The following is a 144,179-nucleotide window of genomic DNA, read 5'->3' as shown; positions in this document are numbered from 1 at the left end:
CACATTAAACTTCTTACTGGAATCGCTTTGGTGTCTGATGAAGCAGAACCTTGGAAAGATAGGCTTTGCATCCAGCCTCTCTACCTGCAAATGTTTGGTACAAAGTTATGAGATATCTCTTAATGCAGCATCTGGATTCCTGCACTCCCTGCTCCATCCACCAGATACTCAAAAAGGTCTCTCTCCTGCTATCTCTGTCCTTAGGAACATTTGATTGTTTCATGTTAAGCAAAAGAACTCTGACTGAAAGTGTTAAAAAACAAAATAAGTAAAAACTTTCATTATTATTCCAGTGTGGCTGTTTTTCTAGCAGCACTTCTTAAAAGTAAGCCATGTAACAGAATATTAAAGATTTTGCTTTTCATCAACAGCTGGGTAGTGACTTGTATTAATAGAAAATAAACAGCCATGACCTCACATGAAAGGCAAACCTCCCCCTGCCCTTCTCAAACATCCCCAAGCCTCAGATAAGGCTGTATTCATCCCTTCACTGATTTGAAAAGTATAGAGTATATTCTCAGAACATAAAGATATTTAGAAAAATTTTTTAAAAGCCATTTGTCTATTTTTAAGTAGCAGAACTAAAAATCTGTCAGCAGACCACCCTTCGTAGTACAAAAATCTATTTCTTATGCTTAAAAGAAAGACAACTATTAACACTTTTTGAAAAATTGTAACATGTTGTCTGGTTTTCTAAACATTTTAATTATCAACATTTTATACACGGAGAAGCAAATTCATACATCTGAATGGTCATGCAACATTCTGGAAGAAAGTCAAGACTTTTTTTTTTGGCTTTTTCTATTTCTTTCTTTATGGTGGGCAATCCTTAAATATAGTAGTCTGATCCATAACCACCATGCCCTTGAAAGCATTAGAGGATCCTTAGGAAAGAAACTCTCAGTAGTTCAAAATCCTTGTTTGCAACATGCACAGCAAATCCAATATAGTGAGTAACTAAATATAATGAACTTCAGAGATTTGCCAAGCTCTTTGTGCTAGGTGTTTGGCAGGTTTTATCCTTGATCTCCTGCTAGGGATCTTGGTGTGTTTATCGATCTTTGTCACCCAGAGGTCAAATTACATCTATGTGGAACTGCACCTTCCAGCCACTCAGAAATTACAGCTGAGGAAACCCAGCAGGACACAGTCCCTCAGCTGTGTGTGCCACCAAGAGCTCGTGAGCTCCAGGCTCCTGGCCACCAGCTGGAAAACTCCCAAGTGAAGATTGAGCTATTCTTCAAGTGGGCTGCTATGGGGAATCTTTTCTTTCCATGTGTGCCTCTATTATAAACAGAAAATAGTGTTCAGCATGGCAGTTGCTTCCTTCTCTGAAGTATTGGGACTGGCCAAAAATTGGGGTTTTTTTTGTGTATCACTCCTAGCTGCATGTTCTATCTGCCTGAAAACAGCCCTGAAAATCCCTCTCAGAAAACCTATCATTTTCCTCTCATTGTCCCCGTGTCAGGAGTGACTTTCAGAGAACTCAGCTTTGACCACATGAGCCATGCAGGTCAGCCCAAGCAATGGGCACTTTTGGATGGGGATAGGCTGAGGCAAAGGCCACTTCCCTTCTTCAGAAAAAATCTTTAATGGTAACTGATCACTTCAGAAAAGGTGTAAAAATGGTGATCCAGGATGTGAAACAATCTCTTAATGAGAAAGTGAAGGGCATCTGCATGTATTTTTGGACAAGGCTTTAATAATCTATTTTATACTAGCGTGAGTTTTGCTTGTGTAGGCAGATATGCAGATCAGAACCAAGTGCTCACATAGACCAAAAATACAAACCAATGCATATATTAATTCACTGCATCATTAATAGTCAAACATCCATTTATTAAGAGGCTAAATTGCAATCATCATCTTTTGAGCATTATTTTAAAGGAGTTCCATAATTCAAATTCAGAAATTTCAATTCTTACTAAGTCATTGAAAATTTCTTCAAAATGGAAAGTAGAAAAAACATTACTTTTTTTGTTCTAAAAAAGACCTTTTTCAGTTACTTAAATGTGCTTTGTCAATTTTACAATGAAAAAGCTTTGGAGCTTTTAATTTTTTCCATTTCATTTGCATTTTTTATTACACCTCTAGCTGGACATTATTTGTTTACAGTAATCACTTTTAAAATACCACCTTGGGATGCAAATGTTCTTTTCTATCCTCTGCATGGTCAAATGCCTTTTGTACCTAAACTTTTTGGAGGTAGTCTTATGATTAAATAGATTTAAAGAAAGTGCGTGCACCTGGCTGTATATAATAAGGAAATGATTGAATGGTGTTGGTGATGTAAGTTCAAAAGGGAAGAGATAATGTGCATAAGAGCATTATATATATATATAATAATATATATAAGAGCATTATATATATATATATATGACTGGCTGTGTTTTATTTCACCTGCAAACAAGTAAACACAGCAGGAGATAGATCTTGCCCAGCCCCTGAGCTGAATGCTTTGCCAGGCTTAGTTTGCAAAGCATGCAGTGTTCCTGCACTGGCTGTGCTGCTCACATGCTGCCAGGAGTGACATGCCATCTCTCAAAGGACAGCTTATTGGAAACCCTGGGGCCCCTCCTGGCTTACTTGACCTGCAGAAAAAAAGGCTTTCGAGAAAAGGAGTTGCCTCTTTTGATAGTCCCCTGCATCCCTATCCTCACAGGTGAAGTCACTGAGAGAAGGCAAAGCCAGCATCTCCTGCAGGCTCTGATCCAGAGGGCACTTCTGCCCTGCACCATGGGGGTGGGCTGCGATGGGCTGAGCAGCAATCACCTCTTCAATAGAGGTGAACACATGAGGTAGGTCAGATGTGTGAGGAACCAACCACAGCCTTCATCTCAAGGCTGAGCCAAATTTGGAAAATTTGGAAAATACTTCAAAATATGCCACTTAGGGGAAAAAAATCTTATGCTGGGCAGTTTCTTTTCCTCTGCCTCAGTGTTTTCTGAACCAAAATGACAAATTAATTTTGGATTTTCTTTGTTTCATTTTAAGGAACATCAGAACAAAAAAAAGCAAAGTGAACAAGACACTGATGTCCCTTGAGAGATTTTTTTTTCCAGTTCTTCAGGTCAGTGTGGCCCTTGTGGTTAGGTGACATTTCACTAAAAATCCAGACTTTAGACTTGCATCTATTTGAAATGAAACTGCAAATCCAGCCACTACTGATGAGAGCTGTAATGCTGATTGTTCTTATTCTATCTACATTGTCTATGGGAATGACATCACTGAGTACCTAAAAGACTTGACATCATCAAAAAATTGCATTCTACTTGTACTGTAAAAATAGATCATAATTATTTCTGTAGTCTCTAAAGAGAAATTGATTTTTTGTGCCTTCTGTGAATGCTGCAATGCTATTTTAGTGTAATGCTTTAAGTCTATGGCAGCCAATTGCTTTGACCCTGAAGTCTTTCTTGCAGTACTGCTGACTTGCTGAATCATATTCACATTCAGCTCATTCATATCCTCTTGCCACAGAATAATATGCTAAATACAAAACTTGCCATAATAGCAATATAAAAAATGCCTAATGATAACACAAAAATAAATATAAAAGTAAAAATGGAAAATACATTAAATAATAAAAAAAGACTTGTCAAGTTCAAGTAAATGTGAATGGCAGTGTGACTTTAGTCACACAGTTTAAAGTATTGCTCTTTATCCCCAAAGGGTTCATATGAGATCTTTACCTGGCTTCCTCTGGTGTTTCAGTGATGGTAAGAACACTAAAGTCAGAGAATTCAAGTCTGATTCTTGCATCACCTTTTATTACTCCCATAGGACATTAAAATTTCAGAATGGTATAAAATGGTTATGGAGTGGTAGAGGTTCCTGAATTTCTCCTAATTCCACTGTTAAGAGATGTAATGCTGCATGGCTGCGACTAGATCTCAAAGATATCCAGAGGCACTATATCTGTTATAACATTAAAGTCCTTGAAGTATCAGAAATTCTGTTTCCTGAAAGGGAAAAACTCTAAAAGCCTTGATGCTTCCAATGAAGTAGTTTGGACTTAATGCCTGGTTGGAAGCTCACACACATCAATGCAGATTAATCCCTTTCCCTTTCCCTTTCCCTTTCCCTTTCCCTTTCCCTTTCCCTTTCCCTTTCCCTTTCCCTTTCCCTTTCCCTTTCCCTTTCCCTTTCCTTTTCCCTTTCCCTTTCCCTTTCACATCTGCTACCCTGGCCTCCTGCTGTTTCTTCAGCATCCAACATGCTTGATATCTGGGGTCACACAACAGTAGAGGAGATTTCCCCTGCCTCAATTTAACACCAAAGGCACCCCTCAATCATGCCTTGATTTGTTGTCCCTGGGATTCACCTGACCTCTGACCAAGTGAACCTGTACACTAATTCCTGCCTTGCGTTCAGAGGGACGCAAGGGAATTCAAGGATATCCACTACTGGGAATTCAAGAGATATCCATGTACTCCCATTCTTCCCTCTGTCACCTGAGGGAGTCATCCTGACCTGCTTGCTTAGAGAACATTGAATACAGCAGAGATCTGACCATTTGCTGACCTCTACCCAGGTGGAGATTAATCCTCTCTGAATCAAAGGATGCATAATCAGAGCATAGCTCATAATCTTCAGTTAGCTCCTTTAAAAAAGCAGTTCAGAGGAAGGTCCTGCCCTGCCTGTTGAAAGCAGGATGCTGCACAGCCATAGCACTCTGGAGGCAGCCAACCTTCAGTTCCCAGCTGCCCCTCAAAGAAGCAGGGGCTGAAGGCTCTCCTCCTGGCAGGATGCAGCCCCCACCACTCTCTGGTCTGGCAATGAGGCAACGAGGTGGAAAGGCATCCAGGGAAAGAAGTTGGGAACACTGAGGTACACCCTGACTTCCATAGTCCCAAATTCCCACCCTGCATCCCTTCCCTTCTGTACCTTTTTTCCTGAGTTATTGACCTTCTCCATATGGAGAATCTGAGTACCTAAACAAGGACTTTGAACCTCTGCTAAACTCTTTGGGGCTTGTGACACCAAAATCTTGTTGAGTAACTAGGCATCAGTTTTGGTGCACTTTTCTGCCAATGACAGCTACAAGCAGGCTCCTGTACAACGTGGTTCCTCCCACCACCTTGCTGTCCACTGGGGAAAGTATGAAGTGCAAAATTCATCATGGACAGTAAGACCAGCTTGAGTATGCTTGAATATCTCCCTGTCCCAGCAACGAGAATTTTCTTAAAGCCTTTCACTGATCAGATCTTCAAACCATGATGGACATCTCATTGCTTTTTATTTCTTCCTGCTGTGTAGTCCATTCAGAAGTAGCATTTACTAATGATACTGCAATGAATACAACCTGGAAGTAGAGAAGCATGAAACTCAGAGGCAGAAATAAAGAGGAGACCCAGCCACAATTGAAGCAGAGGCTTTTTTGGTTTCCAAAGGATTTTTGGTCATGAAGACCCTAAATGAATATTTTTTGACATATTATATAACTGAAAGAAGACTGCTAGGTAATAACAGGTAAATTTAAAACCTGTATTCAAAACCTGAATTTCACTTTTAAGAAACACCATTGAAAGATAAAAATTACTTTGTCTGTATACCAGCCAAAAGTGCTTTATCTCATTAACTCCATTATCAGACTTACTTTCTTCTCCTGGGTGTATTCCTCCAGGATGCTTGGATTCCTCCTGGCAACATCCATAGTGACACATTTTCCCCAACAGCTGCCTCACTTCAGTGACTTGACCACACTAGGGCATTTACCAGGCTTACAAACCCCATGAAACACCTAAAAGCACCTGCCAGGCACAGCAGGATCATGGGGTGAGGCCTCTCCACTGCAGTACTGAGCAGCTTAAAAAGGGAGGAAATGAGGGAGTTACAGCTTATTTACAGATGAAATGGAAAGTGTGAGTGTGAGGTGCAGTCATCGTCCCCCTCATGTGCTGCTCCGTTTCTCAGAGTGTAGTTATGATAGAATAACTTTGTGTACATATACTGTTGAGTAGGGTTTGGGTACACAGCCAGCTACTTAGGCATGCAATGTCAGGTCAAAATTTAAGTCGGATTCTTGCCAAAAGCAGCACTTTTACTTGATCATTTGTTAACAGGGACTTACAGCCATCCAAATCCTACTGTATCAGAAAAAAGTGCCTTACAGGCTCACAAGCTGTGTGACATGGTCTGTGCTGCTCCTGCTTTTGAAACTGTGGGGTGGAATAGCAGTCTGCCATGTCTCAATGCTCAGCAATCAAAATAGTACATAAAACTTCCCCAGATGTCTGACACTAGACTGCATTCAAGAGTGTAGCATAAAACAATTGATTTTGTGATGTTACTCCATCTCAGCTTCTGATGTTCTAAAAAATTACACCATGTCTTGCTTCTGAACAATTTTTTAAAATCTTACATAGTTTTCAGGCACTGCTCCGATCAGCTTCCATGAAGTTTAGGATTATGGCTTTCTCTTGCATGTCCCATGTTCCAAGATGAAAGATACATTTCTGGACAGTTATGTTCCATATCCTACCTGAGGTGTAAGAGAATATTTTTATTTTCGTAAGACAAAGAAATAGAAGGAAAGGTAGAAGGGAGAGCAACACATTAATCTAGGATTTACTGTAACAACAAGTAAGCAGTGTTATTTTAGGAAGCTCTTCAGAAACAGGATTCCCTTAGCCTGTTAAGTCATCGAAAATAAAGCATTAGCCAAGTCCTCTCTCGGTATGGTGGTCACACTGGGCAATCCTCTTCTCTGCACACACATGGGAGCGGTGACCCTGACCTGCAATGAAAACCATCCCAATGTTTGGGGGCATAACTGGGTATAAATGACTCACTAATCCTTTAATATTTCCGTTCACAATGAGGATCAAGTCTAAATGACAGTGACATGATCCTTTTCCAAAATAAAAGGGATGAGTCTTTCTTGTCTGTGCCTCACTGACCTTGTTACTGTTCTTATATTCTAAACAGGATGGTGACTGTGGCTAAGCAAAGCAGGGAATAGAAACTCCTCAATTTGTTCCAGATGTGTCTGATGAGACAATTCCTCTCACCACATGATCTTGAATCTGTAGTAACGAATGTCAGCATATTGATCAGCTGAGGTGGCTGAAGTAAAATCAGGTTTCCATCACACATGGAAAATCTGACCATGAGGTTCACAGAGGAACTGGGCTGGGCCCAGCAGGGCATAGTCAGAGCTGAGTTATCTCTGGAAATGCAGCACTCTCCCTCCATTCCAATGCAGGGGGTGTGTGGCTGACATCCACTCGCTGTGGGAGAATGGAAACATGCTAGTTTGGCTGCATTGCTGAGGAAAATAAAACAGATGAAGCTGTGGCATAGGTCCTGTCAATAACAATGCTGTGAGAGTCTTAGTCCGCCTGAGCTGCCTGACCACAGTCCCACATAAGTAACAGATGAGTGTGAAGGGAAAAGAGATCCTGGTCATCTAATAAAGATGACTGCACAGATGAAATCAAACAGACCCACACTGGGATTTAACAACGTTACCAAAGCAACCTGCAGCAGGTAAACATCTGAAAACAAATGTACGTGGGGCTCATGCTGACTTCTGCCAATCTGTCAAGAAACCCCGGAGAAGGAGAGCCTGCCTGGGGGAGACCAGCAGGGTGGCAGGCACCATCTTCTCTGGCAACAATCCACAGAGGAGGGCTCTTTCAGAATTGCCAAAGAATGTGCTGATTCAGGTACACCCCTCAGCCCCACCATCCTGCCCATTGATGGGGTGCTGTGGGGCAGAAGTCTCAGAAAAAATCTCTAAGAACACCATGGTACTACTTCTATAAGCAGTGATTATGCCTTGACTGCATGAAGGTGAGATTAGCTCTATCTGTCTACCCTGCTATTAGTGCATGTGACACCAGGTCTGAAGCATACTGTAGCAATGTGTTAAGACTCCATAAGTAATTCACTGAGTGACTCAAACATAGCTGGTGTATATTCAGTGCATTTCAGAAGAGAGGCTCACCCCTTTGGAGGTTTATCAGTTGCCATTTTTAGTTTATGATGTAGGGATTCAAGGGCAGCCTGTCATCAGATCATGAAGACAATCTCCTTCCACTTTTTAGGTAAAGAGAGGTTGAGGTTTTTCTTTTTAAATGTAATTGGTTTTATTACAATTAGCATTGTTTGTTCCTGTTTGTCAGACTTTTGATTGAAGTTCTAGGATATATTTACACAAAGTCATGCTACCACCCCTAATTTGAGGTCTGTTAATACTACTAAGGATACTATTATTTTGCCAATTCAATATGACTCTAGAGGGCTTGTGACTTGGAGGTACTTCAGCTGTTCTACCCTTTAGTCATGTCAACACTGTTTGAAAGATCTAAAATACTTAGACTTGGACCAAAGCTCACAGCTGAGATCTTGCTGGACATCACTGAGTTTAGTTAGTGTTTGGAGCCAGAATTAAAAGGCATTTGACATTACAAAATATTTCAAAATATCCATTCTTAATAGGAGTAAATAAACATAAAACAATAAAGTCAATAAAGTATAATACATTTTCATTGCAATCTATATTTATACAGCAATTTTTAATCTAAAGACTAGCCCTAGAATGCAGAGTGCTATGACTTAACAATTAAGAATTGCTCTTCCCACAACCTCAGCATAGTCACTCACCTGTGCAGTGGAGAAACAGACCTTTAACAGCATGCCAGAGTGCTCTGTTTGAATGTAAACTACAGTGTCTCTGAAAATGTGGAGGAATACAATGACAAAGGGAGGCTAGTATCCCTAAATAGAATTTGTCCAGGAAATGATACTGACTCACTCACCCACAAATTATATTGTCTTCTTCTAACTTTTCCTGCAAAAGATTAAAACCTAGTGTCTTAGAAGACATTGTCTACTTTTAATAGTCATGATATGCCTTTATTGATCAGGGAAGTTTACATTTGAAAGGACTGCCCAACACAGGGCAAAATAAAAAGCAAAAACAAACCCCGAGATATCCATTTCTGTTGTGCCCATACCTTCTGTCTCAAGATTCTACTCCCACTCGATGCAATGGCAAAATAAACTCTGATGACAATGATGTGATGTTGAGCACTGAGGTTCCACTTCCCATAGTATTCTGCTGTTGGGAGAAGGGGCTGCTAGAATATGTCAGGGATGCGCACAAACTACAGGTGACAATGGCAAACACCAAGGTAATTGTGAGACAATTCTTCTTTCAAAAGCCATGAACTGCCTGGAAATAAACCTTATATAAATTTCAAAGCTGTTTTCAATACAGCACTGTTTCCATGCACCTGTGCACTTTGGCTTAAATCTTCCAAGCACTGTCATTGCAAGATGATTTTTATGAACAGTAATTCAATAGCTGGATGGCTAATAAAGCATTTTGATCTCTCACAGAGTCCATGCCAATCCTGAAAATAGCAGCCTGAAAACATTTTGTCTTGATGCCTGTCTCTGAATCAATGAAGTGATCCAATTCATTTGTTTCAAGCAGCTTGGCCACTGGGCTGTGAAGCTCTGGCTCTAACATCTGACGCACATGAGATGTTTTAAAGGGAAATCCTTTTAATGTGCCAGCACTTATGCAAATGATTTCACCTTGCAATATATTCACTTTTAATTTGAAATAATTGCGTGCAAGTAGAAGGAATTGTTTCATTGAACAAATGAAGAAATCCTAGGACTTTATACAGTGTTTCCTTTAAGATGATCAACAGAATAATTGAAATTCAATTATTTGGATTTGTATTCCCAGGTGGTTTCTTATTTTAACGTAGAAGATTTTACAGACAGAGACACTAAGATCATTTAAGGCAGGAAGACTGCTAATCTTAGATTTAGTACCCCATTTAGATTACCAGAGAGGAAATGGCTCATCCTTGCTTGTGAGGCTCTAGAAATAGCCCAGACCTGATGTAACTAGTGCTTAAAAATGAAGGTGTTTGCATTGATAGCAGACAAATCAAGTTATTGCAAAGAAAGTGGGAAACCCCGAGGCACATGCTGTAGCTGGCGTGACAGGGGCATTCCCCACACACAGGCTGAAAAGGAGACTCTATGGTGTGCAGCTTGACTGCTGAAAAACAAGCAATTTAAGAGTAAGCACTAGCTAAATAAAAATTGCATCAACTATAGGAGACCACTTTTGTGAAGAATTTCAGGGGAGAATTATACTGAAATAGATGAGTTCCTTGCACACTCACTGCAGAGAGGCTGTTTGCTATTACACACCTCTCTCCCAAGGCATCTTCCCCATTACCAGCAAAGTCAGGTATTCACATCATGTCCTCTCACGTCATTTTTAATCTGTGATTTAGTTAAGCCAAATATTTAATTAGAGATTTCAATATAAAAACAATTAGCAAGCTTCCTATGTATAAACCATAATTATGATGCAGCTTACTAATAGAAGAATGACTAATAAACAACTTTTTTTTGAAATTATGTTTAGATAATTTTGTGATATGTTTTAAACTGCTGATTTATTTTTGACTCACCAGTCTTGGCTAAAAACAAATTAAATCCTCCCATATCTTGTAATTTTGGTTGTAATTTTTATTGCTTTGCAAATGCCAGTGTGTCACTTTGCTATGCTGTGACATCACAACAGAGCAGCTTGTGGCAATGGCATCACATGCCTACACCATAACAATGCAAATAAAAGTCTTGTTAGCAAGAAGAGAGTTTCCAGAGTATTAAAATATAATTTCAGGTTTCAGGACATGGACCTGCCCCAGTAAAATCAGGCTGATCTTATGAAAGCTGATGTTTCAGCCAAGGCATTTATTTGTAGCAGGATCCTTCATAAAACCAGAACAAGATAAACAGGAAACACTCTCTATGTCATCTAAATAATAAGCATGTTCACCAGACTTCTATTCAGGTAGGGGTCATCTTTCAGTTATTGATTTATGATTATGGGGTTCAGGTCAGTGGTAAGAACCACTTTGTTGACAACTAAGAGGTAAGAGTTTATGAAGTAAAATGAGGCAGAAGGGATTGAGCTGCTGGAGGGTGGGATGGAAGGAGGGAGAAGCAGGCGAGTGTCAAGGGAGTGGCAAATGAGGTGCAGGACCTATGAGCTGTGCATGCCTGTGGCTTCTTGTGTCACTGAAATGGTGCAGTGAAGAAGCAGGCAAGGAATTCAGCTCTGCGTCATTTGCTTTGTATCTGGTAACATCTCGGAAAACTCTCCCCTTGGAAGCAATTTCAAAAAATGCTCACAACCATATCTTAAGGCAATTACAAATACCAGCTTATGAAGGAGTTAGCATGCACACAATAATATTTCAAAAATCAGAGATAAGAAAATTCTGGCTATCTTAATTTCTGCCTCCAGAAATCAGCTTCTCCAACCACAGCACATCTGTCCAGTCTGCTATGTCCTACCTCCATTTCCATATTCACTTTTTGCCAAGGGATAGGAAAGACATGGATCTGCCATTTTGTTCCCTTCCCTTCCTAAAGCAGGAAAGTTTCACTTGATTCAGGAATTATTCAATGGCATCCATGCAAGCAGAGAGACTGGAGTCTGATGGAGGCTGGATGCTATATTCCAAGCTTCTCCCATGTTTCTGTCCCTCTACCCCTACCTTCCTCTCTCCCAAAACTCAGGCATTCCCAGCAGAGTGGGGGAAATGCTCTCGAACAAGGTAATGAAGTACACAAGATCATCACTCTGCCTTTATTGTCGTAGGCTTCACCACCTATGGATATATAGCCTGGTTAGGGTAGACCACGGTCATCTTTTCACACCTAGTTTTCCACATGTAATACCTAGTCTCACAGCTGCCATTATAGTGTGGATTTCTAGAGGAGTTATGGACTGGCCTTATGTCAGGTACTGATGCTGACAAATAAGAAACTGCCAACTTCTTTCTTTCTCAGATGCTCCTTTTCATCACCTTCACAAAAGGGAGCTATTCAAAACTGGAGGTAAAATTAAGCAGGTATGGGCAGAAGAGTCATTTGTACACAAAATGCCCTTGCATGTAAGGCTTCCTGCATTTTCATGGTGTTTTTGGATGGAGGCTCTGTCTGCTGCAGCAGAAAGCAGCCATTTCTTTGGAATAGGTATGCTGGAACAGAGTAGTGGGTCATTTTATTGCCATAACATTATTTTCACTTCAATGCTTTAAATAATTTGTAAGACTGCTAGGAATTATAAATAAATAACAAAAATTACCCTGCACAGAACTTCCATGCCTGGTAGTAGACTCAAGTAAGCTTCATTTTGTTTGGAAGAAAGACCAAATATCCTGGAAAAGACAGCCCATATTTGCTTTGTGGAACAGGGCTCCATTCACAGTTTGAGCCAAATCTCACTGAAACCCCAGGAACCTTCACACTTGGTTTAATTGGTTTCTGTGTCAGGGAAAATTGGCATAATTTTCTAATAAAAGACCTAGCTTGCTTAGGAATCCCTCCTAAGTTTACTGGGGAGAGGATAAGCCGGAAGTCTGGATGTGTCCTGTAGAACAAATCAGCCTTTCCACCTTTGGAGCTAAATACAAGGCTGACTTTTCTTGATTTGATGTTTCATAAAGAGTTATAGAAATACAAACTAGAAACAAAGACTCCAACAAAGACTCCAAATGAGAAAAATAGGATTTGTTTTTGAAAACTCTTAGCTTGTTGGAAAGTTAAATAAACTAGTGTATTAATCAGTGGCAGGCTGTTTAGATAGCCAGGTAAACTGACAGGAAACATTTCCACTTTGGAAGTGCGTGTCCAAATTCAAGTGAACGGGACATATGGGGACTATGAAAGACTGAATACAGTCAACTGAGAGAGCACACTCAGTTGAAAACTCCAGGAACTGGGAACTAGGAAAAACTACACACCTTAGTTTTGTGTTTAATGAAGAGTGATCTGCTGTCTAATCACGAATTTTGGGAAAGCCCACAACCTCTTCAGGTAAACAGGAGTACTGATGTGTGGCCACAAACTGCTTCCACTGATATTAATGGCAAGACATTTAATTATTTCAGTAGGAAATTAATTATTTCAGAGGAAAGGATCAGGTCTTAGATGAAGGCATGAAAATGTATCTACATGCAAATGAAGCAGCATCAGCAGGAGAGAAACCCTGTAGTATGAAAACAGCTAATTGTAAATGCAAGTCCATAAGAGATTCCGTGTTTATGTTTGCAAGAAGACAGACAAGACATGAAAAACAAGCCTTTTATCCAAGGAAAATGGATATTAATTCAGTTCCTCAGCTAGGCCACCTGTGCAAACAATACCATCCCCAGGCAATTACAACAGAGAACTCCATAGTTAATAGGGTAATGCTGATTAACACCTGACCACTTCACTGGGATAGAAGAATAGATTTGGCAGATCTGCAAAATGAAATGATGTCACCTAAAAAGCCATAATTTCACACTCAGTGCTTCTACAAGAACATTCTAGATTTGAATAATTTTGCTTAGAGAAAAGTGGAATATGTAACTATTTTTGTGAGGTTTGAAAAAAGTTTCGATTTAGTAAATCTAAATATTCCATTAATGCAATTTTTAAACAAACTTTATTTCTAACCATTTTGTAAAGACCAAGTATTTTTGTTGTAAACCAAGCTAATTTTTTTAACCAGAAAAATATTTTGACACAAGTGGTACTTGAGTAGTTTAAAAACATTCTTCTAATGCTTTTCCAAAGTAGAAGTTTAATTAAATCAACTGACGCTCATGAATAACCTTGGTATCTACTTTTTTTTAATGTTCCGTAAAAGAGTTCTCATCAGAACACCCCTGCTCCAACAAATCCTATGGCAATAAGTTTTGACAAAGTTTTGAGGAAATCAGTTATATCACAGTCCTCACTGAAGCAGTTTACATCACACAAAATCTTGCAGGTGGTTTTTGGCTCTTCTGTAAAACTGGACATTAGAAACATGTAGGAAAGTCAGACAATCTACTTTTTTTCCCTTCTCTCCTTCCATTTTTTTTTCCCTGTAGGGGTAGAAAGTTTCCTTGTCTGGGAGCTTTTAGTCTACAGCAAACATGCTTCATTTATGTTTGCATTCAGCTCTGGTTGTTCCATTTTAGGAGGGAAATGAACACCATGTGTTGATCACTAATACTAAAAAAGAAAAATCCAAGATCTAAAAAAATAGCCAAGAGGCCTATTCTTATCCTATTGCTAGGAAGACTAGAGATTCATGGGACCAGAATACTTTCTGTCTCATACTGAGGTCTGTGACTAGGCTGACAGGAGTTAAAGTAATGAGAACCCTTTAGATACTTTTAGCATCAGGCACATATATATTACCCACCTATCCTCAGACTAGACCTCAGTTTAAGGTTAACTTGAATTTTATTACAAGTTGATTTAAAAGAAGAAGAAACCAAACCCAAACCATGAGGTAGCTGCCAACAGCTGAGCAGGGCAGAAGCCTGTCACAGACAGCCAGCTCAGGGCATTCCTCAAAGCAGCCTATTCACAGTCAGGCCAAACACAGACGGGTTTTATTTACAGCTTTCCAGCACCATCCAGACCAGCAGCTAATTGAGAATGTACTATTTTCATGCTTGATCTTTGCTGAGCTATAAATGATGAGCACTGAAGAAGTATTTTCCCTCACACGCTTAAGCAGTGCAACTTGCACTTGAACACATGAAATTTCCAAGCAGTCACTGACAACTGCCAAAAGCTCATTAAAGATTATGGAGTCATCATGAAATGATTTTTGAGTGACCTAAGAAAACATTTTATGTAAGAGACTTTGTGGATTGAAGAGAAAACATGTAAGCAATCCCTTTTAAGTGCAGGTTTGGAACTAGGTGTAGGACATTAGGCCTAAACTTTGGAAACTGTAGTCCCTTCATTTTGTTCCAATCCCAGCTTTGCTGGGTGAGTCAGAGAAAGGCTGGCGAGCAGCTGCGTGAGAGACTACCTCACAGGAGATAAGGGAACACTGAATACCTCTATTACCTTGGTTTCCTCACTACTTAGAATGAAATTGCAGTGCAGGAGTCTCCCCCAGCTTTTCCATGCGCTGACTTCTTGCAGGACTCTGCTGTTAACTAGGTTTGCAGAGCAGGATAGAAGAGAGAATTTATAGAAGGCTCTGGATATGGAGATTGAGGAATTTGAATTTGATCTGCAGGAGAAAGGGGAGAAAAATATGAGTGAGAAATTATTGTGCTAGAAAGATTGCTATGCAGAGCCACATAAGACTGCCAGTTGAAGATAAAAAGACAAACACACTTAAAGTAAAACTGGCATGTAAGCAACTCAGTATAGGAAGAGAGAATTATTTTTCTTCATATTAGGAGACTTTTTGGGGCAAGGATCATGTTTTTTACCATTTCCTATCTAGGTGGGTAAAACTCTGTTGTCTGTTCTGTTTACATACTTATTTTTCATCTTGTTAAGATTAAACTGGAAGTGGAGGTCTACTGTCCTAAGCATTCTGTGGGTGAGGAGAAGAGGACAGTCTCACCCTGAATTGCTTAGTCAAAACAGACAAGACAAACAAAAAGTAGAAAACAGTGATAAAACAGACATCCATAGCAGTAAACACTATGGAACCTGTGGTTTCACAGGGGACAGGAGCATGATAAGTGACAGGAGAAGACAAAGCACAGGAAGGAGAGAGATGAGGGCAGGCAGGACAGACAATGGAATCACCAGAGGCAATTCCATTGGAGACTATAGATGAAGAGCCTTGGATAAGGCTTGTGCATCTCAGCAAACAGCTGCTTGGCACCAGCTAGTCAAAACTGTAGATTACCGGTGTCTATGAGGCTCATCTCATGTTTTCTGTGGCTCTTGGCACAAATGACCAGTCAAGTCCCTGAAGGCCACACTACTGGAAGGACAAGAATTCTGACAGATGTAATTTTTTTTCCCTGCTCATTTCTAAATATGGAAAGAATTGGAAACATTTCTGTCTGTGTATCTTATTCTGCAAAAAAGGGGATGTTGGATCAGGAAAAAATCTGTGGAAATCCCTAGCAAGTTCTTGAAATTGTTTCAGCAAGGGAAAAAAATAAAGGAATGTGCTTATCTAAGTTCAAATATTTTACTTTGAAAATTTTCAACAAATATTACCTGGATTTATTTTTAAATTAATTGGATTAAACTGTACCTTAATTTTATTGGGCCTTAAATTTTTTTTAAATACTGACTAAGCCAGAAAAGTCACTAAATAGTGTCCTAAATGCAACATAAGCCTAGTGTTATTTTACATCAAATATAGAATGCAATGAAAAGTTTGTGGCTGTGCTAGGTAAAGCAGTCAGTATTTATCCTTAATGCTCATTAAAAAATGTTTTATATACCGCTCTTTATTTCTTTTTTAGGGTGATCCAGACAAATGCACACCTGATTAGTTGATCCAGAAAATTCTGCTTGCTCATCACCAGCAATGCTTACTTACCCTGCTCACAAAACAAACCAGAACTTAATTTCAGTTTTTCAGCAACTAGACCTTTCCACTCAAACACTGGAGAAAACAGAACTGGCTATGTGTTATTCTGCAGGTTAGCCATTTCAAGGTGAAAGGTAAAGGAGCTCTGGAGATCATCTCTAGTTGTGGAAATTAACTTTCCAGAAGAGTTTTTGCATAGAAAATGAGAGCTTCCTATGAAACATCTCAGAGTCCTCCACTTCCATGATCTCCCACAAGCAAAGGTGAAGCCTTTATGGAGTCATTTCCAGATTTGGTGTAAGCTTAACGGTGAAAGATAATTTGCATCCAGGAATGAAATGGAAGCAGAGTTTAGCACAGCGTGCATCCTTTAAGAAAGCCTGGCCAACAAGCCAGCAACAGCATGCCACCCCAGCTGTAAGCCATCCCAACCCACAGCCAAACTATGCAGGGCCTAAACTGTTCTCTGCACTTGGCACAGCAAATAAGCAATCTAACAGGCAAAGAATTTGCACACTAAATTTAGATATGTTGCCACTCTGAGCACAACCATCATAGTCATTATGGACTAAGGAAATATGAAAATCACGGCCTTTACCTCAAAAGGTAATTGCTTGGGTATGATGCAAGTAATATTTTGTTGGTGCTTCCATTCATTTTAAAGGTATTGTTGAATAAACTAGGGCTTCATCACAATAGAAGCAAACTTTACAGATACATGGAAAGAGGGCACAACACCTCTGTGAGTAAGTCTTCAGGACCCCTTCCACTACAGACAGCTTAGGGATGGGTAGAAGAGGTCACCCAGGCCCAGGTGAAGAGTGTGACAAAGTTGAAAAAGCACAAAGTTGAACAAGCACAAAAGGCAACTATGGTTGCAGTCTGGAGAGCTACAGGAAGTCTTTCATGCCAGTAGAAATAGTGTGAATGTGATTTGTAGTTCATTAGGAAACCAGTGAAGGGTTTATAGGGAAGAGAGGCTTGAATAAAAAATGCCCTTTTTTTGGCAAACCAAGAGGGAACAATGAAGAAGACCATAGCGGAAACCACTGCAGTAGTCATCCAACCACCCATGCATTCCTGCACCACATCCAGCACGGGTTCCGTGCACAGTCTAATCAGGGCTCCATGGAAAATGCCCCTTTTCAAATATGGGCCTGGAGAAGAAGCTTGGCTCTGGCTGTGCTTGCCACAGAAAGAGGGCAGAGCTAATAAAACCTGTTTTGACTTCTGCAGGAATTTTAACTGATTTTGCCAATATTCTTTGCATGAGGGGTCCAGTAAAGTGATAAAAGAGATTGATGCTGCCCAAGCTCCAAAAACTCTTCCCTCATGACTTTTCATAATTGCTGCTTGAGAGGTATGCACACATTTCTGCCCATCCACTTTCAGAATACTGAAGTCTTTGGTATAAAATGCACATGAAGGTGAAAAATGGTTGGAGAAAATGAACAAATTGTGTACAGATTCATTCAAGGTTGTCTACAAATGCAAATGTTTTCTGCGTCTGGTTCTGCTGTTTTAACTCTACTTGGAATTAATGGTGAGGAATAGGCAATGCCAGGACCTGTATTCCTTCATCCATAGCCAGATTTCTGAAAGTAGTCAGAAGCCTGTCCTCAAGAACTGGAAAGAAAAGGGCTCCTTTCTTGCACTGACTGAAAAGGGAAAGACAGGGAGATTAGTTAAGAAACAAGAGAGGATACAATAGCTAAGACACTAGACACTTAAATTTTAAATACAAGAGAGAGGCATGGTGTCTTAAAAAAAAATTTTTCTTCCATGTTTCAGAAGGAGAAATATTTTATCCCTGACACTGTGCTGCTTTTCTTTTTTCTCTTCTTTCTCTGTTATATCTCTACACTGATAAAAATTAGGCTTCTTCCTTTTTCTCCAGGAGAAAAACTTTTAGTTTTTCAAAATAGAGATGAAAAAGTATCCAAAATGGACAAATCTGGAATAAACAGAAGTACTAATAATATAACTGGGCTCATTGGAGGAATAACATGATCTAAAGAACATCTAATGACACTCAAAACCACATCTGCAGCTTTTTATTCATATATCTACTAGGCTGAGAGAGGAAACACAATTAGTGCAGAATCTGAGCCCCATGCAAAACAAAAGGGATTTTTTTCATTGCCTTTTGTGAAAATTGGATTAGATTCTTTGTGCTCATAACAAAACATCCAGTTTGTTAGAATATCAGCTAGGCAAAAACCCCGCAATAGGAACATATGTACATTTGCTAAAACTGAAAGGCCCTTCTCATTTCATTTCAGCCTTGGGGGTTTCCTTCTAAATAATCTTATCTACAAGGAATTATAATTTTCCATGTATGCACCATGTTGCAAGCAATGGCCATGAACTAAAAGTCTTTGAGGACAGAAGAGAGGGAAGACAATCTGAGCAAATGACAGACTTACTCATTTTCAGGAATCAGAGGAAACATTTCTTTGAGCATCTACAGATTGGACTTTGTGTCTATGTAGCCAATTACCTTAGTACAGTTGCTATATAAAAGGTCATGACAGTATTAAATAAGTGCTATGGTACCACACCCAGGTGATATCCCTGGCATCTAAAGGTCTGGAAATAATCTGCTGCTTATCAGAGCTTTGAGCAGAGCAGGACACTGACCTGAAGGAGGGGGTGGGGACCTGCATGATGTCTCTTCTGACCCCATGAAAGACACATTTCCTGCCTCAGGTAGTGCCACTTGGAATTGAGCCACCATTTCTGTTGTCTCTAAACCTTCTTTGTAAATCTATGAAACTTGTCATTCTAGGCAGGGTAAAAATGATTTTCTATTTTGCTTTTCTCAAACCCGAGCTTTGCTATCCTGTGACAACTAGCATTTTTGCAAAACTCAGTTTGCAGACAAATAGGTTGGGCAGTATTATGATAATGTGCATTTTCCCAGGTTATCTCAGAAGATGAAGGTATGGGATGCACTTTAAAGTTGGAAATGTTTGGGTTGAATATACAAAGTGTCTAAATCTGGAAGAGCATCTCTGTGATACACTGAAGTACAGCCCAAAGATCTGCACTGTGGTGGTGGTGATATGATATTTTCTAAACATTATTGAATGCAGTAATATTCCAGTAAAGTTCTCATTCCATGTGTGAATTTTAAGATTTTGGAAAGGAATGCCCTACTCTATGGTTGCAGGCCTTTCCAAAAAGACATCTGCTTCCACTTATTCACAGTCTGTGCTTCCAACCTGAGTATTATAGAACAGTTATGGAAAGAGGAGATGCTCAGATCACAGTTCTTAACTGAATCTCTTTCAGGCTATTAATTTAGACTGAATCAGGATTAATTTATATAGTGTTTTTTATGGTTTTGTGGCATTCATATGGATCATTTATTCTTATTTCCAGTCTGATAAGAAAAGTAGTTTAACGAGATCTTGTCCTCAGATGAACCAAGTGTAGTCATGTACCTTTCATCATCTGAATAATACAAGCCACTAAAGACATGGGGACAAGTTCTTAGTGTAATAATGGTTTATATTGCTGCACGGTACTGTCTTGGCATGTTGAGATCTACAGCACAAAAAATGTGGAGGCTCTGTCTTTCACATACTGTTTACTACTTAAAAACTCTGCAAGATAATCAAGCAAGTATGAGAAATCATAAGACTACTTTTTTGTCAGGTGAAATATTTATTTCCTTTTTTTTAATTTGTTTTCCTGAGTGATCTATCTCTAGAGCAATACTTTCTCTGTATTCTAATACTTACTTTCTCTGTAAGTAAACACTTGATGGAGAAGTGAGGATTGTTTGAGAGAGTTCCAGAAGTTTTGCAGATTTTCTGCATATTTTTGCTGTTGAGAAGATACAAATCTGCAGTTCTGAATCATGTCAGATTTGCAGGAGGTTTGAAAGGCCATCTGTAGTAAATGTACTGTTTTCTGTCATGTATTTTTCCTTCCAGTGCTCTAAGAGGAGGCACTGAATGCCTTGTGAGGATTTTCCTGAATTTCTGAAACTCATATCCTTTATGATTTTTCCAGATTAAATAAAAGTAGTGCTCATTTTGACCTTATGACTGGATTTCTCAAGCACTGACAGAGTTGTATGTGCTCATCTCAATGCATCTCATTAAGCAGAAATCACTGAAGTAATTTTAGTGGTACTCCTGTACGATGAGCAGATACTCTATTTTAAAGTGCACCTTTCAAGTTCATGCTGAACCCAGACCCACAAGAGCAATGATGTGCTTACCTTCATGAAACTGAGAATTAGGGTCTAGGGGCTTATCCTGGCAAGCATTTTAGCCATAAGCCAAAGAAATGGATGAAAACAGAGAGTGACTTTCTTTTCCACTTTTAGAAATAAGTATTTGAGTTGAGGAGAGAAGCACACTGGTAGCTTCTAAGACATTCCTCTGCATAACTTAAGGATTTATCTCACTTTCATGCATTTCATTATGTTCTCAAGAAAGCATGGCATTGGTTCTTACCTTGTGCTCCTTGGGAGCCCATGGCTTCATTTTTTTCAAGCCCAGTGATCTGTCTATTTCTACCTGAGGCTTCTGATGTGCTTCTGATAAGCTACAATTACAGATGAACTGGTAAAACACGAATTCAAGGGCATTGCTGAAATGCTGGGCTCAGCATCCCTTACTCCTCCCTTTCTATCACTACCTTTGCTTTTCTACATTAAGAACATAAAAATATCTGAGAAATAAAATTCACAGACCCAAGCTATTCTCTGTCTACTTATCTGGAACTCATAAGCAAACCTGACATGTATATGAGAAAAAGAAATCCTGTCCGCTCTCACATTCAATTTCTTGTTACCACGTTTGCTGCCTTTTACTGCACCTGCCCACATGCAGCATGCACTAAACCAGGTCCCACGGGTCATATGGACTAAAGCTTACTTGCAGAATCAGAAAGGGAGCCAATCTCTCCCTCTGCACTCCATCTTTTTATCAAGTTGGGCATGGATCCATAGGGATTTTGCTGGCATATAATGGGAGCTAGTAGTATGCAATCAAAGGGCATGTCTATCCAAAGAGGTGGATAGACAGGGAAGAATGATTCTTTGAGCTATCTGCCAATGTCAGGATCCTGGGAGGGTCCAGTCACAACTCCCATACCATGGGGCCTCGTTCCTGCTCACCAAACCTCTGCAATTTTTTTTCTCACAATATTGAAACACAGCTTGGTTTCTGGATGCAGCTGTGTGTATGTGCCTATGTATTGAATAAGCACGTGTAGGAGACCCAGTATTTTAACAAGGCAAACATTTGTGACCTCTACCTGGTGAGAAGTTCATTCCAGTAGCTCAACAGGGTTGTTTGAAATACAGTCATTGCTGGAATATGAAGGAGACTGCCAACTGCTTTGAAGGAGGGGCTTTCCCCAAGAAAGCTGGGGTCATTGTGATACTGAACAGTACAGTGATGCAGGTCTGTAACACAAACATGAGGGCTCTTGCCCTTTCCTGCCACCACCCTCCCTGCTTTGCACACACATTCCCTGTCATATGATGCTGCAGTCTTGTGACTGCAGAGCCTTTCTTCTCCCCCACATCCAAACTCAGGTTTCACCCATCTCTGTAACCTCTACCTCCACCAGGTCATGAAGGCTGAAAAAAACGCAAGTTGAGCTACTGTGGTAGTCATAAATCAGCTCACTTATATAATAATATAAAATGGGAGTCCTGCAGAGCTCAGGTCAGTCTGTCTCCCAAGAGAATTGGGCAGTCATCTGGTTACATGTCATTGTCACCTTTGGTGACTTCTCATACAAGCTCAGCATTTAGCTGATTTCTGGTAACTCCAGTTATAGTCCATGGGCAGGCAGTTCCTTCTAGGGGTAGATACCAACATGATTGTGAAGGCCTGCCCAATGAGTCTGGCTTGTCAAAACCTGAAAGCAAAGTATACCTGCATGCAACAACAGGACTGAAAAAGTTCAGATGATGCTGGCTGATTGCTTTCGGCTAAGTGATCCCAAGCAGGTGTTCTGGCAGCACTTACTCTTGCCCTTCTAAGTCAGCAAAAGAAGACAGAAAGAGCTTGAAGTACTTAGACCCCTGAAATGCGTCTAATTTCAGGGGTCTAAGTACTTAGGCAGGAATTAGCAAGAGATCAAGTGTGCCCAAATATATTAGTTCAGTGACATGAAATTCATGCAATATTCTTGCTGCTACTCTCTGGATAGGCTGACACACCATGTGAACAGGCAGTCACCTCTTCAGACCTTGTTGTTGATATACACACATATGTGTATATACATCTATCTAAACTCTGTATTTAATGCAAACAGAACTCAGCAAATCACTTGCACTAAGTGCTTTTCAGTGAGTATTATTGTCATCTTCTATACACTGCTTACCCATTAATGCCTTTGCCATGTTTCCCAGGTTCTTCAGTATTTCAAAAAATGTGTGTAATCAACAATGAAATTGTGCTACTACCTTGGAGCTGCTTGGACAAGCTTTCCAATCATCCTCTGAATCAAAAAAAAAAAAAAAAAGAGGCAGACAAATTGGCAAGACTCCAGACAGTAAGATGGCCTGCAGAAGGAGAAAATGCTTTAATGGGGAAGGCAGAGAGTGGTTTAAACTGATGCTCATTGAAGCCATTTTCCTATGCAATCTTCTGCTTGCTTTCTCAAATCCAGAATCAGACAGTGAAGACATCCTCTACCTTGAGACATGAGGAATCAAATAGTGACTCCCATTCCTTGTTGCCAGGTGGGCTGGGGGAAAACTGAAGTGTGAGAAACTGACGATTGTAAGAAAGAGGAAATGCCATTTATTAATTTATAAAAATATCAAACAATGACTACTTAAGAAAAAATGTGCATTGGTTCCTTAGGTCTGTTTTCAAGTGCAATTTCACCGATAGACTTGTTTACAGCACAAGCCACTCCCTGTACCCTTTAAGAACATTTAGGTCATTGCCTCATCTGAAATGCAAGAGTTTCTTGAAGCAGTTTCCACAACAATCTCATTCTCTGATCACAATGTCAGCTACATTTACAAAACTCAAGTGGCTGTAGAAACTACCTGCAGGTACAGTGGGATTTTGCATTATTAATCCATACTACCGAAATTACCTAGGCCAGCTTGTAATATGTGCAGAATCTCACCTTGCAGAGAACAGAAAGAAAAATTGGCAGTGTTTATGGAAAGAGAAACAATCCCCAGATGTTTCTCTACAGCTGTCACTGCTAGCTGGGGAATTTTCTCTTCAGTCCTCAGTTTACTGCCCCAAAACTTGCCATGGACTTTCATACTTTTGTAGCACCATAGACTTTCATCCAACCTTACATGACCTTTCTCCAACCCCAGGCATAGTCCACAGCCCACCTCTAATGAATTCACTCCTTTTCCACACAGATAAACAGCCCATTCTGTCCCAGTCCCATGAACAACCCTACCGGTCAACTCTCTTACCCATGGAACTCATCCTCAGCATATTTTCCCTTCAATGTGTGCTCAACTCTCTAAAGAGCTCTGCTCCCCAAGTCCCACCTCCTTCACAGTCCCCTTGCCAGACATGTAATTGCTAGAGTAACAGCTAGGTGCTAGCTTCTTGGGATCTGTGTACTGATGACACATTTTTGAAGATCATGATTCCTAGGTGTTTGGTTTATGTGTTGCTAATTAAACATGCCTCCAGTGAGTGTTCTGAGGCTGCTTGAACAAAGGATTGAGGAGCAAGCCTGAGTTAGGAGATGTGATGGCATTACAGGCAACAGAGCTATTCACTGTCATAAATAAACATTTGTGCCACTGCTTGGGCAGAATGGGGCTGATTTCATTCAAAATTCAACCTTACAGATTAAGCCCTTGGTGTCTGAACTTTTCTCCTGCTGTTTTTAATAGAAAATGTCCTCATTTAGAAAGAGATCTTTCCCATGCACACCACAGGGGAGAGTAATTATATGTGATAGAAGTCATGACATCTAAGAGGAGATATAAGGTATCTGAACTCCTTGCCTTCCTTATAGACTTATTCTTAGATCATTGCTGGTTTAATTAACTTTTAAAGTTTAATTATCCTGTGGACTATAGTTCTGATTAAATGATCTGATGAACAAAACCTAGCCTTTAAGTCAGCATAGAAAAACTATTTTTAATAAAAGAGGGAGAAATTGCTCAATTTAACTACACATTTCTAAATCCCTGTAGTCTGCTTTCACCACCTAGTTTCATTAAATGCCAGAGCTACTCCCAGTAAAACAGGTCACATGCACAGGGTGAAGGGAGATTCATTACTCTCTTGATTCTTCCTGCAGTACCTCGATCATCATACTCAGTCCTTATATAGTCATGCTGGCAATAACAGTCAGGTCTCAAAGACTAGGGAAGTAGATGATTAATATCTTGCTTTTTCTCCCCCTTCCCCTCTCTTCCCTTCTCCCAAATGCCCAGTATCACAAACATCTGCAGAGCCACACCCTGCTGCTGAGATCTCTTTCACCAGTTGCAGTTGCTCAGTGGGTCACAGATCAGGTTGACCAGCTGCCTAGAGTTTAGGGAGCTGGGATGTGTAGGAGAGGCTTGAACACCTGGAAATTTGACATTGGTGTGACTTGCTTCAAATTTGGTATGCAGGGGGGTGTGCAAACCAGGACAGCTTGTCCAGTCATGGACAGAAGGGTCAAGGAAAAAGAATATGGCAGGACAGAAAAGCAGGCTGCTACATGCACTTGAGCCTTCTGTTTGCCCTGTCCATAGTTCCTGATGACATCTTCACAGATTAAGCATACACAAAGGTGTGATACTGTGTACTGTAAAGCCTGGCCCAGGGCCATGGCCATCATGCCCACCCAGAGCAGCTGTGCTTCTGGAGGTGACCCACACAGAGGACAGTGTTCTCTGACACAATACTGACAGTCAGGCAACTTTTTACAAGCCACCTGTTTCCAGGAGTGCTGCCCTTGGTCAAGACTCGATGAGTTTATTGGGAGCTGGGAGTGCTCCATATTAAAACAAATCATTCCACTTTGGGGATACCAGTTTTAAGGTTCTATAAATCATTTTGCTGGGAAGACTCAGCTAAGCTAACAGAGATGAAAATTAGAGCCTGGATCCCTGCAGCTTTGCACTCTGTCTTGCATGTCTCTGCATCCAGGATAGGCCTTCAGAGTTGCTGTAACTCATGTGTAAGGCCAAGAAACAGGTGCTCCCAGGACGTGACCTTGCTTAGCCCCAAGTAAAAGGCTGTAATGGGATGAGGAGTTGACAGCAGCTGCTCAGGTATCCCTATCCCACCCTTGCAGAGGCCCTGGCAGGGCGGCAGGAGCACATGAGCTCAGCCCCCTGACAAATTCTATCCTCTGTCCCCATATTACAGTAGCAGCAGAGACCAGGTTTTTAAGATGGGCACCAGTTCCCAAGCTGGTTCACGGGGGAGTACTCATTTGCCTCCCTGTTCTCTACCCACCACCACCCATTACTGGCAGATCCCATGCTCCCCCTGTCCCTGCCATGGGCATGCTGGGGGCACCAGGATGCCATTACCAGGGCAGCTGGCACTGGCACTGGAACAGGCCAGACACCCAGCTGAGCTTCCCGCCACGTGCTTGTGTGGAACGCAGCCCTGTGGCCTTTCTGAGAGAGCAGCAGAAAGGGTCCCAAACCCCTTGGGAGGCAGGGAGCCCTAACAGCCTCAAGCCACTGTTCATGCCCCTCACCCAAACACTTCCTTTTAATAGCTGATGTAGTGGAATTCTAGCTAAAATCGTGGTGGCCAAAGGCAGAGGTAAACTCATGAGCAAGTGACCAAGTGATGGAGACCAGAAAACACAGCAGGGGTGGCAGCAGCCCTACAAGGAGCTCTTTGTACTCGGCCAGGCAGCACCATCAACAACCCGGCTATGTGCCACACTCTGAAAACAAATCTCTGCCCAGGCTCACAGCTCTGGTTTTTATTGGAGCATGCTGGTGCTGCCATGGGGGTTTCCCTTCCCTCCCCCCTTCCATTTCTCTGTGTCCGTCCCTCCCCAGCACCGCATGCACCTGATCAGCACAGCAGCCCCAGCAGCCCCCCCAGCCAGTCCAGCAGGTACCCACTGACTTCCCAGGCTGTTTGCAGCTGATCAGCAGCATGGCTTCTCACTTTTGGCAATTTCCAGCCTTTCAGCTTTGCAACATTATAAGCTAAGTCTGCCAGAGAGGCTGGTGATCAGTAAAAGGGACAGCTTTTATTGCATTTCCTTGTCCTTTACTCGCAAAAACACTGCCTTTCCATCTTCGTGATGCACTGCTTGTCAAGTTGCTGGGGAAATGCCTACTTAGATGTCAGAGAAGGTGACATGTCTGTCAAACATGCAGTCAATTCAACATCACTGGGAATGCAAGCTGGCTGCAAAGACAGAGGGAAGCATGGATGCATTGTGCTAAAGGTAATATTTCATCAATTTGGAGGGAAATGTTACACTGATTTAAATTATATTGAGTTATGGAGGTGCTGTACTGCCACTTATACTCACATTTCCTCATACTTGGTCCCAGTCCTTACCTCTTGCTGCAGCACTGAGGATCTCTGGTGGGGTCAGTGATTTCCCAGACAGGAATACAGCTTTGCAAAGCATCTGTGCAGAGCCTGATCCGCTAACTTGCAGCAACTCTTACTTGCTCTGTATAGAGTCATAGAATGGTTTGGGTTGGAAGGTCACCTAGATTCCAAACCCCCCAACTACACCTGGTTGCTCTGAGTTCCAGTTCTCCAGCCTGGCCTTCAACATTTCCAGGGATAGGGCATCTGTAATTTTGCTGGGAAACCTGTGATCGTGCTACATAATTTTAACTGTAAAGTATTCTTTCCTAATATCTAATCTAAACCTACTCTCGTTTAGTTTGAATCTACTTCCCCTCCTGCTGTAACTACATGCTGCTCTTGTGAAAAGGTCCCTGTATCTTTCCTTGTAGGCTCCCTTCATATCCAGATATCAGCAGGTTATAATAATCACATAGCCCATGAAGGGATTCAGGGGAGGAAATATGAGAAAACTGTAAGTGTTTTAAGGTTCCTTTTCTCTTCTTTGACAGTGTATAAAGTCATTAGTGTAAACACAAACCAGGCCAACAGAAATTTCCTCAGCAGAAGTCTAATAGAACAATTCAATCAGACACAGAGCTACTCCTGAGCAATAGCTTCATGCCTTAGCTGACATGTGGCACTGAGCTAATGCAAGGCATGCAATTACCCTCCAAATGGCTGTCAGTGAACTGAGGGATTGTACAGTGGTAGCTTTCATGGCTAATAACTGAGAATAGAATCAAACCTCACACGAGCTGTGTAAATGTGCAGTTTAAAATTAACTTCTATTACATGGTAGGATGGGTTATATTTACACCACAGAAGCAGACACCAAACATAATTATTACTATAATTATTTAGATTGCATTGCCTAGAAAATGATGTTTTAATTATTTCTTCTTCTAAGTCTTTTTGAAATACATAAGGATACAGAAAAAATACATAAAAAGAAGAAATGTGCCTTTTTAAATGAATGGACATTGACCATCATGAATGCTCAGTAAGATTCTTACCCTGTAATGTTGGACATGAAAGTTAGTTATCAATTTACAGCTTCTTAAATATGTCTGTAATATTCAGACAGCCAAGACACAGCGATCTCTATGTATGATAGCATAGTGCAGATGATCCTCTCCCATGTCTTTCCATATGCTGATCAAATGATGTTCACTGTCCTGGAACTAGATTTCATCCACGTGTTCCCTCCATCCTTACCCACTTTTCCCAAGAAAAACAACAGAGAGCTCCACATGGCTATATTAACAGTGAGAAAGTGATGACTGGCTACATGAGTCTGGACTTGCACTGGCTCACAGCTGGCCAAACAAACCTCCCTGCATGCTGTAGCCCGTTCTCTGATTGATGAATCACAAGCAGAAGTTGAAGCACTTAAAACCAATAAACCAGTTTCTACTAGCCTGCATTTCAACCTGCGACTTTAAGGGGAATATGCTGGAATGGGTAAAGTAGCTTGAGCCCTCCTTCTCCTTTCATTAACTCTGGCTGGTATCAAGTGGTTTGTTCATGGCTTCAGGGCTGACAAGCTTTTCTATTTCTGTTTGAACTGCATTCTGAATATATTTTCCCCTTCAGTAGTCACAGAACCTGTGTGCTGATTTGAACAAAATTTGACAACCTTTGGATATATTGCTCCTGCGAAGTTCCTGCAATGGTCACAAGAACAGATAGCTATTGGAGGGGCCTATGAGTGAGGCTCAGATCTTCAGAAACTCTGAGGATTAGCTGCAGAAAGGAAAAGAAAGATATAAGCAATGAGTACAGAACACCAAGTCAGTCTTCTTACAGAGATTAATCTCTTGGTTGATTTAAAACAACAATATTAAGATTTTCTGTCCCCTCTTGCTGTACTTTTTTACCTTTCAGTTCCCCTCCAGAATAATGTCCTACTAGTAAAAACCTTTGAGGGTTTCATTCATGTCTTGAATTCACTTCAAATCAAGGAGTAGGTTCAAAAGTTAAGGAGAAACAGAGTATATGCATACAGCTCACTTAGATACGGCCCATTAAAAAAAAAAGGCTAAAAATGTGACTGACAGAAACATGCCAATAATTCTTGGATAACTCCTAAGGGTTTGGGTTGGGTTTTTATTCTTGTCACTGAAAAACTTCACTTGCAATTTTGTCAAAACATAGGTATTTCTCATGGGCAGCTTATAGAAGTGACCATATACCAAATATAATTTTAGGTTTCTTCTTCTGACATGGCCTTTCTCTGTTTATTTCTTATCCAGCTGTAAATTTCTGAAAACTTTAATCTCCAAGTTCACAGAAAGACTACCATGTATAAACTTGTAGTTGTTTGCTAGTCCTGGGATAGGCTCCTCATACGGTGCAGTGGGGAGACCTGCAAGCAACAGTGGATTACAGCAGAAGGGAAGACAAACTGATGGAGCGATATCACAACCAGGCCAGAACTCCTGTATTCCAAATCTACTTACAGACAGGTATCTGAGTACTTTCACTTAGTATGCCCAGGCTTTAATTTACATTAGAAAGGCTGTGTCAGTGCTCTTCCTTCAAACACACTGAGTGGACATTAAACTTTACTTCAGTACCATGACTGATGTTGACATTTATCTGGTTGTAAAATGTTTTTTTAACTAGTGCTCAGAGGAGTGCCTGAAGCAAAGATTTCTTCCTCTGAAGTTTAAATTCCCCCAGGCAAAGAAAGGACAGTTGAACCCATGTCAACTGACCACAACTCAGTAAGATATTTTAACCCTTTACCAGAAACATAAAGATGCTTATCTCATCCAGCTATGTTTTAAATTACATTTTTAATGCAGTGTGGTCACATTGGGATACTCTTGGAATTCCATCTGGACTAAGTTATTAAAGGGAGATGAGCAGAAAGAGTTCCATTTTCTTGATTCTGATAGGGAACAGAAATGAGATGGGCTTCAAGTTGCTCATCTCTACCAGGGGACTAGCATGAGGAGTTTGGGCATTTTCAGGGTGGGCTAATGGCTGAGAAAGACTTCGTATAACTTTGTTTTAAAAGTTTATTTGGGCAGTGAAGTTCCCTTAATGGCCAAGAGAATTGTTTGAATTCCTGCATGACCCAAAGACTACAGTTATACTAAGTGTTGGCTATAAAAAATGTTTCAGATTTTTGGAGAAAAAGCTCTGTACCAGGTGCAAAAAAACCCCTCACCAAGTACTGAACCCTGAAGACTCCTGACAATGAGGAATTTCAGCCTGCAAACTACAATCCTTGCTGAAGATAAAGGGAAAAAAAACCTCAAGATCCTGCACGACTATCTTTAGGAGAAAAACTTTTCCCACCCCAAATCTGGTTATTGCTGTGACCCTGAGCACCAGGGGAAGATACACAAAGCAAATTGCTGAGAATGCTGACCACCTTCTGCCAGTGGTCTACCCTGTCATTGTCCTGCTTCTAACTGGTGACCGGGTTCTGACACTTCAGAAAGTGGTAGGTGAATAGGGAAATAATCAAAATATATCTTGGAGGCAGGGAGAAGGAATCCTTTCATAGCCTGAAGGCAATCATGTGAGGTACTCACTACTGATTGCAGGCTGCGATTTGGAGTATCTTCCACTAAAGGACATTTATCAGTGACTGGATCTTGTCACATCTTTGTCAGTAAAAGTTTTAAAGCTTTCTACTCTCATATATTCAGCCTGTGTGCTAACACTTGTACAAAACACCCAAACCACTTCATGTTTCTTTTTTTGGAATAAATTTTGGTCTTTATGTCACCGCTCCTACAGTCTGCTTGGCAGCCCACAATCCAGCTTTGTGGCTCCCCTTTGAAACCTCTGCACCCTTTTCTCAGCCTTCCTTGACAGCAGCGACCAGAAGGGCAACCCAGCAAACAGCAGTGGTTAACTAATGCCATACTCCTCTGCTTCTGCTTTCTAAATAGCTGTTTAACACTTTTGACAGAGCACTTAAAGCACTTACTAAAGATAGCAGCAATAGTGTTCCTGAAGGTAAAACTCTACTGCACTCTCAGTTACTCACTCTGAATTCAGGAGGTGCCACGGTTCAGACGCTGTGTTTGGCACCAGCCCTTTGGGCAATCTTAAGAAATTAATTTGACCTTCCTGTGCTGCCGTCATTGTTACCTCATTCCCATTTCTGTAGGACACATACAATTCTTGCACTGGACCTTTCCCACCTGGTGTATCTGTAGGCTCATCTGCTCAGGTAGCTCTGCCTTCCCTCTGAGTCAGATGAGTGAAAGCCTTCCTCAGGCTGGAAGCTGTTAGGACATGTTGCTGAGGGCTGGGCCCATGCTAGTTTTTCCTGCTTTCTCATGGAGAAAAGAGGCATGTCAAGGAGTTGAATTTACTGTTGTAAATACGGAGTCCTGTTGCTGAAGCAGTCTCAAGTCTCACATTTCTCCTGTCCGGGATCTTATTCTGTCCCAGCTAGAGTGAAACACCAGACCTCTCATATGCTGTCCCTTGCCCTGCAGTTGCAAGCTTTTAGCTTGCAGTGAGTTTAATCTGAAGTACTGTTTAGAGTGAGACTTTAAATTTACTATTAATTGTATGATCCATTGGTAGTGTTATGGATTTTTTACAGCTGGGTAATAAAATTATTATCACCAGATGGAAAATCCTAAAGCCTTTGTCTTTAATAAAAATAATAAATAATTATATAGTGAGCTAAAAGTCTCCTTTCTCCCTATCACCATTAATGGTGGAGCAGTGCTAAATTTATGACTGCAACTTCACAAATGTTAAAATGATAGCTAACCCTCTTGACACATGTGATATAAATTAGCCATACAAGATTCACAATATTCTTTCAAAGTTTGGGCAAATCCAGGCACTTTTACTGCACAGAAGAAGGAATAATGTAATGTTTCCTATGGCTTGCTGTGACTTCCCTACACTCTTGCTGTGTGGGCTTCTGTGGTAGAATTACAGCAGGGTTGCATCCCTACAGCAGAGGGGATGATAATAAAAAAAGGTAAACTGCTGAAGGAATGTGTAAACTAGTAAAATTCTAGGGAGAAGGTTTTGATACTGTTCCTGAAGCAGGACCTAAGCTCATTTATTCCTTTGTTTATCAATTTAACCATTTATTTTTTAAGATTTAAGCCTGGAATTTTCTTGTTTAATTCCTCTGAACAGTCAGCCACCAAACAGTCTCTGTGATGCTTGTTCTTGCAAATATATGTCTAGACATAATTTAGATTAATTCTCCATAATGAAGCTGTCAGTTTGAATATATTACAATGCAAGTGCATAATGTGCAGTTGAAATGAGAACTCCAAACAAGCTTTGCTCTGGCTTACCTGGTGTGTCTTAATATACTGCAGTTATTCTAGTAGGACAAAAACCAGGGAACGTCTCTTCCTCAGTTAAAAGGGGAAGTTTTACAAAGTTGTGTGGAATTTAATGAATTCAGATGACATATATTCAGAGGTTGATCCTACAGTGTTCCTACAGGGTTCCTCTTTAATGGCTTCCCATCCTGTTTGAGCCTTCTTTTTGGAAGGGTTATGGAAATTTTAATGGATTTTTGATGCTTGTGTCAAACTTATTGTTACAGAACACGACAAGGTATTTTAGTCTATTAAGTATGGACAAGTTCCCCTCTGAAGACAATTTCATTGTCATACAGCTAGGGAATGTGTTCCTCCCTGCCACATGTGCAAGACATATTTATGGAAGAAACAATGACAGCCCTTTGTAGGAAGAGAAAATGGGACTTTCTAGAACTTGCTTCCCCAGGCAATTCATCACATGTCAAACACTGTTCACAACAAAGGTTCATGGTCCTTGCACCTCTTGAAAGCTGTGAGAGAAGGAAACAGATAGTAAGGAAAGCATAGTCACCTTCAACTGGCGTGGAAAGTCAGACCTTCTTATTGCAAGAACTCTGGAAAAGTTGTCCTGGAAATGGAGGGCAGGGAAAGGGCTGGCTGCTCTTTACTCCTACCGTACCTAGGAGGATAAACTCCATATACCTTCTCTGAGAGTGGCTGGGGTTGCAAAGATTTACATAGCCATTTTAACCCATAGCTAAAACCATTTTGCCCCAATTTTATATTATAGAATCACAGAATGATTTGGGTTTATCAGGCTAATTGACTGATCTCTGTGCATAGATATATATGTATGTATGTATGTGTGCATGTGCATCTACACCGATTCTGCTCTATAGTATGATTTAATTCTCTGGACTTTCATGGGAGATTTTCAGTTCTCTCTACTGGCACCTGAGTTACTGGAATATGTGGCTTGGCAGCTCCCAGAACTGTGTCCATCTTGACTTACACCTTAGGAGCTGATAATTTGAAAGTGTGATAGAAGCAGAGATGAAATGAAACTCCCAGCCACCTTTTGTTGATACTATGTGCCATGTCCTAGAGTAAAAATAAGTTTTAATATCAGCTACCTATTTGGGAGATGGACAAATTTTACAATTTCAGAGAAAATTAATTTAAGGCAAATAAAAAATCATATGACAAGCTCCAGACCTCACAGGATGTCTGTACTGTTTACAAAGAATTTAGGACTTAGGAATCTGGTCTTACACTTTGACCAAAGTCCTTCAATGTCTTTATATCATCCTCCTCAGAGGCATGTGGTTCAAAAGATGTGAAGGTCAAAGAAAGAACAAGTATAACCTGCACCAGGAGGGCTTCTCAAAAATTCTCTCTCTTGGAAAAAGCAATGAATTCCGTTTCAAATTAATTCTGATGGCATGAAATCACTACCGGCTTTGCAGGTATGAATCTAAATAAGCAGTGTATGCCAACCCTGCAGTACTGCAGCCTTCTCACGTGCCTGCCTACCTAAAACCCTGCAGGTAAAAGAGCTACTTTATCCAGAACATTTTGTAAACCATTAATCTAACTTATCCTTGCAAGAGAGGTTAGTCTTACAAATGCTCTTCCCTTCAGCTTCCAACAATGAACAAATCACCCTATTAAGTAGCCTACTTTCAGGTTTTCATAGATCCCTTAAACATTTTAATTGAACATGTCAAAAATACTGCCTAGTGTTTGATCAGTTGTCTTCAACTTTTTGCTCCAAGTATTCTAGTAATTGTGGAATCACAGTAACATGAGTGCATTAGAAATTCTACAGGAAATCAAAGAGCTGTGTTATATTACACATAAAGTAAAGGTCTAATCAGATTACCACAGAGACATTTAGTTACAGGTTTTTTGCTCTGTTGGTTTTTTTCTTGAGACATAGAGCGCTATCACTGTCTAAATCATACAAAATACTCTTTAGCAGTATAAATTCTAATCCTATAAACCACTTCTGAGAAATTATTTCAGTTAAGTACATTTTAACATGAAATGCCATAAAAGCCTTCTTTGGTTCAAAATGAGAAATAGAGAATTTTTTAGGGGTGCTTACTGACTTGAGGAGGTACAGGGATCCATGGGGTCCAGGGATGGATCTGTAATCAACTAATGCATTATGTAAATGTGCAGCCCTCTCTTATCAAATTCAAGTTTGCAGAGGGAAAAAAAAAAGGAAAGAAATGGCATTAAAAGAGTTTTGGGATTTTTTTTTGTCTATTCTTTTTAAGTTCTCCGATACCTGGCAAGCAGCATCAGAAGTAAAATTTTCGCACAATTTCTTTTCTAGACATTTCCTTCACCAGGCCAATTTTACACTCAAAGTGAAATATGTCATATCAACTCTGGTCCTTTCTACAGCTATGCAATTACTGAACAACAAGCTCAAAGATATTTGCAAGAACAGCACTCCTTGCCTGGTTTTCCTCAGCTGTTTCTGCTCTCACCTCCCATAAGACGCTTGGCAGAATAATTACCAAGCATGACAGTATATCATCTTGATATTCAGACATGACTTTTACATCTCTTGGCATGCCAGCTCAACACAAGATGCAGTGGTAGCCAGAGCGGGAGCTCCCATAGACAGAGTTTGTCCCAGGACACTGAAAGAGTTAAAAACCACATGGTAATCTTTCCATACTATCACAGGCAGTTAATCTTACTTGAAGGAACATATTTTGCCTGTAGACATCATAGCCCCGGGGTGTGAGCAGGAGAAGGGTGAGCGGGGCAGAACAGGAGTGGCCGAAGGGCACTAGGGAAATGGCTGGGAGAGAGCTGCCAGCTGCCTCCCCAGGGAGCCAGCCCACGTGTGACCTCCTTGTCCAGGTAAGGAAAGGAGCACCTGACTCTGTCCCCACATACCTCTCCCCCACCCCGGCACAATGCAAATGAAGCCATTCCCCGAGCTGGATTGCTGCGGGAGCAGCTGTCAAAATGCCCAGCGGCTTCAGTGAGACCAGTATTCACTAGTATTTCTCAAAGAGGAGAGAAGTCGTCTACTACAGTGAAACGATGTTGATGCCTCCTGGCAATGTTTTAAAGCCCCCTCCCCCGGTCCTGCCCGGCAACCTTTCTTTGCTGATGCAAGAACCGTGTATGCTTCGATGCCTTCAAAGCACACAGGAGCGGTACAGAGAGATTTAATTCTCTAGAAGGTGATTGTGAAGTACTCGCTAATTATAGGAACTGCATTAAAATGTTCCCAAAGAATATATCAGCCTAAGGGCAGACAGAACTATTCCCAAGAAATAACATATTAGGCTACTGGGCTTTTTTTTCTGCTCGCTGAACATCCTCCAGCAATATGCATTTACTTTAAAATTATTTATCTGAATGCATTTGAATTGATTATTGTCACTATCCTTCTATCGCAGGGAATTATGGTGCATAATTGTAACTGAAGCTGTGCTGTCTGGTTGGAAGCAGTCACACAAGATGCATATTTTATTCCCTGCGTGAAGAATGCAAGTATTTCCATAGCAAAGTATTCATGTTTAAAGTCAAGTCTCCTTGAGTGTCGGTGTTTATAATTCCAGATTCCTTTAGAGCAAATATTTGTGTCTATAAAATTCATTTGCAAAAGATTTGTCAGGATGTGTGGATGTGTACAGAAAATAAAGGTCAAAACCATAAAAGTATACTGAAAAGGATAAAAGTAAAGTCCTTAAAGTATGGTGTATGTCGGTATGCATGTACTACAGGTAAGAGCCATTTTAAACAAAATATCCACACCTGTGTAGATGTAAATATGCAGTTAAAAAATACATGCATTGTAGGTTGCTGTTTCTGTACCCCACAGAGAGATATTGTGTGTGTGTGTGTGTGTGTGGACGTGCACATGTGCATGAAGGAGAGGGAGAAAGAAAATGAGGGGGAGAGTGGGAGAAAGATAGGTACAGAGCCAGAATTCTTTTTTTTTCTCCCATCAAGATGATTATAGTGTCTTTAGAAATGAGAGGGCTCTACCAAAGATTTTCAACTTCAAAGAAAAGTTCTCAGTGAAAGCTCATCCTCTCGTCTCTCATTAGTAGTCAGAAAAGCCTTTAACTTAATCTAGCATAGAAAAGCAGAAGAGTGTACTTCCCCCCCAAGTCAAGCAAAACATTTCACAGGCATGTGATGGTCTGAAGCTAAAGAAGAAAAAGAAGCAGTAAGATTTTTATAGGACTATGAATGCAAATTTGAAAATATTAATTAACTTGGAGCTATTTAGGGGTAAACTTTGATATAAACTCCTGTGGTAACTTCATTTCTCATGTCAGTGTCCTATTTTTTCTATCAAATTTGGGTTGGATTTTTTTTTTTTTTTAATCTGCATTTTATTTCCCAAAATAGACCATGTGTGTGTGCGAGAGGGAAAAATCTCTCTTACTTGCCTGTGTCTAGATGTGGACAATAGCTCCATGTGTTCTGTCATGCCCTAGAAGCTCCCAGCCATCTGCTGAACATGCCTGCAGCTTTGGCACAAAGTCGGCAGTTGCAGGTGTGCATTGAGGCAGATCTCATGGCTGCCCACTATTATCTGTGCAATCTGGGTTGAATCCATCCTGCACACCCAGTGTGCAGCAAGGAGGAGGATGAATGTCTTTGCAGCTGAAAAGAAACACAAAAATCACTGAGCTCTAGCTTATCAAATGACATCCAGCAGCTCTCACTTCACAGTATTTATGAATGGGTCCTGTTTCAAATTAAATTAATCATGTTGAATAATATTATCATAATTTTAAAAATCCTATGCATTTAGGGCCAAACCATAACTTTAGAAGTTTACTTTGTTCGGTACATCAGATCCTAGAGAATTTCCATGGCATCTTGCATCATAGAACAGTTTGGGTTGGTAGAGACTTTTAAAGGTTACCTAGTTCCAACCCCCATGCAATGTGCAGGGACATCTTCAGCTGGATCAGGTTGTTCCATGCCCCATCCTGTCTAGCTTTGAACCAGGGATGAGTCATGCACATCTTCTCTGTGCAACATGTTCCAGTGTGTCACCATCCTCTCCTAGTGAAGAATTTGTTCCTACTCTCTAACCTAAACTTACCCTCTTGGAGTTTAAAGCCATTTCCCCTAGTTCTGTCACTTCATGTTCTTGTGAAAAGTCCCTCTCCAGCCTTCTTGTAGGCCCTCTTTAGGTACCAGAAGGCCACAATGAGGTCTTTTTGGCGCCTTCTCTTCTCCAGGTTGAACAAACCCATCTCTCTCCTTTCCTCAAAGGAGAGCTACTCCATCCCCCAGTCACCATCATGGCCTTCCTTTGGTCCTGCATCAACAAATCCATGTTCTTATATTGGTGGCCCCAGTGCTGGACACAGCACTCCATGTGGGGTCTCACCAGAGTGGAGCAGAGGCGAAGAATCCCCTCCCTCATGCTGCTGGCCACACTGCTTTCAAAGCAGCCCAGGACAGGGTCACCCATCTGGACTGCAAGTGCAAATAACCAGCTCATGTGTACCTTTTCAACCACCAGTACTCCCAATCCTTTTCATCAGGGCTAATCTCAATGTCTTCACCTCCCACTTGTGCTGATACTGGAGGTTGCCCTGACCCATTTACAGGGCACTTACTTGGCTTTGTTGAGCCTCATGAGATCCATGTGGACCCACTTCTCAAGAGTCTTCTCTAAGAGGTTCCACTGGTCAAGTTATATTAATTTCTCCAGTTGCACTTTTTTTTTTTTCTTTCCATATACTGTGAAAATGGATTTTGTGGCAGCTTTCTTTTCAGCACTGAATATTTTACAATTCTTTGATTTAATTACCTGCATTTCCATGTTATCCTCTGGAGGTAGAAGCTACTATTTAGTGACATCAAAAATAAAGACTAAAGGAAGTAAAAAAACCCAAACCTTCCATTTTCTTCTCCTCCTTCAAGGACGACTCATCTAGCACAAATGGAAGTTGCAGGTCCATTTGCTGCCAGAGCCAAAAGCACAAATCAGACACTGATGCTGACATATTGAGCAATTCTGTATGCCTGGGAAACTATCATCCAGCTAGTTTGCCTTACAAAAGATTCAAAGATATTTAATGAACAAATATGGGTCTAGAGATCCTAGGTCTAAGGCGCTACTAATCTGTGTCAAGTATGAAATCAACTGTCTAATATTAGATGGTAAGTCTCCTGGCTTAAAGCAGTGTGCATATGAATAAATTCTTTTCCCTGTTTTTCAATATCATCCCTGTGATTGCCAAAATATATAGGAACTGTAGAAAATTTGTGCCAGAAAAAAAGAATGAGGAGTGGCAGGCTGATATACTTTTTGTAGTAAGTTAGCAGCTCTGTTGAATAATTTTTTATGAGATATAACCAGAAAAATACTTTAAATAATTTTTACAAAGATGTGTGCCTTGTAAACATGCTGGGACTCCCAGACTATACTGCCCTAGCTTTTGCAGCACTTTTGCTAATCACCTGACAAATATAAGCTGCATAATTACTTGATTTTAGTAGTTAGTATCTGAAATGCTATGAGAGCAGAGCAGTAGCAATTTACATCTCTTTTAGCTCAAATACAAAGCCATAAGGACCAAAAAAAAAACCCAAAACCAAACCCTGTGAACTGAACACCTTAATTACTATATAAGACCTTTACTGCATTTACAGTTTGTTTAAAAATGCAACTTTATGTTATAAGGCCATAAAGAAACAATATTTTCTTGGATTTCACTGTGGTACATGAGAACTCCTCAGTGTCAGTGATACGCAGAGTGAGATTGTCCATAGGCAAACTGTTGAGTATTCTGTCACTCACCATTAGCAATTATCTCAATATGCTTACAGTATAGTAATACAGCAATTCTGCTGTAGGCTAGAACAGATAAATGCAGCTCATTCAACAGTTCTTTCTTGTAATAAATTACTGGCACTTAACACTTCCCAAAATATTCCTTAAAGACTGATGAAATAAAATTTTAAAAAATATAAGTCATCCCAATTCTTCAGAAGTCACTCAGGACTGATAGGACACTATACATCTATTTTATTTCAAGTCTACAAATTGAATAGTGGGGCTGGCAGAATGAAAAAGGATTTCTTTGAAAAACATTCCATAACAAAGGTATTCATTTGAAATTCATCAATTACTGCAGCACTGCAATGTCCTATTTCACTTGTTATCATTAGGCAACTTTTCAAAAAACAGTGGAAAAATCTACAGTTATGGTGTAGAAAGCCATAAGAAAATACAATAAAATACAAACAAGCTTTTTTCTTTTTAATCTGTACTTTTTTATTTCACATGGTGTTAAATAAAGATAACATAAAATAGAAGCAGGAGAGGCATTAAGTTCTAGTTCTTCCTGCCAAAATAATTCAATATGACCTAAGCACTGAAATTAGGATTTTTTAAAATTGCAACCAAAGATCCCTCAGAAAAGGTAACCCTAGCCCAAACCTTTCAAAAGCTGGGCAATGGTGAGGGGAGAGAATTCTGGAGTTAAGGGGATTGTTAGTATCAGGCCAGCATGCACCACAGAGGCAGCAAGCACCCTGAGCACAGCTACTCTTCTTTTCTGCTGCTGTTCATTATTCTGAGCAGTTATTCTCACTAAGCTCCTTCATTCACTCTTGTAAGTGTGACCTTCTCAGGGTTCAGCTCATGTTTGCTTGCATTGAATTTCCATGTAGCTCCAGGGGGAGTGTCTAAAATTGACATTGAAGCTAAATACATGAGATTAAAAGAAACAGCTGTACGTGATAAGTCCTGAGTCACATTGTTGTATCATCAGAAGAACATTCTGAAAACAACAAATCTCTTCTGAACTCTGAAGAGGTTTATGGCTCAGTATTTATCATCACTAAGTGAAATTTCCATGCCTAATGACAGGAAGCAGTCAAACTTCAGCATATTTCACCCAGTCACAGAAAGATTTTGGATTCTACTAAACATTACGCAGCATAACATAATGTCTGTTCTGGAGGCTGTATCTGAAGCCTGAAGGGATGCTGATATTTTCTGCTATTGCTTTTGTGATCTTTATGGTTTCTGCTTGTCATCACATTTAGATCTGTATTGGGTGGAAAACTCCTTTTTAATTTCAAAGTTGATCTGGCTTTAATTGATCCAAAATTTGCATGCCTGGTCCTGAGGTTGGTGGGATAAGGTTTTACCTTTTAACAGTGAGCACCGGCTAATGCTAGAGGGTCATACAGCATTAACCTCAAATACACCAAACCTTCTTACCTCTTAACTCTGTATCTCAGAGGAGGCAGTACTGAGAAAAGGTCAGACCAATCTGTATCAAAATTGAGGGGTAGAAGGTGGATGACAACTTCCAGTCAGAATTCACCCTCTCTGCTTCAACATGTTTCAAGTGGGCAATCTTGGATAGTGATGCACAGATGTGCATGCTAAGCCTCTAACATGCTACACCTCCTGTTATGCTACATGTTTGATACAATTTTCTCCTATTTAATATAACCTCAAGGGTTATGTTAAAGGCAAAACCTGTGTAAGAGAGGCATCTGTGCTGAGAGCAATTTGAGTGTAAGGGTGCAAAATCTCATCTCCTGTAATAGCAGGATGGCTGCCTGGAGGTGAGCCACCGTATATGCTAAGGCTACAAAGCTGAAGACATCTGCCTTTGGATTTAATTGTTAATGTGTTGCTGCTGACTGAGCTGCTAAATTATTGCTGTCTTTAACTCTGTCATGAAGATGCCTTTATAGCTGTGTGTTCTTCTTTAAATGCACTTCCATACCATTAAGATGTTCCAATAAGGTAAATAGAAATGTATTTTGATTTTATTTTTTGCCTGATTTCCCAGCTGGTCAGACAGGGAATATTAAAAGCAGCAATTATGGAGATGAAGAAGGCATTAGAATGTTTTTGGCCACAAAGTGGATGCTTGGAGTCTGAAGGAGGCTGTTGTGGTGTCCCTCTCTGAGAAACAGTAGACTGAAAGTGTGAGTCTTTTTAGATAAAGCCATTCCTTTTCCATGAAATTAAGAATATGGTGCATTAAGAGTCCAGGTGGTATTCAGGACAGTTCAGGGTCCCTCTACAGGCTATCAGATAATGAAGTGAATGGTTGTTCTTTTAATGACAGGTTAAGCAACTGTTCAGTTTCCTTCTTGCACATGCTACACAATCTATGGGTTGTAGCTGACTTATTTCTAGTTTATTTCTCAGAAAAGTGAAGCAAGATAGGGGCTGACTGGGTTTTGGTTTATCCTGTGTGCCAGATGCCAGAGTCTGAGTACCTACATTAACTTGGATGTGAACATCCCCCACAGTTATACCTCATTCCATGTCCTCCCCACCCTTCCCTTGTCCATCCACACTCAGAAGAGATTAAGGTCACCAGAAACTGATTTTGCTAATAGTTCCCATCAGCTCTCACAGTGCCAAGAGAGCATTTCTCTCCCTCAGAAGAGCCTTGAAGGGAGATTTGAAAGGTTATTTAGTGTGGAGGAGTATTTTCTATGCCACCCCAACTCAAGCCTGCCCAGATCCTGCAGAAAACTCAATCAATTTGCTTATTTGGAGATAAAGTCCACAGTTTCCGATTTGGGTCATAGAAACTGAGATCTTGGTCCAAGTCAAACTTAGGTTAATTCAGCTAAGTGTAGACATCAGCAGAATTTGCCAGCAACTGACAAGGTGACCCTAATTGGTTCTTTGATGATTTGAAGCCATTGTTCCTTTCCTTGCTAGATGCCTGAGAGGATCAGAATTTGCCCTAAAAGCATTATTGTGTGGCATTGTGACCTCTTAACTGTCCTGTTGAAAATGCATAAGAGTCTTACAGTTAATAAGTGATAGATATGTATCAGTATGTTAATGATTCCTGCCTCCATGTCCATCTACTCTGAGCCATGCCACACACCAAAGCTGAGTGACATGGTGCCTGCACAGATTCAGTGACTGTCCTGCCAGCAGTAATTAGCTGATAAACAAATAAAGAATGAGTTACATTACAACTGTCAAGAATTTCACTGTGTCACTGGCCCAGAGGTACCAGCCATTTGCATTTGGTTCTCTTATACTTATTAGGACCTTTCAATCTGCAGCTGGTGAAAGAGGTACAAGCCTTCCTTGCAGTCACTTTGGATAGGTCTGCATGGCATACAGGGAGTGCTTTGTCTGGAGTAAAACAAATGTGGAACATCCATCGACTCATGGAGCTCAAAACCAAGATGTAGCACTGGATAATGGTGCTGGTTCAGGGCCTCCAGGCGTCTGCCAGCCAGGAACCCTGGCCGTGGTTGTGTCTTGCCTCAACACACAGCACAGGTGTTGCCTCACTCTTGACCAAAAGTCTTAATCACTTTGGGAACAGGCAGCTCTCCTGCTCATGACAAAATCCTGCAAAATTGAGGCTGATACAGCAGATGGCTGCCTCTGATTCAAGTGTCAGTTGTGCATTGAACTAGTGCTTTTATGCTTAGGTTTGGCTCATGATAAGGATCTGTGTGAAGGTCAAAGTTTTGCTTTCATCATGTAGTCCCTGCACTGATTTCAGAGCTGTTATTGAAGAGGCAGTTTCTTTTTGGCCATGCCAACAGTGTAGTCTTAACTAAAAACATCCAGTTAAGTGCTGAGTAGGTGAGAAGCCCAGATTTACTGTTCTGCTAAATGTGATATGAATTTTAACATTCCTCTTAGCATGTGAGAGAGATCAAAAAGTAATATATTAAATGCTTTTTTTTTTTTTTTTGTAGGAAAATCAGTCAATTACTTGTGGTTCCAAATTAATTTATTTAAGATCAAAGGAATGACATTTAAAAAAATCAACCATCTATTGCTGGATGGTAAAGAAGAGCCTAACATCACACAATAACTTTTTATAATGTAATAAGGTCTAGGGAGAAAAAAAAAGTAAAATGTTAACCATTTTAAACTAACATCTGTCTGAAAAGAAATTCTAAAAAATATGCCCTTAAATAAAGAATTTGTAAGTTTGGATAGGTTTCACAACACTGACATTATCTCATGACTCCTAACTAAAACCAGTGGTACAGTATGCTGAGATAATAAAATGTTGACATCTGTGCATGAAAAGCAGGTCTCTGATCTATAGGAATTTTTGAGATTTCAAAGCTCACTCAGGACGAAAAGGAAAACAAATTCTGAGTGATGTTATAATAATAAAAGAGACTGTTTTAATCAAAACATGATTTTTTTTCCCTGATAATGGACTTTTATTTTTTAAACTTTTTTATGATACTGTAATGAAAATTGCTGCAGAAAAAAAGAAAAAGAATCTTATGTCAGAAGAGAAGACTTTTGCTTTAAAGAACCAAAAAGAGGTATTTTGACAATTTCAAATTTAAATTATCCTGGGACTTACTAAAACCAACCATCTTCTGTGAATAGCTTCAGTTTTGACATATGGAACTTTGTAATGAAAAGTGCTTTTTACTGGAAATGCTCTAATTAGTTTTACTTTTCTTTCTTTTCATGGCAATGTCTGACATATGACATTGTAATATAATAAGAATTCTCTTTAGATTCCTGAAGTGTTATCTGAATAATTTCCCACATGTTAAATTTGTTTATGATATATTAAAATCAAATTTGCTAATTATATTTTTCCAGCATTATCAGATGTGTCCATGTTTGATCAAGAATACAGTTGGAAGTAATCCATTATGGTATGTATCTTGGCACTAATGTTATTTGTTAATGGATATTTTCAACATTATCTGAACCAAGACATTTATTATAACCGATCAAAGGATTTCTTTAGCCTACCTGGTACTTCAAGACATACTGAAAGATGCAGATGTATTTACTTTAAATTCAGCCTCTACTTATGCTCAATTACCAAAATTTCAAGGAGATAAACATAAGACTAACAAAGAACCTTCAGGATAAAACAGAAATCACAAGAAGAAATTTGAAGACAGATTTTTAATGGCATCAGACTTCCATCACTTACATCTTCAGAAGATTGTAAGTCCGATGTAGGGATGAACACACTTTTAGAAGTACCAGTTTCTCTAGTTGAGAGCACTGAGATCTAAAATAGTGATATATTTTGTTCAGCACAGAACTTAAATATTTAGAAGTGAATGGCTGTGTCACATGGACAATTTATAACACCAGTAGTAAAACATGTCATTAGTATCTATAAAATGGAAGCATAGGAAAAGCCTCTACATAATCCAGGTTAAAATGGTTCCACTTTTCAATGGTTCATATAGTAGCTTTCCCACCCAGAGGTATGTCACACATAAAAATTCATTAGTAATGCCAGCTAAGTGCTAAAGGACATTACTGCTGAGGCCCACAACTGTTACTCAGAAGAATTCAAGTCTTACTTGAAAGAGTGTTTAATATGAAAAGGCTAAAGTCATCTGGCAAAACAGCTTTATCTAGGGTGTTAATTTTCTCCTATCCTGAAAACCTGTTTCATTTTCAGAAAAGGATGCCCAGAAAGTGGCCTGACACATTGTCTTCACACTTTCAGACTACAGAGAGTTTATCTTGAGGAAATTGAATACTTCTCACTCCAGTGATGTGAATATTCACTTCACAGTTCAGTTCTGATATCAGTGACATGGAAACAACACCCTTGGTCTCAGCTGCAAATCCCCTGCTTTGGGCCTCAATTGCACATTGTTGTCAGTCACTTCATGCCCATATCTGTTGACATCAATTACAAATACTTCTTTCTTCACTGTAAAATGTGCTATTACCCTAGGGTTTCTAAAGAAGTAAAGGGGTAGAATTGCTCCCCTCCTATTCCACCTGATAGCTACAATATTCCTTTGTAATAGGAGAGGACATTGGAAAAGCTGTAAAGGAAGCAGAAGTGATAAACATCAGCTTATTACTATGTATTATTCTGTGAAGCTCTCAGACCTAAAAGCACATAGAAATCCAAGAAAATTGGATCCCTTCTATAAACAGTTCAGAGTCCTAAACCGCTCTTTCACCAGTACAAACATATAGGAGAAATATCAACAACTGTAACATTCAGAGTTATGCTAATAACCACCTGGAGGTGATCTTCATGGATGAGTCTGAAGCAAAACATATTACAGTGGGGATAAGGTCATGAGGAATGTCGTTCATGTATTTAATTACCTTGGGAACAAGTTTGTGAAGGTCTTTTCAATGATGCCTTCTCATTCCAAATGTTCAGTGCAGGCATGCTCACACTTTGTAGGCAATGACTAAATAAACTCCAGTAGAAAGTCACAGAAGCACCTTCTGGAAGGGAAGAGTGTCTTTCTGTTACAGGAAAAGCACTAGAGGACATGTCAAGTACAGAATACTTTCAAGTAAAGTAAAAAGTATGAGTTGGTGTTTCCCCTGGGATTCTGCACAGAACGGTCAGGACTTACCAGACTATCCAAAACACTGCATTTCTGATAGTTTTCTCCACTAAAGAAGAGTGTTTCCATTAAGTTTGTCCAGAATTTCAGAATCAGACAATATGAACCACAGTTCTGGGGAAGCCTAAAGATGTGTAATTACACAATGCTAGTCAAGAAATATGAAAATTACTGCGGACACACAGTATGAAAACACAGCAGAAGACTCAGAAAATGGAAAAATTTTTCTGCTAGAACAATTACAGTGTAATCAAAGTTTCATTATATATGAAACTGCAATTCCCACATTGAACATATGAAACAATTAGTGACTTTAATTTGCCTTGCTCTAAAGGGAGTTTTGCTAGAGCAGAGTTTACTGTGAAAACAGAATTGAGTAATTCAGTCCTAACATTGCCTGAATGTTTTTAAATGTTCTGTACACAAATATTTTCTGATACAAGCCTCTTTTGTCTTCAAACCACCAAAAGCATAGTCTTCTGGACAGGCAACTTGTCTCCCTTTCCTCCTGAGACTCTGTCACATGTTCTTTTTGACCTTGCTGCTGCTTGGCCCAGGTCTTACAAGCAGGCAGAGATTGTTTGGTGGCTCTGGAGCTATAATGCAATAATCAGCCATCCTCAGTTGCCCTTTTGCAGGGATGGATGATGATGTGGCTTATCAGAATGTGTCAGTGTTACACTGCCTTGGAGAAATAGCACTTGCAAACACTCCTACACAGACAGCTCATACCTTGGGTTTGACGGGAAATGGTGGAGCTGCGAGTTTGGGAGAGAAGCAATAGAGACTGAGTGGATCTTGGCTCTGTCTCCCCTGCATGACAGCTACTGTAACTGTACCGCACGTGGGTTGTTGAAATTGTTAGATATTATGAGCCAGCATTAATAAGATCTTTCTCTGAGTCCCTCTCCCAACCAACTGAAGGAGAGAATGAGTAATTGTGACTCATCTGATACTTTTGAGAGATCAGGTTTCTTCAGAATATTTCTATGTTGATGTTGGTAACATCAGAATCTTTTTCTCATCCCTGTGCCAGAGAGTCATAAGCCAGCCCATTTTAGATGGACTGCGTACTATTGTCTACAAAATGTTGATTTTCTACCATCATGTCTTCTGCTTCTGCCTGGCAAGGCAGAGTGAAACAAAGGAATTTCAGGTGCCAAATTAAATGTAGTTATTTACTTGACTGAAGTAGCTGAAAAACTTCCATTCTACTGAAATGATTTTTTAAAGAGACAGAGGGAAATTGCTATCATATTGGGAGTGTGGAGGCCCTGACCTAGAACAGGTGAAGAGGAATCAAAAAGGGGACATCTAGAGGTACTCCCACAAGGGCCAGCTGGCTAGGGAGAGGGAGTAAAAGCTGAGGGTGGCAATCACTGGGTTTCCTTAGGCAATCCAGTACAATTTGTGTTTAATGGCTCTGTGATATGAGTGAAAAAGGCAGCTGAGATAAAACAACACCCTGGAAAGTAAGTAGATAGTAATAGTAGCTGATTTGCAGACAAAAAGAATTCCTTCAAAAGTGAAGGACAGTGAAAGCTCACACCTAACTGCTGTGACAACTGATAGATTTTATTCTTTTGCCTGGAGGGATGGTAGCTGTAATTCATTTCCCCACCTGCTAGTCAGAGTGAGCAGATTTCCACAGCATGAGAACTCAAGCATACATGCTGAGCCTGCTGAGGAAAATGAACAGTATCTCCACGCTGACAGCAGTGGCAAATGTCCTAGAGATGTATGTGTCCTAGATGTGATTGTTTTTTCTTTTTTAAACAAAATGTGCATATTTGAATGAACCTGCAGTATGAAGCTTAGACTACCAAATCCTTACAAAATGACGACATCCTCCACAAAGCATGCTTATTTGTAATGTCATCTAAACCCAATAATGATTCCACATTTCAGTTGTCAGTGGTGGAGGACTGAGTCGAAGTCTTCTGTGGGTGGCTAGGTATTATTAGTGATTTTCAGTCCTGGATTTCGGTCCATGGCAGCTGCTAACCCACTCTTAAAACACCATGGATTTGTTTAAATCTGTCCCAGCTTGGACCTTTACCAATTTTTGTCTGCCCAGAAGCTGTATGGTTCATAAATCTCCATCCCTGTAAATGTTACGATACAGCCCTATCCTGGTGGATTGCAAGGGAAGTAAGTGTAAGTGAAATATTCTCATGGTAAGATCTTTTTTTTTCAATTTTAATGGTTTTTTTTATGTGTCGTTTGTGAAGGTATTTTGCAGGGGCTTTACTTCTCTGCAGGCTTCCTTCTACCTGACAAGCTCTGTCTGTTGCCCAGGATAACACACACAGCAGCAGCTTGCAGGCAGCTGGGAAAATCCCAGTGCTGCTGGGCTGTGGCACAGGAGTGCTGTACCAAGGCCAGCGCCAGCAGTGGCCTGGGTGCCATGGGTGAAGCAGGGAGAGCTGCAGGGTCACAGAGAGCTCATTCAGCCCCAGCTCCAGCTCTGGCAAGTGCTGCCATGAAGGCACTGCTGGGCTTGGAGGGAGGTTTTGCTTTGTGAATGACTTAAAGGAGTGACAAAAGAAGCCAGGGAAAATTATTGATTCAATAGGGTTTCCATAAAATTCGATTTGCCCCCTAATGTTTTTTGGCTCCCTATCTCTAAAAACCTTACAGATCAATCAAGATACAGTTAGGAAATCTAATTTAGGGCCTACAGTAATAATGATGACCTTCCTCTATCCTGTTTTCTTTTTTTTTTTATATTGGACTTCTCTGGGAAAAAGAGTCCTGGCACAAACAAAGCATCTCTGTCTATTCCAGTGAAATTTTGCTTGATTTAGAACCAGATCTCCTCTCTCTCTCTCTTTTGTGAATGTCAGTTTTATTTCATTTCATGGTTTCATGTATCATTTTATTTTCATTCCTCCTCTAAGTAATACTCGAGGAAATGAGATGCCTGAAATAATCAAACAGTGAGAGTCAAGTATGCAAAAATTAAACTCGCTTAGGCACTTTAGCTAAGCTGACTGATCTTGGACATGGAAATTTTCACAGTTTGAATTCTGCTCAGGTCAGCAGCAAGCAAAGTTCATTATTTTCTGGTGATTGTTTTGTGGCCTATAGGATATAGATTGATGTTTTCTTCCTGTGGAATAGGCTTTATATCCCCTGCTCTCTGTAGGCTAGAAATGGGAGCTACATACAGCTGGACAGAAGGGGATTCCAGCTCCCCCATGAAATATTGAACAATTGCTTCCAGGCCTGGAAGGATTTCAGACTATCAGACCTTCAAATTGCTTCTGATATTGTGTATGAATAGAAAGTGTTGTAAGCCATTTTTAAGAAGTTTGAAATGCTAGGAAGGAGCTAGATTTCCTTTTCTATTCAACCAGCACAAGCTGTGAAAGACTGGCATAATCAATTGGGTCAGGTGAAGGAAAGACTGGCGTGCTCTGGCAGGGCCCAGCTCAGGACCTCAAGCTGTGCCATATTTCTGGACAGCACTGGCTGTGCCATATTTCTGGAAGAATCTTCATCCTTCTTTTCTCCCAGCTGAGGAAACACCCCTACCCACTTTCTTCTGTCTTTCTAGAATACCGTGTTATCTTAATGCAGGAAAGTACCATAACTTCCCTAGAATCCTAACCTTAGTTTTTTCCCCTAAAAAAAGCTAGTACTAATTTTGAACAATTTTCACTTAGCAAAAGCGCTAAAATGTTTTTCTTTCTTCCCAACAATTTTATTGATGTTAATCTTTTATTGCTAGGCATTGTATCTTCAGCTTTAACTTCTGGTGTGTGAATGTGGAGGCTGTTTGTTGGGGTTGTTGCCGTGTCACTCAGTGCCCGATTCCTTACAGTGACTGGGAGAGCATGGAGCAAGCACAGGGGAAGAACTGTGGGAAAATTTGGCTGACAAGCTGCACCATGCAGTCCATGAGGTCTTGAGCTGCATGTGACCGGGGCAGGGCTGGCAAATATAAGTAGAAACTGGGGAACAAGTGATGCTTGTGAGCAGCACAAGATGAAGAACACGTGAGAGCTGGCCTAAGGGTAGTGTCCACACAACAGGATTCAAAGGTAGATGTTGACAAGGCCAAAGCTAGAGGAACAACCATAGAAGTGTCAAGATCTGCTCTAAGGCAGAGCTGAGATGAAAGCCATATGGACACTCAGCTAGATATTTCTTGACATAGAAAACGTTCAAACAGCCATTCTGCTCTTTTCAGTTATTTTTCTTACTTTCTGAATTGGTCCTGGGGTACTCTGGTAAACGAGCTGTGCCCTTCTTCATCATTGGATACCAGGGTAAAATATGAGTCATGGATGCTGGAAACTATCCACCTTTCCCTGCCCACAAAGGAAGTGAGGGAAGCAGCACTCACAGACGGAGCAGCTGTGTAAGAACCCACAACATTCTAGAAATTATTTGCCACATGTGGTTTTGGCCCCTGCCAGAGATGTAAGCAACTTTGAAAGCACAGCAAAGGGAACTACAAAAAAGGGCTGTGATACTAAAAACTGTGATTTCATACTAAGCATTCTTCTTAGTCAGTGGGAGAAAAAGATTTCGTCTGCTAAGGTTGCAGCTAATTAAACTCGTCAATGTAATCTACTTGTTCTATGATAAACCCTGGATTGATTTACCACCTGTTATCTGTGACATTACACTTGTAAGCATTTAAAAGGAAGGCAAATTATTGGTATGCTGTGTTCATAAGAGGCATAACAAGAGAATGAAAATTCTGGTCCAGGCTTAGTGCCCTTTGCATACTATGTCAGACAAAGATTATATCATGTATTCAAGAAGATCTTCAAGAAAAACACCTTCATGCTCTCCCTGTGGGGCTGCCTCACAGGGATTCAGATACTACCATGTGTTTTGTAGCTCTCCAAAATTCTGTAGCTAGAATATATGTGTATTTCTCTCCTGACTGTCCTGATAAAAAACTTATTTTATCATTAGGGGAGTATATGACAATTTAATGGAAATGGCTAAAGGCTGTTAAAGCATGCAGTACCTGTAGGACTTGTTTAAAGTGTTTGGTATATCTGGCAGTCCACCAAGCTGATGAAAGCCCTTGATGTTTAGTGACAATCACAGTAAAGCACAGCTGAGTGGGTTGTCTTGGCTGAAATTCTTATTTTCCTACTCAATTTTTATGCCTTTTTATTGAAGTTAAATGCAGTGAACATGGAGTTTTATGCTCATTTAAGGTTTAATTATGAAGCCATGCTTTTGGCATCATAAAAAAAGTGATACACTTTTTTTAAAAAAAAAAAAATCTCTGGCTTTAAATCTTTGGCTTCTGGTATAAAAACAAATATGTGGTATTCCCCTTTTCCTCCTCTTTGAGGTTTTTGATCTCCTATGCTAGATACAAGCTCTGCAGGCACTGAGTTGTACTCTGATACCTGTAGTAAAAAAAAAAAAAAAAAAAAAAAATTGCAAATAAACTCCTTGGAGGCCACAGAGCCAATGGGATTTCAACTGAGAAGAATTCTAATCAAAATATGGATATCCTGAAGAGGCCAAGGAGGGCTCTCTGTGATTCAGGGACAGTGTCCTAGGTCATTCCCCTTGCAGCAATGCACCTGCATTGAAAAATAACTCCTACAGTACTTTAAAACTATCAGGCTACTTTAAAGGCAGCTGGAGTTTTTTCTCTCTAATGGAAATTAATTTAAGTGCATAGTTTGTTCAGCTGAAAAGAGGCAAACACCCAAACAAAATAAACAGCAAAAAAGGTCTGGAGGTCAAGGCCCTGGCACCAGGACTCATGAGATATCTTCACAGCAGCAGTCACCACCCCCAGCAGCCCACAGGGTGCCAGGTTTAGGAGGCTGGAAGGAGAATGGTGTTTCAGTCAGCAGTCTGGAAATCTTATAGAGGAGGTAGAAACAACACAAATGCTTTTATGAAAGAGAAGGCAGTGCCTGCAGGAGAAATATCTGAGGCTGAGAGACAGATCAAAGCTGTGGCTGAATAGATCAAATATCTCAAAAATAAATGTACGTGCATAGCAGGCTCCCTGGTTTGCCTGAGTGAAAGTCATTCTTTTGACAATCATTTCCTTGCATTTCAGATTAGCCAACAAAGCACGTGGTGCTCAGAATAGTGAGAGATGCCACCAGTAGAAACTGGGCACTCGCCATTGTCTACATCTCTATCTGTAAGCACCAGAATATAGCTCTGACAGCTCTAAAGCACAGCAGAGGATTGTGAGAGATCAGTGAGACAGAGGGATTGGCTGCAAGGTGGAGGAGGGTGGTGCTCACTTCAGGGAAGACTGGCTGATGCATATGGAGAATTCCATATTTTCTAAAAATCTCCTCAATGTCCCTCTAGCTGGGCACTCTGAACTGCTGATCAGTTTTCAAGGGCTGGGCTGAATTGCTCCTTGGCAAAATCCATTAGCCCCAGACAGAGCAGCAGAGTGGAAAATTCCCTCTGTCCTTGCTTCAGTGACAATTAGTATATAAAATGAAACAATTCTGATGAGATATTGGCTTTTCACCCCCTTGCTTCAGACAGTCTTGTAAGAACATCCAAAATCAAGATTATGTCTTCTGTGCTGCTTGGACATTGAACTGTAGCTTCCCAATGAATGTTCTCATTTGTGACCTGGGATCAGGCTGTACCTTCCTCTTATAATTTTGACCAGAATTTTTAACCTGAGCCCAAGAAATATTTCTCAGAGTATTATTGTGACTGCTGTGACTACTGCAATTAAAGACAAAGAGGAAAGACAGGAAAAGGACAGGAAAGGACAGAAAAAGGATGGGAAAAGAAAAGGGGAAATATTGTGAAATAGGTATGAGGAAAAGAGGTTTTGAATGAATGCTGTGGTACTATATCCTTAAGAAATTCCAAGACTAAGATGAGTGCAGCCAAATAGTTTATAAACAGTGATGGAGAGCTAAAGGTACAAAGTTGGAAAATAAATGTTGTAAAACGGTCATAGCCTACAATCTGCTCAGCCTGGAGTCTCCAGTGAGTTGCACAGGTCCTAAGACCTGTGGGATTCCCTATGTTCATAATTTCACCTCTCTACATGCAATAAAGGGAACCTTGCACTGGGATAGGATATACAGCTCTTATTATTAAAGGATCTTCAAAAGAGGGGATAAAAGGGACAGGGAAGAGTGACACAATATCTTCAAAGACTACTGAAAATGGCTTCCACTGAAAAATGTGAAATGCTCATTTTATTTACCTAAACATAGAGATGATTTACATTAGACCAGTATCCTCACATATATATATAATATACTTTATATTACAGGGCTGACCAATTTTGGAAGTTATGTCTCGAATGAGAAGCCAGATCAATATTAGAAACTAGGTCCTTTCTTGAAACTGAAGTTTATTAACCTGGAACATAGGCTGATAGGAGGTAATGAAAACCCTATTTTATTTTCCAAACCTTTCTGGAAAATATAGCTTAATTAAGGTATACTTTACAGTTCAGTTATACACATATTATTGGATTCACTGGACTTGGTGACATTTAACTCAATTGAATTTAATAAAAAGGAAGTTTAAAAAGGTGCCTTTTCAAGATTCTTTCAGTCCTATTTCTAATGAAAAACCCTTCGGGTTTTAAAAGATATATATCTATGTTTCTATGGAAATATCTGGACAAATGTGTCTGTGTCTGTTTGGGTCACATTTATCTGCACCACATACAAAAAAAATGTACTTTGTAGGAACTGTAGGTTTCCTTTAAGCTCATTGAACTATCTACAGCATGTCCTATCACATAATCCAGTATGGCATTGATCATTGGACGGGCTTTTTTCCAAAGTACCACTGTTTAAATCAGAACAACATAGGAAAAACATTTTTCTAATTGACCTGTGTTTCTTTTCGTCTTACTCAAAGACTGTTCACATATAAAATGACAGCTACCCCTGTCACTATCCCAGGGGAAAGATATTGCCTTTCAGCACTTCTTTTGCTGAGCCTTCCTACTATCCTTTGTATGGCTATTTGTGTTCAGCTGCTCTGCCTGTGCATCTCTCCCTCACTCTCTCTCTCCTTCCCCTCCCTTCCCCTCCCTCCCTCCCTCTCTCTGCCGTTGCTGAACTGCAGCTCCCACTGAAATTTGCACAATCAAAACCAGCTCTCATCTCAAACAGCAGTGAATCGCACCACCTGAAGAAGGAGAATAGCAAATTAAGCAGGGTATCCTCTATGCTTATACAGCATGTGGTACCAGTAACTCTCACAGGATGGATGGACCTGGGTTTATGTGAGACCCATTTAGCCTGAGGTCTGCTGCCTCTGATCTGAGAGCTGTCACGGGATTTTACAGGAGTATATGTATTTAGGGGATGGTTTTAAGAAGCTAATAGAGAGCTGCATCTGAAAGCTGGAAAAGGCTGCTGCTGCTGCTGCCACTGCTGCTGCTGCTGCAGTAGCTGGTGCAGCAGGATGAATGTGTAAAGGACAGCTGCCTGAGCCGTGCCGGTGAGCCTCCTGCCCTGCTCTGTCTTCATTAGCTGAAAGAATACAGAGGAAAACAGATGAACTAAGCAAGTGCCACACTGGCACACTGGATCTATCACTGTGTACCCTTCACTGTGGAAAATGGTCAACAAAGACATGAATGGATTTCCAGTCAAGAAGTGCTCAGCCTTTCAGTTTTTTAAAAAGAGGGTAAGATTTTCCTTTAATTCTTTCTTTTTCTTTTTTTTTTTTTCTTCCCTTTTACTATTGCTGCATTTCTTACTCAGCCAGAGCAGAGAGAAAGTCATTGAAGAAGGAAAGTGCTTTACATTGGTCTCCTACTTTATGGATCTCATGGCATGGGCAGTTCTACTGAACACCAAGGGTAATAGCAGTGTAGGTGAAGAGGAGCAGGGCAAGGGGACGAGGCTAGGGGCTCCAAAGGTATTACATCAGCACTCTTTACTGTGGAATGTGTATCTCTGTCACAGCTGACCCCAGGGCTTGACGCAATACAGGCAGCTATTCCGCCTGGGATAATGCACTCCAAAGCAGAGTGTAGCGATGTTGCAGCTTGTCCCTGACTCGCTCCTCCACATCCACCTAGGGTTATGACTCCTTCCACACCTTCCATTTACTTTCCTGAAGTGTAGCATTACCCTCATCCATTCATCATCTCACAAAGTAGGGGGAAAAAAATAGAACAAAGAAGCATTTGTAAGCTCAGGAAAATACTTCACAGTTTCTAATTTGCCTGTAATCATAATTCATGCAGGAGAAAAGAGTAAGACCGAGCTACACCTGGATTTGATTTTCTTTTATACTCTTTAACTTAGATATATCAGGATTTAGAAAATATTTGCTATGCATTTTATTCGATGTTTTCCTCAAAGAAATGCAGGTGTAACTCTATCTCATCGCTTTAGCTAATTCCTTTCTGTTTCTTTGACTCTTTTCTGTGACAATACTCTTTATTTAACTTGAGAAACAAAGTAATTTCCATGTGGCAGCAGGACAGGTATTCTGAATAAGTCTGGGTAGACTCAGATAACAGGAGCAAAGCATCAGAAAGAGATTGTTAGCAGGGACTACACTATGGAAAGGATTTCCTGAGTGATTAAAACGACAACCCTCTCTTTAAACAGACTGGAGTAGGAGCAGATAAGCTGCTCCATTCACTCATTAGTTCATTCATTCATTCATCCCCATTCATTCTCTCTCCCTCCATTATGCCAAGAATATGGTCAGTCCTTTTAACCCTTGAGGCAAAAAAAAAAATGAAGCCTACACCAGTAACTAATTTGTAAGCTAGGGTCAAACCCTTTCAGGCACCAAGATGCCACATTTAAGGGCAGATGTAGAAAATACTAGCTGGGTCACTCAGAGAAAAAAATGCAGTGTTAGCTAACAATTGTTGTTTCCAAGGCAGTTTGTAGAAGCCTCAGACTGATAACTCAAGCAGCATATAAATTCAGCCAATAAAAATGGTTCTCATCCCAACATGCTTCTCATTTAAGTACATTACTATTGGCACATGTATGTCTGATACTCAGCTTACCAGCAAGGTTATCTGTTGGGTTTTTTTTTTGAACTGCTTGAAGGTTTTAATATAATTATATTATTAAAGAGGAAAGTAACTGTCTTGCAATTCCTGTATAAGGTTCCTGCATTGGCAACTGTCTTCTATCTGTTTAGAGCCACTGAGAAGTTATCACTGGAAACCTCTACTTAATTTTGTTCTATAAGAAAGGAAAATTGTGATTAGTGGGTTTTTTCAGACCTACACTGATAATCAGTGAATTTACAGTTGAAAGAGATTGTTAATTGTAGTCATAATTGAAGAAACTGTCACACTGATACAGTCCTGGACAGTGGAACAGGACAAATAGCTGCCTTTGTTTTCTGAAGGTTTTCATTTTAACAGACGTTGCCTTTTTGCTATTGTGATGAAGATAGATGAAATCAGTAAAAGCAGTTTAGAGACACAAAGAAGGGAATTCTCTCCCTATACTTTTCTGTCAATAGATATATGTATTCATTGATGTTTCTCCTACCCCTCTTACCTTCCTCGCAGAAAATCCCCATTGTTCAGTGCCAGTGTTTGAAACATACACAAACAAAAATAGTTACATGCTCATAACATGTTGCTGCCTCCCAGAAATATGCATTTTCTGGACTGGTGATGTGTCACATGTTAACTACTGGGAGAACAGGGAGAGATGGTTCAAGAGTTGATTTGGTCTCCTGATCTGGGCAGTCTGGCTGAACAACCACCAGAATCCTGCATGTACAGAAGCACACTTGCGAGGTTTCTTGGTCTGAGTGTAGTGAGTGGTAGAGCTGTTTGACAGTTTGCATCCTCACAGCACCAGTGCTCCATAACCAGCAACCCAGTGAGCGCATCCTCCACCCAGAGTGGGAGGCAGGTCTTGCACTGCGGAGCCCAGCAGTCCTGGCTGCTGGGTGAGGTACTGCTATCCCTCTTTTCTGACACATGCCTGACACCCAGAGAAGGTGATTTGTTATCTGGATACTGAGCAGGCTTCTCCCAGACCACCAGCAGGGTCTATGATGAAACAAGGGATGGGGCTCCGATCTCTCCAGTTTGCAATCACTGCGTCTCTCTCCTCAAAAGCACACATTTCTAGTAGAGGTGCTTTCCAAGTCTAATTCTAGAAAATCCAAATCAATGTAGAGTAAAACACACTAAATTTTGGGAAATGCTGCAATTTTTTCAACTCAGATTTTTTTTTTTTTTGGAAGAAAGTGCCAGATGTATCTTCATTGTTATCATTTCCCATTGAGCCTTATGCTCTCATTAAATTGCAACCCTGTTTGTTGCTGTGTTCAAGAGTGAAGAAAGGACTGGCAGAGCTCTGTGGATTTAGACCAGGCTGAAAGTGCATTCAAACATTGACTTGAATTTGAGGAGCCGATTTTTTTTAAGCCTGGCTTATTCTCTGATGACAAAGTACTGACCCTCTGGGATGCTGCCTGCTGTGTCAGATGATTCAGGGTATGGGCTAATCATATCCAGAGGTCAGAGAACGGGAAGGAAAGGCTGAAATTAAAGGGCAGCACATTTCATTAAAATAAAAGAGGAAATAGAAACTATTTGTTTTGCAGAACAGACTGTAGCACTCACTTCTGGCAGGGTTAGAGCAACAAAATGGGGAATTCATCCACTTAAAATGGGTGCAGCTTGGAGAAAACCAATGGATTTACAATACCTATCTTTTTTTCATTGCAAGAGGTGTAACAAGTAATTGTGCCTAGAATCAGAAGTTTTAATGGCTAAATATTGGGTTTTAATTAAAGACTACACAAATCTAAGAAGAGAAGGGGAGAGAAGAAAATGGACCATGTATAGGTACAAGGGGGAAATCTGAAGTTAATCCAATGAAGATAAATTATAAACATCATTGTTTAAATAATATTGGGCCATGGCATAAAAGGGTTACCTCCTGACAAGGTTGGGAGGTTAAAAGGCATTGTCATCTGACAGCACACAATTACCTTCATTTTGGCTACCATCCTTTTCCTTGTCCACTGACATTGCATACTGGATACTGATATAAATAGCCCATTAAAGAGCTTTGGCTATAAATGGCTGGAAAATCTCTTATTTTCATATACCAGCAGCAGTTGGACCTTCCCCAAGTTAAATAAAAATGGTTTGTTAATTGGCAGAAGTCACATCCCTCTGTTGCAAGGGGCTTGCAGGTCTCATCCTTCAGAGCTGTGCAGGATTGCCCACACAGAAGGATGCTCCCAATTCAAAATATCATTGAATGTGGAAAACCTACAAATATTCTATTCCTCTTTGGCCAATGGGATATCCCAGGGCAGAGGAGCCTTTCATTTTCACCTGCTGCCATCCCTGCCAGACGTTTTTTGGCAAGTGGATGTTTGTGGTACTTGCACTGCCTCTTCTGTTGCATTGGCCTACCTTATGAAGATTTTGGATAGTATTTTACAATATACAAGCTCCTTCATATCAAAATAACATGCCATGCCATATATCACAACACAAACCAACATGGTTAAACCAGGTGAGTGATGATGGATTGTCCCTGCCACTTAAATACTGTACTTGTGATATGGTAACCTCAGTGAATATGGAAATTCATTATCCTCTTAGGTCTGGACCAAGACCAAATACAAATTTATTCAGAATGTGAAGAAGATAAATGACTGATAAATGGGAAAAGAAATAGCTGTCTTCCATTAAAGGAAAAAAAAAAAAGAAACAGGGCATGTCTTAGAGAAGAAGTTTCTTGCAGGGATTAAGGATTTGCTAGTCTGAAACCTGATAAGAAAAAGAATATCCATAATCCTTTTTCACTGAGAAAATTTACATTAATTAGCAATTTAGGTCAAGCCAAAGTGAATGCGCAAGAATGAAGAGAAAATAGCAACCTTTGTTTCTATGCAGTTTTTCAAACAAGCAGTTTGTGGAAGCCATGTCCTTCTCCTTTCTATGTTGATATTTTATGGCACTACATACCAGCAGCTTTCTCCATATATGAGCTGAAAAGACTAGCCTGTAAACATCATGCATGAAGATGACAGCTCAGGCCGCATTAGAGCTCAAGGCAATACATGGCTGAGGAGACTGCAGAATTACCTGAATGCCATTTTTAGGACTACACTAATTTTGTGATACAGAAAGCCCTTTAATGCAGTAGTTCCAGCTGAGTTCCTACAGATTATAATCCCTCTGGTAGATTGTGCTGTGGGGGGATTGCTCTCTGCTCTGCCACTTTTACAAGTCCAGAAATTAATTTAAGGTCTGGAGATACATTTTATTTAGGGTAACTGGGAGCTTACCTAGGAGAAAATGAGGGACAAGATGTCTATAGCATGGGAAAATCTCAGCTTTATATGGGATGACTGATTATACTGCTGCTTTTCTTTGCTGCTTGGGCCAATGTCACAAAAGTACATACATTTTAAAGCTGATTTCCAGAGACAAAGATCCTGGGTAACTGCAAGTAAGGCGAAGACTTGCAGCAGAGAATTTTTTTCCATCTCACTTGTTCTGTGTAAAGAGGTGCTGAGCATCTGCGGCTCTTCTTAGCATTAGCCAAAGCTGTAGGCACTCAGCCTTGCCCACCACAGCCCCAAAAGTCTTCATCAGTCTCTAATGATGAAGCATTGCAGACCACAACTACGATGGGGCTTTAAGGTAACTGAGATGAAGGTGGCCCTATATCTCTATCAGGCTTCAAACCTGCTGCAAACGGTCATTGAGCTGACTGATAGTTTCCTCATCTTCTGCCTATCAACTGTTTCCTGAAAAAGCCTATTAAGTAAACACATGGGATGAAATATGAAAATAAGTGAGAAACCGTGTAAGGCCCCAGTACAGATTTTCCATTAAAAAAACTTTGTTTTGTTCTGTCTTCACATTAAACCAAGATGAGCTTTGGGTTAGGTTCATCGCTAATATTTTGGTTTTCAGCTAGCATGCATGAAAAGATTTATGAGACAAAACTGGCAACATCTAGGCAAGAAAGTATCTATGAGTCCCTTGTTCAAAACTAAAATACGAAAGTGTTGTTAAAACTGAAATATAATAGCTTGGAATTAAATGAATAAAAGGAAAAAGGAATAATAAAGAATAGAGGAAGGACAACAGAATGAGAGAAAAGGAAAGAAAGAAAAAAGATCAAGAGAAAGGAAAGTCTTCTTATTTTTTATTCCTTTCTCCTTCCTCTAACTTCTTCAATTCTCTTTCATAAAAAAATGTAATACTAGAAAGCACATCCATATTCCTTAATTCTTGATCTTTCCTAAACACATCTCGTAATTCCTACCACAGATTTGTCAAGCTAATGCTTGAAGCTTCCCAGTTCTCTTCCAGTTTTGGAAAAATCCCTCTGCTTGAAAATTTAGAAATCCTCCTTTCATTTTCAGCCTAGTTTTACACATGACCAATTTATTCCCATTTACTCTTTTACTAACACAAAGCAATATCTTATACAGATCATGCCCTTCCCTCATATATACAACCACTGGTGTATTTATAGAGAGCAGTCATTTCTTCTTTCAGCTGTATTTGTCTAGACTAAAGAAGAAAACTTCCTTTAGACACTTCCTTTAGGGTAGACTTTCCATTGCCTAGTAACTCCAGCAGACAGAGTCAGCTGTCATATTTGCTGGCCAAGAGATCTCTTTGGGGTTACCAAAGCATCCATATAGTCCTCTTTCAAGGTTCTTTCTCATGGACTCTGCTACACATTTCTAACCTCCACCCCACTCTCCTCTCCTACTCTAGTCCTCTTTTACTAAGCAAATCTATGTGTCACTGGCAAATTTTCTGAGCTCAAGCCTAGATTCTTTATCAAACCCATCTCCAGTAGTAACATTCCTCTTGAGAGCACACTTTTTGCTTACTCCTTTTTCTCATGATTATATTTGTAAGACTATTCTTATTCTCCATTTTAACTTCTTCCCCCTGTGTTACCTCTGTGTTACTGAGTTACCAAAGACCATACGGATTAGATTATCCACATTTGCCTCATCAAAGGAAGACATCAGGCAAGTTTGGCATATTGGTAAATGCATGTTGCATGTTATCTCATTTTCTACTGAACTCTTTGAAATTTGTTCTCCCTTCAGATGTGATAGTTTTGTTTCTGTTCACATAGTCCCATAAGTTCTTTTCTTCTATGCTGTACATCACTGTCCTCCTGGAAAACTCAGAGCACAGAATTAATCTGAAGATTTATTTTTTATTTCACCTCTTTCTGAGAAATTGACTTTATTTTTTTAAATTTCAGATTCTGATTGGATTTTTCCAAGCATGCTCTCAGCCATTTTAGCACTTTCAGGTTCTCATTATCCACCATCACTAAAATCAAATAGCAATGGGGGGAGGTTCCTTTGGGAGCCTGCTCTGGCTCATTCCTTTCAAGATCAGATTAGATATTGCTTGAGCCTGAAGAGTGCTTTGGTCTGCCTTCATTACATGCCTTCAGAGCTGAGCATGGCTTCTGTTTGGGGAAGGGCCAGCTGTGAGATCTCCCAGTCTTCTGCCAAGTGCATATTAACAGTGTTTTAAATGCCACAGAGCGTGGAGTCAAATTTTTAGAGCAATTCTATCCCAGACACAATGTTGTCACTGCTATCGTAACTCAGCTCAGCAGCCTCAGTATCATTTACCCTTAGTCTAAACATCCAAATTGTCTGAAAAACTTTGTGATGCAAGAAAATGTCAGCAAGAAGAACAGCACAGAGGGTTTTGGACACCCTTAGCTGTGTGGTAACTGGTGGTGCAAACTGAGATACTAAGAAAGCAGACAGCTGTGTCTGCCGAAAAATCAATGTGGTTCCTCTGCCAAATGGGAAGATTGATAAATATGATCTGCAGGGACTGGGGAGGACTATGAGTTTGGAGCAACTCTGTGTATATGTTACCCTATCTGCTAATTAAAAACGTGGCTTTGATGAGGGTTACAGGCTCAGGGGAGGTCAAGGGTTGTGTCCATAGAGAAAGGAATCAGAGGATTGAAAGCAAGGGGAAAGCTTATATCTTTCTAAGAAATTGGCTGACGTAAAGAAGAAGAAAACAGGAGGACAGGAAACATCTTTGCAGAAAAACATGTAAATGGAGATGCTAAAGCAGTGGAAAACCAAGCAAAACCTAAACTCATGAAACAGTGTTGTAAAATCAAATCAATAACACAGAATGGGGTTTTTTCTAAAGAGCATGTTATCACAAAATAATTGCTAGTGGTTGTTATTTACAACAGTTGCTTTTATAGCAAGATGATTAAATATAGGGAATAAGAAAACAATAGCTCCAAAAGCAATAAATCTTAATGTTTATTGAAGACTGCACTGAAGAGATTTCCAGATCAGCTCACAAGCAATTAACCAAGACTCAAAATATCCTTACAAGGTAGAATAATCATACCCATTTCACAGATAAGTGCACAACGAGAAAATAGGTAACTCAGTCAGTTAGACAAATTCATATACAAGGCAGTACTTATTCTTTTTTTCCTGACCCTTACTCTAAGTTTCCACCAATAAAATAAAAATTTCCTTTTCTTGAAAGAGAAGCAGCATACATCTGCTTGGGTTTGTTTGGCTGAAGTTTATGCAGGCATTTTAAGCAGCTTAAAAGCAGAAGCAACAAAATAATTTTTTTCAAGTGGTCAGAAATATAATACAGTCTTGCTGACATGGCAGTGGCATCAGAAGATGCTAGATACTGTATTAAGTCAAAAAGCTATTATTTCCAGTCTACTCAGCTCATTAAAATATTGCAAAAGGAAAAAGCATCATAAATTGAGATTCTGCCTGCCCTGCAATGTCAAGAGTGCCAAGGGGCATGTTTGTTTTATAAGTGTCTTCCAGCGTGACCGAGCTTGTTCCCATACTGTGGCGCATCAGGAAATGGCAGAAGAGGTGACAGCCTGAGACTGGAGCCTGCTGTGCTCCATAATCCAGCACTTATTTCACTGCTTTTGTGTCTCCCACAAGCAAAGCCCAATAACCAAGTTTCTACACAACATCAGTAGCACGGATGGTGAGCCGTGCAAGGCACGTGGACAGTCTCTTTTTGCTGTAGGTGTGCACAGACGTTGGTTTGGTGTCCACCACCAGCAGCAGCAAACCATTTAATGTCCCAGCTCCAGTGAAGGAGGAACTGTGTGTACAGTCAGATGCTGCAGCTCAGTAGTCAAGTGGCTGCTTTTTCAGATGCCAACAACCTGTCTGCTTGTGCTCTTCAGGGCCACACACATATTTGTACACTGTGCAAATCATGCCATGGGTGTTCAGCTGTCTTCTGAAAAGATCCACAGGACTACACATGGTAAAAATCCCTGTCAGTCAGGCAGTACACATTAGGACTTTTCTGAAAACAGTCAATATTCAAAAGGAGGAGTGGGAACACGCATCCACTGCCCCACTGCCAGCTGACTACAGGTGTGATATGGGGATGGAGCATGACCCTGGGCTCCTATTCTGGAAAGGCTCCATTCGCACCTACCCACATCAGCACTCTTTCAGCATCCCTGTGGGCTGGGACCTTTTCAGAAGGTATTTTTAAGGAGCTACCTTGCACCAGTACTGGGTGCTAAAAGAGTATACAGGAAAACAAACTCATTGCAACTCAGACTCCTGTGTAACATTTGACCCTGGGAATTTACCTCAGCTATTCTAAGAAGCATCATTTGGCCAGCTGTCTAGATTGTAAGCTCTTCAGGGTAGAGAAAAAGACTGACAGCACCTAAATAGTTCAGGTTCAAATCTCAGTTGAGACTTCATGGACACAAATAAGATAATCAAAGTCACTGGCTAATGTTGCCATCAAAATTATTTTTATATGACTGTTTGGGGAAGAGTTGGGGGTTTCCATACTTATAGATGGGAAATACATATTTTATTTTATTTTGTGCTCTGTTTTTATTAGACATTTGTCTTGCTTCAGTCAGTTCATCTGCTTTTTACTGGGGCTGTGAAAAGTTTTCAAGTATGTAGCAGAAATAAGTGAAAAAGGTTATTAAGAAAAATGCTGAACTGTAGGTCAATACAAATTTAGATGTATTGCAAAAATTTACCCAAGAATAGGTCCATAAAATGGCTTGAAATTCTTTCCATGCTAATTAATTAAGATTAGTGAAAAAAATATACAGTTCTTTCAGTATCTTTTTGTTTTCGGAAAAGATCCCTGCATTATTCTAATGAAAGACTGTTAAGCTTTAATGGCCTAAACTGTAGGTAGGTTGGAATTTGAATAATGATAATTTATTTCTAGCTTTAAAATTAATGACATTTTGAAGCACATTGACATTGTTTGACACACTCTGATTCATGCAAAACTTTGGATCCCACATTCCTTAATGGTCAGCTCAAAGGAGGGCTCCTAGCAAGGAGAGCCATTGTAACATCAACTTTTCTGGCTGGAGTGTTGGACTAAACCTCTATGCTATGGGAACAAAGTGACTGTGGGAATCCTCTGTGTAAAACCTTTCTGACTGTTAGGCTGAGATACAAAGAATAACTGTAAGAAAACTCATGTGAAGAGAAGATAAGGGAAGGTAATGTTAAAGGAGGACAGCCCGTGAAATACAAACCAAAGCAACCTTTAGGTCTGTAGTGTGACCTTTTCTTCTTATGCCAACAGACTGGAGGTGTGATTAAAACCACAGCTGCTGTGCCTCCAGGTTTTGTGTCCAGTATGCATCCTGGCTCCATGTCATCTCTTCTGCTCCATGGACACCCTAACCCTTTATACAGTGATATCACTGACTTCAGACTGATTTCTTGTTCATCTCTGGTAAACTGGTAGACAAAGTTAATTAATAACCAAGCCTTTTTATTTAGCTGACTTTTATTTATAGTAGGATGGTCTTGAACTCCAGGAAAAAAAAAAAACAAACAAACAAAAAAAAAAAAAACTTAAATGCTGCTTCATGCTTAGCAGCTCTGTAGATGGGCATCCTAAAGCTGCAGCCATCATCCAGGGGTATCTTTAACACTACCAAGACCTTTAGAGAGATGGAGAGTCAAGAAGAAGCACAGTCAGCAGGATGGAATTTAGAGTGTCTCTTCATTATCTTTGCCCTGAAACTTCTCTTTTAGTTCCTGCATTTCAGTTTGACAATGTCTCCCCAATGCCTAACATCAGGAGTTATGATGCATGTGGTGGAGATGGGAGATGAATATTTTTGATAAGGAGATTGTGAGATTTGATTCACCCTGTCAGAAAGTAGCATTCATTAGTGTCCATTCTTTCCTAAGCCTATGGTGTCCATGCATGCACCTTCCATCAGCTCCCTGTGAGAGGAAGAGGTCGCATTTCAGATTCAAAAGTTCCTTTATTTTTTATGTCTCTTCTTTTGTGCTGCCTTTTTGCTTTTTTTTTTTTTTTTTTTTTTTTGTACAGTGATAAGAGAGCAAAGGTGACTGCTCTGGGATAGCTTGCTTGGACTAAATAAATTATTTCTTTCTCTATTTAAGATTAATTAAGAAATGTTGAAGGGAAAAAAGGTCAGAGCTACTCTGGGATTGTTCATTCCATTCCCCAATTATTCCATATATACTAAGCCTGAAAGAGCTGTAATTAGATATGAGACAAGCCTCATGAGGTTCTCTTTCTGTGCAGTTCCAAGCACACTGGCAGTCATCCAGAAGTTAAATATGTAAATAAATCATCTTCTTTTCAACAAATTTCTTCTGTTCATCATACTTCTCCCTTTTTTCTCTCCAAGGGCTAACCAGCCTGGACCTTTCCCATATAGCAGCCTGCATACTGAATAGGCCCATACAGAGCTGAATGGAAAGATTGCTGCTTCTCCATAGCAAGTTGCTAGAGAGTCCAGCCTAGCAGAGTGCTTTATGAAGCTCTTGGAGTAACTTGTGTGAGCCTTGGAAAACTCCAGCAGCTTCTGCACCCAAATATCTTTGCACATTTGTGTGTTGATAGGGGATCCAGACAACCTCACTGGGTTTCTCCAGTGTAGGTGTGCCACCTAAAAATTGGTTCACTTACCCTAGCAGGTGAATCAAAAGCTGGTCTGCCACATGCCCAGATGCTCTGCCAATGAGAGAAATTATTTGCAAGGATGGAAAGGAGCTGAGATTGGTGCATTTGCTGCTTTTCCAAATGTTGTCTTTAGTGAAGAAGTTACCAGCCAAGTCCACAATGCTAGGCTGTCATCTGATTTCCCTTATTTCATGGTCATAATATTAGGAAAACTATTCAGTCCATTTAAAAACTTATCTGTCTCAGGTATTATCTCCTTCTACTTGCCTTCTTCAATTTCTGTTTGCTTTCTCCATTTCACTTATTCTCTGACACAATAATTTATATTGGTGACTAGCAGTCCTGTAAAAGGATTTGCACACCAAATTGAAACCATGTAATTAGCCTACCTGCAAGGTACTTTTAATATTTTCTCAGATGTCATAATTATTTAACCTGTTTGGCATTGAACCCTCAAAAAATGTTGGCATTCTCAGAGGAAAAATGTGTTAGCTTTCAGTAGCTTTTGCCTGAAATAACTTCAGAATATTTATTTTTTATTTGTAAGAGTTAAGCAAAAGAAAATCCACACATAAAAAGGCACATGGAATAAGAGACTCAAGACAAGCTGCCTCAGTCACAGTCTTCCCAAAACCAGCAACCTACACATGTGGGAGACTCCAACCCACAAGCAGATAAGTCAGCATTGGTGACTTACACTTCAGCTCGTGTTTCTAAAACAAAGCTCTTTATTGTCGTCATCTTGTAAATAAAGTGAAGACCACAAGGAATAAATGCTGGGTAATATATTTCTTGTGTGTGTGAGTGTGCCCCTGGAAAAATACTAAGCTAAGAAAGGAAATAATGTAAACGGCAGAAAGAAAGCCTCCCTTGTTTCATACTTCTTGAGTGTGTCTGGTTTGCATCTGTTACTATGTTTTTCACTTAAGAGCACTTATTTCTTTAATACATATGAATGACTGGTTTTGACTGGCAGTTTGAAAATGTGGTTTTGCTCTGATTAACTGTACTTTTTGTCTGTACTTAGCCCCTTTTTAAAACCATACTTCTCAAGCTATTTTAAAGCAGGAGCAAAAACAACACATGGAACAATTTATTGAAATGCCAGGCAGGTTTGACAGGTGCAGGAGAAATTGCTTAGTTTCACAAATTGAAACAGCTGCAGTTTTATAGGTGATGAAATTGCATTGGGACGGGGTTTCAGATTTGTTAGTTCATCTTGTGTTTGCTGTTTTGTTTTTGAAGCATTGAGTCATTTACCCCTCTCCAAGGAGGATTCATAAGATCTATTTCTCAAATGGAGGAGGCATCTAGTCACCACAGAGTGATGGGAAGCTTGGTGAAATTCAAGCAGATTTCAGAGTAGATTAAAATGCAACTAGAAAATAATAGTTTTCTCCTCATGGGATTATAAATAAATGTTGCTGACCGCTTTTGGAGCAGGAAATGCTATAAACATTTGGTCCATCTTTCAGATAGCCTGAGCTAAGATTTTATTACATATCTCTAAAGAATATCATGCACAGAAAATTTTGAATCATTAATCAACAAATTTTAACCTCAAAAGAGTCTCTTGTATCAAGGAGGTTTGTTTTCAGTCTGTGCAATTGCTAGACAACGATGTATGTTTTATTTTCAAATTATTCAGGACCATATGTTCTCCTACAGTGACTGAGTATGCATCATGTGGTCTGTTTTCCATAAGTTCATTTTATCATACTAGTGGGGAAAAAATTAGTGATGAAAATCAGTGAATGATCTTATAAGAATTGGTCACATTTGGCAATGAATTAATTCATCAAAACACTTAAATGCTTTTCCTAGATTAAACCCCCATTGATGATGGTGTTTTAAGTCATAAGTTCTTGTAAGGTTCAGAATAAAATAATCTTTTAGATCCTGATGGAAATTTATTGGTGTTTTGCACACTGCATCTCAGCTGGGATGTTATTTAGAAATGGCTAATTTGAGTGCTGTGGAATTTCTGTTTCTTCTCAAACACTTTTCTTTGCAAAGGCAAATTGGTCACTAGAAAAAGCCAGGAAAAGAAGTGGCGGATATTTTCCTGAAAGATATGCTTCTGAGCAAACACTTTGCATGGGACTTCAAGCAACCTAGTCAAGTGGAAGGTGTCCCTGCCCATGGCAGAGGGCTGAGAACTAGAGGATCTTTAAAGTTTGTTCCAACCCAAACCTATTCAATGATTCTATTATCAATATTTCCTTTGACTTGGAACAGAAAAGCAGAGACATTTGCTTTGTCTGTGTTACCCAGTCTGATAGATGACAGGACCACCCCAGAGCGCTCAAGTGGGGCTTGACCAAGGCTGTGGCAGCCTCCCCCATGGCACTGCCATGCCACACTACACATGGGCCTGCACAAGCAGCTGAAGTCTCTGCTGCCAGGTCCCCGCCCAGCTTTGCCTGGCAAAGGAGCTGATCTGTAAAAAGTTACTGTCATCTTTCACCAGGAGCCCCTCTGGGAATACTGCAGCTTTCTGAGGTGTATTGTCCATCTCACAGCTCTGTTAATGTTTTGGCATGTCTCTCTCACAGGGCCAGAAGGACCAGGGACCCTAAATCAGCTTGTCTAGTGGTCCTGGTTGCTTTAAAGATTGACAAAAAATTAGGATGCTGTGCAAAGTTATACAACAAATCAGAAGGGTCACCTTCTTGCCAAATCTAAAGGAGATTAGTGAAGTGTAGAGTTAGGCTCAAATTTGAAAGAGGAAAGTTATTAATTTCAGGCTGCACAAAATATGCTTCCCTGCTCTGACAGTGTGAGGCTTTTGAATAGTTAAGGATGACTATTGAATGAGACTTGGTGCTGTAACCAGTCATCCATAGTGTTCTGCCACTGCAGTCATTATTCTTGCACTGCAGCCAAACTTTATAATGCTGGGCTACTTCAGCCCAGATTACTGAAGGATGCAAAATAACTGTTGCATCAGGAAACTGAGATGGACAAAATGTACACTGAGGTATCTTTGTTTTGCCTGGAATTTTTTCATTCACCTACCTTTGCTGCCATTCACATCCAAGCATGCATTCCCTGGCTCCTGTGCCTGGATCAGATGCTCACAGTACACTGCTGACTGATTTGAGGCTTTGACTAATAGATATGGGATGTGGTGTTTATCAAAGCAGGAGTTAAAATAAATGTTGCCTAGGTTTACTGACAATTGGCATTGCTCGCATAAAACAGAATAGAGAAGAGAAGGTACCAGCGAGCAGCCTCAGACTATTTGGATAGGATTTTGGGTTGTATTGTTCACGTTGTTTTTATTTGATCTAGATGAAAAGCACTTTTAACTTGGTAGCCTGGAAAGATTACACTTGCACATACACAACAAACCCCATTTTGTTTTGTTTTCCTCTTTGACATAATAGGCAGAGGGTGTTTATACACCAGAACGGACAATGAATCTATTGTCCCATCTCGTGTAGTAACAAGTGCCATCAGTGCTTGCAATTGATCCAAGAGCTCTTACCTGATTCCAACACATCAGTTATTTATTTATTCACAGGGAAAAGAATCCCATGACACTAACAATTGTTATCAAGGACAACATGGGAGGAAGTAAGAGAGGAAAATCCTAAGTGGTGCCTATTCAGTTTAGATTTTTTTGATGCCACATTACAAAAAATCAGTGTGAGGGCACAGCAAAAGTTAATTTATCTATTAATGTGAGATATGGGTTTTACAAACTTTCTCCTCACTATTGGTGCTGGCAAGAGCTTTCTCATTTACTGGAACAGGAAAATCAACCAGACAGTTTTCTGTGTGCCCATTAACACTAGTTATTTGCAATCCTGGTGTGCCTAAATTTTCTGCTGCTTTTCATGCCTTCAATTACATGATTTACAACTTGGTCAGCAGAAATATTTAAACTCATATTTAGAGGATTCCAGATTCCTTGAGTCATTTTTGTACCCATCAACTTTTGGGATTAGTGCCTGAACACAGTCATATGTTGACATATATTTTTTTTTAAGAATATGCCTTTGCTAACTTTCTTCTGTGGCCTGGAGACATGCCATTCATACTTAAGATAATAAAAATCTGCCTTATTTACTTGATGTGTTAACATTGCAAGTGATGACAACAAGAAGTACTGAAAAATTTGCTGTGCCTTCCCTTGGATAGATCCGATTTCTCCCAGATGCTGCATATTCCCCTGCAATACCGAAGTGTGCTGGGTCTTCTGTGAAGAACATGGTAATTCCCTGCACTTCTCCACCTGAGCTGTGACCCATTTGTCCTTCCCCAGATCCCCCTCACATGCAGGTAACCTTTCTCCTGGCACAGCTGGAGGACTAAACTCTCCATGAATCCAGGGCATGTACATCAGACTTGGACAGAAACAAGGTGCTCTGCTACTTGGCCTCCGTCTGCTTTTTAGTGAGCAGCTTCTCGGCTTTGCAGGGAAAACAGCAAATGATGACTATGCAGCGAGTTGCCCATCACTTTCCCTTTTAAAATAAAACGTGATTATTAATCAACAAAGTGGTGTGTTTCAGGGATCTGCAGGAGAAAAAAATAGCTCGAGGTGATTTGACAAACTGATTCTTTTGCTGTGCCGCATTTCCCACGGGACATGACAAATTAAATGTCAGAGTCAGCTAGAGAGTAGTGCTAGATCTCAGTCGGGGCATTAATCAGCCTGCCTCTCGTTTACCACTCTCCACTTAAGTAGATGACTGTATACAGTTTGAACAATGGAGCTTTTCATTCCCTAATCTACCTAATTGTAATTGAAATAGATTTCCTGACAGTCGCCCTCAAGACTGCAGGGGAGATGATTCCAAGAGCTCCGTGTCCACCTCGGGTTTACATAATGGATGAAAATTCAAATCCTTGTCCAGGGTGCAATTCGATAAAGTCAGGAAAAGGAAAGAAGGGATCGGATGAAAAGCAACTGGAGAAGGAGGAATGTGCATTTGATATCAGAGGGAGGCAGAACTCAAACACTGGCACATACCCTGACCTAGATCACATTCGAGGCGTTTGGTATTGGCCGGTAGGGAAAAGAATATCCAGAGACTTTGAAATTCAACATGCAGAGTAAAGGAGCTGACTAAGAGCCAAAATAACCCATAACTGATGCAAACAAACTTTCATGAAGAATGGACATTTAAGTGCAGAAAAGTTCAAGGGCACAGAGTGGCTTCTTCCAATTTCTCAAAAAAAAAAAAAAAAAAAAAAGAAAAAAAAAAAAAAAGAAAAAAAAAAAAAAGCCTGTCCAAAGTTTTGGAGGGAGAAAATACTGCTGTAGAGAGCACAGGGTTGCACAGGCTGTCAGATTACATTTGATTCTATTGTGTTGATGGGTGTGATGTTTCATTGAGAACTGCCTGATAATACTGGACCTCCAAGCAGTTTTTTCCACAGTTTTCCTCAAGCCATTCCATCATCCAGTTTATGCTCAGTCCTCAGAAAATGTCTGCAATTTTAAACATCTAATGGTCTATCAAATTGGTCTACAATCTTATGGCATTTTTCTTTCACACAAATATTACTCCAGGATGTGTATCTTCCACCCTATTGCCAAATCCTACTAAAATCCATGGTCAAAATCCATATCAGACACTGGGGCTTAGTGCAGTGAAGTGACTGCCACATCCACAAAGGGCCTAATCTTGCAAGACATTATGTCCCTGCATACCTTGCCTTTTCTTTTCCTGTGTATTCCTAAGTTTTGAAGGTCAAGTGATCAGCTGTGAAGTCAGCAAAGAAGCTCATCTTGTCCTAAGAAGCACCAAGATTTTCAGAGCCTTCAGAGATAGGGAGGATGCTCTGGGATGGTCACTGGTGCCACTGGCATCTTTTTTCCTCTGAGCAAGAGCTACATCTGCATTGGTAGAGACTCCAGGGAACAGGCTGGTGTTTCTCTCATGGAAAATATTCCTCATGATTGCAGGGATGGGGACTGGCTTATGGATAACCAATTAAAGTGTAAAATGTGCTGAGTGGACTGATGCCATTGACAACTGAGCCATATGAAATTAAAAGCTTTATCTGTTTGCTATTGCATAACAGGAAAAAGCTAGGAGTGAAAAAAGCCCTGCAACTTGGCAAATCTCATTTAATCACATCTGGCAATTTTCAAGTCTAAGATTATCACTGTTGGATATCATGTTTTTAGAAAGTAAAGCAAACAAAGAAACTTGAGAAAACAAGGCTCAGAAAATAAAGAGCCTTTAAAAAAATACTTGTGCACCTTTCAGCAATGCTACAGGCCATGCTTGGGAAAAGGGTATTTAGAGCTGCTCTCTGACAACAGTCACATTTCAATTTCGTTTGGGATTAGTGAAACATGGCTACATATTAGAAGGGTGCACAAGACTCCTTTGAACTCACTTTTCTTGAAAGAATTCATTTTTCTTTAAAATTTTCATCAATATTGGTTGCTGTCATTGCAAGAAATGCCAGAAATACCAAACAACTTTGACTAGTTCCAGAGCTCCTTTGGTGGTTCAACACAACCACCAATAGAAAAAAAATTTAAAATGTTTCAGGGTGGAGAAGTGTTTACTCCCAGTCATGAAAGTCTTTGATTGTGAAGTTGACTACATTTGATCCAAATAATTTTTTTATATCTCAATAATAAATAACAATAAAAAGAAAGTAAAAATGTCATTTGACTTGAAAATGCAAAATTTTTGATTTTGGAAAAGTTGAAATTATTTGCTTTGACAACCTCAAAACTCTTCATTTTAAGAAATTATTCAGATGAGTAGTTATATTAATGCTGATTATCTCAGACACATTTAGAGTCTGCTGCTTATACTCTATAATGGTGGATGAAATTGCTGGGCAAAATTAAGGGGCCTTGCCTTGGAAATAAAAGTACAGAAGTTGTCAGAGGAAGTTCAGAGGAGGATTGCTTCCTGCAGTTAGGAGCAGGCTCTAGTTTATTTAGTGGTAGTGGATATCTTGACAAAAAAGAAAAATGTATTTGAATAATAAAATACTCCTTACAGTGCCACAAAGAATTATGCACCTAGCACATTTGTATTTGAGCTCTGGGGAGACCTTAGAGCATCTTCAAGTACCTGAAGGGGCCTTACAGGAAGTCTAAAGAAAGACTTCTTACAAGGGCATGTAGTGACAGGAGAAGGAGCAAATTTGAACAGAAAGAGGTTTAAATTAGGTAGTAGCAAGAAAATTTTCAGTGTAACAGTAGTGCAGCTCTGGAACAGATTGTCCAGAGAAGTTATGAATGCCCCATCCCTGGAAGTGTTCAAGGCCAGGCTGGATGGGGCCTGGAGCAACCTTGTCCTACAGAAGGTGTGTCCCTGTTCACAGCAGGGTGATTGGAACTAGATGATCTTTAAGGTCCCTTCCAACCCAAATCATTCCATGATTCTATGATCATGTAATGCCCTAAATAGCAAACTATCATCTGCTACTTGTTAATCTTAATTTGTCAAATCAGGGAAGAAACTCTGAGAAATTTCTTTAAAATTCTTTTTAGGTTTGTGCTATCCAGTGTAGGAGTTTTTTTAGTGGAAGTGAATTAAAAAGAAATGAACCTTTGCACTTTGAATCCCTTAGTGACATTTAAGATAGCCCAAGTCAAACAGAGCTATAGATCTAAGGCACTTGTCTAATGTAAATGTAAATATTAAAACCTCAAAAAATCTTTGAAGTCTATTAAGGTTAAAGCTAGACAAAAGCCTATACTGTAGACTTACAATTCAGTGACTAATACACATACATAACATTTCAATAAACTTAACTGAGGCCCTCTGAAAAGTAATATATAATCTACAAGCATCAATAGAAACCGAAGACCTGAATAGCAATGGCCAGGGAAATTGTTTTTCTTCCAAAGTCTGATCTTGACCTGGCTCCTGTGAAGCTGCTGCCAGGTCCTACTTTCAACTCAGTATTTTCAATGACTTTGGACATGGATATATGTTGAAAGTCAGTGGTGAATCATTGAGTTTTCTATACTCTTCTGTGCATTTTACTGAGTGTTATCTATGAATTTCAAAATCAAATGTACGGTTTGTCAGCAAAGGGATACTGAGGGGCATTAGTCTGAATTACCTGAAGAAGTGAAATTAGAGGAGTTGAATGTCATTAAAATCCCCCTGAACCTCTCAATTCAGAATAAAACCTGAAATTTTAACTTTGATAAATGTAGTAAACAGCTGCAGAATGAATTAAACCCACCATAATTCTGAACCAATCTGTCCACACAAGGGCTGGATGCGCATTTACGTAACTTGTGACTGGAGAGCAGACTTTAGCACATCCATGTAGGCAAGCCCTAGAGCCCAGCGTGCCAGGCATTGGCAGAGCTCCTTGGCAGCCGCCGCAGCCCAGCCCCAGTGCGGCTCCCACGGGCGGCTGCCGGGCAGGTCTGGGCGCGTGGGCAGGCACCAAGGGCCCGGCTCGGTGCCTCACTCAGGGGCAAAGGCTGCAGAGGAAAGAAAAACAACTTCCCTGGGATCAGCTATGCAGGCCTTGGGTTTCTATTGGCGTTTGTTGGTTATATATTACTTTTCAGAGTGACTCAGTTAAGTTTATTAAAATGTGTGTCTTGCTGAGTCAGCACAGTGTCCTGGACAGGATGTACATGAACCTGGACTTTGTCTGACCTAATGAAGAAAAACTACTTTTAAAGCTTTCCTCTGACAGCGCATTTGTGGGTGAGCTAACCTACTGGAACTTTTTCCAACCATTAAAAAAAAAAAATAAAACAGCAATCATGCTGGTTCATTCAATCTCAAAGCTGGATTCTCCTGAAATTTTTACGCCTTAGTTTCCCCAAAACTCTGCTTCATTTAATAGAACAACAATATGACCAGAGCAGTGTTCGTGATCATGCTTGTTTTTCATCTCTCAGTACAGGCCATGTGTATAAATAATATGGAGCTATCATGTGAAAACTTTGGTTTAGCCCAACATTTTTAAACAGCAACAAGTATCGTTAAAAAAAAAAAAAAAGATGTGTATCTGGCTTAAAATCAGGAGTCATCTTGGAATAAATAGTAAATAAAGAAAAATTATTCAGATTTCAATGTGAACTGAGGAACCACTTGTTGATGCTAGAGAGAGAAATGACATCTAGATTCTGCTTTGTGCAGTTTCATAAAATGCACTCAGTGTTACTTTCCCTCATCATTAAAGCATCAGTAGTTAATTTTTAATTTATGATCATTATACTGCAGAATGTGTATTTCATTGCTATTAAAAGGTACGGCTACAAGATCATTCAATCCCAACAGATTTTGGTGTATCAGAAGCACCCAGGTCACATTTTGAATGCTTTTACATACACAGGAAGGCTAGAGATATGTAAATGGAAACACAAGAGAGTGAAAAAACAGGTGAAGTTACAATAGAAATTATTGTTCAACTGTATCACTGCAAATGTAATGAATTTGATATGACAAAACCAAACATCATGGGGTCTTAATGAAAACTTAGATCCACATTTACATGTGAATTCCATATGCAATTGAGAAGTCTCAAGCAAAAGACTGGCCTATGATTCCTGAATTTTTAAGGAAGACTGAACCTGCAGCTCATCGCAGCCCCAGTCCTTTTCTGCTGTCAGTTTGGTTCCTTATTCATGCACATTTCTGCACACTGTATGCACCCATAGTGAAATGCCTGAAGCTTCAGGATGTTGAGGAAGAAAGCCAGAACCAGGTCAGAAAATACTTAACTGACCACCAGGTATATCTTAAAAAGGACAAATTCAACAGACATTTACTTCTTTCAGAATCACATTAAATATATTGACTGTTTCTTGTAAAAAAACTACACTGGGAAATCAAGCATGTTTTTTTTTTTTACATTAATAGAATTATTATTTTCAACACACCAAAATCTGAAATTAGATCAAGACATGAACAGTGTATTTATTTGGAGAGAATAATATATTTAATGATGTGCTTAACAATCATAGAATCAATTATGCTTGGCAAAAAAATTATATATTTTAAATCTGCCTGAGCTAAAAGATCAGTTTCAATATATATTTGTTGAAATTAAATCTGAAAAATATAAGCCCTCCCCGCTACAACTTCAACCCATCAACCTGAAGCTAAAGCAGTCTGGATATTTTGTGGGGATGCTCTAGAGCACGGAAGTAGAGGGCAATATTATCCACATGAACTGACACTAAAAAATGCAAATGGGGAATGCACTGGAAAGTGGCTCATTTGCCCACAGAAGGAAATCTATTTGCTTGGTTTCCATAGAGAGGAAAGAGAAATTTTCCTAATCTTGAGATTTCCGGCAGGTCAGCAGAGCAGGAGCTTTGCTCATGGAGGAGTCACCAGCAGAAGGCCAGTTAGAGATGTCTCATTCTGTTTGTTTATCATACATGATCCTGGTTACCAGTTGCTGTGGTATAGATTTCCACTGTTAATCAAGTACTTGCCATCCTTCTCATGACTAATGGGAGATAAAATGTTTTTTTTCCTGATGTAAAGCATCCTCTAATGGCAAATATCTCTTAATGAAGAATGGAGATGCTTAGGCCTGGGACACAAAGATCACAGAGCAAAGAGATTGCATCCTGTCAATAGGAGGACAGTTGGGCTGTCAGCCCTGGTTGTCTCAGCCTTCCCCCTCTGGGCTGGAAGAGTGTGTCCTGAGACATCCCTATCCATCCTTTGCATTCAAATTACAGAATTCTGATCAAATTCAGTGCAAATATACCACAGCTCACATAGTGGTCTATTTGCTTTTGCAGTGCCAAATAACTTGGAAAAAGAGCTCAGAAAGGTCTCTCACTCCTCACTTAATGTCTCAGAAAATCCAATACTGTTGATTCACATCAAAGAGACAGTCACAGAAGTGAAAGGAAGAGCAAACAAAGTGCACAAGGCTGACACCGTGCCCTGCCAGTGCAGTGCATTATGCTTTTAACCAGCGTCCTTCCTACTGCAGTGCACTGGTTCCTAGCTAGGAAGCTGCAGAGATGAGGAGAAGGCAGGGGAAGGCAGGTTAGAGGAGTCAGGGTCAAAATTTGGGGCAGGTCATCAAGAGAAACTGACTCTTGAATGGAGTGATAGGAGGCACAGAAAAGGCTGAGGTAGTTTATGAAGTCAGAGATGATACAGGAGATACTGCTGTTGAAAGAAAGGACCGCAGAAAGTAAGTCTTACAATTCTATTCCTGCAAAACCAGTCTGCTTTTTCTCATGGGGAAATTGAGCTGTTTAGGCTGGAAGTACTTGCTTTGGGTAGTTATCACTCTCTTCTTAGCAGACTACTGTGTACTTCAATATATTTATAAAGCCTTTACTTTGTAGATAAACTTATGGCAGACTTGCACAAAGCAGCAAATAATTCTCAGCATTAAGAGCCTGGCTATGATGATGTGTGTTCACCCTGACTTCGCCTGGTACTTTTTCCTTCAGAAAATTGATTCTGATCCTCTCATCTGATTATTTTCCCCAATCTGTGCTACTGTCCTCATAGGAAACCCTATCTTGTGCCATCCCAACTGCTGTAGAGCAAAGAGAATCCATAATCTGCTTCTGTGTTGGCAGGTACGAAGATGGATTAAGAGCCCGATGGTGAATGTTGAAAAGCATCCACATGCCAGCCTCAAATACCCGGGGTCCACTGTGATGAATTTACCTGCAGGGGATTCAGAGCTCGAGCCTCCCTTCTGCCAGACCTGCCTGAGTGATCACCCTTTCCAGCGAGGGATTGCTCCTCAGGAGGCCGAGTCCTGCTCCTGGGAGAGCCAGAGAAACAGCAAAGTAAGCCACTCTTTCCTCCCCACAAACTTTGTTTACGTGTTTTGTACTGATAACAGGTCTGTACTTACAATGGACCTGTATTTAAGAGATTGTGTGCCCCTGAAGAGAACGCATGTTCCAAAACCTGAAACTCTACTGACCAAGGCTGTTGTGCACATCTGAGCTCTGCTTTCTACCTTGAATTTGGTACCCATGGTACCTATTCACTAAATTGCTGCGATGTACTCTCATAGTATTTGAACAGATTAGCAGTAAAAATAAATATTATTTCCCTGTTTCACAGAAACTGAGGTGAGGATAGGTGATATTATCTTTCCAAGATAATGACAAGGACCCAGACTTGCTAATTTTCTCCCTTTTGTCCAACAAGTACAAGACCACCCTTCATCCCCTCTACCCTCCAAACCATGTCTAGCTTTCTTTTTAGAAATCAGAATTTGGCTCAGGGAGTTTTCCCAAACATGAGGTGAACTATTCAGGGGGTCTTCTAGGAGAAGGGAAACCCTGTTTTGCCTCAAGTCATGTTAGTATGTTATAGAGGACACCATTCCTCATCTAGTGCTGGGCAGTTACACACAGACCACAGACGTGGAGATGGCAAAACTGTGAGGGCTGAGATGAAATGGTTGAGAAGGGGCTTTTCTGAGGCAGACTTTGGACCTTTTTTTCATTGTTCAGCTCCATATAATCCCTCTGGAGGAAAGCCAAATGCAGAGCAGAAAGTTTTCCACAGAGTCTGGCATCCCTGACAGAATTATCCCTTGCCTGGAAATGGTGTGCAGAAAATGAGAGAATTGTAGAAACATAAAAGCAAACAAATAAGAATCTTTCCAAGTACAAAGCAGAGCAAATGTGACAAGGCATTTATCAGAGCCTTAGCATACAGCTCACAGCAGAAACATTTTTTTTCAAGCTACAATTGCTGCATTTTTAAACAGGGAAATCCAAGCAGCAGGTAAAAATTGAAGTCCTGTGCACTTCTGAAACCCAGCAAAAGCATCGTGGTTAGACATATGCAAGTCAAGTAGCTAACAACTCCTCCATTTTACTTCATTAAGAAGATTAATTTTGCTCAGGCTGAAGCATTAAAAATGAAAGCACCAAAGATGCAGGATTCTGCAAATCCTTTGCCCTGTTGTAAATCACATGTACTCCTATAGAGCTGTAGGGCTTCCATCAGGTTTCACATGCATATGGGGTAGATTTGGCTGAGTGCATATTCCCCTGGACCTCTCCTGTCTCCTTTCTCCAGGCAGTGGAGAAGCTGCTTATTCAGCAGCTGGAGCCTGCAGCAAGGGAGATATTTTGCACGCTGCTTTAAAAACATCATTATCTGGCAAAAGACTTCTTGGATAAAGCTATCCTGCATAAGGAATCTTTTAAGTAAGTTAAAGCACAGAGTCCTTGATGTGATTAAATGTAAGGTCACTGCCTTTTTCTCTACAGTAGAACCAGGCAGGAAGCTTTTAATAATAAAGGCTGAAGGAGTTCTGTGTGTGACCTTTTCAAGGTTTAAAGAGAGTTTCTGGGTGAGATTCTCTTCGAGGGTTACAAGTGGCACAAGCTGCATTAAGTGTGAAATAACTCCCTCCACTTTAAACCAATGAACTTGAACAGACAGTTCTGTATTTCAAGGAGAAGAGAACTTGATCTCTGTTAAATCAGGAGGGAGCTTGGATTGTGCCAGTCATCTCTCCTGGATAACTCTTGGTTCTTTTTCTCCACTTCTCTTCCTTCTCTGTTTTTCAGTACTGCAACCAGGTACTGGTATCATGATTATAGTTCCTTTGTGCTGTGCTCAACACCAACCCATACAAGGGTCCTCCTGACCCTGTTCTTTTGCTCAAGGGCAAATTAACTCAAAAACAAATCAGCTGTGAAATATTATTAAAGGCTTATTCTAGGCAACATGTTTTTTTTCTGACAGGCTTCAGGCTATTCTGATCAGTTTAAAAAAAGCCTTATAAAAACCAACCTGATTAAAACACATCACCCAAGGGAACACGTGTCTGTATTCTTATTCTTAATTCCAGTACAGAACAAGGGAAAAAATCATTACTGCTTGTTTACTGTGATTTTAATTATGTAGTGGAGTCATTAAAAATTGACTTAGCGTAAATAAGATTATTGTGAAACTAAAAGTATTTTAAATAATGATTTTTTTTTTCTTAATATATGTCCTCATTTCCACTTCCCCAGGCTTTTCTATTAAGGCAAATGCCAGCTGGAATTTATAAAAATTATTTCTGATGTAACCTCTATTAAGTCTCCTCTGTTATTTGTATGATATTGTATAATCTCTGCATTTTTATGACTTCTTTTTCTGCTTTGCTTACAGTGGACTAGATAATTATCAAGCATTGCCAGAAAATCATGCTAATTTTCACATGACTGGCTTACACAGGTATATTATTGTTTTTTGTAACCAATGTGGATTAGTTATATTGGAGTTTATGTCTGCTCTACTAGTGTAACAGCTGAAGCCCTAAGAGCTTGGACCACTGCCAGGGTGGTGATTTACAATAACCAAACTTGGCTTTTCCATGTCTATCTGCATAGTTCAGGTTGCACATAACTCACTGGCTTGATGAGGAGGGTAAATTTGCTTTCAAAATAAATTACCATGCTGTGTAATGAATACCTCCTGTGAATAAGCTGGTTTTGAAAGAGCAAGGAACCCACCTCTTAGAGTTGCATTGCAGTTTGCTAAATAGGGAGAGGCAAACATGGTGAAAATTGGGTGTGATTTAAATCTCTAAGGTGAGGGTTTACCAAACTGGGTTATAAGAAGCAAATCATACTCACATGCACACACACACACACACACACAAACACACACACACACACACACACACACACACACGTTTCCTGCTCTGCATGACCCGTGTATTCCACTTGCACTGTATTGTTATGCCCCTGTTGCAAACCTTTCTCTAAATAAGCAAAAGAGCTTATTTAGTGAGAGCTTGCTAGTGAGCTCAAAATATCTTTCTTTTTAATTTTTTTTCTCAGAGCCAAGAGCTAGGTTCAAGGCTTGTTCTGTTCTTTCCTCTTTGTCTAAAAAAACTCCTGCTGCCCTATCCATCAGCTGGCATCTGTCCTGAAGCACCACAGACACATCTCTATCTAGTAGACCAAAGCCTTGAATGTCTAGAGCTGTCTTTTCTTTCCACAGCTAAACAAAAGCCCTGTGCAGCCCCTAGCTAAGGGGTGGGAGGAGGGAAAGGGTGAGCTAAGCCTTTACTCCATGCAGACAACGTGACTTCAGCTGGCCGGGAGCGTGTCCAGCGCAGCCATGGCTGTGTGATGGGGCACTCGGGTTGCCAAGCAGGGTGCTCCGCCCCAGTAACCCCAGGAGGGGCCCGTCCTCACATCAGGGGCCACATGGCACATTTGGATCTCTTCACCCTCTCCTATCACGTCTGTGGGGCAGGTGATGGGAAAGAGATGGAAGCTTCTGAGGCAGTTGCCTTGTCTTCTTCCACCCATGGCAGTCCATCCATGCCCAGTATCTTCTGTGAAGGAGCACCAGGAAAATCTTAATTAGGGCTGCAGGGAATTCAGTGCTGCCACCTTTTTGGATAAATCCTTTGCAGCTTAGTGGAAGTGAATTACTCTCACGGACACTTTTGGATCTTGTTATTAGATTCATAGCAGGAAATTTTTTTTGCTATTGAAAGTCTTTCAAGGCTCCTGTATAGAAGAGCTCTTGAATTCAGTCAGATTTCATCACTTTACCATATTTCAAGTCTTGCTTCAGAGATGAGGAATGCTGAAAGAAATGTACCAAAGGGCAATTATTTGAGATAGTTCTACTTACAAATCTCTCCTACAAATAACTTACAGCTTCTAGGAACTTACATTTGAGATGGGGTAATAATATGTTTCAGATTAAATATTTTGCATAAAGGGGCATCATAAAAATCAATGCCTTTTAATGGACTAGGAAAATGTGGAGATGAAAAAAATCAGACTAGCTCCCCATAATGAAAGAGTTTGTTGACAGATCTGAGTGGGATTTTTAGGGAAATATGGTTTTCTCACACATTTTAGATAAATAACCCTCCTACATTTAATGATCCAGCTTGGTAATGAGGCACCCTGTGATTTACACCCTGGTAAGTGCTAGTTAATACACTAACATATGCACATACACAACAGAGGAAATGAAAATCCTGAAAGCCCAGTATGGAACAAAAACAATCCTGGAATCAATATATGTGAAAAGTGCTGCAATAAAAGACAATTTGGAAAAAAAAAAAAAGTAGACTAAAAGAAGGAAGTTTGGGTAACAGAATTACAGAATTGTTCAGTGAAATCAAGTCTGGAGAGGAGTGTGAGATGCTCTAGCAAATCCAGGCAAATTAATAACCTGATAGCAGATTACAGTTGATAGAGGCAGAAACACAGTAATGCACTTGGATGGAATAATTATAACTACTCAGTACACCCTGTAGGGTCTTGAATTAAGTGCGATTATTCTAGAAGGCAGCCTGGATGCCACAGAAAGTAGCTGGGCTCAGGTCAGTCCCACACTCAGCAAAGCAGACGCTCTGTGCTTACATTTAGGAGTACAGCCCTCCATCCACTGAGTCTACTTCTGTCCCATATGGAGTGACATGGGGAAGGATGTGAAATAGATATATCAACTGTGCGTGAGAGTAGCAATACCAGGGCAACACATGCCTCTGAAAGGCTTTGCAGAGCAAATTTTATCTTTTCTTTCTTCATTTATATAATGAAATCCACTTTGGAGTGTCTGCCAGAGACCCTGGTAAGCAAGATCCTTTGGAAAGATGTTGTCAAGGAGCAAAGGACAGACAAAGAGGCAAATGGTCCCTGAGCTTATAGCTCAGACTGACATTGGTGTGAGCTTTGTTGTCTTGATGGCATGCCCCATGCAGTGATTTAGAAAAGACTTATGAAGATTATCTCGATGAGTTTTGGTTTCTCTTTTGTCCCTTCTTGTCCTTCTTCCAGGAAAAGAAGCTGGCAGAAAAAAAAATATTGTTAACATCATTCCAGAAAAATGATGGTGTTTTTTTTTGCCAGCTCTATGGTAATATTGAAAAGTAGAAATAGGTCTGTCAAGAGAAAATTAAAAACAACAGAAAAAAATCCCATTTAAGCAGAGAAACAACAAGAAAGTCTTGTGTAAAAGATTGTGCTATAAAAGACTTAACATTATAAGCAGACTTTAAATATAAGAGCTACAGGGATACGCAACTGTCCTCCAAAACAGAAGAGTCAAACTTAGTGACATCTGGCTGAAGTTTAATATGTTAAAACCAGTAAAGGAAATAGTTCTATACTACATGTAATTTAACTTCAGAATCCACAACCACTGGAACTCCACTGATTCTCTCACCATTTTTCATTTACAAGTAAATCCAGACATGATACACTGCTCCAGTAATGTATTATAGCACTGTCTGAAGATTAAAGAGAGTTTTAGAAAAGAAAGTGGTTCAAGATGAGCAATTAGAACAGTAACGAAGGTATTTTGTATTTCTCTTCATTCTGCAGTTTCTGCTTTTAGAAAGTCTGTCTTTTCTGGATCATCACAACTCAAAGCTGTAGCTTAATCCTGTGAGTTGACAGTCTCTAATGAAAAAGCCATTTTTCACCAGCAGAGCTTATAGCTATTTCCTAAATAGTTGTTTCTAGCTGACTACACTAAAGCTCTTTCAGCTAATGACATAAATGTGTCACTAATGAGGTTTTGATAGAATTTGGAATTGAGTACGTTTGAATACTTACCTCCAGCCATAAGTACAGGCTTATTTACCTGCCAGTAGGTCTCTGTGCTTTTGGAATTTGATTGTCTATACATATGAAGACCAGGCACTCAAACATTATTTTACTGCAGATCCTATAGCTTTAGCAAAAACAATCACAGATTTCTCTGTTGCTCAGATTTCTCTGCAGCTGTGAGTATCAGCTGTGAAAGCAACACATGAGTGAGGTGGGAACAGGCTTTGTTTCAGGATTAAATCTAAATGCAATACGTAGTTACATGGGTTTGTAATGGATTGATATAGGGTTATTATAGATAATATTTATTTAGACAAGTCAAAAATGTTTAACACAAAGGCATTTTCAAATGGAAATGCCAAAGCATAGTTTGCAAATGTACAGGCTAAAATTATGTGTAATTTCAGTGAATGGGAAAGACTGAATAGCAGACAATTGCCTGTGGGGGGTTTTACAGTCCCAGCTGACAAAGAGAATGTCTATACAGCACACAGCATATAAATCAGCTCCATGGCTCAAAGAAATTATGGGATGCATCAATCATCTGCTTTACAAATACGCAGTGAGGCACTCAGTCATTTGTACATCCATCACAGGTCTGTTCAAGTGCCACAGACTTAGTAAATTAATTGGACAAGTCAATATCAAAATCTAAGAACATGTTCTCCTCCTTTCTGAATGCTGGTTCAACACTACTGAAGATAATTTAAATATTTCTTATTTTAAAGAAACTGTCGAGTGTTTTCCCTGAGGATAGCTACAGCTGGAAAATGATTTATTATTCTTTCCATGGTGTTTCCATAATACCTGAACTGGAAATGACATACTTTTCTCTCTCTTTCTAAAGTTATTTTTTCATTTAATATGGTTTTTATCTAGCACCTTTTTGAGTCAGAGATTCAAATGACTTTGCTGACAGCCAATGAGATGAAATAAAAGTATTCCTTCCTCCATTGGTGGTAGTAAACCAAAAATACACAGCAGAGTGGGTATGAGGAATCTAGGCCGAACACAGTAGACCAAATTTCTGTTTAATTTTGTTCTGTCATGCAAGACAGACAAAGCTCATTTCTGATTATCAATTGGTCAGCCACATGAGGCCAAGATATTTTTCCCACTAGAATTGCAGAATGTTCTGCATTTCTCCAGAATCTAGTTTCTGGTAATATTTAGTACCTGATATCAAAGAATACAGTGAACAAGAACAGTAAAAAAAGCAGTTATTTTGAAAGATTTTTTTTTTTTCCCCCCAGACAAATGCTGTGCTAGATTCCTTTGGTCTACAAAGGTTCTATTTAGCTGGAGCAACTGGAGTTGCTCTCCTCAACTAGAGTTTGATTTTAATCTGTTTATTGCCCATTTTATAGTAATTGCTTCAGCTCATTTTGAAGATAATTCCGTGCACCACAGTAGATAAACAAAGGAGTCTGTTGCATTGTGTGACAAGGTCATAAAAACAATGTGACAGGCAATTGATACTTCTCCCTTAAAGAGTAACAGCACTACAGATAAAACAAACTCTTTCATATATGTGTTGTTAAGACCACATACAGATAGCTAAAGATTAGATCTGCAAAGTAGCTGAGTGCATCCCCCGGCCAGTTTGTGTCCACCACTTGCACACAAGTACAAGAGCTTGTAAATTGGCAAAAAACTCCATTGTAAACTCATGTATTCTGTAAATCCTATTATATTAGTCAATACAGTGCCTGCTGCTCATTTAAGGAATTTAATGGAATCCACACTCCAGGACTCCTCAGTGTCTCTTCTCTTAATACAGTATGCTTGCTCTATGTCTAATTGTAGAGTTTCCATTTTGTGAAATCTTTTCATCCTTCTGAACAGTTAGCTCAGGATGTTCTACAAGAGTTTCTGTAAAATGCACTCTGTAGATTTGACAGATGTTTGATAAATCAACTTTTCCAACCATTTGCATTAATGGAAATATAATTCTTTCCGAAGCAGCAGTGCAACTGCACAAAGACTTTGTTTGGCCTGTACTGTATGACACCATATTAACATTTACCTTTAAAACAAAAAGAAATTCTGCTCAGACTCAAAACAGTCACTCTCAAAATTATTTTGGAGCCTTACTGGAAAAGGCATTTTTGTTTTTAACATCCCATTGTAGTTTTGCATAAGTTGAAGAATTAATTTAATGGGGAAAAAAGACAGAGCTCAGGGGGATTGTGGGGTGCGTGTCATCTCATCTAATGCCTATAGAAGGCAAATTAGTCTGGAAGAAGAAGGAGTCAGGCCCATGGGACTTCCATTGATTAGAAATGCCAGTTTAAAGTAACTTAAAATTAATATAACCCTTCTAATTAAGAAATCCTTAAGTGTGAGCTGTCATGTGAAACCATGTGGGGTTTTGTTTTCCTGAGAAACTAATATTTTTTTGCAGATAAGTGTACTTACAGACAGAAGTAAAACCAAAACAACATAAAAATGTTTAAATTCCAATAAACATTTGACAAGTGGTGTGGTAGCACCTGACAAGATCTGCCTTCTGGAGCAGAATCCATTGCCTGTAGTTACATGATTAAATTTTGCACACACTTAAGTGTCTCAGAATAGTGGTAAGCAAGAAAATACAGGAGACAAAAAGAGGTTAGATTTATTTCTCTAAGTCATGAAGAAGGATTAAGAATGGTCTTGAAGAGGATGTGGTAGGATCCATTCTTGCCCTTGAAAGATAAGACAAGCTGATGAGAGGGGGTACCTCCCACGTATTATTACTGAAAGTGTGAAATGGAAATCTGAGGACTATGATTTAGATAACTGTCAAATCTGTTAGGTGGGGAAGACAAACACCTCTCTACTCCCAAAGCCTCTTCTAAGTACTAGTCGGTAATAAGCTTGTCCGGGTGAAAAGGGAGGATGCTGTGAATCCCTCCTTTTGCAGCTGCATCACCCTGTAAGAGCACACACAAAAGCTTGTAGCTTGCTTGAACCCTGGGCAGCCTTGCTGAAACCCCTTCTTTGGGTATTAAGGGGTTGCGGAATGAAGTGCAGGTGGGAAGGAAAGCTACAGTTCCTGCCTGCTTCCTAAAGGTCTCATTCTTGAGAGTGGCCAAGTTTTGCCATCAGCGATTCAGCTCTATTTCAAGCAGACTCATGGAAGGCAGGAGAAACAGATCTGATTTCTATAGGTTGGAAGGACCTGTCAAAGCTGGAGCATTTGTTAACAGTCTTGGTCTGTTAGATAGAAACACGGATTGATGCTCTTGAGAAGCTTTTCAAAAGCCACTCTTAAAAGGCAGGAGTTAGCTGATGCTAACATTTCTCCCTCGATTGTCAAGTTATTGGCTATTGTTACTGTGAAGCACCTAGTGCTGCTGAAGAGGTACCTGCAGAGGTTCCTATACACCTAGAGTTACAGATTATACCCTAGAAGGTTGATGTCTAAAAGCTAGCTTTCATTAAGATCATGATGTTTGGTTTCTTAAGGATTTTTTTTTTAATCTAGCCCGCAGGAATTGAAGCTCTTTGAGAGATAAAGATATTTTGGCTTAAAAAGCTGTCCTTTCATCAAAACAATTCCCCAAGCCCCAAGATACACTTACTGAAAGAAAAATATAGCTACATGCAAAGGCAAATGCATACAGATGCATGCAACACAATCCTTTTTTCCACATAATAAATGACAGCTACTGAAGGAATGGCTACAGATGAAAAGAACAAACTAGCTTTCTTTTCAAAGTGCCAAAGGGAAACACATGGAACAATGAAACTGTTGAGTAAACTCTGTCAAGATAAATATCGTGTATCTGAAAAGAAAAGTACCTTTAAAATCCGATTACTATAACTGGAAGAATTTCAGACATCTGTGTACTTCAATCACCAGGATTTTTTTGTCAAAATTGGAAGTTCAGGGTTTTTCTGTTTAGGATATGCATCACTGAAATGTTATAAGGTTTTTAGTTCCAGCTGTCTCTGGGGGTGGCTTGTTTTTCAAATTCAGCATGTCAGCTAACTATGTTTATTATATTCCTAATGTGTCAAGCCAGCATTTAATATTAGTCTTTGGATTGATTCTGAACATTGATACTGCCGAACTTCCACCTTGATAAAACACTGCTTAATACTTTCTACACTCTATAGTGTTGGGTGGACTCTGACGATCAGGATCTGGGAATTCATCCCTAGAAGGCATAGATACACCGCAAAAGATTTTTATGCTCAGGTAGTTCCTCCATCACAATGTGCCTCTTCTAGGGTCCTGCATTATAGGCACAACTGGAAGACAAAACTCAACTGCAAATCTGCCATTTCCTGCACTAGGTACAGCCACTGCCACGGTTCAGTCCAAGGCTTTGTCTGCATTTGGTGGGGCATTTCACACCCAATTCAGAAGACAATCTAAACACAGATCTGACTCCTCCTTGTCCTCTCCGGCTTGCCTGAAGTGGCAATGTTTGCAAACTTTGGCCCCTTTGTCCTCTTAAAGCTATGGAATTACTGCAGTAGACTGTGAATCTGTGTTTTTACCACATTAGCACATGCTGAAATCTGTACTGAATCTATGCTTACCCCAGTCTGTAACTGCAGGAGCACCGGAAAAAGGCAATTTGGACACTCTCCAAGCCTGTTGCTGTAAAACTCAGATTGTATCACTGCCATGGATGCCATTAGCAGCCTGATTCTTCCCTACATTTCATTCCAGCAATACTGAGAAGAGTGGAAATAAGACCTGTAGGAATATTTGTGGATATATAAGCCTACACAACTTCCTTTATGAACTGTCAGATCTTCAGAGGACATTGTTCCTTTAAGTTTTGTGAAGAGTTTTAGTGGGGGGGGGAAGGTCTGGTGCCTTCACAGAACATTTGTAAATATTATTTTTCTTTCGGTGAAACTGCTGTGTGTACTTAGTTTTGAATTTTCAGTGTCTTGGCAGCAGTCTTGTGGTGAGGCTGATAGTAACAGACTTGCTCAATTCTGTCACAACCTCAAAATCTGTTTGGCTCTAAAGTGATTGTTGCCAGTTTTGGGTGGGATGGGATCATTTGCTATCATTTCACTAAGAATGCTCCTTCAATTTATTTGAGGGAGAACCATAGGTTCTTCTTGGACCAAAGCCACAATTCATAAGTCAATTAATCCTACTGATAGTCTTACTGATAAGGATGGACCACTGCTTATGTTACATTTGCTTTAAAGGAGAAGACCTACATACTGAATAAATCTTTTGGAGGAATGGAAAAACTGAACCTCTGACTCTCTAATCACAAGTGAGAACTTTCTTCAGAGAGATCTGTAGCTATGAACCAGCATTCCCACATCTCATTAGGTAACTGAATGCAAGCAAATACTTGAACTTTGAAAGTAGGTGCAACTGTTTTTCAGAGTTACAGTGATTGATGATGCTTATAGGTGTGTTAAATATTTTCCTATTTAACAATTCCCATTTTTCTTGATGCTATGACTAAAGTGAATTGGAAGAGAAAGTATTAACACATCCAGAAGTCCTGTTTTGGTGCCTTTATGATTTGAAATTAGCAGTGAAATATACCTTGTTCTTTCCTTACTCCTGAAAACGCATGGCTAGAGAGTTCACAACAGCAGAGGCTAAGGACCAACCACATGCTCAGTGGACATGCAAGCAGTTGGATGTTTTATGCTGAAATTTTGGCCAACCCTTTTGTGCAAGATCAAGTCTTGTTAATGATGATAGCATCAAATATCAAACAGTCAAATGTTCAGAAATAACACTGTTTGCAATTGCACAGCCAGACTGCATGGACCATGCAGGCCCTATTCATTCCTTCCTTTGAACCTGTATTGTGGATTGCAAAATTTGTTTTAAATCTGATTGAAACCAGGCTTCAGCCAAACTGGATACTGCTGCATGGCTGACCAGTGTAAAAAACATCCATCCAGATAAGAATGATGCTCATACAGAACTTTATGGCTTAAGTACCTCAATTTATTTTTTGGGTAGAATGAAGTTTTAGAGCTTCATTCTACCCAATGAGCTCCATGAGTGATCCATCCACTTTTGTCTCCTGTCAGGACAGCCACAAGAAACCCACTGATAAGAGCAAATCACACCCCTGACATAGCAGTAGCCTATTCATCTAAGTAATTTCAGTGTCTACACCTGTTTCTAAATGGCAAATAACAATCACTGCCCTCATTATCAGGCCAGCATCACTCCACCTCCACCACCTCTTGCAAAATATGGGTGTAGAATAACATGGGCTTGTCATAGTTGCATATGATTCCATTTCAAGTTTTGCACTCACACAGCATACAACAATGGCATTATTTAGACATCCATTTACATCTCCTATACAGCTTCACTTCATTTCTTCCTCTGGGCATTTATGCAACAACCACTGCAACCATAAATAAACCTAAGTAAAAAGGTACAGATTTTGCTAATTTACTTTTTTCCCCTGCAGATATTTGTAACAGAGGTCTCACTCCTGAAGGTAGAATGAGATTTTTCATTGTTTTAAACAGAGAACAAACCATTTCTTCACTATGTCACTGAGTTGTCAGAAATTAATGGAAATATGATTTCAAGTACAGCAAAGGTAGACAATGACTCTCCAAAACCATTTTGCTTCTAACCAGTCTCATTTCCTTTCCATTTTCAGGTTAAATGATTCCTTAGCAGGGAATAAGAAAGGGAGAATGATTAGGCACTTTAAAAATAAAGGGTCAAACCTAAGTACAGTAGACAATCTTTTCTGGTAATAATATGTTCTTGACCTTGCTGTCACAGGACTGAACTGCAGTATTATGAAAATATCAACACTTCCCAGTCAGTAGGATATTGAAGCTGTTGCTAGAGCAAGCAACATTTGGCTTCCTCAGGATATGTACATCTCAGGCCATGGAAATGCAGGACAGTTGGTGAGTGCACCATGCACTTGCTGCTGGTGGATCCAGGTGCATTTCAGCTTCTCCTGCAGCCTCACCTTCTGTTCTTCAGTCAAGCATATCTGCCCTGTATGAATAAGTTTGTGTTCCAGACAAGATGATAGGATGTGCCAGCCAGCATCCTTATACACAGGGACAGAGATGACTGTAGGGAGCTCCCCATCACTGCCAGCATAGACACTGCACAGGGCTAGGGGACATAAGAGGGCTTAGGCTATGGTGGCATTTGGGGTGTAAAAAGAAATCTGGTGAATACCAGGAAGATTTATAGGTCTCATAGAATCTCTCAGGTAAATTGCTTCTGATTTTCTCAATGGCTGTAAATCTCAGCTGACTCAGTGTGGACCCTGCACACATCAGAGCCATTATCCTTTACCTCCTCTCACCAAGATGCCAAGACCTGGAGCTGTGCTACAACAAAACTAATTATCCAGAAACAAATTTAGCCCTTTTACTGAGTAATTCACCCCTGTTCCTGAGCAAATACTATATACATGAAGCTTTGAGGGCTTGTTAATCCTATTGGCAGGATTTCAGATCCGCTGAGTTTCAGTCCCTTTGTATCTGAATACATGGCAGAACTACAAGCCCTGGAAAAAGAATCCCCAAGTGCTTTATGAGCATCAAGAAAATATGCAAAAAAAAGGGCTTCTCCATTGGTACAAACCCCACTGTATGTGCAAACTGATTGTCATCCTTATGTAAGAATGTATCAGGGGATATCACTTCATCATAAAAATGAATTGGAGGACTGGAAAATAAAGCCTATTCCAGATTCTTTGAACTGAGATTTGAGTTTGAACAAATCTTCAAACTCTTTATTACTTAGATTTTCCATCTGTAAAATTAAGATAATTATCCAATTAATCCTTAGGCTCAGTATTTTAAGATGCCACATATTATCAATTTTCCCTGCCTCGTGGAAGGCATACATCACTGCATGAGCAGTCACTGCTTTTATTTCTTCCCACATTCAGAAAAATACAGAACAAAACAATATTGCAACTAGCTTCCTATGCTAGTGCCTAGGACCTTCTAGTCTTATAGTCTAGAAGGTCTGCAAACTGCTTACACAATAAGCACTCTTAGTATCTGAAGCAAAATCCAATCATATCTTCTCTCTGGCAATAGGTGCTATGTGACTGAACAACCAGAGAACAACTATCACTGTGGGCAGATGTGATTGTTGCTGAGACATCTCACTTGCTCATCCATGGAAAAATGTTCCTTGTTCAGGCCAGAAGCAATTGAAAGCAAGCTGGGAGCATGCAAGGTTCATTGATTATTTCTGAGGGTTTACAGCCCACAGCAGAGAATTAGTTCAGGCAGAGTGGGAACTGACTCCAACATTTGCCCAAACTTTAAGCAAACCTGCAGTGAATTCAGTTAACATTCACTTTCCTGCATTAACTGTTTGTAAATGAGAGTGTGATAATGTACAAGTAATGTTCAAGTGAACGACTTTGCTCTGGTTAGAGATGGCAAGGACCAGAAAATACAGTCTTATGACACTTTCAGTCTGATTCCTGGGAAACAAGGAAGTATAGCCTTGGAAGGTATCCACAGCTCTGAGGGACCCTGTGAACATGTGGGAGCTCTGCCCACTCAACATACCTTGTTCATTGTGAGTGTTGTGTAAACTCCACTGTTTAATTAAAAGTTAAATTCCATGCTCAAAATTATTTCAGGCACATTTTATAATTTTTATTATAGGGTACAAAGCATTTGTTTCTTTGTGATAGTTAAATTGTAGTCTTTAGTCTGACCTCCTTAAGTCTGCATAAAAAGAGAAAAACAGCAGTAAGTCCTGATTTTGAAAAGTCTAGACATGATCTCTGTTTCTATTACACCTTGTCTTATTTTGGAAAATACAACCAATGTTAATTAAATGGTGGTTTTTTTCTGAACTTGATTTAGGATAGAGGTACATGTCATTGTGAGTCAACTGAAAGGGCTCAAATTTATAGCTCTGTTTGCTACTTTGTAGGAACTGTGTGTATTTCTCCCTTGTGTCAAACGAAAGATTGTTTAACCCTGGATGAGAGGGCCACGATGAGTTCATCAAAAATGAATTTGAGAGGCAACTTGACCATGGCCTACAAATATCTTCCTGGTGGAGCAGCTACTTGTAACAAAAAGCTCATCAAAGAAAAGATATAAAAGCATCTTGTGACTGGAAGATCAAGCAAAAGCAATCAATTAGAAAAAAGTGAAAAAAAGGTTGAACAAAAACCTCATATAAGGAAAGGTGGGTTTTACATCACTGGAAATCCTGAATTCCAAACCAGGCATAAAATGCCAGAGGTGAGGGGGGTGAGGTAGCAATAAACCTGACAAGATTCTGTAGCCACATTATGCAGAATATTGGACAAGACTGTTGTACCATCTACATCTGACTCTACAGTTAGGTACCTGAATTTCCACTTCATTCAGCATTGTATGGTCTCAAGATTCCTTTTCAGTCCCATGGAACAAAACACCGATATGAATCTGAACCCAAAGTGAAACTCTTTCAAAATCTCAGGCTAGAAACCTTGGATCTCATATCCTGGCTTTAATGAATTTTTAAACTAAGAGAGAAAAAAGTAGCTTTTAAAAATGTTCTGTTCAATGCTTTTATTTCCACCATCTGACATAAATGAAGATGTTAGATGCTTTATAATGATTAATCCAAATAACATTTATATGCATTGTTTGGAGTAGTGTAGTTCTACTGTAGAAAAAGCACTGGTGAAATTGAATCTAAGTGTAAGTAAGAAAAGTGCTGATTTTCACTGCTGCTTGTCCCTCGACTTTGTTTTCTCAAGAGGAAGGATTCTTTGACTGACTGGTAGCTACAGCATGCTGTACATTTATAATGAATTGCTGTCTGATGCAGCATTTACATTGCACTGCAGGTTTGCAGTTTCATTGTTCCCAGCAGCCTGTCCTGTGAACCACAGCACAGTCCTTCCTCCTGTTACACAAACCAGTCCCATTCAAAATTAGCTGGTTCCCAACATCATCAAATTCAGCTCTGTTTTGCACTGTTGAAGGCAATGAATCACAAAAGCTCTGGCTCACAGAATGTTGTTCAGTTATGACCCTGAGCTTGGCTTTAGGCTGGGATAAGGTCCTTGGTCAAAACCACAGTTAACCCAATGCCACATTCAGTTAGCCCAGTCTGTCCTTCTGCAGAAAAATGCATCTTCTGTCCCCTGGCAATGGTCAAACAACCTCTGGAAGGTTCATATGTGACGTACAAAACAAAAACATATTTGGTTATGTTTTTGCAGGTTAGATGTGAGCTACTTCAAATAGCTTGGACTTACACAGATTAGCTGCAAGTTTTACAATAACTGAGTTTTTAGTCTGCCATTAATATCTGTTTCTCCCTTCCCTGATAATTTTAATTGAACAAAATATTGCCACAAATAATAAGGTTTCTCACAATTTGACAACTGTCAGAGCAAAAGCATGATATTTATTGAAAGTAAAAGTTGGAGTTGGAATAAAATATTGCTTTAATGAAATGAGGACACTTTTCCCAATAACTAACAGAATGCTCAATGCTTTTTTGTTATATAGCAAAGATATGACAGGAATATGTTTGAATAAATCAGTAACACAGTGAAGAACATTATTGTTTTCAGTCTTGGTGATTCTTCATGGAAGCCCATCCTTCAGATCCCACTAGGGTATCTATATGGTAGCAGTATTTTGCACAATTAGAAAACTCTTTTCTCTTTGGAGATAAATAAAGACACTTCCTGCCTTTGCTGCTCTGTGTTGTGTGTTTGTGGTAGCAATAGCCCAGGGAGCTGTGCTGGCAGCTATGGGCACCTGCAGCCCGCTGTTCCCAGGACTGGCACCCTTTGAAGAGATGCTGTGCAAGGATGCACCACTGTGTGGAGAAACACAGAGCTTGGAGAAACAGCATTGCAGGACATGAAATGGCTTCCTCTCAACTTTGCAGGTCACTTAATTATGGCCCTGTGATGCAGCACTATCAAACCCAGTCCAAGTCATGGTTAGTTTACGGAAATCTGCATCGCTGCTTTTTTCACCCAGGGAAAGAACTTAGACTTCTCACATTTTTTCAAACAGCTATGTAAACCTCTGAACATTATTTCATAGGCAGGCTGGGAGAACCTGCCAGTAAGAAGCAGCACCTGTAGCCATGTTCTGGTCTAGGCAACTTCAAATTCCAGACTCATCAGGGGTTCTTGCTTTGGACACCAGCATGGAGACATGTTGTCTAGTCTCATTTCAGAAGCTGCAGATGACTGTGGTCACCAGCAGTGGTGACAGCCCTTCCTAGGCACTAGGCCCAGTAGTGGTGGCCTTGGCAGATGTTTTGGACTTTCACTCAGACATCACTGAGACTTCAGCAGCACTGAAGCAGCCATGCCAAGAGAAGTGTGGATGGCCCCCATTCATTTCAATGGATATCTGGCTGTTATGACTAACTGCAGAAGTTTTAGCCACCAACTTTACGAATCTTTTAAGTTTAGGTGAGCATTTCACAAACACAGTCCACAGAGCTAATGCACAATTGGCCCTGTCACATTCTGATGTTGTCCTCACTGGAAGAGATTGTCTACAGGAATGAACATGTAAATCCAAACACGTTAACTGCCATAATGAATTCAGTGACTTATTTGTATAATTGGGAATCTCAAGCAAAACCAGGATACTCACTGTCATCCCAGTGGCAAAAAAATGCTGGATCCTGAGGCTTTGTCTTGCTGAATAAGGTAGAGTCTACAGGACTCCAGAAAACAGCAGTGAAAGCAGACAGTTTAATAAATGAGTATCATTTTGTATCAATAAGCAACATCTTTTCTTTCTAATACGAAGTGGTTGTGGTATTCAGTCTAGATAATATATTCTGCTTCCACTGTTGGTATTGATGTCCTTTCAAGTGAACAGAATATGAAGCCAATAATGAGCTCTTGCTGTTAAAATGTTCAGCAATGAAATAACTAACAATGTTGATGAGTAAATTAGGCTTCAGAGTTTAAATTGCCTTTGCAAGCTACATTTCTCTGGCTCTTGGTTCAGCAGAGCAGGTGAGAACTGGCTGAAAGCTAAACAGAGCAATCCCTCTACAAGCACATGCATTAGAGTTGCAGGTCACTTCTAGACCAGAAGTGCTACCTGCCTTGCCTTAGTTATTCAAAGAGTAGCATGTCTTCTTTAAACCATCTTAATTCTCCTTTTTTTTGGTAGTCTCTACCCCTGGCACCTTGCTGTGTGCAGTGAAGAAATATGGACCCCACATCACAGCAAAGAAGGAAGCAATTTCCCCAGGTCTCAGCTCCTTTGGGGCTCCCATAATCACAGAATCATAGGATGGTTTGGGCTTGAAGGGACCTTAAAAGATCATTTAGTTCCAACTCCCCTGTGATCAGGGGGCACTTTCCACCAGACCAGGTTGCTCGGGGCCCCAGCCAACCCGGCCCTGAACTCTTCCAGGGATTGGGCATCCACAACTTCTCTGGGCAACTTTTTCTCATGTCTTAACATCCCCACAGTAAAGAATTTCTTTATAATATCCAACTGAATCTACTCACCTTCAGTTTAAAGCCATTCCCTCTTGTCTTGTTACTATATGCCCTTGCAAAAAGTCCCTCTCCAGCCTTCCTCTTGGGCCCCTTTATGTACTGAAAGCTGCTATGAGGTTTCCTCAGAGCTTTCTCTTCTCCAGACTGAGCAACTATATCTACCCACAGAGATGCTTATATGAATGTCTGGATGCCCTCAACCTTTCCCATACTGGCTGCCATGAGAAAGATGAGTTTATCAGGGTATCTCATGAAGTATTTGGATTTCAACAGGCTTTCCTATTCCTTTTCCTCCATCAAGAATGAGTAGCTAGTTTGCCTACCCTGTCTCTTTCCCAGCCTTTGTTTAGGGATGGTCTCCAGGCTGAGGACACACTAAGAGGCATTACAGCTGAAAATAACTGTGTGCCTCGGTCAAAAGGAGCAAAGAAGGAAGTGATGCAGTTGCTATTTTATTAAGCAGTTATAAAAACTGATGTCCTTTTACTTTCTAAAACAAGAAAAAGCAGGATCATGCAATTAATGGCATATTTGCCCAAAATATATAAAGCACTGAACATTAGCCAAAATCAAGTTCAAGTTAATTAACTTCAAGTTAAGTGTTGCTTGCACTGATATATGAACTTCTGACTTCTACTTCCCTTTACCTTCTTCTGATGACACTGAGATTGGGGAAAACTCAAAACCTAGTCTAGTACTGTTAAACTCTGCTTCAGAGAAAGAGCTTCCAACATAGTTTACCTTTTGCAAACCAAAGGATGTAGTTTTCCACAGCTGATTCCTAGAACAAGGCTTAGTGGGAGCAGTCCCTCTCACCTGGTCAGCTGGTCTTTCAAGGTCCCATTTTTGGAGTACAAGAAATGTGGGAAGAGAGAAGTTGTGCTTTGTGGTATGAAAAAACCTGTTGGCTTAAATACTGTATTGTATGGATATTGTTTCAAAATATTTGACCTGCTGAAGTCAGTGTGTGTGTACTCAGCTAGCACAAAGACCTGGCCACTCACATTAAATTGTCTCCTTTCCCCTCACTGAACTTTAGGCTTGAGCAACATCAGCTAGGAAAAAGACTTAGTCCAGTATTTTACAAGCACCACGGTAAGCATTTCACTGACACAAATGAAAAGAAAAACTTCTTCAGTGAAACTGTTATAGAATTTAACTACTGAATTTGTAGTATGTGAACATAATCCAGGAAAGCATAAGAAAGAAACATTATGCATATAATAACAAAGGGGCTCTTCTCAAGGCAGCCACAGGTTTTAAGAACCTCAACTGAAATGGAAACATAGACATAAAATGGAAGGTGTGATTCAAGTGTCACTGTACATACAGATAATTCTGAGAAAATTAAAGGAGGAAAAAAGTAAATTAACAAAATTATTGAAATGGATGCATTTGTTAGCAATATCATACACAATTAAAGTGGGTACACTTAGTGCTAAAGAAGTTCCACAAGCTATTTCAAACTAGGTTTCCTACCCATTCGTGTCACTTCTGTATCTGGTGTTCTCTGTGTTTCACAAGAGTTTTACAGTAGCCAGAACAGTGGCTGTCCTGAATGCCTATTTCTTCCACACTATTCGTCATGTGCTTATATGAATAAAGATAATGAGAAATATGCAATCAGAAGAGCAAGCCACCTTTTCAATGTTTTGCAGTCCTATGCATCTTCCAGACACCTTCATGCCTGTTTAGAGTGTGTGTAATGGGGGCGAAGTGCCATTTGAGTTGGGACTCTTTTGAATAAGAGTATTCCTAAAACTAACAACACAAAGAACAGCACAATTGAAAACTCTACATAAGCAGCCCACCAGAACTCCAGACCCACGCTGACAAAATACTCAATCTGTCAGGACTGCAGACTTTGAGAAAAGTGAATTTGTATGAAAAAGTATTTAGGTTTTGATGCTAGCAAGAAAACTTCTCCTGTCCTTGGAGAACTCTTTACCAAAAGCCAAAATTCCAGTGGGAATTCTTTACCTTGTTCTTCTGCAGCACCTTATTTGCTGTTTGACTGATGCTTCCCATGCTAATGCTGGATGTAGTGTTTCAGTAGGATGGAGAGCCTGGGAAGTACTTTGGGGCAGATAGGGTTAGCAATGGTGGGTGTAATCCTGCTGACTGGCTTCACCCTCATGCTCAAGTTGTCACCCAGAAACAGCACCACTGAGGTCAGAGATTTTATCAAAGTGGTGACAGAGGATAGTCACACTCCTAGTTCTCTAAATTCTTCCACAGTTCTGATTGAAATCTCATGTGTGAGTAAGAGAGGTCTGGAGGGCAAGCAGTTAGAGGCACTGCAATAGCACGGATGAGGATGAAGTGTTAATTAGGAAGGGGAACATGTGTCTGCTGCTCCCACACTGGCAATATCCCAAGGATATGTGAAAGGATTGCACCTGTGCATCCCCTACACCAAATCCCACCCCTGTTAAGGTTGTCCCTGCTGTGAAAGAAAGCGGGCAAAGTAGCTCTCTGCAAACAGTTCCATGTAAGGAGACAGATCCTCTGGGACCCTGTTCACCATTTCCTTTCCCTTCCTCTACCTTTGCAGGGCCAAGGCAGTAGAATGGGGCTGGACCATCTGGTCCACAGTGTAAAATCAACACACACACTTTGAATGGAAAAATGCAATTTAAAATACAGTGACTTACAGGGCCTTTTTCTTTTCTGAAAGATCACAGTACCTCACACTTCATAACTTTACCCCTGATTATAGAAACAGCTGGAGAGAGGCCTTGCACTGTCGCCTGAAATACACACTTTAGATGGAAAACAATTTTGGTCTCAAGTGTTGTAAAGCAAAACCCACCTCAATAGAATGCTCTCACAGCCTCATGTATTCTGTCTGTGTTTTTCAGATGAAGGACCCCCAGAGCAAAGGAGATTCGCTGCCCAAGCCGGAGCCCAGGACCCTTTGGGGTGGTGAGGACACAGGTACGGGTGGTGTGCCACAGGGCGGGCAGTGGGGCTGAGCGAGCAGCACGCTCTGCTTCTGATGCGCCTTGATTCTGGGCTGAAGTGCTTTGTCTCCAGGCCAAGCTTGATTGAAGGATGTTTTTCATGTCAAAATGAGATGCAGCCTCTTACCCACTGAGCGTTTGCTGGGCAAAAACAACAACTGCCTCACGTGTGTGCATGGCTGCAGTGCACAATGTGCAGCACACAGGCTCCAGAGGAATTATGCCATGACACAGTGAGGAGAAACAACAGAATTCCAGTAGATCTGTTTAATGAGCTGTCAGACACGTTTCATCATTGACCCGTGGTGTGAGCAGAGCTCTCGTTAGCTAAGGCAAGAGTCCTGTGAATGCATCTGAGGGCAAAAGTGGCTACTCAGTGACCCCTGGTCTGTATGCAGGAGAACTGAGCTGTGCACAAAGAGAAGCCTCAGTAGCTTTGGCATAGTTAGAATAAATTATGTTGAGCTCACATGTGTTCTTCTTACTCTGTCTTCCTTTATGTCTTGGAGTTCTGCTTTTTTGGAGGGATAGGGAATTTTTAGTGTATTTTGTTTGTCTTTATTTCCCTTTGCCTAATAATAAGCTTAGATATTATTTACAAGTGGAAAGAATGCCAGATTAACTTGGATTGTTGGTACTGTGGTTAAATGACACGTCAGAACTGCATTTAAGCCAAGAAAAAAATTACCCCTAAAAATGCTGTGACTACACAGTGCAAATGTCCCAGTAAATATAAACTGCTCCTAACATGACAGTAGATGTCTGATTCTGAGGCGATTTCACTTGGATGTTTGAGGATTTTCTTCCTGCTTCCTTTGCCATTTTTGCAACTGTCCCCCTGGGAAAAATCCCAGAAGCCTCTGTCCCCATTAGGAGGAAATCTTTCACTTCCTTGCTTTTATTCTGAATGCTTAATGCTCTTGGTTAATTCCCCTCACCTATAACCAGTCTTGGCTTCTATGCATAGACATTAAATCCTGATCTAGATGATAAACTTTTATGAAACAAGTTTAGAAATACATTTAATTAGCTCAGTCAGTCATGAGATCTCACAGTAGTGTGTGAATGTTGCAAATTACTTTTCCTAAGCAGTGGTAGCTATAGTTTTTTTTTTTTTTTTTCAAAAACATAGGACTCCACATAGGGAAGCTGATTTAACTAATTTGAGTGGTGTTTACTTCTCCCTGAAGTACACTAAGCCAGTGATTACCCCACTATGAGCTACATGTGCAATGGGAGAGCTCTTAATGTCCTTTTGCTCGCTCCTGCTCCCTATTCACTACCAAGTTATTGTCTTCTCAGTTAAGTCCACAGCTGGCAACATGTGAAACCACATCTGGGGAATGACCCAGTTAAAAATACAGTATTTAGGCACCACTTCTTGGCAGTGGTGATGAGATGGGGATGCTGGCTGTTATTTTTCTTACCCATATTAATTTGGTATCCAGGCTAATTTCAGTTAAAGCAGAAAAAGTGCTCACAGTTTACTAATCTGGGACCTCGTCCCAGAGTAGTTGAAGTTTAAGGGCTCTTCTGCCAGGACACAACTGCCAATTGTAAAGATTACAATTTCATGCCCATGGCACTTCTCAGTTTAATGAAACATCAGCTTTTTTCCTACTTTTCCCTCATCTTTTCCAATAAAGCCCTATTTCCTGACAAAGAAGCTAGCTCAATTAAAAATGTGATGAAAATGGTCTAAAGGCACAGCTTGAAATTCAGTTTTGCAACTTAGAGAATTATTTTACATTTGATTTTTCTTTTAATGCAATAATTTATACACTACAACAAGGTAGCAGATCAAAGGTCTAATAAAGCTTAATTGCAGTTCATATACCTGTTTCTCTGGGTGTCATACTGAACTTGCACTAAAAAAGAAATGTAACAGTTTGGATTGAAGACTTGGGAAGTCCTTCCAGATTTACCTGAAAGACAACCTTGAGCTGATCCTTCAGCCACTGGTGTCAGGCAGGAAACAGAACTCCATGGAGATTCAGATGCAGCAATATGGAAGACCTGTGATGACTTCACATTCTAAATTTTTTTCTGAAAAATTGTGCTTCCAGTACTTGTAGCTCTGAAGAAGTTTTCTCAAATAAAAACCAAAACTATCATTTCCCCTGACTTCAGACCTCTGCAAAGGGAGTGGTGCTCTTACAGTTGTCACTGTTTTTTGTGACAAAGAACAAACACCGGTCTTCTGACTTACAGGAGAACTGGCTGAGGAGGAGAAGAATCAGTCCCTATCTGTGTCCTTTTCTCTCCCTTGACTATGAAGGAAGGCTGGATGAGCTGGGTTTAACTTATTCTTGGAGATATTCAGTAGTGGGGAATCCTCGATGTCCATTTTCTTGGACAGCTCAAGCCCTTGCAGATATAACACAGAACTAAGTATTTGTGGGGTTTGACACTTTATTTGTTTTGAATTTGCATCTTTTCTTGTTGATTTATAAATCTGACACCTGACCTACCATACCATATGGTAAAGGAGGTCAGCACCAAATTGGTCAAACCAGAGCCCTGGATGATTTCTTCATCAGTGTGGCATTAGGTGAGGTTTCCAGGGGATCTGCCACACTGCTGCAGTTGTGGGGGATGAAGGCAAGGGAAGGCAGGAGGATGAAAAAGGCATCACTGAAGAAAATAGCAGGGTGATGAGGAGATACCATATCCAGATCTGACCTTTTCACTTGCCCTAACATTTCCTTCACAGTATCCCTTTCAGACAGTATGCAGACTGTGTCTTTATTATGTTTGGGGTCCTGTTTCCCCAGCAGGAATCTACATTTTGGCAAGATCTTCAGGCCTTATAGGAGAGTATCATATGTTTGAAAAGCAGTAGAGGGGCCACCATCTACAAGCTTTTTGTGTGTTATGGACACAGCTAAACAATAAATCACACAAATGCATTGCAAGATTAATAGGTTGAAGCTCTAGGAAAATGTGGCAGAGAACAGAAGCCGAGTGTCAGGGGTATCCTGGTTGTTCATTTCTATTGAATGGCTCCTGACCAAGGAGAACTATTGCTTTGAATTTTACAGACATTGAAATAAGCTAATTAAAAAGGTCATATTGAATGAAGATCGCACAGGAAAAGTTGCTATAATTTCCTATATTTTTTATGTTGCCTGTAGAAGTGACCTTAACAGTTGGCATGTGCTTATGTTGCTTCCTTACAGGAGAAAAATATGTGTTTTTTTTTTTTTTTTCTTTAGTAGTGGTAGCCCAAAGTTTTTCTGTATTATATTTTTCTGCAATACATTTTGCAAGAGAAATCAGTGTGGCTGCACTTCTCAAAGGGTGAGTGGGGTTTGTCCAGGAAAGAGTAACCCTAACCAAGGCAGAATACAATGTAGCAGCATGCTGGAATCCATAGTCCTTAGCACCACACAGCACAAACGCATCAAGTAACAGAACAGCCTGACTGAGGAAACTTTTCATCCTTTTCACACCAATGGAAATGCCCTGAGGTAAATGTGTTTCAGAAGAGAGAAGGGCTAACTAGGGCTTGCTAGGCACTAGCCCCTAATTCCCTTTCAAGGCCCTAGGCAGAGGACAGGCTGTCCCCAGACGATTGCCTCAGGAAAGAGTTGAAAGCTCCTTCCAGGACACCTTCTGCTTCTTCAGCTCCTGCACAGAAGATGAGACTTCTGTTCATGTGGAGAAGAAACTATGTTTTAAATTGTTCCATGTAAACTGTAGCAATGACTGATGTCTAAGACTGTTGGAAAACCTCAGAAATCTTCCCACTTCTCAGGAATTTGGGGACTAAGGGGTGTGATCTCAGTCACTGGCATAGATTCATTTTAAATTGTGTCAACAATCACAACGCTCTTTGATACCCTCTGTAGTCTCAAGCAGATACTTGATATACGCTTTGTCACTACTTCTCAGAAGGTGATTTGTAAATCTGTTCAGTGCTGAGGGAAATGAATTAAAACCCTTTTATTATAATCAGAATTTAATATGGTCTATCAAATTGCTTAGTTTACCTGAGATATGCTATAATTTTCATTTATTCTATCACAACATTCAAACTGCATTTTCTTGAAATAATTATTGAAGAAGACAAGCTCTTGTCTGTGTAAAACACAGCAGCATAAACTCATTTACTGCAAATAAAAACAGATGGAAAACTGCTGTTGCTTTTAATATGGCTGGACGAAAAAATAATACTGCAAATATGTTAAAAGAAAATGCAAAACTGTGGCTTACAATGTAAACAAAGTATTTACAGCATCTCAGTAAAATTCATACCAAGGAATTAGAAACTTTAAAAGAAACACCTCTCCATAAAAATACATTGGATGCCTGTACACAGCCCCAGGGGAAAAAATAATTGAACAAAGATTTCATTAGAATAACTCAGAGAAAAGACACAAATATTGAAACAACAAATAAAGAAGGTTCATTCTAGAAGCACCCTATACATCACTATGTGGATGAGAATCATCCCACTAAAAATAAGACTACTTGTCTATCTAAAAATAAAAACTAGTGTTTGTACCCGTTTGTAGAAGTGAGAGTATACATTCTAAACCAGAGTGACCTACCATGGCCTGGGCTCTATAGATACCCTTTAAGCTCAAGACCAGCCTGGATGGAGGGACAGAGATATTTCTTCATGCACACAAATTCTTTCTCCTAGATCTGCTAGTACATAACAGATGTATCAGAATTCCAACACAGTTTTAATAACAGAAAGTACAGGTTCTACTCTGCTGGGCATGTTTCCTGGGCTCTCAGCATTGTGCTCTGCCTGCACATCTTCCAGCACTTGCACAAATGTAGTTTTGAAAGGGAGTAAAAATTGAAGACACACTATCTGCGTGAGATGTATTCCATTTAAAGCAAAAGTTAGAGGTATTCTCCTTATTACCAGAATTACCTTAGCTGTTCTAGTTGGTTTATATGATCCTTCCCTTAAAAAAAAAAAAAAAAAGAAAAAAGATATTCTTCCTCTTCCCATTCATTGGCTAAATGAGGGACAACATGAAGAACTCTACATTAAGTGGTTTGAGGGGACAAATACTTGTTTTTGATGTTATAGTGTTGTTGTTTAGAGGGTCCCTATAGATCACCCATCCCAATCCAAGGCCAGACTATCATCAGTGCTGGAGCAGGTCAATGTGGATTTTGTCTGGTCAAGCCTTGGAAACTTCCAGGGACAGAGTTTCCTCCAGCTCTCAAAGCAACCTGTACCCAGGCTGCTCTATGCTCCAGGTGGAGATTTTGTTTCCTAATAGCCAAGATGAACACTCATCTTCCTGCCATTGCTCCCTCTTGCACCTTCTGTCACCACTGGGAAGAGTTTGGTTCTGGTGTCATTGTAGCTCTTGACCATGAAATCATAGGCTGCTGTTCAACTGCCTTTGACCTCCTCTTCATCAGATGCTCAGACACATGCTCAGATGCTCTTCTTCATCAGATGCATCAAGCTCAGCTCTTCAGCCTCTCCTCAGTGGTCCTGTGTACTAGAACCTTGATAACCTTTCACTCTGGCTCCCTCCAGTTTCTTAACATCTTTCATGAAGTGGATGGCCAAAACTGTCCCACTTTCCACATCCTACTTGACTTCTCCCTATGAAATGAAAACATGAGAAATTATCTCAAATGATTTTGAAGATGACATTGTACTCATGATGTTCCAGTGAAGGTGACTGCAGCTGATGATGTTGCTTTCGGAGCTGGCTTCAACTTGAAGCAGCCAGGAAGAAAGAAAGGCCTGAGAGAGAAAAGGCAAAATGAAGAAGCAGATTAAGGCAAAAATATCACTCTAAGGAGTAGTGGAAATGTTGGAAAGAAGACAGAGGACAAAAACAAAGCTGAAAAAGAAGATATGACAAAGTCCAAAGGGAGCAGTATAGGAAATTACACCATGACAATTCTGTTACACTGTGATCCAGACAAATGTAGACTAATGTGATCTACTTAGCAAATGGGGATGGGTCAAGTTTGAAATAATTTAAGCTAAAAAGTTTCATTCTCCAGAGAGGGCAAAGCCTCTCTTGAAAAAACAGTCCTCCAAATAATTGTCTTGCTCTATATCATTGAGCATGTTGCTCAGGAGCTTTATGATGACAGCCTTTGAAATATATCTTTCATTTATTTCAGTCCCTTTATAAGTCTGCAGGAGAATTACATTCCTGTTTTGGAGTGGAAGGTCCAAAATACCCTCTCTTAGGGATTTTGTCTCAGCTTTCTGCGCTGCTCACTTGCACCAGCATACCCAAGCTTGCCTCTGCCAGCTGACTGAGGAATGACTTAATAAGGGGAATCAAATCTGGAATTTGAATTGGCCCTCCTGGAAATGCTATTTGAAGTCTTCCAAAACAATGAACAAATTATCCATACAAGGACTTCCTCTAAAAATTACTTCATTGCATTGAGGGCTGTACACTACCCTCCCCACAACTCTGCAAACATCTGACTAACAGCAAGTTGCTCAAGAGAAAATGAATAAGCAGAACTTCACTTTACACAAGAAGAACTGTCACATTTTTGGACTTTTTCCTGGAAAAAAAATCACATGACAAAACCAAAGGAGTGAACAGCCCTGACATCAGGAGGATTGGCAGTGTACTCCAGACTAGATAATGTTTACAGAAAGATGAGGGCTAAATTTCTATCCTGTCAAGTCTGTGCATGGTAAAGAAATGCTTTAACAGGCAGGATCAGAAAGGGCTTTCATCATGTTTGCACCTTGCTGCCGTGCATATTTCCCTGGATTTTTTGTAGTACAGATGTATCCCAGAGTTTTTGGAGGTAAAAGAGAACCAATTCCTCTCAGAAAATACAGCCTGGAAATAGCTTTCTTTTTTGTAGAAGTCAGACCATTGTTTGTTGATTCTTGCAGCCCAGAATGGCTCTACAACACTGCTATTTCCGTGGGATGTTGTGTTTGTGCGACCTGCCTTCAGCTGTTGTGTCGTGTTGCTATGGGCAAAGGCTGACAGCTGGTGTGTTTCGCTGCAAATTAGTGCCTGCCTTTCACTCCGGAGTGAAGTAATACCTAAACGAAGGGCCAGATTCCAGTTCTCTATGGAAATGCCCCCAAAACAAGTGAAAATACTACCAAAACACATGCTTTGTACCCATTTCCTGATCAGTCACACGATACTTCCTCTTTCTATATGGAGTTCCCCACACACTCCCACATTAGTTCCCTTTTTTTTTTTCCATTCTTAGCAGTCTAAACATTTTGCATTGTGAAAAGAATTCAGCATCTCAGCAGTTCCACATTTCTTGTAAGCTGGCCCCACAGAAGTGTCAGGATGCTGAGCCATGCTCGTGGATGATGGCATATAGCCTGGAAGCCTGTATTTCTTCCTGTGGAACCAATTCAGAGTAAAATGGGATTTTGAAATCAATTTCAAGATCTTCTGTGAAAAGGACTGTGTCTTACAAAACAGGACTTTTTACAAGATGATAGTTGTAATATATTGATAAAATAGTTTTAAATTAGTTTAGCATTCTTAAATTGTTTAAAGAGCATTTGAATTGCCTCTTTGTTCCAAGCAAAAGTTCTCACGGTCCAGGACCTCATCTCCAGTAATAGTTCATGTTAGATACCATTCAGAGATGTCTCATAGTCTTTGACAGTGCTAGAACATCAGTTGGTGACCTAAAACAATAGCTACAATTTTCTTTCTAAGTAATCACTAAAGCAAAAGAAACATGGAAATAAATGAAACAATATTCTCAAAACACTCTTGATAAAGGAAAGTGAGTGAATGTCCAAAGTTTAGCTTCATTATATGCTTTTTTGTGAATTTGAATCTTATAGCTGTGCTGCACGAGGTGATCCATTGATAGTTTTGCAAAAAAACTAAGTAATCCCTGAATTAACAGGGATTAGGATTTGAGACACACTGTTAAAGGCACAAGATACTGAGAAATGCCCTGAGAAGTTTATGCCCTTTCCTGACAGCCACAAATAGGCTTATACAACAATGTGGGACCTGATGTAGCAGTCTAATAATATTCTTCAATATTTAAAACCACCACATCTGAGAATAAAAATGCGTATAAAGAGAAAACACTCATTACATTAATGAAATAATGTTGGTTCTCACAGTTTCTAACCTTGTAATAGACTTTGCCCCACTCCAAGAACAAACCCCATTTTCTTGTTAAGCTGTTTTTAACAAATATGTTCACTAGATCATTAGTCATTACTGTACATATGTTTCAGTGAGCACAAATGAATGAATAGGAGTAATTTTATATTATTCTATGATTCAACTCACACTGCCAAAGTGGCTTGGAAGTTCACTAATGGTGAATGCAGCACGTAAAGACAAACATAATTGAAATAATCAAGGCAAATGCTCTGGGGTTTCAGTATTTACAGACCTTTCATAAGTATGACCTGAGACTAGATGAGAGTTGAAAGTTCTGTGTATGCTGCTCAACAGAGTTAAACAAGATAGAATAAATATGTATTAAATTAAATGCACAATCACAGCTATATACATAATACTAAATATGAGAAAACTGTGGTCTGTAAAAAGTACTTCACAATGTTATCTCCAGACAAAGCTGAGCATACTTTACTATCCTGTACTATCCATTTTGAAACAGATATAGTGAAATCAAAATAGGTTTAGGCAGATATAGAGTTACTACTCAGCTGAATCTGGCATATGCAGATCACTGCGTATTTCACACTTTCATATCTCAAACACTGGCACTAACACTTTTTCTTCCTTTCTGAGAAATGTCTTTCCTTTCTGTGGCCCTTGTCTGCCACTAAGCACTAAGGAACTCAAAACTGTGGATCAGGTAAAAAACAGAGTGCTACTTTCAGACCTCATGACACTTGGGAGAAGACAGAATTTGACTTTGATCCTGAGTCCAATAGTTGTGATTTAAACCACTCTTTTGAGTCAGTCAGTCTGGGTCAGTCACCAAAGGAGCAAAACTGCTGTCTAGTTTTGCTTTGTAGGAGGTGGGCTATATGTCCAATGAGTTGAGCATGGGATTGAAAATCACAAGCCTCACAAATTGTTTATTCTATTTCAAGCTCATCATATGACAGTGACCCAAGTCATTCAACTTCCCCATCTCCTCATTCTTTAAAATGTCGCTGTTAATATTTGCTGGTTTGAAGGTTTAAAGGGCTCAGGATAAAAGCATGCATAAGTGAAAATCTTTGCTGAGTGAAAATCATGAATAACAGCACTGGTAAGAGAGTTCCCTATAACTACAGAGAAATCCACAATGCTATGCTTTGCAAGTGACTAAATGCTGCCATTGGCAACAATTATGCTTAGCCTTTCTGCATTCAAGCCTTACATATGCCCTCAGTGGTTCCACTGTCTACACTAGTGCTGAACACCAAAGGCAGAAAGTCTTGTTTTCAACCTCCTATCTCATTGGACAGTATTTTGCTTAATCTATTTATGCTTTAATTTCTTCACCTGGCACTTTATCTGTTTTTCTAAAGAACTCCACGGTCAACAAAATACAAACTGCTTAGTAATGTTTCCTATATTGCAGCAAGCTAAGGCATGTTCACAACAAGTCAGTTCCAGGACTCAATTTTTCTGATGCTCTATTAAAAATAGACAGAGATGGTTGATTCTCTTTCTCATGTTCTTTATTTTATTAAAAAAAAAACCTAAAATAAAATTCTATAGCATTATTAAGCCTGTCTTGTGTGAAAGATCGAGGCATTATATTCAGCTAGGCAGAGAGGTGTTGTGGTCATCTCACTGAAGGTACAGAGATTAGTGTGACACTGAGATTTATGTACCAGCCACATTCACCAGCAATCCAATCAGATAGACCTGCTCTTCCCCATTCCTGCATGCACGCATTTTCTGAAAAAAAAAAAAAAAAAAAAAAATCATATTATAAGGTTCTGACAGGAGCATTACAGAAGTATCACAACTACTTAGAGCATGCCACACTTGCAAATCTGTATTCCTTTTTTTTACAAGTTTAAAATAACAATGCAGTGATGGTGTGTAAGATCAATGACACTATGCCTTGCCCACTAAGTGGGCTGGGACACGTCTACCTCCAGCTTCAGCTGTGCCCTCCTGAAGAGGCTGTGCCCAGCTGCTCATCACCTGGCTGATGAGAGCTCCCACATGGAGATCTGCCAGCTGATCCAAGGGCTGGTAACACCTACCGTGTGGGTGCTGATGAGAAGATGCAGATGCATGGGGGTGCAGATGCCTTTGCTGAAGGCTGGAAAGGTCATATACTCACAGCCTGTGGTCCACTGCATGACTGGGCATGGGTGAGTGTCTGTGCTTGTCAAGCCTCCTGATTCTTATCCTTGAAGTGGATGAAAATTTGGAGATAGTCAAATATGAGTTAAGAGGAAGAGACAAGAAATCTCAGAGGTAAGGTTGTTGGACCATAGCAGCAAATGCAAGAGTTGTTACACAGAGAGCCAGATTATACATTCCAGCATCTTCTTTTGGTCTTGAAGCCTAGTAAATCTATGGACAAAACACTTGAGCTTTTCTTTGTGGAGTCACACAAAGCAATTACAAAAAAACTAAAGGCAACTTCTAGCAAAGTAAATAAAACCTGTATGAAAGGTTTCCAATACAATTTAGGGCTTAAGGTGTTAAAAATGGACTAACTGGAACACTATGAAGAGATTCACAGTGCAGTGAATGACTGAACAGGTTTGAAAATGGCATCTGGAAGTGAAAAAGAGAAATTAATGCTGGGAATGTTTGTGGCTTTTCCCTACTGTGTCTGCCTATGAAACAGCTGTGGGACTCTTTTGTCTTACTGTAATATTCTATGTGGTGATCGTGTGCTGTGGGAAGAGCACTTTCCCGGCATTTCCAACATGTTGGATGGTGGCAGTTGCCAGTTCAGTGTGAATACTTCCTTCTTTCCCCACAAATCTAGATTCAGGTCCTTCCTGGAATAACAGCCTTTTAGGTGCCAGTGTTCCAAGTCCCTCATTTTTCACTGAGATGGGTGGCTCCTGCTGGGAAGGGAACCAGGGCTATAGTAATATCAGATATCTCACTAGTATTCCTCAAAGGTACAGCAAATGCCTGCAGTGCCTGCTCTGGCTCTTGCCATCCAAAACTTGTCTGTTTACAATGCATGTAATTACACAAAGAAGGTTGGCAGATATGGAATATATATTGCTGTACAGTAATCTTAATCCAGATACTAGCATGAGAGAAAGTTAGCTCTGCATTTAATTTTTGGTTCTGCCACAGATCTCCTTCAGATGAGACACATTGTCTACCCTGTGGTTCAATTCCCATCTTTGTAAAATAGAACTAATATTTTCACATCTCTCTGAGATTGTATCAAGCACAGTGCAAAGCAAGATAATATCAATTAATTTCAAGAAAACTGGTATGTCTTGTATATCCAATGCAACACACAACCACACAGGCCTGATAGCTGGAAGACAACATGTATAACTGAACCTTGAGGAGCACTATGTAGAGTTATAACAATGTTACAAGTATTCTTTCAGTTCCATAACTAAACTGGACTAAGGTTGGGAATCTCTGGCTTTGGCTAACATATATGGTGTTTTACACTTGCCACAGGCTTTTTTCTTTCACGTAAATGCCCATAGATCAGGAATAAAATGACCAGCTCTCTCAGCATATGTTGACAAAATGATTCTCTGAAGTGATTCCACATCTTTCACATATAAAAATGCAGAAATGAGAAAAAAAATTCATCTAATTCAAATCAGCTTCTACTTCTCTGTGGGTTTCAAGAACAAACTCCTTCAACTAAACAGCAGACACTACCTGATTCAGGTCACAGATGTGCTGAGTTGCCTTCAGGGTGCTTATTTGTCTCTTCTGACCAAGGAGGGTACATTTGGTGACTATGTGCCTAATTTGAGTACCAAAACCTAAGGAAAGTAAATATATTATGAATGAATATATAAATATTTTTACTCCATTTTGGACCAGTTACCTAGGGCAAAATTAACACTTCTTCCCTTGCTCTCTATCTTAGACTAATTAATACTGTAATAACCCCACATTTATCGGGGTTCTGCAATGGACCCAATATCTCTTAAAATTATAAATCACTAAACACAAATCACTATAGATAAAACCCTATTCAGCATGCATATTTTGCATCCTTCTGCCTGGGACACCTTTTAACACTTGAAAGAAAATGTCCTACAAATAATAAGGAATATTGAAACTCAATGTAATGGCAAGAGACAGGATGGTATCACCAAGAGGAAAAGCATTGACACCTGGCAGTGTGAATCTTCCTTTATCAGGCCTCTGTTTTCACACTGCCAAGAATTGAACTTTTTTTGAATTAGGACCTAGCTGAACTTCTCTCTAGCAAAAATTTCTCTCTTTGACAAATTCTCTCACTGTTTACATCATTTAGTACCTTATCTGAACATGAGCCACCAGTGTGCCCAGGTGGCCAAGAAGGCCAATGGCATCCTGGCCAGTATCAGGAATAGTGTGGCCAGCAGGAGCAGGGAGGTCATTCTTCCCCTGTACTCAGCACTGGTGAGGCCACACCTTGAGTACTGTGTCCAGTTCTGGGCCCCTCAGTTTAGGAGGGATGTTGAGACGCCTGAGCGTGTCCAGAGGAGGCAACGAGGCTGATGAGGGGCTTGGAACACAAGCCCTGTGAGGAACGACTGAAGGAGCTGGGGTTGTTTAGCCTGGAGAAAAGGAGACTCAGAGGTGACCTTATTGCTCTCTTCAACTTCCTGAAGGGTGGCTGTGGTGAGCTGGGGGTCGGTCTCTTTCTCCGGGCAACAACAGATAGAACAAGAGGACACAGTCTCAAGCTGCGCCAAGGGACATACAGGCTAGACTTAAGGAAGAAGTTTTTCACAGAAAGAGTGGTCAAATAGTGGAATCATCTGCCCAGGGAGGTGATGGAGTCACCATCCCTGGATGTGTTTAAAAAAAGACTGGATGTGGCACTTGGTGCCATGATCTAGTTGAGGTGTTAGAACATGGGTTGGACTCGATGATCTTAAAGGTCTCTTCCAACCTATAAAATTCTGTGAAATTCTGTGAAATGCTGTGATCTCCAATGTTGCTGGAGGACTTAGAGGCTTAAAGAGATCTTTTAAGACAATCATGATGATGGGGGTTTTGTAATATACATAAAGGACATTGAGATATCATGGTAGCCAACACCTAGTGGAACGCTAGATGAACAGATAAGCGAAAAAGAGATGACCCCATAGCTAGGTTAGTTCAGTTGACATTTGTATTTCAGCACATCTATTTCATGCAAGATGTGCAAGGAAATTTGTTCAGATTATGTCCTTGATAGAAAATGCCTAAATGCCCTTCTGCTATTATCCTTTAGAAACTAAAGTTTTGGAAGAAAATGTCTGAGTGTAGGAATCAGCTGACAGTACATGCTTACAATGTTAATTCTGGAGCTCCTCACATAAGGCTCCCTTGTGACCAAAGGAAATCAGCAGACTGAACTCTTAGCATCACTAAAAACCTTCATTTTTCTCATGATTCGTTTTTCATCACTTTTCCATCATATGTTTTCACCTCCTTTTCTATATTAGCACTATTCAGTTCTGATAAGACCGGATTCTATGCAGTCACAGCACATTAAATTTCATAATATCAATAATGAATTTAAGTATCTGTCATCCAGTGTGGTTTTATCAGGACTCTAAGCTAGACAGACTATACAGTATTTCAAAGACTTTTACTAACCTTGGGATAGCACACTCCCAGGAAGCCACGCTCAGAGGAAGGCAATACAAATATGGTTTTTCTGCAGTCATCCCTCTCTGACTGCTACAGGCTGAAATACCTGCAACATTTACTCATAAAGTCATGTCATTAGTGACAACAACTGCGTTAGACTCAAATCCATGTGCTGGAACTAAAATAGAGGTCAGGACATTGTTTATCAGCTATTTTAACTAGAGGTCAGTTCATCTAAAGAATGCTGTAATTTTCCACTGGTTTCTACAAGGATGGGAATTACTTTTTTCTTCTCAGCACAGCCCTGCATCACTCTGTGATCCTGTGAGCATAATCCCTTGGCACTAAAGCCTCTTACTGACAATGCAGTAAACCTGCTTTGTAAGCATCAGAAAAGGGAAATAAAAGATGTTCCAAATTTGTATTTCACAAAATATGACACTGAAATAAATTAGATTTTTTCAGATCAGTAGGGGCTTCAGTCAATAAAACTCCTGTCAACACAATGTCTAACAGACCTGTTGACAGCATTCAAAAGCTCCTGATTTAAAGTCTCTGTTGGGGTTGTTATTAAAGCTGTTACTCAGTTCCTTATCTGTTTGCTGCTACTCATAGACACCATTTGTGGGGGCAGCCTGAAGGTCTTGACTGAAAGTTTGGTCTATTGCACATAAAACTTAATTACAAGGTTGGAGACTTTTGTTCGGGATTTACAGGAGGAAAATAAAAGCTTCTGAAATTTTGCTTCAGAAGACAGATGCTGTTAAGGAGCGCCATTGTCTTCTGTAGTTGGGGGCTGTGTCATTCCTGCAGCTCAAACCCTGAACTTCATTTAATTAACCCAAAGCCAAATACTGGTGAAAATATTTGCAGAATTTGAAGAAGTTTCCTTCCAGAGTCAGCCAAGTAATTCTAGGAACCTGCTGCATCCTAAGGCCTTGATTCAGCAAGATAAGCAAGCAGGAATTAATTTATTCAGCATTGAATTAATTGCCAAACTGAAGTTCAGAAGTTATCAGAGAATTGAATTCCTGAAGGATTGAGGCACTGAGTTCCACATCAGACAGCGAGGACCAGTACAGTATCAGAAGGGAGCTCACAGGTTCCAGTTACCATGTGGGCTGCTGAAGCCTCTGACCTTCCTGAAGGGCAAGAGGGAGAAGTTTCTGTGTGCCCTGAAAGCAGTGTCAGGCAGGACTTACATCTGCCTGCCCATGACAGATGAATAAACCCTCCAAACAGTGAGGCTTTTCTAGGGAGAATTTACACAGCTCAACTACTACTGAATGTGTTTTGAAGTGCTTTGAGCAATACAGGCCCACGCTAGTGATGAGCTGCTGTTTGTTCTTTAAGATAAATCAATTCGCATCCCTCCTGGCTTTACTTCAGGTATGTCCCAATCTCTGAGTCAGCAGGACCCTGGGGTGAACCACACCAGTAAGCCAGCAGGTTGTGTCTGCTCTGCAATCTGCCTAAGTGTCCCATGGTTCCAGCAGAGTCAGTGTCTTTCTGCATCTTTCACAGCCTGGATGCAGGGCCCTGTTTTGAACGGTGTCATGGTGAAGAGCTTGATGAGCATCTGTTTACCTAGTGCTACTTTTACATGGAATATATGTACTTGGCAGAGCCAAATGCTTCAAATTAGGTTACAAATCAAATCAGTTCTCTTCCTTCTTGCCAGTGAGCAGCAGTTCCTGGAGTTTTCTGGTACTAATAGAACAGTATCATGCCACTCAGAAGTGCAGTATAAGATTGTCAGAATGTCAGTACGGGCCCAAAGTCCATGCAGGTCAGTCTGGGTTACCAGGTTAGCTGGTCAGTTATCATTATCTAATATTGCAATATTTCATGAGAAGGAAAAAACAGGCAACTATTCAGGGATATGCTTCAACCCATCCCTGGCTTCCAGGGATTTGTGGTACAGGAACATTTTAGGTCCGACATGCTGCCTGTGTAGTGAAATCTTGGGTGTTTTGTTCCTACTGATTTGTCAATCCTTTCTTGAACTCACCCATTCTTTTGGAGTGTGCACATCCTGGGGCAAAGAGTTTTATAAACTTTTAGTATTCTCTTTGTTTCCCTTTCCTTTTTATTTTCAGCAACTACCTTCTTCTTTATTATTATTCATTTTGCTTTGAAAAACTTAATTTAGAATTTCAGGACAGTTTGTCAATTTTTTAGGCTGAGGTAGAAGAGTAACATGAGTGTGGAACATCACTGTGATTCTTTGATTCTTTTCTTGTATTTACTTTTTATCTGTACAGCCCTAAGCCATTGTCTATACAAATTTTTGATGCAATTTATTGAGATATTCACGGTGACTGAAGCTTTTCTATAAGACTTGGCATCTGAGAAACAGGATCTTTTATTACGTATTCCTGTGTTCTTTCATGCCTTTTAACTCTTGAGGCTTGATGCTGTCATTGTAAGGAGAAATTTTAAAATGCAGCTTGAGGACACCCCAGGCTTTGAAGAACCCAGTTCATCAGCTTAAAACGCTGCAATAATTTTAACTAATAAAATAATAATACTTCGTCCCTTGGGTGGCATTCCTCCCTTCCACGTTAAGAACATAGCTGCTACGAGGCACCTCGAGCACGGGGAGGGGGCGAGGGCCCTGCCGGGTGCGGGAGCCGGCAGGTGGATGCCGCACGGAGGGACAGCGGCTTCCCGCGGCGGGGCGCGGCCGGGGGTGCGCGGCGCCGGGCCGGGCGGTGGCGGGCGGCGGGGGAGCGGTGCCGCGCGGGCGGGGGGCGCCGCCGGGGCGCTGCCGGCGGAAGGCGCAGGGTGCCAGGTCGGATCGGGGCGCCGGTCCCGCCCCGGCGCTATCCGGCCGCCGGGGAAGCCCGGCCGGTGGCCGCAGCTCCGCGCCCCCCGCGGACAGCAGCAGCAGCAGTCCCCGCCCCGCCTCTGCCCGTGCCGGAGGGGAGGGGAGGGGGCGCAGGACCCGTGCCGTGGGTGCGCGGCCGCTCGCACCGCGCCCTGGCCGCGGGAGCGTGGGCAGCGCAAGCTTCCGTGGGGCAGGGCCGGCCGCGGCCGGCAGGTCGGGGAGGGCCGGAGCGGCCCCCCCGCCCCGCTCCGCCCGTGCGTGTGTTTGTGTGCGCGCTGATTACAGTAATTTTAAGGGTGATGTTGCAACGGGGCAGAGTGTGCGGGGCGGCCCGTGCTGAACTTTATAACGCTCCCGCATGTCAGCCGCCCTCGATAGTGCGTCCATAAAGGGGTCAGCGGGAGCGCCGGCCGGCCTCGCCGCCCTCGCCGCCTCCCTCCTGCCTGCGGGCCGCCCGGCCAGGAAGGGGAGTTATTCGGGATTGCAGCAGCGGCCGGGAGCGGGAGCCCAGGCACAGCCTCCGCGCCGCCGCGCCGCGCCCGGGGTCCCGGCAGGCAGCAAGATGAGAGGCAAAGAGGAGAAGTCGTCGCTGAAAGGTGGGTTCACTGCTCCGCCCTGGCAGGAGAACAGTTCTCCACGGGGAAAAGAACCCTCCCAGCAGCGGGGTCCCCGCGCAGCGATGCACTAGGGGATACAGGCGGGTGCGTGTGGGGGACAGCCGAGGCAGCGCTTGGCTCGAACAGAGGCCAGGTGACTTGGCGAGAGCAGCGGAGTTCTTGCAAAAAGACCGACGAAGAGCGGGGGCGAGGGCGCCGGTGTAGCCGGCTGGAGCGGAGGCGCTTGCGGGCGGCGTGGGGGGCCGCGGCTGAGCCGGGAGGACGACAGTGGGTGTCAGCCTCTGGCAAGCTGTGCAGAACTGCGGGTGGGTTGTGCCGGAGACTGCCCGGGGGCTGGGAGCTGCTTGCCTCTGTGCACAGCCGGCAGGAACGTGCGGGGGGCCATCGTTATGTAGCCTGGAGATGCCAGGGGGCAGAGGGTAGAGGACGGTGACTTTGGTGACCCTCCAAACTGTGAATCTCGAGTGGTTTTTAACAGCAGTGCTCTGAAAACAGTACGAAGGCGCAGAGAAAACTGTCTACGTCTCTTTAAATCTATCAAGCGGGGTTTTTTCAGGATAGTTTTAAATACCAAACGTTATTTTGGGATTTTTTTTTTTTTTTGTTCTCCACTTACATCAATGAGAGTGGCAATTTCTGTGTGTAACAGAGTGAGGAAAGCCACAAGTGGGAGAACCTAGAGCCCCGCCAGCTGCAGTCCGCATTTCCTTGCTTCTCCCGTCGCTGCTTCCTTCCCTGGCGCCGGCTCCCTTCCAATTCCCCGAACCGGGACGGCGGGGCCGGGCAAGGGCCCCTTGCTCCGGGAAGGACACCGGAGGCTGGGAGCGGAGCCGGCAATCCTCCCTCTTTGCTTTTTCCCTATAACGCCTTTGGAGCGCCTTTGAAAGACCTGTGCCCATTTCGCAGGGGTCTCTTTCTCCTCCGGGTCATCCATCTTTGCTGTTCAAGGTGAGCTGCTGCCTTTGACGGCTGCCGTGCTGCGGTGCTTGCCATCCCCCCCGAGGCGGATGGCGCAGGCAGCTGCCAAGGGATGCCACCCAGCGGCCGGCAGTGGTTGTCGGGGGAGGCAGCAGCAGCGGGTACAGAGAAAAAAAATAAAGAGTAAAAAGACGGTCTCCAGGCGGGGGGAGGACGGGGGCAAGTTGCAGCTGGAGCCGCTGGCCGCAACCCAGCGTCCTTCGTTCAGACAGCGAGGCGAAACACGCGCATGAATGACACCCCGTCGGGTGGAAACTTCCAGCCGCCTGTAGGGCGCAGGAGCTCGGCAGCCCCCAGACGCGCCTGACCCGTGCCAGGGCTGCGGACGAGGATGCGCCCCGGCGGAGGAGCCTGGCTGGAGGCCGTGGTACCCCTCGCCGCCCCTTCCCGCGTCCGCCGGGAGGAGGGCCCCGGCTGCATCCTTTCACCTTGGGCGTCGTGCATGCACCAGCACTCCTGGTGTGCCCCCAGGGAAGCGACTGAGCCATTAAATCCCGGGTACACGGTGTTCCCAAATGACCGTGTACAGTAAAAACAAAATCTGCAGAGCGGGGCTGTTTCTCTTCCCCCATCCCCCGTTATTGCACTTGTCCAGCCTTCGGTCATCTCCCCAGCTTTTCTAGAAGCAGATTTCTGCGCTCTCCTCCAAGTTCAGGGAACGGATTATTTTTCCCCCGTTGTTTCCCTTTTTGGCTTTAAAAAAATACTTTTTTTTTTTATCCTTTTCCTTTTAGTTATGTCCCAGCCAGGATAAGGGCAGTGCACAGAAGGGACATTTGTTTGTTTTATTGAAAACCGGGCAGGAAATTTTGTTCTTCTGAGTCACTGCGGCTCCTTCAGGAAAACGTCAGCGGCCCTTATCGCCGCTCAGCCGGTGCGGCGGGACCTGGAGCGGACGCAGGCTTGCGGGGTGGTGGGGGGACACCCACACTTTCGAGAAAAGGTGGTCGTCCTAAAGACAGAGCCAGATTTCAACTTTATATAACTGTGAAATAAGTAGGGCCGGATAAAAAAAGGAGGGGAGGGGGAGAGAGAGAGCGCCGGGGTTACCGGAGTTTGCTGTCAAGCAAAAAAAAAGGGATTTGATTCGTTTGCTTGTGGATGCTCGGCATCCTCGGGCAAGGTCCCACGGGGGTACCGTGCGGGGGCTCCCCTGAGGTTTGCGCCCAAGGTAGGGCGGTGGTAAAGGCAGCGACGATCGCCTTCCCCTCCCACCCTTGACGTCCCCCGAGGCGGCCACTGGCCGTCCCCCAAAGGACGTCGAGGGGGGCGCGATCGTCGCCGCCCCGCCCCGGTCCCGCCCATCACCGCCGCCACTTAAACGCCGTCGGGTGCTTCGCCAAGTCAGTGCGGTGCTGGGAGCTGGTGGTACTCTGTTCTTGCTGTGTATCCACCTCTCGCTTCAAAATGACCGTGAAAGCAGCTGAGGCGTCTGGTCCTACCTTAACTTACTCGAAGATGAGGGGGATGGTGGCCATCCTCATCGGTGAGCAGCGTGGGGTCTTCTTCGAAGATGCTGAAGGAGCTGTGATTTTTCTGTCAGGGTAGCTTAACGATTTTGTTTCTCCTTTTACTTTATAGCTTTCATGAAGCAGAGAAGAATGGGACTAAACGATTTCATTCAGAAGATAGCCACCAACTCCTACGCATGCAAGCAGTAAGTATCAGAAATTTTGGGGGCGTTTCAGTCACAAATATCACTAGATTTTGTGAGATCTAGTTTAAAAATTATGTTTGCTTACTCTAATTCCTCCGGCATTACTGTTACGGAAGAGTTTATTTGTCTTGTTGAGGTGTTAGTCACTTTGCAACAATTTCCATGAGCTGGGTGTGGAACAAATAAGTCGGAGATTTCTAGTGACCTGTCCCTATTTTGTGTTGTACTTAAAAGTGTATATAAATTTCTTTGTATGATGTAACTTACTGTCAGTAGGAAAATTTACTCTTTAAATCGAATAGATTGTTTTGGTTGGCTTCTGTAGTAGGCTGAACCAGAACTCCTCTTCCACGATACGTGCTTGCCCTCTGGCGGAAAGATCTGCCTGTGCTGCTCCTGGTAACTCCTAATCATGTGTGCTCTTATCCTTGCAGCCCTGAAGTTCAGTCTATCTTGAAAATCTCTCAGCCTCAAGAACCTGAACTTATGAATGCTAATCCTTCTCCTCCGGTAAGTAGATTTTACTCAGTGTGACGTTTTTAGAACATCAGTTCGGCCACTAGTAGAAGTGTAGCAAAATTAGTATCATGAGTATTGCATTAGTGCAATCTTATAGCACACTAGTATAAACAAAAAAGAATAATTTGGTTAGACTGAAACTTTCTGTTTCAAACATAAAGAAGAAATGTTTAAAAAGTGTTATGAGTTATTTCATTATGGAATGTGTCTTAAAACTTGAACAAGCACTTTTAAGTATGCTATGGTTGTTAGACTCTTCTTAGGCAGTACCTACTAGTTTAAGATATCTGTTAGAGATCAAGTTTTAGTGGCAATAAGAGTGTTTCAAGGTCACTTGATTTATATTTTTAAAAATTATAAATTGTTGGGACTCTCGCTGCTGAACTGTTTTAATGAACATGGTTTCTGTTTTTTAGCCCAGTCCTTCACAGCAGATCAATCTCGGCCCATCATCCAATCCACATGCCAAACCATCAGACTTTCATTTCTTAAAAGTGATTGGAAAAGGCAGTTTTGGGAAGGTAAGCGTAACTTTATTTTCATTTAAATTTATTTATTCTTGAGCTGTTCTGTGGCATACCAGAGAGTGGGGTTTGTACTGCCTTTGGTGAATAGTAGTCACTTAAACCAAACCTGAGTGCATCCAGTGCAGGGAGAGGGAGTGGGAGCAGGGATGCCGCATTTGAAGGAGTCAAAGAAGACCCAGGGAATTCAGTCCACTAGTGCTGTGAAGAATAGATATACTTTCTTTTGGAAGATAAAGAAACTAGATGTAATATCTTTAGATTATTCTGCCAGAATGGTAAGTGTCAGGCGTTTCCAGCAAAGGGCTTGCAAACTTAACCAGAGGGATGTGGCAGTGCTCAGCAGATAACTTAAAGGCTTGTTGCTGGTTCTGTTTACAAGTTGTTCTGTATTTCAGTATTGCTCAGTTCTGCAACTTTATGCACTTTCAGGTCCTTCTTGCACGGCATAAGGCGGAAGAGCAGTTCTATGCTGTTAAAGTCCTGCAGAAAAAAGCAATCCTGAAGAAGAAGGAGGTAAGCTGCCCTTCACAATGCCATTGCAATGTCCATTAAAAACATTTCTATTGCTACCACTAAGCAAGTGTACTAAATGTTAATGGCTTTCTGATGTTTTCAGGAGAAGCACATTATGTCAGAGCGCAATGTCTTGCTGAAAAATGTGAAACACCCCTTCCTGGTTGGGCTTCACTTTTCCTTCCAAACTGCAGACAAATTGTATTTTGTCCTGGATTACATCAATGGTGGAGAGGTAAGCAGTAAGAAAATTATTAGTATTTCCTATCATGCGCGTGGTGGTAGGGTAGACATTTGCACCCTTCCTTTTAAAACCAAAAAAAGATTGCAAGGGGAAAAGTCATGGGGGAGAAGTTACTAGATTCAGTGTTTCTGCCTGCCAAGTTTTGAACTTCCAAAGGATCCTTAGGCCATTTCCTGCTATTGTTCTCCCTTGCTATATATGTTGAGTCTAATTAAGTGCATTGTTAACAGGCTTTGGCGCCGTTTACACAACTTTGTTCTCTCTGTCTCCTGTAGTTGTTCTACCATCTCCAGAGGGAGCGTTGCTTCCTGGAGCCAAGAGCCCGATTTTATGCTGCTGAAATTGCCAGTGCACTGGGCTATCTGCACTCCCTGAACATCGTTTATCGGTGAGCAGCCCTGTTCAGTTTGTTGTACAGAAAAAAAACACGTGCTTTGTTAAATAAGCATTGAAGAGTTCAGCTCAGTAGGAGCTTGGAATTGCTTTTAATATTTTGTGGTGACTTAGGTGCAGCTTTTTAGAGAAGTTTACTAAAATATTCTCACTGCACCTTCTCTAACATTTATTATCTCTTTCATCTCTTCCTCCAGAGACTTGAAGCCAGAGAACATCCTGCTTGATTCACAGGGGCACATTGTCTTGACTGACTTTGGACTCTGCAAAGAAAACATAGAGCACAATGGCACGACCTCCACCTTCTGCGGCACACCAGAGGTACGGCCAGCCCTCAGGCCCCCACTCTCAGAGCGACAGCAAGAGCTGTTCTTATCAGAGAAAACTGACTTCTCCCATGTGTATGTAAGGCTGGTTACATGAGCAGGGGACATTATGGGCCTTCTAATAATAGGGCTGCCAGTGAGGACATGTAGGGCACATGGAGCTTACTGAGCAGGAGAGAGCAGCTCTCAAGCCATCTGCCTGTTTGTAAAAATACTGTAGGTTACCTTTAGCTTAGATATTGCTGGGATTCAGTGAGCTGCTTTCATTCATGAATGGGGAGGCTTTCTTGATTGTAAAGATCCCTATGGCTCACATGGCTCTTTCCCTTCTCTTACACAGTATCTTGCTCCTGAAGTTCTCCATAAGCAGCCCTATGACCGGACTGTGGACTGGTGGTGCCTTGGAGCAGTCCTGTATGAGATGCTTTATGGCTTGGTAAGCAACAAATCCTTCATGACAGATCAAACTAGCTTACTTGACCTTTTCCCACCAGAAACCCCATGCCTGCCTGTCAGCCTCATTAACTCCTCCTTTTCTGCTTCGCACAGCCACCCTTCTACAGCAGGAACACTGCAGAAATGTACGACAATATCTTGAACAAACCTTTGCAGCTGAAGCCAAATATTACCAACTCAGCTAGACATCTTCTGGAAGGCCTCTTGCAGAAGGACAGGACAAAGAGACTTGGTGCCAAGGAGGACTTTGTAAGTGCAAGCTGGCCAGTGCCCACATGTAGTGCGGGAGGATGACTGGGCCATACTGTTCATGTTAGCTTGGATCTGAATTAATCTATTTTTCTCTCTCTTAACAGATGGAGATTAAGAATCACATCTTCTTCTCCCCAATTAACTGGGATGATCTCATTAATAAGAAGATTACACCCCCTTTTAACCCAAATGTGGTACGTATCACTTCTAATTATAGAGCGCATGGAGAGTGTCTTTTTACCACTTGTCTTTGTGGGGTGCCCAGGAGCCAGGGGCAAGTGGGTGGATGGCTGTGTTTAGGGAATGCAACTTTCCTTCCCCTGTGTCTGTCCAAACAAAGTTAAAAATAGGTGATAATTGACTTTTTGCTGATGGTCCATCTAAATTTGGCTGTTTTTTTTTTTTTGTTGTCTAACATGCTTCATTTGCATGGCAATTTTAAAATAATGTCCAGCCTCCCCATTTTACCAAAGGGGAAGTTGAGGTATAGGGAGCAAGTAGCTTCCCTCTGGCAGAGTTACAATTGGCTTGTCAGATACTAACATGTAAAGTGAGGGATCAGGTTGTGGAGGTTGTTCTCCATAATTTCCTGAGCATTTTATAAACTTCGTTTAATAACTAGAAGATCAAAATCCTGCACTGCAAACTGCTGTGTGGCAGAGTAGCATGTTTGCATTTAGCTTCTGTTGCATGAGCTTAGTGGGAGTGTAGCCATACTAAATTGAATCATCTTGTTTTTAGTGAGACAATGTGCAACAGGATACAAAAAAGGTCAAACTAAAACTGTCAAAGGCTGCTAAACAGTGGGCCTGAGGTCATAACTCTGAGTCTCTGTGCAAGGGTGCTTTCTCCATATTGAATTGAATTGCACACTCACAAAATCTTTGGGTCTAAATTCCTTTTCTGCCCTTTTCACAGAGTGGCCCCAGTGACCTGCGACACTTTGATCCAGAGTTTACAGATGAGCCAGTCCCTAACTCCATTGGCCAGTCCCCAGACAGCATCCTCATCACTGCCAGCGTCAAAGAAGCTGCTGAAGCTTTTTTGGGCTTCTCGTATGCCCCACCCGTGGACTCTTTCTTGTGAACGTTTTTCTTTTATTCTTTTTTTAATAATAATAACAACTATTATTTTTTGTTTGGCCTTCTGGTGGAACTGCCAGTTGACCAGTCACCTTGAAAGAATTTGCACATTTCCACCATGGCAGCTTTGCAGCCTTAATTTCAACTACACTGTTTGCTGGAAGCTTTTTTGAAGAGCACATCACTCTCTAAATGAGCTTTACAGGCTTTTCATTTCCATTTGTTCTTCCCCCGAAGTGGTGCTGTCTCCTTGGGAAAGAAAAAATAAAATGACTGCTGCCATAGACTGCTACGGCAGATCGTAGGAGTAAGAACAAGCTGTTTTGTAATCGTGCTCGAAAAGCCTTGCCTGAAGATCTATCTGAACGTGATAAGGATTTTATGAAATGTGCCTTTTTTCTGATGAGATCTTGTGAGCTCCAAAGCTTTCCCTGTTGCAGAGTGTGTTTCTCAGTTCATTTATGTGGGTTTACTATGTGAACAAATGGTATGCGTGTGGTCTGCGTACTACAGATGGACTTAGTTTAAAGCATCAGTATGACACTTGCAGGATACCACAATGTGGGGCGTTGTTTGTTTCTTCCATATTTGGAAGATAAATTAAGTGTAATTTTGAAATTTCTTTTGTAAATCTATACTGTCAACTAAAATTATTGAAATGGGCTCACAATTACTTGTATCCAAATGCTTGAAGAAAGCATTGCTGCTATGAAAAAAGATTTCTATTTTTAGAAAGGGTTTTTATGGACCAAAATGCCCCAGCTGCAGTCGGTCAGAGCTGTTGGTTTCTTTTATTTCTCTTTTTAGTTTAAAATATATCATCTGTAAAATGGGCATTATTTATGGTCTTGGGGTTTGAGGGATTTTCATTCCTGGTTGTATGTATTGTAAAAAAGATCTGTACATTCAGTTGTAACTCTAGATGTATATTTAAACTTACAGACTTACTTGTAATGTATACCATCATTGTAATGTAATATAATTAACATGGTTATATGTATCATATTTTTTTGTGACCAGACCCATAGGTTTGCAGTAAAATCCTGAAAAATACTTCCATGAACTCTGTCTTATTTTAAAACAAAGGTTTTAGCAAGATTTAAAAAAAAATAAAAATAAGTCCAAATAGCCAATCAGCTAAGATAATTTGGCTTAGATGTGTGATGGTTATTCCATCAAACTGCACCCATAGAAGTCTTACCATGGATACAGCTTGGCAAAGTACATGGATACGATTTGGTCTTCAACTGTGGGTGTTGAGAGTGATTGTGTTACCAGTGTGGGTGTTCTTTTGTGGTACAAGTGCTCCCATTTCCCCAGAATTAGTTTCTCTGCCTCAAGCAAAGTGAAGGTACTGCTCTCTGGTGTGGACAAGGCACAGCTACACTTGAATGATGTCCTTAGGTAACAAAGAAAGATGTTTTAGCATAGCATTGCAGACATACACTAGAAACAGACTGTCATGGGACTGATGGAAACAGCTCCTGTTGGGAGTCCATCCTGGAGCATCTAACCTTGCTGCTGTGATGTGGGGCAGTGCACTGTACCCCGAGTTTACCAGTGTTCCAAAATCTATTCAGGAGCTGGTTTTCACTCACTGATCACATGCTTGCAGCTGGGGTAAAACTGACTTGTTTACCTGAAACTGTTAAATAATTTTTTATTACTGAGTACTACTACCAGACAGCCTTCAAAGAGGGACTTCTGGCCAAGAAGCAAAATAACCACTTCGGGGGTGATCCTATTCAGTTTGTGTGGTGATGGATGGCTTTTTTTCTCTGAGGAACTGAGCATCTGCACCTTCTTTACAGCTTCCATTATCCATTGGGTACTTCAGCTGTTGGTCTTAGCAATTTTGAGAATCCAGAGGAGCAGTTGCTGCTAAAAGTTGGACAGTCAAATGTTGCTCAGGCTGCTGCGATAACAGCAGTGTAAGCAATTCGCTAATAGGGGTGGTATTTCTATTCATTACATTTCTGAGATAAAAGCCTGCAGTAATTTTCCAGCTTTTATTATTGTTCAATGTAGGAACAGAAAAATGTGTATGGTTTGAGCTATAAACTGTTTCTGGGAGACCACACTCAGAGCTGAAAATGCTAGTTTATAGCAGCCAAGAAACCTTTCAGATCCCGTTATTATCTGAAAGAGATGCAGTCACCTCCCCCTCAAACTCCCAACAAACTCTCAAATTCATGCATTCAAAAGCTCTTCGAATAGTGCACTGACAGGCTCTGCAAAGTCTTCCACTGATATAATGTTCCTGAAACATCTTTTGTGCCGATGACTTTGTAGGCTAGAGATGTTAAAATATATAGTGCTAATTTGTCTCTACAGAAAATGAAACTACTTGCCAAGCAACGAAGCTGTGCATGCACATTATCTTTGCCTCACATTTCCCAATCATGAGCAAGGTGCTGCGTGCAGATACGCGAGCAGAGAACTGCAGCTCCAGGGTAACAGAACACTAAATACTGCCTATCGTTTTCAAGGAAAAAAACCCACTGGAGTAATTAATAACAAAGAAGTATAAAACTTCAGTAACTCAAAGGTGTACATCATGTGCTTTTCATCTATGCCAAGATGTAGGGTATTATTTTAATGGGTTCCTTTTAAAAAACAATGTCTGATTGTAATTCTAAATGTTCTACCATGCGTAGGCTTATTATGCTGCTGCTGCTTTCTGCGAAAGTCTGCAACTGCTAGCAATGAATATTCAACACATGCCGCCTCAATTGTTTGTTGTAGAAAAGGGGAAAAAGTTGTCCATGATTTTAATCTTGCTGATTTTGATGTATTACAGTCATGCCTGTAGGAAGAATCTGTGGAAGTCACCTGGGTTTTGGGTTTGTTGTTTTGTTTGCTTTATGGAATTCTGTGTCTATAAGGTCTGTATTTCCTTAGAGAAAAGTCTCTGCACTGAGAAGCAAAGGGCTAGGATTCCTCAAATCACAGGTGACATAGGTGTTATGAGCTATTTTGACTAAGACCTGAATCTGTAGTTTAATTTCACTCATTTGTAAAATGGAGGTAGTCATCCACACTTTCTGCTGGTGGCAGTGCGGTAACCGCCACCAGCTTGGATAGCTTTATTTAGCAGACTGGTCAATGCAACTAAACTTCGAACACCGACGGTATTGTACTCTGCATAGCGAGCATAGCATGCTTGGGCTTTCATCTGCTCTTTGGGTGGAGTGTATTGATAATACATGCAAAGCAATTTAAATACGTAAATGCAGACATCTCACGTGGTTTAGTATGTGCTACTTATCTCCGTGTACCAAAAGTCATGAACCGTTTCATGAGCCCTAGGGAGATAAGAGAAACTTCTTAGTGGCTATTTTCCTTGTGCTCCTTCTATTCGGCAGGCTGGAGGACAGACTGGATAATAAAGAAATTAAGCAGGAGGTTCTTGTCTCTCCCTCAAAAAATTCTTAAAAAGTAGTTTATGCCCACCCTCTGTAGACTTATAATGAGCCTGGAGAAATTAATGAAAAAAGCTCTAGAAATGAAAAAGACTCTAATACAGCCTTGCATCTCTAGTGAAACATTTCTACAGATAGATGATAGAAATGAGAGATGCTGCTCAGAAAAGAGCTTTGGCTAGTGGCCCTTATTCAGCATCTTACCTGGGTTACCTAAAGGTAGGTGAGATGAATCCGGGCTCATCTGGACCCTTCTAAGAAGAGAAATGAAATATTGCACAACATTATGCTCCTATTTAACTGCAATACCAGATCTACAGATGTTTATGTGATACTGTGTGGCTGTAGTTACCCTGGTAGGGCTGGTAAGACAGCTTACAGTAAAAATGCTTTCTGATGCTCCCCACAGTTGCAGTTTCTGCTATGAAGGTCTACATTTCAGTAATGGGATAAAATTTTCCATGCTGGCTAGGCCTGGTAATGGAAAATTTCTGCAAAAATGCTTCCAAAACATTCCAATAATGAGGGGAAAAAATATCCTATCTGAAATAGAAAGCTTCAAGCAATTAATACAGATATGTACAATTTGTCCACCAATTGCTCGACAGTCAGGTCAGGCTCTGAAAGGTCGGTGTCTTCTTTGAGAGACTGCAATGTGGTAGCTTCTGGCTTTCCGGCACAGGTGCGGGGCCGCTGCGGTGCCAGCGTATGGTCCCCACGCGTGTCCGTGTGGTCACCTGCAGCTGTGCGAAGCCAGTTTTGCAGCTCTGCGTGTCCGTAGGCGCCGGGGAGAGCGCTGTGGGCCGCGCGGCCTGCTCGGTGCGCCCCGCTCGGTGCGCCCCGCGCTGCCGGGCCGGGCCGAGGCTGACACCCTGCGGTGCCGCCGGGCAGCGCTCGGCTCCCGCTGCGAGAGGGAGAGGCGCCGGCGTGGGCGGGAGCCTGACGGAGCTCCGGAGCAGGAGGGGAGGGAGACGGCGCCTCTGGGAAGTGGTGCCTCCTGCTGGAGCTGCATGAGCCATTGGCTCAAGCTGGTGCTGAGAGAGGGGCGGGAGCCATGGCACAGCTCCGCTTCCTCTTGCCGACAGGCATCAACCCGTGATGATAGAGGGGCTGCGTTCCTGGAGCTGTGCAGGCCTTAGCCCGGGTTTCCTTGTCAGATCCAGTCTTCCCTGTAACATCCCCATCTGGACTCATCTGCCTCTGAGAAGCACCAGGCTAACACAAGAGTTCCCTCCTGAGTATTTTTTGGTGCCTAGATTGCCAGCTGCTACAATGGGTGCTGCCTCCCTCCTTCTCCTCCGGCAGGAGGGATAAGCAGCGCCAGGCAAGAACAGCACTGCACTGTGTCCATGGCTCCTTCAGCAGTTCCTTATTTGGAAAGGTTGGACTATTTAGGAAGTGATCCACAGCCTTGGCCTGTTTATTTGGTAGGGATCTGTTCACTGAATTATCTCTCCCCATGAGTGAGGATGTGAAGAACTCGATACTCTGTGGAGGGTCTCTCGCATGTTGATGAGGAGGAGATATCCCACAGTTCAGGCCATCTTTTATGAATGTAGTATATGAAGCACACAAATAAGTGGTTTATAGGATAAAGCTTAAGCCTTCTTAGACTTCATCCTGCTTTCTCAGTTCTTGTAAACATACTTCCCTCTGCACTATAGAGTCTATAGACATAATATATACCATAAAACTCCAGTTAATGACTAATTGTGCTGAAGTGAACACAAGAATGATGTGTGGGTATACAGGGACCTAGCTTTTCTGAAGGGACAAAATAATCCATATACTGCTTTTAAGTAATGACCATGAGACTATGGGACATGCTTTATTGGCTAATGCAAAAGAGGGTCTCAAATGTGACTTACGTTTCCAGATTTGGGTCCAAAGTTTCTCTGTATTCCAGAATCACTTTGGTTTCCAGACATCAGATTGGTACTAAGGTTATATTTTACTGATGTGCTGTGAATGATAAATTTGCAGACTTTTAAGAACCATTCCTGCTTAATATGAAATTATCCAGTTATTAATTTTTCACCTCTGAGTACGGAATATAATCTCACTGAGATACACTGGGCCACATGTCAGTTAACAATCTATGGCTAAATTAATTAAATCATACCTCTCGATCAGTATGGGTCAGACCTGAGCATGCAACATAGTCTCTCTTTACAGTGACTTTCCAGGCACCCAGAGAGAGAAAGTGATCTCACTTGTCTTTAACAGACATGTTGGGTGCTCTGGAGGAGATGGTTTCTTTCCATTGCCTATAAATGGAGTTTTCACTGACTTGTAAATGCACTTGCTTAAAACAGATTCCTCCTCCCTCTCAGATGATCATTCAGCATGTGCATATTTTGCTTACCGTCTATGTGTGTTTAGCAGATCACATCCTAGGCACATGGGATTGATATCAAAAGCCATGGAAATGATGCAACTCACTAGGGAGTTGAAGTATTTTACCCCTGCAGATGCTGATAAGCCCTGCAAGCAATTAAAACCACTTAGCAGAGAAAAACTGTATTTGTTTAAAACATGACTGCAAGCCAGAAGAAAGCTTAACAGATTTGACAACCAGCTTCCAAAGCATGGATTTTTAAATTAAGGTTTACAGATGACTAGTGATATACTGCTCCTTATTTTGTGGCCACTACAAAGAAGTATTTCAGCAACTGACAACAAGGACATGAGAAGTAGGACAAGCAGCCTATAAAATGGAAAGTGCTGGAGAAAAAATATGAAAAGAAAAAAAAAAGTTTTATTATTTCTAAAATACTTATCACTATGGATATCTGCCTGTTATATATTTACAATTATTAATGTGACATTGCATCGCTTGGCATGTTCCCATCATGCACAGTATTATGACAGGTAATGGCAAAGAGCTGAAAATAGATAAGACACTGAGACACTCCATTAAAAAATCAGGAGAGTAGTTCTTGTGTGAAACGCTGCCAAAATCTACAGGGAGTTATACTAAATCATGTAAACCTGTAAACTATTTTTTCATGTAACATGAGAACATCATTAGCAGAGCCATTCAGCTGGCATGAGTCAAACAAAACGTTTGATGGGGGCCTGTTACCATCTGGGTCAAAAATAATTCACCAACTGTTCATGCTAAAATACTGCAGTTAGTCACTCTGAGCCAGATTTTAGAGCCTTACAACAAGCAAAGCCCACAGCATATTCACTCCACTGGGACTATTTACATAAATAAAAGTTAATGCTGGTAACTACCTGCTCTACTGCTGTATGTACTACAGCTCTTGCTGATACGTTCTGATGTGTATTTTTCATATTATCATAGAATCACTCAATGCTTTGGGTTGGAAGGGAACTTAAAGATCATCTAGTTCCAGCCCTCCTGCCATGGGCAGGGGCACCTTCCACTAGACCAAGCTGCTCTGCCCCTATCCAACATGGCTGCGAACACGTTCAGGGATGGGGCATCCACAGTTTCTCTGGGCGACTCCTGTGGGAGTTTCCTCCAGTGTCTTACCACCCTTGTAGTAGAGAGCTATGTATTTGCTTTTTTCCTTCACTCTAACTGTGCAGCTTCTGTTGCAGCGGATAGGCCAGATGTACAATGTTTATTGGTTTCCATGTCACCTTGACTGGAATAGCCTGGTAAGAAAAACTGCTAACAGTGCTCCTGAATTCTCTCCCTTGCCTTATGGAGCCATTGCTGCGGTGGCTTTTGTTCCTGCTGGAGGCTGTAAAGTAAAACAGGGTCAAACTTCTTAGTTGCTGTTTTACTTCACATCTGGCTCAGACCAACAGTGCTGATGTGTTTCCACAGACCACTGGGCCAAAATAGCAGTTCATTTAAACAAAAGAGAAGGGTCCCATAACACCCCTCCTTTTCCTTATTATGGCACAGAATAATGCTCCAGCACAGGGGTGGAGCTGTAAAGGGGAGCAGAACGGCAATATTTTGGTAAAAGTGAGACACTGTCTCAGCACTCTCACATACACTTTAAAGCCACTGATGGGTAACCCATCTGGGCCATGGAAAATCAATCCCTTTGAGTCTTGTGATTGCAACTGGAGGTTAGAGATGCTGACCTGAGTCTTTAGGCTTTTGGCTGTTGGCAGCAGGAGCTTTGCTGTTGTTTTTTCTGTGTACAGCCCTATGTGTCAGGGCCCGAGGCTATGGACCACAACAGCCATGTTCCAGCCTGCACTTGGAATGTTCATGGATTGTGCAACCTTTTGAAATAGTTCCTATGTTTCAATGAAGTGTTCACATGAAGGCTCTGAGAGAAACAGTGTCATCTTCCACATAAGCACAGATTGAAGATAATCTTCTCCTAAAGATGTTCATGCATCCAAGCTTTTCTTCTTCTCATTATGTAGTCATGTTTCCAGTCATTTCAGAAATCCAAGAATGCTCATCCTGACTGTCTGAATGCTCCTCACATCTTTTTACTAGATAAGTTTGATAAATATAAATTGCTAAAATTATTTTGGGAACATCACTGATTGTGAAGTAAAAAAAAAAAAAAAAACAGAGTGAGCTTGATTTTCGCCTCTCTTTTTTCAGTTTTGTTCTGGCACAAGACTGACTTTATGGAAATTAGTCTGAACTTCCTGTGCAATTAAAAAAATTTGGTCCCACAACCACTTGAAAATTACAAGCAGCTTTTTGTAATGAAAATATTTTTTGACAATATGTACTTAACCATTTTCTGATAGGGACAGTTTTATAAGACAGTTCTAAATTAGACAAACCACAAATATCTACCAAGTGTGAGAAATTGCAAACAGATTATTTGCATCTATCCTCTAGCATTTTATGGATGCACGTGAACCAAGCAGTGGTTATTTTTCCCACGTGTACCCAAGTATATGGTCTCTATTCGGTGTTTTCATTTCAGCTAAGCTCTTTCATCTGTTTGCAGCAAATATACCATAATGTTATCATATCATCCTAAGAGTCCTCTTAAAGTAAAGAAAAAAAAAAAGTGCTGCATCAGTTCCAAAATTGCCTTTTTGAACAGGCTATTTTAAAAAATATATTGATACCTTTCCTTGGATGAGAATTCAAGAACTCAGTTTTCAATGCTCTTGTTCTCCTGGCACAGTGTTCACTGATGATGGATGACACTTGGGTATACTGTATTAGTCATACAGGCACATGCAGTACCCAAACCCATGACACGTGGAGATAAGATACACATTGCTTACAGTTTAGAATCCAAAAGCTACTCCTGTAACTTCATATTAAAAGTAGGATCTATTGTACCTCTCTATTTATCCAACACTGAAGAGCAAATTGTAATTAGAATTTGGTTTCAGAAAGATGACACTTGAAAACCCATCACCCCAGTTGCCTGTGACCCCCCTCTATTTGTCTGCCCTTTGTCGCACCCTCGTCTCTGAGTCCTTGTCAGATTCAGATACATTTTCTCTGCAACAAAGAAATCTCACACCTTCTCTTTTACCTCTATAGATAGTAGCTTAATGTTCTGTAGTGCACATTTGACAGCTTTTTTTCTGATTCTTTTGATTCAGGCTCTGCCCTGACCATGGCATAGCAAGCCTCTGCAATTTGACCCAATTTTTTTAAAGCTGTAAACATCTCTAACAATATCCTGTCAGATCTAAAAAGTAAGGCCTTGCACATCTCAGCTTTTCCTGAATTTATTGCCCATTTTTTATTACCAGGAAAACTTTTGTTTTAACTGAGATTTTTAATTCATAGACTCACAAACAACTTGTTGCAGAATAATTAGGTTCCAAATTAGTCCTGGAAGCTCTAAATCCAAATAGAAATCCATTTCTATTTGAAAGACTGAAAATATTGTTTAAATCTTTTTTCAACAGGCCAGTTTTCAAAGAAAGTAAAATTTTAAATAGTAAAAAAAGAAAAAAGGAGAAAAAAAACCTGCTGTTATTTATGTCAACATAAGTTACAGTAAGGCTGAAGAGTCCTCTGGGTTTTCACGGTTAAAACTGAAAGCAAAATTTGGCCATCATGGTTGTTATCATCACAAAATAGGGAAGTCCTGCTTTAAGAACTGAAACGCATAGCAGTACCCTGTTCCCACAATGCTATTAGCTCTGAGTACAATGCCTTCTGTTACCTTTCCTAAATTTAGGTTGTCAGTCCTTACAATTTTAGATTCTCCCCTTATGTTCACCATAAATCAGAAGTCTTTTTCAACCGACCTAAATAAGGTGAAGCGCTAATGCCAAATTACTTGCTGGCTAAAGACAAAAATACACTGATTAAATCTTCAGGTTATAAAAAGGATGTTAAGAAGCTTGTGAATTCAATTGTGATATTTCCAGGAAGCTTAGTCCTCTATAAATGTAGCTTTTTTTATTTTATTATTGAAATCTGCACTTTGAAAAGGCAGCTGGAAAAGCACCGTTACTCAAATGAAGAATCAATTCAGAACCTAGATGATCACATCAAGTGCAAAATCTAATCCCCTTCCCTCCTTTGAATATAATGTCAGTTTGCCAATATGTCTATCAGAGCTAGGATTATAGAACTTTTCTAAGCTTTTAATCAAAGAGCATTTTAATTGCATTTATTTTAAATATTCTGTACCAATTTTCTGCAAATAAACTTATCAATGACATATCCTTAATGACTTGTATGACAAGTTAATTTACACTCCAAATATAATAAAAGAGAAGGTGTAGAAACACAAACACTGATAGCAGCTGCATCTTGAAATCAGCAGACGTATACCCTGGTATTTTCTCACCCCATTTATACTACTTCTATCTTAATCCTTTTTACCTCAATAGCATGAAGAGCACAATAGGTCAGGTTTTCTATCCTCCAGGTAAGTGATATAAGAAGCTTTTCCCATTTGGGTTAATCCAAAACCACATGACAAAAGCACCATTTTGTCATGCTTAGGAAGAGGCATGGTATTGCATGTCGGTAGTAGGAAATCCGCTTTCCCAAATTGTAGGTCGAACCTGCCCCTGGGAGGGTGTACACCCTGTAACCAGAGCATGCCTGCATGAATGCACAGGCAGCCTTGAACTAAATTTAAGGTACCTGTAAGCTGCTCTGCCAAAGGAGATGATGTGAACATCCCCAACCCTAGGCAGGGGGCTGCTAGCAGGGAGCTTGACAGGTCAAGTACTTACTGTGCTTCTTTGCTGGTTTTGACAGCCTGCACTCAATTCTGCTGCAGGGACATCATTAGCTTGATGGATGTTTACCCTGGTCAGCTCTGACAGCAAGAGTGAACAAGGTGAGAGAGCCAGGCTTTCCGTCTCAGCTCTGTAGGCCCACAGGGGACATACGGTGCTCACTTCAGCAGTGAGCTTGTGCAGAAACCACAGAAAATGTTCTTCACTACCACTTTTCTTCCAGCTCACCAGATTAAGTTTCAGCAAAGTGTGTTTCCTTGTCCTGTCATCACACCTTCTTATGGCAAGAGATTTCTCACATTTCCTGATATGAGAGAAAAGTGTCCAGTCGAACACCACAGGTCATGTCTTGCCTGTCAGTTTCTACTGTGGGAGGACAGCCATGATGCTTGACTGTGGCTTTGAACTATCTCTTCCTATCTCTTCTTCCAGATCTCTCTTCTACCTCTCTTGTCCTTGATGGACTAGAATTATTGTGTTAAGACAACAGTGAATGATCAATCTGTGTTCGCCCTGTCCATGCCACTCGTGATTTATAAATGAGCTCAAGGAGAGCAAAAGTAAGGGAGCTGAACATCCATGATTTAGTGAAAGGCTAATTTTATTCCATCCAGGAGCCTTACTTAATCTGGGAACATTGGTTCTTTGACCCTGAACAAGAAAGGGCAAAATTGATGTTAGCAATGACCAAGAGGAGAACTAGAGAAGCACCATGTTCTTCCTAAACCACACAGACTTAATTGCAGTGACAATGCTACAGAGAGGCACTAGCTGCCATGAAATAAAGACAAACGATGTTTGTGTAAGTGTGAAATAAAATTGGTCACATATACAGCGGCCTAGATGTTCCTTCCAAAATCGTAGTTCACAGTGGAGCACTGGAAAGGATCTGCTTCAGTTCCTGCTTCAGCCACCCCAAACATGAGTGGTCGAGCTAAGCAGGTGAGGGTATTGCTGTCTCTGATACCTCTATACCACTCCTTGCTGCCAGAAACACTAGGAGGTTGCAGCTTCCTTCTCTATCTCTCTGCCATGATCCTCCCTCAGCTGGGTGTTGCAAGGAGTAAGCATTCAAAAAGCCCAGAAACAATACAGCCAACACATTTAATGCTCTGTCATGAATTGTGCCCTGCCTGATACCTGCTGCTCTTTCACAAGCAGAAGTTGAACTGCTGTGTTGCTGGTGGGGATTGTGGGGCCTCTGAGTTTCATGCAGGAGGGTGGTCTCTTGTCGCCTGACCTCCTTTGGTGGAGTGCAGACAATGTGATGTCCGTGGAGGGGTGAGGTTATGAATGTGGGTAGACCCAAAAGTGGACAAGAAAACCAGGAGATAACTGGGGTAAGGCTTTCAAAATTGTTGGGGGCAGAACAGAGAAGGGGAAAATTTCTGCAAAGGCACATAGGAATTCATTAAATGGTTTATATGTTGATATGCTCCATTGCTCATGGAGCTGCACAGTGTTTGGCAGCTGTATTTGCCTTTGATATCTGATGATTCATGAACAAGGCATGATTTTCTGGGAAGAGACACTTAGTTTCCTGTTGCCTGGCCCCTGACCTGGTCTGTCAGCAAAGGTGAAGTTCCTTTTGGTATGCTATGGGCTGTGCACCAGGAACTGGGCTATTGAGCACCCTTATCTCCTGGAGCAACAGGATGTGTGATGGCCCTGCTCCCCTCTGGAAAAGCGTGTTGAGGCCTGTGATTGCATTATCCATGGAAAAATACAACCTGGACCAATACAGATGGGCTGTGACTGCTGTAGGACCTGATCCTTTCTAAAGGATGAGGTGTCACGGCAAGGCCATGGTAAGGCCTTAGGGTAACAGGTTAAGCAGGACTTCAACTTGACACTGCTGCAATGACATGGAGAGAGAAAACTGCACAGAGCAGCTCAGGGGGGAAGAAAAGTGGATGCAACATTGCTGCAGGGAAGCAAGAGGGGAGCTGTGAGAAGCCTCAGATTGCTGCAGTTGAAGGCCAGTTTTGGTGCTCCCTTTGGGATACTCTTATCTCCAGATATGTAAGGGACAGAGAACCAATTTAGTAACTCTTGCTGCCACCCTTGGCTGTGAAGAGGGTGTTGTATAACTTATCACATCGTGATTCCACTTATGATGGAGACGTGAAAACCACTTGCTGAGCTCAGCTCCAAGCCACCAGGAAGAGGCAAGGTAGGTGAGAGCACAGCACTGCAGCAAAAGCAGTGCCTGACCTGAGTGTGTTCCACATGAGTTAAATTGTTGCTGTGACCCCATACTAGGTCCACATATGACTGCAGTGAGGAGGCAGCAGAAGTGCTACAGGTAAGGGTATCAGCCAGCCTACTGCGAAGTGTTACAGACTCTGGAGCAACCACAGCGCTAGTGTCAAATCTGGGTTAATGTATCTTGACATAAAATATCCTCTCTGGTCCTCATTTACTGAGCTGGCTAAGGAGGAGCACAGTATCTAATTTAAAATCCTTATTTTAATTTACACTGCTGTTAATGAGTATTCCCCTTTATAGTTGTGGCCTCAGCACTTTGAAATAACTGCTCAGTGCACTTATTTTGGTATGATCTAACTTTTCTAAGCTGTTCTTTATGGTGTGAAAAAGCTGAAAAATTAAAGTGCTGGGGTTTTGTTGTTGTTTGAGGGGTGGTGTTTTTGGTGTGGTTTTTTTTTTTTTGTGTGTGTGTTTTTTTGTTTTTTTTTTTTTTTTTTTTTTTGTGGTTTGATTTCAGTTGGTTTGTTTGTTTGTTTGTTTTTTTTTTTTTTTCCCCAGAAAAATTAGCAGCTACCAAAGCAGAAATCTGTGTGAGATAGTTCTCAAAAGTAGTTCTGTACAGCTATTCTGGAATTATTAGCTGGTCAAATACATCACATTGTTAAGTTCCACGTGAAGTTCTTGAAGTGAAATTAGCTTGTTCTTTCCTGCAGTATTCTCTGAAAAATATAGTGCTGGTGACCTCTAGTGGAGTAAAAAAAAAAATACATATATATATATACACGTATATATATATATATATATATATATTTAAGATCACTCCAAAAAATCCCAATTAAAAGCAGTGGATTTTTGGATTTTTTTCCCCTCCAAACTGTAGTAAACTGTAACCCATAAAACAGAAGCTTATTTTGCTTGTCTATGTTGAAGAAGCTGAAAGCAACCATACAAAATCTGCTTCTGTGAGCTCACAGTTCTGATGGATTTATGTAATGTAAAGATTATGATACAATTCTGATAAAGAAGGCACATGACATTGGTGTCATGCATTTAGCTGTGGATTTTGAGAAAAGGCAAAGAACCTGTAATGGATAATTCCCTCCAAACCTCCTATGAATTCTGTGTCAGCTGTTCTCCCTGTCACCAGAGTGTAAAGAATATAAAAGGCAATTGGTTTCTTAAAAGTAGACCCTCAGTGGACACCCAATGAGCGTGACAGTCTTTGTGCCAAGAATTCTTTTCTCTTCCTGAAAAAAACCCTAGATTTGGTTAAATTAGGAGTTAGGGCATGTATAGGCTTGCTAGAGCTTAAAAGCTGAAGTCTCCGAAGGTGCTGTCTTCAGGGAGTGTGTCATGTCCTTGATTCCCAGCTCCTGATGCCCAAGAAGCTGCACCTTGCCCTTCACTCTCCTCAGGGAGAGAGAGTTGCCCCCATCCAGCCACTCCAGGAAGTTTTCAACTGAACAGCATGAAGAAAATTGCCCCATGGTGGAGGTAGATGAAAGTAGAGCTCCAATCTTTGCCTGTTTGGCGCCTGATTCTAGGGGACTCGCTTACACCAGACTTTCCAAGTCAGTTTGTTCATTGGTAGATGCCTTGTTTCTTAAATGCGTGGAAAATAATTGCAGTAGGGACACTACAATTATTTGTTATTAATTCTTAATAAATGTGAAGAATTATTAACAAATAAATGTCAAGTTGGAGAAAAAACTATGGTTGCTTCCACAGTGGTCTCTCCTGGGTTTATTTATTTTCTCTTGGTTCCTCTTCCACCACACATGTCATTAGCAGATGTGTTTATTAACATTGTGTGGGAGACCACAAACAACACCCAGCTGGGAAGGCAGCTGCAGGCACACAGGAGAGCAGAAGACCGACAAATTTATATAGAGAGTTGTAAAAGTGTGAGTAATAAGTCAGACCACAAAATTATGCATTTAAGTAAGAGTAATTTACTACAGAATTATGAAATGGGATGTGGCAGGCTGGCTAATAGATCTTCAGAAAGGGAATTGAGGTTGTAGCATACCCCATGTTATTAATAAGCAATAATGTTGACACTGCTGGGCAGAAATGTGAGGATCACGTCTGTGACATCTGAGCAGAAAAAGTAACATGTAAGAGTCATGAAGAAAATTTTCTGCCTTTCTCAGCAGCCCAGAGGCATCCATTGGTGTTTCATGTCCCATTCTGGGCAGCATTCCCCAAAGAGGGTGTGATTCAGTGAGGAGTCTTGTCAGAGTCAGTGGCAGATATCGAATGTCTTCAAAGAGCAGAGAAATATATAGTTCTTCATGTTCCCTGGGGACAAAGCAAGGAAAGATGGACTAGCACTTGTACAGAAGGGTTAAGATAAACATGAGTCTAACAACGAGCATACTTAGGCACTGGAAGAGACCTGCCTCCGAAGACAGTGAAATCTCTGTATTTAGGCATTTTTAAAGAGCAGGTTAGACAGGGAAAAATTAACAATAAAGATAACTAGCAAAGACTAAGATAGCTGACCTTTTGTTAGGGCAGGAAGATGGACTATTTGGCCTACAGGGGACGCTGTCAGACTTATTTTTCCCTTTGGCATGATCTGAAATGCTTAAGCTTTATTTTCATCTGAGAGTTCCAGACTCCCAAGTGTGAACAAAGTGAACGGTAACTGCCTTTATATGTTTTAAGGCTTGGTTAATACTAAATCACAAGGTCAGAGCCTAGGTTTCCCAAACTAGGTGTCCAAATAAAGAGGATGTTTTGGGCTTTAAAATGACACATCTTTGTTCCTCAACTCCAATGCAGAGTTAATGCCATCCATTCATCTTTCTGTCATGTTGTAAAGGTGGACAAATTCAGTCTTATAAATTTTTTATCTATTACTGTACCATCTATAATTTTATGTGGAAACTGTTAACTACATTTCCATGACGGATTATCTCCATTTCCAAGGTTAATACCACAGGCTGGAAATAAACAAACATCATAATGCTCACTATCACTGTAGGTTATAAAGGAAGCAGTAAGGGCTGTGGTTTTGCAGATTGAGTTCTGATGTACCACAGACCTCCACAATATTATTATCTAATAATTATTTTCTTTGTGTACTGAACAAGGTGAGGGTGTGTGAAAAAACCCGTATGCAGTACAGATTTTAAACCATCTTTTGCGCATGTGCACAAAAGTGCAGAGTAACAGAGGTACAAATACCCTCTGCTTCTGGGATTTACCAGCTTATGCACAGCTGCCTTTTGTAGTAGTGCTTCCAGGTGCCCCCATGCATGAAATCAACCTATGCAGTACTCAAACATGAAGAACAAATTTATAGAATCCTGAGGTTGGCTGAGCTGGTCAGAACATGGCATTAATAACACCAAAGTGATAGGTTCGATCCCCATACCAGCCATTTACTTTAGAGTTGGACTTGATGATCCTTGTGGTTTCCTTTCAACTCAGAATATCTGTAATTATCTGTGATATGACTTGTTGAGACAAACTTGTATTGTCTTCAAGAAGATGTTTGGTTCCTTTCCCTGCTCAGTTAAGCAGGGATGCACAACACAAGCTGTTGCTGAGATAGTTGTGAGCTCCCTAGCTTCCTCTTTCCCAGAGTGGCACAGTCCAAGCAGGAGCTCCATCTACAGGGAACCAAGCGGACCCTGGCCTGTTGGGCTGCCCAGAAATCTCTCCTGTTTAAACTCATAGCAACCTACAGAGATCAAACCTTAATTTGATCTAGCAGTCACTTGGAAATGAAGCTGGAGGGATGGAATTATGTGGGAAGTTTCTAAAAGCTGTCTGAAAGCAGACTTGCCAAATCTGAAAGCAGCCTGTGCAGCTCCAGCAGACTGCAGAGTCCATGCAGTAGGTGCAAACCCATCTGTTGGCTGCAAGCACCTGGCCAGCTGCAGTTACTATGCAGAACAGTAACACTTCTGCTTTTTCTCCAAAATGTTCCTTCCAAATCCCACTTGCTCCATGACACTCATTATCTCTGAATAACTAGGATCTGATAAAGAGGTGGAGACTTTGATAAGTTGCTCCGCTCTTGCCCCAAGCTCCCAACACCTGCAAAAAGAAGTAGGCAAATAGTTAAGGGGAATTCCACTGCAGCTGTGTTGCCCAGCGCTCACTGCTCTAGCTTGCTACTGGCACAGGTGTTTCCCTTGGCAGGGAGGATTTCAGGTAAATGAAGCATTTGTAGGCTGTACTCAGGCCCTCCCTTTTAAGTGGCAAATTGAAAACTTGCCTTTTAGGGGTGTTGTGGTTTAACCTCAGACAGCATTTAAGTACCATGCAGCCTCCCATTCACTCCCCTAGCTTGGCCCAGTATGATGAGGACAAGAATAGGTGGAAAAAAGTAAAACTGGTGGGTTAACATATGAGTAGTTTAATAACTGAAACAAGTAAAAAAAATAATAATCATAATCAAATGAGATAGGAAGAGATAGAACCTAAATGCCCCAAGTGATGCACAATACCACTACTCACCTCCCACTGACTGATGCCCAGCCTATTCCTGAGAGTGATCAGTGCCTCCCAGCCAACTCTAACCCAGCCAAAACTGGGACCTGGAGTGTGTTGCTGCACATCTGAGCACTGTCCCTAGGGTAGCTATCCGCTACTGCCCTATCCATATCAATGATGCAAGGACTGAACTGTTCCAATTATCCTGCAGTCATATACCTGACGGATTAAAAGTCTTCTATCCATAAAACTGATTCTTCTCCTCAATTTTAATGTCATGTATATTCAAGTGGAAGATAAAATGTTAAACACATAAATGTTAAACCTTTCAGAACATAATCAAAATACTGGCTTAAAAAACATGACTTTTAGAAATAAAAAATGCTGAGTTGTTTCATGCATGTTCTCACTCTTGAGTTTCTATGAATGACGCTTAACTAACTCAGGCTTTTAAGTTTTTACAGCTAAGAGAGTGAGTTGTGTAGATGTGATAATCTTAAAACTCCAGGAATTAGGCACTGTAATATGTTGCCTCTGATTTCCATGGCATGTGTCCAAGAGATTGAGAGCTAGCACAAGTGTATTAGCTTCTAGAATTGGCAAGGAATCCAAACCCCAGCGGTAAACGTGGATATATATGTCTAAACATGTTAGTCAGAAAAAATCTCTAAATCACACAGAAAGCCATTTTGAAGTCAGATGTCTTGCAGTGAACTGGAACTGTTTTCGAAAGGGTACTGAAGGCCTGATTTTCTTTTTTCACTGCTGTAACTGCTTTGCCCCTTTGGGTGGGCTCAGGTAGAGGAGAGGACATGGTCAAAGAGCTTGGAGTAAGAAACGAGTATGTATGTGGTAGACAGTGTGAGGTCATATTCACTGAGTACAACTGAAATTTCAGAGCTGCTATCCAGAAGGAGCAGATACTCACTGCAAAAAGTCAAGGTGCAGTTCAGGCAAGTCACAGACCAGGAAGGAGAGAGTTTCCTTTGGGAGGTGGAGTGCATATTAATAACTACCTAAGAGAAGATTTGGAGAAGAAGGTGAAGCGTGAGAGATGTGTTTAAAGCTCCCAGTCTGAAGGAGGAGAAGTTGAAGGCAGTAACAAAACTCATCACCAGCTTTCCCAAAAATCAGTGAAATGACGTTGGAGAAGGAAAAAAGGCTCTTTCACTTTCCCAGAGGAGCCAGGAACAGACTTGCAAGTTGTTGCAAGTCATAAGAGTAGCTGCAAGTAAGCAGCCACTCTAGTGCTGGAGTTTATGATTACTCTGGAGTTTATGATTACTTTTTGTGGTGTGAAATTAACCTTCAGCCAAGTCAGCAACTTTCTGCCTATTAACTCCGCATACCCAAAAATCTTCCTCATTTACTATGTCCATGGTAGGAAAATCCTTTCAAAGAGTCAAACTTTATCAGAGCTAACTACAAAACTATGTTTTGTTTGCTCTTGTTTGACAAGACCTGCTGAAGTTAGAAGCTGTATTGGAAGGCTAAAGCATTGTGTGCACCCTGTTTGTTGTGAACCCAATCTCAGACATTCTTTCCTTGGGCTTTTCCTGCTCAGAGGCAGTGCAGTGCTCTTCAGGACACTGTGAATGCCAAGCACAGCACATGCTGTACCACTGAAAGTCCCTTGGGCTTTGCCAGCACCTATTTCATCAGTGTGAATTTAAACAACTAATGCCTCAGTGATTAGTTTGCAACAGAGAGGTTTAAGCCAAGCCGAGCAGCACAGATTCTGAATGTGAATGAGAAGGGAGGGAGAGAGGAGGGTGTCTGCTGAGTGGAGTCGCTCATAGGCTGGCAGCCCCTGCCATGTAGGAGACAAATGAGTGCACCAGGACTTCTGTAGTCTTCGGAGAGGCTCAAGTCCTGATGCTAAAGTCTCTTGTTGCACAGAAGTAAATCAGCCAAGCAGCCATGTTGGGATGACAGGGACCTTGGTGACAGGTGGCAGCTGCCTTCTTTCGAGGCTGTCTGCCTTTACCAGGGGCGTGGAGGGAGGCAGCAGCAGACCCTGCAGGCTGCAGTTCTCAGCTGCTCAGGGAGCTCTTTCAATACAAATCATGCTGGTAAACTAAACAGAAAATTATGAGAGAGGGTTTGCTTCACAAAATCAGCTTTGCCAGAGGTGATATGTATCTTGGTCTTTAAAAAAATAACTAAATAAAAACTCAAATGCCAGAAGAGCAAACACCAGCCCCTGAATTGCAGCAGGCTGCAATCCCCACCAAGTGCTTTAGGAGGATGTGTGTCGGGGATCCTCTCTGAGGCCACAGCCCAACTGAGGGTTTCTTTCCTGATGAGGTTCCCTGGGGAACGATGTTGGATAACCAGGCAGCTCCTGCCCACACAGGCACAGCCTACCTCCAGGAGCTACACCACATGGTGTGAGGGACCAGAGACCTGGTGCCTAAAGGGCATCCACTCCCTTCTCACGGTGATCAGGAGAAAATGTCATTTAAGTGGAAAGCAAATAAGCTGTTTTCTCCCTGGCCTCTCTCTGCCAGCAAAGTGCCTACATGTGCCTCCAGGACATACAGCGGAGAAAGGAAACTGTCTCTTCCCTGTCAAAAGTGCTGCCAGCACAGCACTTCCCCTACCTGTATTTCAAAGATGGGATTTTGGTGTGTGCAGAGGAAAGTATTCTGGGGCAGAAAATCTCCATTTTTTTCCAATGAGCCTCTCCTGTACTGTCCTGGGTTCTAACAGAATCTACTGAGCTTTCAGTATCTCCAGCTCTGAAGGGGAATGGTAGTCTCAAAATAAATTTGAGACACCTCTAGATGCACAGTATCCACTGAAGACTGCCTTTGCTACCTGTTAATGGACTCAGGTGACAGAGGTTCTGGGGAACAGGTGACCTGAAGCATTTATTGCATTGCAGGAGTGTCCACTGCTCAATTCTTCAGGGCTGCTGGGTGAACACAAGTTGACCTGTGCTTTGGAGGCTGGTTTCATTTCCTTCTTGCCTGCAATGACTTGAAAATTTTGTTGGACTTTGGAAAGCTTTACTCAGACATTTGGTTTTAATGAATGCATGTAAAACTGCTTTCAGATTGCCAGCTGCGGTCAAAAACCAGCAAGAAGGCAAAGCGCAGCATTAATGACATTTAGTTGTTTATTTTTTGCAACAATAAGATTTTCAGGACAAAACAAAACACTTTTTCAGTGGAAATAATTAAAACCATAATAATGACTGCATTTCCTGTGTGACTGACATATTCCATGTGGGAGAAAATGTTTCCCAGCAACAAAAAAAATACATTTCAGCAACTCAAACTTTTCTTAGCAATATACACCTCTTTCCTTAACTGGAATAGGCAAAGGGAATTTCAGCTTACACATTTTTAACAATTCGTCACAAGAGTAAAGAACAAACTTCCCTTTCTGCTGTACAATGATCTTAAAGGATTCCATTTTTGGCACCTTTTTGGAAATTCCTAGAAACCACCTGATATCAAGCCATGGGTGACATTACTAACTGGCTTCTCTGGGCTCAGTCCTTGCATTGGGAATGTGCACTGCCTCCCAGTTTTATTTCAGATGAACAATTTTCTTTTAAATGTGAGGGCTACGGTTTCTATTATTTGTTAAAAACGAAAAGGTAAATATAAAATATCTGAAGCAAACAGGAAAGAACAGTGTGTGATGACAAACAGCGGACATGTTATTCAGCAACAAAGTACAAGTGGCCCATTTGGATTACTCAGAAGATAAAAGACCTTTCTTTTTACTTGCTGGAAAGGCTACACAGCCATGAATGTGGAAACTTGAACTAAAATTTATATTTTCTTTTGTTTTCTCATCTCAATTCTATTTGTATTGTATTTTCTAGTCTTCAGTTCTTACCTTCAGTTTGATTTCAAGTTTCTGCCAAAACATAACTCTTAGAGTTGCTGACCAAGGCCACACTGTACTTCTAAAGAGTACTTTTAAAGAAGTACTAACAGAAGACCAAAAGATTAAATATTTGTGCCATGAGTCAGTGGGACTCTGGAGGGAATCGTGAAGTATGATGAGCTCTGGACTATGTCTATGATTGAGTTTTTTAAAGCCAGATAAAAATATATTGGTATAAATGATTGTCTCTGAGTATGAGTAAGAACATAAGAGAAAGAATATGACTTAGTAAGAAACCACAGGACTTAGAATGAAAAAAAACTTGTGTTCTCAGTTGTCTTGAATTTTCTATCTATATTATTTATTTACTTACTAAGTATTATCCATTTATTGATGTATTTGTACTTTATTCAGTTGCAAAATTACACAAATGGCATAGCCTAAACACTGTGTTTCTGAAATATACCTTACATTTATAAAAAGCATGTTTGCAAAACTGACTGATGAATTGTAATTCTTTTGCCACATAACAGTAATAACAATTATCTTTATATTCAAAGTTCCTGAAGGATGGATCATTTCACTTTCTTGAAGCAGCTCTTGTTTTTTTTTCATCCAGGTCTCATTGCTCAGTAACTGGAATTTTGGTGTATTTTCCTCCTTATGTATGGGTATCAATGTGTCAACACTAACAGTAAAGGCTAATCATGCTTTTCTAGATCGGTACCTTTGTTTTTTTAATAAATAGTATGGTTTTCTTTTGGCTTTTCTCCATTTCTTCTTTGTCTCTCCTCTCCATGTTACTTTTGTTCTTTCATC

General features: G+C 40.9%; 1 protein-coding gene and 1 long non-coding RNA gene across 4 annotated transcripts; both read left to right on the top strand.

Annotated features, from left to right (window-relative positions):
- The first annotated feature begins 34,744 nt into the window (after positions 1–34,744).
- On the top strand, positions 34,745–36,408 carry LOC137469916 (uncharacterized). Its single transcript, XR_010996785.1, has 2 exons — positions 34,745–35,314; positions 35,534–36,408. It is a non-coding gene; the product is annotated as an uncharacterized lncRNA (long non-coding RNA).
- A 17,227-nt stretch (positions 36,409–53,635) lies between these two features.
- Positions 53,636–123,369, top strand: SGK1 (serum/glucocorticoid regulated kinase 1). Of its 3 annotated transcripts, XM_068184529.1 has the most exons (14): positions 53,636–54,071; positions 76,883–77,098; positions 98,151–98,226; positions 117,929–118,004; positions 118,439–118,514; positions 118,940–119,044; positions 119,480–119,563; positions 119,667–119,798; positions 120,083–120,195; positions 120,398–120,521; positions 120,867–120,962; positions 121,076–121,231; positions 121,339–121,428; positions 122,153–123,369. In XM_068184529.1, the coding sequence occupies exons 1-14, from the start codon at positions 54,003–54,005 to the stop codon at positions 122,318–122,320; spliced, it is 1,581 nt and encodes a 526-aa protein (XP_068040630.1). In that variant the 5' UTR covers positions 53,636–54,002; the 3' UTR covers positions 122,321–123,369. The 3 variants fall into 3 exon arrangements, with proteins under 3 accessions (XP_068040630.1, XP_068040631.1, XP_068040632.1); XM_068184530.1 differs by lacking the exons at positions 53,636–54,071; positions 76,883–77,098; positions 98,151–98,226 and adding an exon at positions 115,007–115,348; XM_068184531.1 differs by lacking the exons at positions 53,636–54,071; positions 76,883–77,098; positions 98,151–98,226 and adding an exon at positions 117,478–117,833.
- Positions 123,370–144,179: the final 20,810 nt, after the last annotated feature.

Source organism: Anomalospiza imberbis, chromosome 3, assembly GCF_031753505.1.
Source record: "Anomalospiza imberbis isolate Cuckoo-Finch-1a 21T00152 chromosome 3, ASM3175350v1, whole genome shotgun sequence".
NCBI classification, from domain to species: domain Eukaryota; kingdom Metazoa; phylum Chordata; class Aves; order Passeriformes; family Viduidae; genus Anomalospiza; species Anomalospiza imberbis.
This window is presented reverse-complemented; position numbering and strand designations above follow the sequence as displayed.

Excerpts from the sequence above, each read along its gene's own strand:
- SGK1 (XM_068184529.1), top strand. The coding sequence starts at position 54,003 with ATGGTCAACAAAGACATGAATGGATTTCCAGTCAAGAAGTGCTCAGCC. Across the intron at positions 120,196-120,397 it reads TCCCTGAACATCGTTTATCG|AGACTTGAAGCCAGAGAACA; the intron begins GTGAGCAGCCCT and ends CTCTTCCTCCAG. Across the intron at positions 120,522-120,866 it reads CCTTCTGCGGCACACCAGAG|TATCTTGCTCCTGAAGTTCT; the intron begins GTACGGCCAGCC and ends TCTCTTACACAG.